The 144179-nt window shown below is 36.1% G+C and overlaps 1 protein-coding gene and 2 pseudogenes across 1 annotated transcript; 2 read left to right on the top strand and 1 right to left on the bottom strand.

Moving 5' to 3' along the window:
* The first annotated feature begins 11608 nt into the window (after positions 1–11608).
* LOC116860023 lies at positions 11609–18106 on the top strand (annotated as a pseudogene).
* An 8240-nt stretch (positions 18107–26346) lies between these two features.
* On the bottom strand, positions 26347–121531 carry ST8SIA4 (ST8 alpha-N-acetyl-neuraminide alpha-2,8-sialyltransferase 4). Its single transcript, XM_032845796.1, is given in 7 exon segments — positions 26347–28235; positions 76667–76960; positions 103685–103942; positions 114328–114459; positions 120921–121111; positions 121113–121199; positions 121201–121531. Coding segments are annotated over 7 exon segments (1365 nt in total). The 5' UTR covers positions 121321–121531; the 3' UTR covers positions 26347–27952.
* LOC116863997 lies at positions 95825–95900 on the top strand (annotated as a pseudogene).
* Positions 121532–144179: the final 22648 nt, after the last annotated feature.

The following is a 144179-nucleotide window of genomic DNA, read 5'->3' as shown; positions in this document are numbered from 1 at the left end:
ATCTGTAAACTCCACATATGCATCCTATGTAATATTTCTGGCATCCAGACCTTTCTGATCATGCAGGGCTTGTGGACTATCCCTTCCTTAGTGCCTTTGCTTCTATATTCTCCTCCTGAATACCAGTCGCCTCTCTAAAACCTTTAGCTCCAGAACAATACATTCAATATACTCAACGGATTCCTTAATAGCTCCACGTTAATGTCAAAAAGCTATAGCAATTCAACTTGTCATGCACAGAACTCTTGATTTAGCACTCTCCTAATTTGATCCTTTTCTCATTTTCTTTGCTTCAATGAATTGGATTACTCTCCATCTTGATTCACAAACTAGAAACAGGGCACTTATCCTTGACTCACCCTCATATGCAACACAGTCAAATCCTCACTATTGATTTATTCAAAGTTGCAATTGTCTTACCCCACACTACACAGAGCACCTACTTCCTCCACGTAAGCACTTTTCTTATCTACTGATTTCTTCACTACAACTAGAATCAAGAGTCATTTCCTTTTTCTACATTTGTCTGAAATGTACCTGTTCTTAAAATCTCGCCTTACAGCCCAGTTTTTCTTCAGACTCTTTCATGACTCCCTCTAGCCCTCAAATCTTATTTTAGTTGTTACAGTAGCAATGTGAGGGCAAGCCAAGGGCTTTGATTACACCCATCTCCAGTGCGTGAAATCTAATGCTCAGAGAGAAAAATGCCCAAAGTCATCTAATAAGTTGGTAACAGAGCAGGGCTTTGAAATCAGGTTTTGTGACTTAAAATTCATTCTTATCTGCAATCATTCCTTTAGTGTTATCTTTTCTCTAACATATTAGTGTCACTATTATGGCACTTATCTTGTATTTCCATTCTTCATATTCTTACCTGATATAGAAACTCCTTGAGATTAGAACTGTTGCTTGATTCATTCACTTAACACATGTTTTTGTCTATTTTATACCTGACAAAATATGAAGACCTAGGCATAGAGCGCTGACATGCCAGATTTAACAAATAAATACCTGTTTCCAGCATAAAATATACTGTTTCAGAAAATCTTAGTAATTATTAACAAACTATGAATATATTCTATTTTAATCTTAACGTTATTAATAATCTTCACTAGGTATAAGACTTTATGAACCTGGTTATTGAAAACTTAATGTAGCTGCCCACGGTATTTGGGTTTTGGAAGATAAAAACATTTGCTTTCAGAGGAATGTCTTTGTAAAAGACTGGGAGATGCAGCCAATTTTTATACAACCTTTAAATATTAGATAAAGTCCAGAATAGATGATGTGTTTAACAGTATAGGAATTCACAGACTGATTTCAGAAGTGATTATGTAAATAAATGTTTATATTTGTGAGGTAATAAGCATAGCTTTCCTGAGATTAATAGAAGCTAGTGGAGTCAGTAGCTCAAATGTTCAATAAAAACCACAACTGTTTCACTTGGGGAAAATATGAAGGTATGCTATTGCCTCCTAGATATTCTAACTGACCTCAGCTCCTCCTTCTGAACTCATTGCCCATGGACAGCTGGGACAGAGCAGATGGTGTCAATCTAGGAACCAGGCTCAAGTGGGCAGTATGTATTAGTCCCAAGTAGTTGGTATATCTGGAATGGTGAATCTGTCTAGGAAGTTCAGCATATCCTTGATGACCAAACAGTCCATGCCTCAAGACCACATACTGTGAGGGGTGGGGTGGGGGAAGCCAGTATGCTCAAAGCATCTGGTATGCTTATGTTGTCAGTTTGTCATTAGTGGTCATTCTGTCTGGAGTGAACTACATGTCTGGGCCATATATATCCATCATCAATATATCTAAATTGGTCAGTTCATTTGGGAGATATGTTTGCCTAGAGTCATCAGTAATTTTGGCTTGGCCAGGTGTTATCAATGCCTTTATGTTTTTCATACTTTATTTTGTTTTGTGGAAGAGGTTGCTCAAGGAAGGCCATTTCCCAATTGAAAGTGAGTATCAAGATGGAGGTTAGAGTGAGTAGACTCACTGGTGTCTGTGGGGAATCTGGCTCTAGCCACATAAACAATGTCCTTCACACGTAAACAGTCCTGCTAAGAAATTGCTCAACTCCCATGACAAAAGGAATCTGTACCAGTAAAGCAATTTCAGTCCCAGGGCATCTAAAGGTTGGAATTGGAAGCCAGGGCTACCTCAGGGATCAGGACCCAGTCTGAGTTCCTGGTAACCTAGTTAGCAAGGTTCCCTCTTCATCATTATCTCTGATTTTTTGCTGACTCCCAACCTCCTACAATCCTTTGTCTCTCTGAGTGACATCTGGCTTTTGCAGCTCCAGCTACTGTCCTTTCCTTTGGGCTATTTTGTAATAAGGCCTGTCTGAGGAAGAAAAGCTAACTCAAGAGCTAGTGTAAGCTCAGAAGTCAGATTTCCCATCTTAGAGTTTCAGTTTCACTGTCAGTAGTGTAGCCTACGAGTCCTCATGAATAAAATGAGATGATATTAACGCTAAAGAAAACTAATGACTAAATAAAGTTGTTTTTGTGTAGCATTTGGCGGTATACATAGCACAGAGTAAGCTTTCCATAAATGGAAGAAATTATGTTTTCCCTATTTTCAAAAATAACTTAGGGATGATTTAAAAGTTTTATTTGGCCATAGTTTTCACAGAGAAAAAGAGGGAATTGTGCTAATTGCCTATCATTAGCTCAAAAACAAAACAAAACAAAAACCCTACAGGTTTATAATGTATTATAGAATATGGAAAGTGAGCAGTTCCTGGGTGGCTCAGTCAGTTAAGCATCTGACTTTGGCTCAGGTCATGATCCAGGGTTCTGGGATCAAGCCCCAAGTCTAGCTTCCTGTTCAGTGGGAAGTCTGCTTCTCTCTCTGCCTGTTGCTCCCCCTGCTTGTGCTTTCTCTCTCTCTCTGACAAATAAATAAAATCTTAAAAATAAAATAGATGGAATGTGAGAGTGATATTTAAACCGAGTTTTAAGTGATAAACAAGAGTATATCAAATTAAGGGGATGGAGGTTGATGTGTAGAAAGAGATTAAACTGTACAAGGAAATGAGAATCAATTTGGCTCTGTTTAGGAATAAATCTTAGAGATCGATGCATGGATTTCTGAGGGACATGGGAAAGTCAACTTGGGGTTAGATAACAGAGAGTTTGCAAAAGGAGGTTAAGGAGTCTTGAATTTGTCAGAAGGTTGATGGCATCACAAACGAGGGGTGGATATAACTGGCTCTGTCTTTGAATCATCTGTGTGCAAATGGAATAGTAACGACAGGGAGACCAGCACAAAGGACCTTTTAGTGGTATTGTAGTATCTCAGACTGTTACAGTGGCAAAGGAATTGGAGAGAAATCTCCATATTCAAGAGGTATTCAGCATTATAAGTAACGACATTTGATTATCTGTAGGGACCAAAGAAAATAGATGACAACATTTTGGCTTTAGTAGCTGGGTGGATGACGAGACCCATTTGTTCACATTGAAAACATCAGAAGAGGAAAATGGATAGAAATGAGGGGAAATGTTTAGCTTTAAGTACGTTAAACTCACCAATATGCAGCTGTCTATCTGAATCCAGAGGCAGGAGACAAGTCTGGGCTGAAAGCTCAGCTGAAAGATGCTAGTGTAAAGAGGCCCCTGCAGCAGTGTGGGTAGAGGAAGTGCCTGTGGAGGGGAGAGTAACGGAGAGAAGAGAGCCAAGGATTGTAGCTTGCCTGCATTTGGTGCCTCGTGCAGTGCATCCCGCATGTAGCTGATATTCAGCAAATCTAAAATTGATTAAGATTTGGATAAAAATGAATAACATCCTCTCATCTCAAGGGTCTTCTCCATGGAGAGGTAGATTTCTGCAAACTGATTTTTTTAAGTTTTTATTTCATTTCAGTTATTTAACATGCAGTATAATATTGGTTTCAGGTGTACAATATAATGATTCAACATTTCCCAAAAATACCTGGTGCTCATAACAACAAGTGCACTCCTTAATCCCATCACCTTTTTACTCCTCCTCCCATCCACCTCCCCTCTAGTAACCATCAGTTTGTTCCCCATAGTTAGGAGTCTGTTTCTTGTTTGTCTCCTCCTCTTTTTTTTTTCTTCCCTTTGCTTGTTTGTTTTGTTTCTGAAATTCTACTACTGAGTGAAATTATATATTATTTGTCTTTCTCTGACTGACTTACTTCAATTAGCATAATCCATCTTTGTTGTTACATCTACTTGGCTCCATCTATGTTGTTGCAAATGACAAGATTCCATTCTTTTAATGGCTAGTAATATTCATTCATATATCTATATATATGTGTGTGTGTGTGTATATATATTATATTATATTATATTGTATATCACAACTTCTGTATTCACTCATCAGTCAATGGACATTTGGGCTATTTCCATATTTTGGCTCTTGTATTATCATACCACTATGTCTATTGGGCTGCATGTATCCCTTTGAATTACTGTTTTTGTATTCTTTGGGTAGATACCTAGTGACACAATTGCTAGATCATAAGATAGTTCTATTTTTAACTTTTTGAGAAACCTCCATACTGTTATCCATAGTGGCTGCACCAATTTGCATTCCCACTCACAGTGTAAGAAGTTTCCCCTTTCTCCATAGCCTCATCAACACATGTTGTTCCTCACGTTGTTGGTTTAAGCCATTCTGAAAGGTGTGAAGTGATATCTCATTGTAGTTTTGATTTGTATTCCCCTCATGATGAGTGATATTGAGCCTCTTTTCATGTCTCTATTGGCCATCTGTATGTCTTTTTTGGAGAAATGTCTATTCATGTCTTCTGTTCAATTTTAATTGGATTATTCAGATTTTGGGTGTTGAGCTTTATAAGTTCTTTATATATGTTGGATGCTAACCCTTTATCCAATATGTCATTTGCACATATCCTCTCCTATTCTGTAGCTTGCCTTTTAGTTTTATTGATTGCTTCCTTCACTAAACAGAAGCTTTTTATTTTGGTGAAGTCCCAGTAGTTTATTTTTGCCTCAGGAGACCATATCTAGAAAGAAGTTGTATAGCAGATGTCAAAGAGGTTACTGCCTGTGTTCATGTCTAGGATTATTATGATTTCAGGTTTCACATTTATGTCTTTAATCATTTTGAATTATTTTTGTGTATGTTGTAAGAAAGTGGTCTAGTTTCATCTTTTCCATGTTGCTGTCCAGTTTTCCCAGCAGCATTTGCTGAAGAGACTGTCTTTTTCCTGCTGGATATTCTTCCCTGCTTTGTCAAAGATTAGTTGACCATATAATTGTGGGTCCATTTCTGGGTTTTGAAGTCTGTTCTATTGATTGATGCATCCATTTTTTTTGTGTCAGTACCATAGTGTTCTGATCATTACAATTTTGTAATATAACCTGAAGTCTGGAATTGTGATGCCTCCAGCTTTTCTTTTATTTTTCAAGGTTGCTTTGGCTATTCAAATTCTTTTGTGGTTTCCATACAAATTTTAGGAGAGTTTGTTCTGGCTCTGTGAAAAATGCTAGTGGTATTTTGATACAGATTGCATTAAATATATAGATAGCTTTGGGTAATATAGATATTTTTATGAATATTTGTTCTTCCAATCCATGAGCATAGAATATCTTTCCATTTCTTTGTCTCATCTTCAATTTCTTTTTTAGTGTTTTGTAGTTCAGAGTATAGCTGTTCCACCTCTTTGGTTAGGCTTATTGATAGGTATCTTATTATTTCTGGTGCAGTTATAAATGGAATTGATTCCTTAATTTCTCTTGCTGCTGCTTCCTTATTGGTGTATAGAAATGCAATAGATTTCTGTACATTGATTTAGTATACTGTGAATTCATTTATCTGTTATAGCAATTTTTGGTGTAATCTTACGGGTTTTCTATTTAGAGTATCATGTCTGCAAATAGTGAAAGTTTAACTTCTTCCTTGCTGATTTTGATGCTTTTTATTACTTTATCATCTGATTACTGTGGCTAGGACTTTCAATACTATGTTAAATAACAGTGGTGAGAGTGAATATCACTGTCTTCTTCCCAACCACAGAGGAAAAGTTCTCAGTTTTTCCCCATTCCCCAAGATGATATGAGCTATGGGCTTTCCATATATGGTGCTCATTATATTAAGGTATGTTCCCTCTAAATCCACTTTGCTGACGGTTTTTATCATAAGTGGATGTTATACTTTGTGAAATAATTTTTCTGCATCTATTGAAATGATCATATGGTTCTTTTCTTTTATTAACATGGTGTTTCACATTGATCGATTTGCAAATATTGAACAACCCTTGTAACCCAAGAACAAATCCCACTTGATTGTGGTGAATGATTCTTTTAATATATAGTTGGATTCAGTTTACTAGTATTTTATTGAGAATTTTGCATCCATGTTCATTGGGGATATTGGCCTATAGGTCTTTTTTTTTTGGTGGAGTCAACCGATTTTGGTATCAGGGTAATGCTGGCCTCTTAAGATGAATTTGATGTTTTCTCTCCTTTTCTATATTTTAGAATAATTTGAGAAGAATAAGTATTAGCTCTTCTTTAAATATTTGGTAGAATTCGCCTGTGAAGCCATTCAGTCCCAGACTTTGTTGGGAGATTTTTTATTACTGATTCAGTTTCTTTGTTGGTTATCAGTCTTTTCAAATTTTCTATTTTTTCCTGTTTCAGTTTTGCTAGTTCATATGTAAGAATATATCCACTTCTTCCAGATTGTCAATTTGTTGGCATATGGATTTTTATAATATTCTCTTATCCTTATGGCCCATTGATTATCCCATCAGAATCACACCCTGCTCATGTGATTATATCCCTTCTGACCTGACACAATACAGCTGAAAGACCTCCTTCAAGAACTCATCTATCCCTAGAGCATCACTGAACTGTGTGCTCAGAGACACTCCGCCTCAGGAAGGCAGGTTCTCCTTACTGAATCACCTACTCAGGATCTCTCAGCTTCTCAAGTACACTGAAATGTAGTTGTGAAATGATAGGTGACATTCTGCTGCTTAGTGTGTTTCCACACAAAGTTGCTCTTGATCATGTTGTCACTTCACATGAAAAGACTTAGATGGAGAATAAGTTGACTTTTGCTGTCCTCTCAGAAATGAACAAAGACACTCTCTGGGAGAGTAGGATCTTGAATTTTCAAACTTGACTGAGCAATATTTCACCTGGCTGCAAAGCTACCACATGCTACACACTCCCGATTGCCTTTAGACTTGCTAAATGCATATATAGGCTGAGAATGAGCAGTAGGAAAAATGTGGTAGATGAAATAAAGTCTTTTTCACACTGCCCCTTTTATTATTGTGTTATAAAAACCCAGGCTCAAAATAGATTGAGGTAGATTTATCTTTTAATGAAAATCACCAGGAGGTTGGAAGTCAAATATTCTTATCTTTTTCTCCTGTCTCCAGAGCAGGACTCATTCACGGGGCTGACCTTGCACTACAGTCCCAGAGGGAGCTACAATGACATTGTGGACTGACTTCCCTCAGAAGAGACTTTGAAAAGAGACAATGGAGCTAGCATGCCTCCTTTTAGGCTCCATGGTCCGGGGTTGCGCGGGTCAGCTTTTCCCGAGAGCAAAGGGTGGAAAAGTTCAGGAGCCATTGTGTCCAGCAGAAAGGAGCGAGTTCTCAGGACACTGTTAGGGAGATGCCCTCGGCCGCTCCAGAGGCCTTCTGCGGCAGTTAGAGGCTCCCAGGCGCACCTGAACTGCAGGTCGGAGGCTGGGCGGGTCCATCACAGCAGGTTCTTTTCACACATTCCCGCTGTGGGGGGGAACTGCCCAGTCTCTTTGCCGCCGCGCAGCAGTGCCGGGTCCCGCGGCTGGGTGGGTCTCCTGACTCCTTAACCGGGCAGCCTGAGAATGGTTTACCACTAGTCTTTTTTTTTTTTTTTTCTTCCCTTTATTTGTGGGGGGAGGGGGTCCTTAGTTTTTCATCTTCCATAAACCGTTGGGGAAATAATGTAGTGTTTGTTTTTGTTTTCACTTCCCTGGCATGAATTTCAAAGTTCATCACAGAGAAGAGGTTGCGTGTTGGTGTTGGGAGAAATGAAAGTAGAGGTAATAAGAAAAAGTAGGCAAAAGAATGGCATTTAGAGGAAGAGTGACATCAGTCAGCATTTCAACAAGTATCTGTTAAAAAAATCACTCCAGAGAAATACAGTAATGAGAATTTAATGTCAAAATGATTGTAATTTTATGCCTAAATACACTCAACATGACAAAGAATTCTCTTAATCTTAATTAGGGATAGGTGGGGGCATTTTAATTTTTTTTCCCATAAACTGCATAGCTCCTGGAACTAATTGCCTTCGCAGAGCAATAGATAATAGAAAAACACGATTGTATCATATGTTCTGGAGAACATAAATAACATCCCACTGATTTCTTAACTCCCTGAACTGGAGCAGCATTTCAATCTAGCTGGTAGTAATTAAAATTCCATCTATCTATCTATCTATCTATCTAGGAAGGTTTTATATTTTATGTAATTACTGTACAATCATCTTACTATGAATGAATTCCATGTGCAAATGGCAAAGCGAGCTTGAAGAACTGATTTGGTTAAGTAGCTTTAAATCTATTACTCCTGAATAAAAGTCTCAATGAAATTGTATGCTGCTTAACAGTTTAAGGAGTTTTGTAAATTGGTGAAACAAATTTATCTTCTATATAGATATGATTGTCTGAGACTTGTCTAGTGTAGTAAAATCTACTCCTACCCTGCTCCTACCTTCTTTTTTTAATGAGTCACAGAACTCCTTGGCATCCAGCCAGGGATGGCTAAACAAACTTGATTAAATTTACTTTTATTTTTCACTTTTTAAAAATATTTATTTATTTGAGAGAGAGGGGGAGAGAGATCACATACAGGGGGAGGGGCAGACAGAGAGGGACTCTCCAGCAGTCTCCCTGCTGAGGGCAGAGCTCCACATGGGGCTGGGTCACAGGACCCTGAGATCATGACCTGAGCTGAAACCAAGAGTCAAATGCTCAACTGACTGAGGCACTCAGGCACCCTGCTAAGTTTAAGAAATTTTTTTTTTAAGATTTTATTTATTTATTTGAGAGAGAATGAATGAGAGAGAGCATGAGAAAGGAGAAGGTCAGAGGGAGAAGCAGACTCCCCAGGGAACTGGGAGCCCAATTTGGGACTCCATCCTGGAAGTCTGGGATCATGACCTGAGCCCAAGGCAGTCACTCAACCAACTGAGCCACCCAGGCGCCCCTGCTTAAGTTTAAACTCTTCTCCACTCACCTGAAATTGGCAGAGCCTCCCTCAAACTCTGCTAGAACCTTCCTAAAACTAACCATTGTGTTAAGAAAGAGGTTTCTTGGGGGCTAGGGGGAGTGGAAAAAAAAAAAAAAAGATTTCATTTCATCCTCTTTAGTTTTCCCTAAGATACACTCCAACTTAAATTCAACTGGGCCATGAAAATTATGTTCATAACTGGATCTGATATTAGTTGAAAACATATGAAGGTCTTTTCCAGTGAAACTTAAAATCCAGGATAACAAATTAATAACAAAATTAAAATGAGAAAAGAAACGTAACCAAAACCATTAGTGTGGGCACAGGTTTTTATACTTCTATAAATTGGTGTGAGGTGCACACTGTTCCCCAATCTGAGAAGCATACCCATGTTCTTCCCTGTAGTAGAAGGCCTATTTATTTGTTTACTTATTTTTATTCTTTTTAAATTCTTTAAAGATTTTATTTATTTGAAAGACAGTGAGATAGAGAGTGGATGAGTGGGGGGACAGGCAGAGGGAGAAGGAGATTCCCTGCTGAGCAGAGAGCCTCATGTGGGGCTCTATCCCAGGATCTCAGGATCATGACCTGAGCCAAAGGCAGGTGCTTAACCAACTGAGCCACTCAGATGCCCCTAGAAAGCCTATTAAAAAAAAAAAAAAAAAAGTTAGAAGTCTCTTATGTCTTAGATACACTTAGAAGTGCACATCTGATATTAAGAATGAAGAAAAAAGTAAGTACTGCTAAGGTAAACAAACTTTAGTTTCTCTTATTTGCATAGCAAAGTTTTGTAACTGAGAAAGACTATCTACTGTTTCTTGTTGTTTTGTTTGATAAAGTGTCCTATGATAAGCCAAATTTAGTAGTGTACCACAGGTTGTTGGAAACATTTGACTGAGAGGAGACACTTTACAACTGTATATTAAAAGAGGGAACAAGTGAATGAATGGTAACTTGAATTAATTTATTATTATGGTATGAGAAATTTAGGAAAGTGTGAAGGGTGAGCTCAACAATTTAAAATTTGCAGCTTTAGATTTTTTTTTTAAGTTTCCGATGTTACACCGCATTCCTATAAGTAAAGTTATGAATTTTCATCACAGTAATGGGTTTGTTGAATCAGACATAAGATGTTTTCCCACTTCAGTCTCTTGTTCAGCAATCAAAATTATAGACCTGAATATCATGGTAACTCTAAATCTTCAAATATTTTAAAAATGTTGCTTCCCCTCAAAAACTATTTTTTTTTAGCATTTGTTAAGTGTCAGGCAGTTTTAAATGCTGAGAATAGAGAAGTGAATAATAGAAGCAAGACTTTCTGCCTTCCCAAAGCTAATATTCTACTAAAGGGAAGTAGACAGTACAAAGTAAGTAATATAATAGGTATCAGATAGTGATGAGTGTTGGGTGTAAAAAAATAAAGCAGGAAAGGGAGATAGGTATATATTTAATATAATGTAGTTAAGAAAAGGCCCACTAAGAATGTGACTTTTAGGAAGAGAACAGAAGATGAAGAGGAAGTGAGCCATGGAGGTATCCACGAGGGGACACTGGGGAGAGGGTTCAGCAGCACAAAGGGTCTGAGGCAGAAACATAAATGATATGGCAGAAAAATAGCAAGGAAGCCACTGTGGCTGGAGTGACATGAAGGATGGCAGTGGTAGTATGTGAGTGGTTCAGTGTTGCAGATCATGTAGGGGCCACTGTTAGGACCAGCTTTCTGTCTGAATGAACTAGGGAGGGGTGGGAATTTGCATGGCACGGATACATAAATTTTATTTTAGCATCAAAATTCATTTGAATGTTAATCCTTTGGAGCAAGAGTTCAAAACGAGGCTGATCCCCATGACTTCCACTTTCTCTCTGAGTCAGAAATGAGGACTTTATTTTGTTTGTTTTTTGTTTTGTTTTTTTGTCACATTATTGCCCCTATTGTCAAACCTCTAAGAGTATGAATATTTGGTATAGGGCACTGGAATTAAAACAGCATAGATCAGGTTAAACTGGACCAGAAGACCAAGATGTATTCCTCATACTAATGATCATCCTGAAAATCCCAAGACAGGCTCCTCAGTGAGGTGTCCTGATTGCAAGAGCAGAGGAAAGACAAGAGTGGGAGTCAATGCCCTTGAGTCCAGATTCTCCTCTCAGAGCTAGAGTTAAGGCTCAGCCCTTGGTGTCTGAGTGTTCAGGAAAGTCTGGAGACCAACAGAAGGGAGCCCATGGTTGGCCGCAACATCTCAGAACAGGAAGATCAGCACTTCCTGCCCACTGAGCCCTGGAGGTCTGGATATGAGAACAAGACATTGCCAAGGGTGCCTGTGTCCTGGGCCAGCTCCAAGGTTAATGTGGACACGTGGTTTTGTGCCTCAAAGGGAGTCCACAACACCTCCCCTTCAGATGAAAAGATAAGCATTCTGTGTCCTTGCAGGTGGCTTGTAAGTTTTTGTTTTGTTTTGTTTTGTTGTTGTTTTTTTTTAACTCATAATTGCAAATAAAGGGGTTTAGATTTAAATACATGGTGAAGCATCTTCTGTCCTTTCAGATGCAAAGGACAGGTGTTTGTGGCCTGAAGATTTTGGCCAATGTTAGATTACTCAATAGGAAGATAGCCAGCCTGATGGGGACACAGTTTTGTTTTGTTTTGTTTTAAGAATTTAAAGTATAAATCCATCTTAGTTGCTTATTTTACTTTCTTCCAAATATCTTACTACCTAGTAGTGTTTCAGTTTTTTATTATATATGGAAACACATTTTACATTTTTAGGGTTAAATTCTCTGCCTAGATAGAGCTAACTTATGTATCTTTCTCAAGCTGGAAAGATGTTCATTGTGGACAACCTGGTGATATTAATACATTATGCTATCACCAAGATATTTTGAGATCCTGCTGATGAAAATTTGGGGTTGTAGTAATTTGTGGAATAAGAACAAATTAATGCAGCATGAAGGAAATAGTTAAGCAACTTATCTTGAGAATACAAATGAGTCAGAAAGGATCTGGTCAATCCTAATTGATGGCTAATAATTAACTCATTTGCACACCACTAGTACACTTATTGTTTATTAAATGTCAACACTACATTGAGAAGATAATTTAAAACTCCAAGAATTTTTAATCATTCATTACCATCTTTTTGTAGAATCAAATGCCTCCTTAACTGTAAGACTCTCTATTATTTTAGCTGAAATTAAAACAAAACAAAGCAAATCTTCCTAATAATCTATAAATAAGAAGGACATTAAGCAGCACTCTGCCTTTAGACTTGTTAGAATATTAAAATATGTTTGCCTTGGAATCAACTAAATATAGTAGTTAAATAATTCATCTAACTAAAGGAATCACCGACCTACTAGGTGTCAGCTACTATGAGAGACACTCTAGTTCTAACAAAACTGATACAATATAATCTCTGTCCCCCAGCTGTGAACAGTTTTACAAAATAGAAAGAAAATTAAATAAGTAATAATAATAGAGTTTGGACAGTACTTTGATATGGGAAATACAAACTGATGTTTGAGCTGAGACCCAAATGATCAACAGATGCTAGCCAGCTAATATGTAGTGGGTGTCTGGAAAGGTGTTCTAGCTAAAAGGATTGGCCAGAGGAAATGGAGAAATGATGGTGCTAAAAAAAAAAAAAAAAAAAAAAAAAAAATTAGTATGGCTAGAACATATGGTTTGGTTCATAAAATTTAAGTGGCAACAAATGCGATTCAAGAAACAAAAGGATTCAAGTTCCTGAAGGGTTGATAAGCCAAGAGTAATAGAAAACTTCACTGAGATCTATAATAGCTATCATTTAATACAGTCAGGGTCCTAGTCACCCTGAGTGCATCTTCTTTTTGAAATACCCTGTTTCCTCTGAAGTGAAATGGAATTAAATGTTTGTTGTAAGGAAAATGTTTACCTGGAGGAGCAACCTGTAATTAACAGAACATTTTGAGTTAAGACAGACAGGTATGCACATAGAGTTAAGACAGACAGGTATGCACATAGAGTACATCTTGACACATGCAGAGAAGCTTCAGCTTTGCATCTGGAAAGCTGGAGGAAGGATGCTGTCTGAAAATCATTCTTTCATCTGAATATTCCAACAGTCAGAATTTTAAAATTTACATTCATGCAACAGAATACTAAATAGTAGTGAAAATGAATCAGAGTGCTATATGCATCAAGATCAGTACCAGCTCTACATATACTAAGAGAAAAATCCAGTGGTAAGGTGATACATAAAGTATGAGTCTACTTTTATTAAGTTTAAGCCATGTATAATAAATTATATATTATTTAATGACATAAACACGTGTTAAAACTATCATGGAAAATCAAGGGTTCTAGATTCTGTTTTGTCATAAACACACATTAATATATATGTGAAAGTTTGTATAATTTGTTATAAGAAAATAGGGTGTTTTTTTTTTACTATATTTCCAATATCAAGTACCTTCAGCATATAGTGTATTACAAACCCTCACCATTTAAATTATTTCCACCAATTATCACATCTTAGCATATCTAAGTGTCAAACTCCACGAGGGTATTATTACTTTCTCCAGTTAACAGATAATTTAAAAATTAGAGATTTCAGAGCAAATAAGTGAGAGAGTCAGGGTTAAATCAGGCCTTTTTGTCTGTAGCCCTGAGGTCCTTTCTCCGTAGACATAACCTGATCGACTGTGAAAATTCCCCCACAACCTATTGAAGTAGGATGGTCTTGAACCGTGCTGTCCACGTCAATAGTCATTATGTAGCCTTATGTTGCTATTGAACACTTTAAAAGCTACAAATTCGATATTTGGGGAGGTGGCAATCTATGTGTCCCTGATTTTTTTTTTTTTTTTTCCAAACATGGCCCTGATTTTGATAAAACAAGCTTCCTTGGATGAGCATTTTACCTTCTTTGGAGCTGGGCTATTTAGATGATTAAGTTTTGGACCTAGTCTTCAGCTTTTTCTTTTTTCCCCTCCTCAGAGGAAGAATATGTCTGTGTGAACTCCCAGAGTCCCTTTCTCTATCTTTTCAATCGCCTGTTAGTTAGTAGTAGCTATTTATTATTTTCTAGAGCATCAGTTACGGTGTTTAACAATAGTCATTCGATCCTGTTGTCCTTAAAATTGCTATTTCCCCTCTATTTCCAGTGTATTATCTAATGCCCTGAATGATCCAGGATAGAGCCTAAGTCAATACCCTAGCGTGTACTAGGGTACACACGTAAGTTATACAAATAGGTGATGCGCTATTCCGTATCAATTACTTCTGCTGAACCATTGTTTATCCCTAGCTCACATCTATGGCCTCTAAGGAGGTTCCCTAGGACTAAGTGCCAGAGGGAAAATTCATGTCTAAGTCTCAGATAATTCAGCTTTAGTTAATTCTGAAAATCTGTATCTGACTGTACTTCAGCACAATCCAAGTGTGGTCCTACAGGACAGTGATAAGAGGAAGCCCTCCCAGTGAGTAGAGTTGGGAGTAGTATGCTTGGTCATTTATTCTGAATCAAAGTGACACATGATTTGACTCATTGAATAGGGACCTAGACAGGCAAAGATTGGAACATAGGAAAAAAGAGGAAGTCTGGAGTCTTACGTTCAGATGGATTTGGGATAAAATTTGTAGATTATTGTTTGTCTTATATTAATAGTTGACAGAGACAAAAAGCCTGTGTCACTAGGTGGATAAGATGGGCCATCCTGCTGATGAGCATCAGTCCACTTCTCAGCCAGTGCGGTGTTTGCACAACAGGCCCATGAGCAAGTTATCCATGGTGGCTGAGATGGAACTACGCATGGGCCCGACAGTGTGGGTTCCTTCCCACTAAGATTGATAAGCTATTGCCATTGCTAATTGTATAACCTGTCAACGGCAACAACCAGTGTGGGCCCTAAATACAGTACTAACTCAAGCTGAACAATTTGGAAGCATGTTGAAATGATACAAGGTGGAATTTTTGGACCCTTTCGAATTAGACCCTTTCAATTCTAGAGCAGACAACAATTTAAACTTACCAGAATCAACATAATTCTCTATATGGATTTGCTTTCTTACATTCAGTACTTCGCCAACCTTATATTATCCAGGGTCTTAAAAAATCCCTAATTCATTAGAATGGGATCATCAAGGTTTCCTTAGACTAACAAGACAATCTTATGGCAAACAACGTGAGGCAGTGCGTAAATTACCGTTACCGTGGAATCGACTTGTTTCACTCTACACCCTATCACCACAAAGTGTTAACCTAATGTGATAGTAGGATAACCTCTTAACTGCTCAATAAAATGACAACTCAGAGCCAGGACACCAAGCAGTTCTGGTATACTGTCTTTTAAGATGTGTGATCTCCTTTAAACTAATGGCCAGTATATGGTGCTGTGTCCCAAATATCTAGAACGCCAGTGCTGTAATCAAGTGATAAAAGTACCATTGGCTCTTTTTCTCATACTTCTGTCAATTCATTTTAGAAACTTTTGTTTCTGGTATTCACAATTCAAATTCCATTAGATAGTAAGTCTTGATTTCTAATGGGGGAATGTTTTTTTTCCAGTGGACTCAATAAAGATCCCAGTAATCTTGAAGGTAGCAATGAGCTAATAGACAAAGAAAGGAGTTATCATACTGGCAGGAGTAACTGACACAGATCATGACAGAGTTGGTGCTATATGATGAGGAAAAAGGAAACTGTTTCTGGGACCCAGCAGATATCTCTTGTTGCTTCAGTGCCCAGACATAAATCTGAATGGAAAATTGCAGCAATCCAGGAGAAGTCAACTATGTGCCCAGATTCAGGTCACCTCTCATACAAGAAACCCACACTAGCATAAGTAAGGGAACTCTGAGAAAGGAGATGATGAATATCTATTATGACTTGGAATAATTTATAGATGCTTGGACTATAGTGGCCAAACTAATCACTTACAGGCGTCTGACAATTTAGAGAGTTGGTTATGGACTGGAATTAATGGAAGGTACCAGCCTATGCAAGTGGTATGCTAGGAGGACTATATTAAATACCTTGTGCACTACCTAATTTCTTCTCTACTTCATGACTCATTCTAGTCATTGACTTAGCAAACAATATTGTGTAGACTGTGCCTGGTATCAAGCATGCATTGCTTTCACATACTACTTGAGTGTTTTTCTGGCACATGCTTTAGGTCATCTCTGGGAGCTAGCTAAGAATTCACATGTACAACCCACAAGTTGAAGAAGTTTATCACTCATGGAGAAACTCTCAATGGAGGGTTGGGTCTGATGGGTAATTGCTTCTTCTATAGTCCTTGAATCTGGAGATCCTTATGATAAATTTCTTCAGATAGTCCAGGTGGGACTGAGCACTCAGTCTCCACAGAAACCGTCAATTTGAAAACATATCTTTTATATAGGTTTTCTCTTCTTTCCTGTTACACTCCTCCTATGTGTTAGTCCCTTCAATCTGCAGTAACAAAATATAATTGACAAGGGGGCTAATGAACAACAAACTGTCATTTCTCACAGTTCTGGAAGGTGAGATGTCCAAGAATCAAGCTCCAGCAGATTTGGTGTCTGCTGAGGACCTGGTTCCTGGTTCAAAGACAGCCATCTTCTTGCCATGTCTTCACATGGTATAGAAGATCAGGGAGCATTTTTGGGTTCTTCTTCTGTGAGGACATTCATCCCATTCATGATGGCTCCACCCTCATGACCTAATCACCTCCCAAAGTCCCCACTTCCAAATACCATCATTTGAGGATTAGGTTTCAACATATGAATTTTGGAGGGACACAGACATTCAGTTTATGGCACCTGGTTCCTCACTTCTACTACCTGGGAGCATTTGCCCAATACACTATCTGCATTAAAACCCCCTTGAGCTGTTTATTAGAGGGAACCTATACTATGAATATGACATGAATATGCATATTTTGTCTCTGAATAGATTCCTTAAATTTATTATTCCCATATACCTGTACATCTGCCAAGTTTACAAACATCAGAGTGGGTACGATCTCTAGAGGTGTAGAGAGAGAAGAAAACTGAAGAGAGCTCTGCCACCACCACCTCCAATGCCAAGGCTGGAAGCGCTGCAACCATGGTGCCTTACAGCATTGTCTCCTCACCTGTTGGAGAGCGACGTAAGGCCATAAGCATGCTGCTGGCTGACCAGGGCCAGAACTGGAAGAAGAGGTGGTGACCAACAAGACCTGCCTGCAGGGCTCACTCAAGCCCTCCTGTCTACCAGGGAAGTTTTCTGAGTTCCAGGACGGAGACCTTAACCCTGTACCAGTCCAATGCCATCCTGCAATACCTGGGCTACTCTCTTGGGCTTGGTGGGAAGGACCAAAGGGAGGCCGCCTTGGTGGACGTGGTGAATGGCTCTGTGGAGGATCTCTGTTGCAAATACCTTGTCTTTATCTATGCCAACCCCACGGCAGGCAAGGAGGGGTTCATGAAGGCACGACTGGGGTACCTGAAGTCTTTTGAGCTCCTGCTGTCCTAGGACCAGGGAGGGGCAGGTCTTCATCGTAGGCAACTGGATCTCCTTCTTGGACTACACATTGCTGAACTTGCTGCTGATTCACCAGGTCCTAGAACCCTACTGCCTCGACTCCTTCCCCCCTGCTCTCTGCCTATGTGGCGTGCCTCAGCCCTGTGCAGGAGCTCAAGTCCCTCCTGGCCTCCCCCTAGCATGTGAAGATCCCTATCAACCACACCAGGAAGCAGTGAGAGCATTGTCATTCTCTGCAGGAGGTGGGGCCCCACACATCTTCCTTTCTCCAGGGCCAATAAAGTTCCCAAGCACGGAAATAAAGAAGAAGGAGAAGACTGAAGAAAAATCCTCAGAAATACATTTTAAATAAGGACACGAAAGCACAAGCCCACAGAGGAAAGTGAGGGTATGGTCACTGAATGAGAATCTTAGAAGGCTCACATTCTATATTTTGGAAAGTTTGGGCAGGTGGATTTTCAAATTCTGGAACCATCCCAAAATCAAACTTTAAGGTCATGATAATTTGGAAGCATTTGTCAAAGTGAAAGAAATAAGTCATTGTTCAAAGTCATTACTTGGAGGCAAGTAAAGGACTTTTTTTTTTTTTTTATGGTAGATTCCATCAAGCTGGAAACAAAGTAAATATTAACACAGAGATATTTGGAAGTGGACGGTCTTATACAATGGATAATTTCAGTAAGTCTGCACTTACCTGGCCTTGGTAGGTGTTTGGTTTAGGGTAGACTTCAGTTTTGTTTAAACTTGTAATTCAACAATGATACTATACTGGTCAGGAGTGGGAGTGGAAATTACCTAATTTCCATAAGCAGTTTTTTAGGGTAATGGTTACTAATACACACACACTCACACTGAGAAGGGCAGCTGGTTTCTGTTCTTTAGTCCTTTGTTAGTGGACTATTGCTTGTCTTGATTTTACTGCCTGACTATAAACCATGCTCAAAGTAGCCTGTGTCCTTTGCCTTGCCCCTTTGTGCTCTCTGAACTCTCTGGGCACTCCAGAGATAGAATACTTGTTACCAAAGGATATGATTTCTTATTCTCTTGTATGTCTCTTCCAGGTAAACCTCACGTTTAGTAGAATGACTTGTAAGTAGTAGTACTTTATAAAAGTAGTTTATAAAGTATTTCTGATTTTACAACCATTAGGATTTGCAAATGCATATATATGAAATGAGTTTATAAACTCACATAAGAAAAACATACCATCAACGTCTACAAAATTAAATAAAATTACCCTATAAGTGAATGTCTAGTATATTGTTAAAAAGCAGGACTAAGAACTATGAGTAGAGACAATTATTACAACAACCCACAAGATTACAATGACCACAGAAAAACTGAAAATACTTATTTTTCTTTCACTAAGTCTATGCTTTACCTTTGAAGAGCTGAGTAAATAAAGACATAAAGTAAAATAAAGACCTGAAATAAAGACTAAATAAAGTCTAAATAAATAATAAAGACTAAAATAAAGACAAATAAAGACATAAAGTAAAATAAAGGCAAATAAAAATTTGGCTTATTAACAGAGCCTTCAGAAACATTTCTCCATATATGTACATGTTAAATACCAAACAGCTGGGCTTGGATCTACCTGTTATTGTTCTAGATCTGAAAAACAAATGATGTATTTGAACACAATGACCTTACGCCCAATCATGGAGATCAACTCACATGGAATCCATAGCAGAACAACTCCAGTGTAGTGATCTTTCTTGGAAAACATCTGCTACCAGCTGAGTGTGTTTACATTTTGACAGCCCTGGCAGATGTGCTCATATACGGCCCATCTGTGTGGTGTTAGGAGGCTAGAGGTGAGGAAGCTGGTCTGGACAGACAGTTGGGAGAGAGCTTATTATAGTACACGGAGTTGTTCTAGAAAATGCAAATTAGCACCTCATAGCATTTTTTTTTCTTCCTGTGCTATTAATGCCTTATAGCGAACTGATTTGTTTGCATTGCCCAGAATGAGCAATAAAGTTATGTTTGGGACTGCTTTTTAACATGTAGCCATGGTCTGATTAATATTTTAGAAAAAAGAATAATTGTTATTATAAAAATTAATACAGAAAGTTTAGAGAATAAATAAATATATCAGTTTAAAATATTTTTCATATTTGAAAATATTATTAAGATAATATTTTGGTCTATGGGGAAAAAAAACACTGAATAAATGAAGTATTTATTTCTGCCTGAATCTTTTACATGTTCTATTCTCTGCATTGTTTGTTACATTCTGAAGTATTATTCAAAGTGTATTGTGAGGAACATAATTTCACACTTCATAGTAGTTACATACAAAATTACCTATGTCTTTTTAAAAATTATTTTTATTAACATATAATGTATTATTTGACCCAGGGGTACAGGTCTGTGAATCCCCAGGTTTACACACTTCACAGCACTCACCATATCACATACCCTCCCCAGTGTCCATCACCCAACCACCCTCTTCCTCCCCCTACCCCCCAGCATCCCTCAGTTTGTTTTGTGAGATTAAGAGTCTTATGGTTTGTCTCCCTCCCGATCCCATCTTGTTTCATTTTTCCCTTCCCTACCCCCTCAAGCCTGCCTCTAAAAGAAATTTCTTTATTGTAAGATTTCTCAGATGTTTTAATATGTTGGTGTATTTTCAGAATATCCAAGGAAGAGATATACAGAATTCTCATTCAATGAGCATATTTTTGTGGAACATATCCTGGACTAATATTCTCTTGTGTTTACTTGAGAAATTTTACTTTGGTGATTGAGTCAGAAATCAGCAATCTGGAAGGAAAAAAGTTAAAAAAAAAAAGAAAAAATAGATTCATATTAGCATTTACTTATTTCACATAATTCATTTATAGAGATTCCAGGAATTAAGCAACTAAGTGACTAAGATATATCTTAGTTTGATATATTATCAAACAATAATTTTATTCTTATATCCAAGATTTTTTTTTCTTTCATGGGCTCATGCATGATGAAACTAGTTTATACGAGAGATCATTAAGATGCTCTGTTAATTTGGATATTAGGTTATTCCCATTCTCATAAAGAGAAAGAAACTAGTGAAAAATGTTCTAAAAACATGTAAAACGCATGAACTTCCACCTTAAGATAATTAAGTAGTTGCTAAAAGAGATGAATGAAACACCCAAATTCAATCATGTTTGTTTAGGAATCTCACAATTAAGAGTTTTAAATAACTATAATGTAATAGATTTTGTGGTACATAGAGTCTAACATAAGAGTAATGAAAACGTGCATGAGAAAAATGAGGAAAGAAGTTGGAGTGAGAATTGGTAGGGTTTATGCAGCAGAACTGAGAGAGAGCCACTGACCCAGAAGGCACAGATCTTCTTGCCATTAGAGATGTTTGCTCTATTTGAAGACAGGGATAGCTTGTTAGACGGTCCCAAAGTCCAAGTTATATACCCCTCCTAAATACCTGCCTATACTTTTGAGCTTTGCTCATTAAATATTTTTTTTTCAATTTTTTTAATCTATTATCACATTTATCCATTTTTTTTTAAATTTTTTTATTTTTCAGCGTAACAGTATTCATTATTTTTGCACCACACCCAGTGCTCCATGCAATCCATGCCCTCTCCAATACCCACCACCTGGATCCCCTAACCTCCCAACACCCCCCTTCAAAGCCCTCAGATTGTTTTTCAGAGTCCATAGTCTCTCATGGTTCACCTCCCCTTCCAATTTCCCTCAACTCCCTTCTCCTCTCCATCTCCCCTTGTCCTCCATGCTATTTGTTATGCTCCACAAATAAGTGAAACCATATGATAATTGACTTTCTCTGCTTGACATATTTCACTCAGCGTAATCTCTTCCAGTCCTGTCCATGTTGCTACAAAAGTTGTGTATTCATCCTTTCTGATGGAGGCATAATACTCCATAGTGTATATGGACCACATCTTCCTTATCTGTTCTTTAATAAATGGTGCTGGGAAAACTGGACAGCTATATGCAGAAGAATGAAACTCGACCATTCTCTTACACCGTACACAAGGATAAACTCAAAATGGATAAAAGATCTCAACGTGAGACAGGAATCCATCAGAATCCTAGAGGAGAACATAGGCAGTAACCTCTTCGATATCAGCCACAGCAACTTCTTTCAAGATATGTCTCCAAAGGCAAAGGAAACAAAAGCGAAGATGAACTTTTGGGACTTCATCAAGATCAAAAGCTTCTGCACAGCAAAGGAAACAGTCAAAAAAACAAAGAGACAACCCATGGAATGGGAGAAGATATTTGCAAATGACAGTACAGACAAAAGGTTGATATCCAGGATCTATAAAGAACTCCTCAAACTCAACACACACAAAACAGATAATCATATCAAAAAATGGGCAGAAGATATGAACAAACACTTCTCCAATGAAGACATACAAATGGCTATCAGACACATGAAAAACTGTTCATCATCACTAGCCATCAGGGAGATTCAAATTAAAACCACATTGAGATACCACCTCACACCACTTAGAATGGCCAAAATTAGCAAGACAGGAAACAACATGTGTTGGAGGGGATGTGGAGAAAGGGGAACCCTCTTACACTGTTGGTGGGAATGCAAGTTGGTGCAGCCACTTTGGAGAACAGTGTGGAGATTCCTCAAGAAATTAAAAATAGAGCTTCCCTATGTGCAATTGCACTACTGGGTATTTACCCCAAAGATACAGATGTAGTGAAAAGAAGGGCCATCTGTACCCCAATGTTTATAGCAGCAATGGCCATGGTCACCAAACTGTGGAAAGAACCAAGATGCCCTTCAATGGGCGAATGGATAAGGAAGATGTGGTCCGTATTTTTTCAAGTTTTTAATTGAATTCTAGTTAGTTAACATATAGTGTAATATTGGTTTTAGGACTAGAATTCAGTGATTCATCAGTAAGATACAATACCCAGTGCTCCACACAAGTGCCCTCCTGAATACCCCCCACCCATCTAGCCCATCCCCCACCTACTCCCCTGGGGTAATCCTCAGTTTGTTCTCTATCATTTAGTTTCTTAAGGTTTGTTTCCCTCTCTCCTTTATTCCACTTCTCATATGTTCATCTGTTTTGCTTCTTAAATTCTACGTATGTGTGAAATCATATGGTATTTGTCTTTCTCTGACTTGTTTCACTTAGCATCGTGCTCATTAAATAATACTGTTTGCAAACTTAGTTTTGCAGGGAACCTCTTGTCAGTTAAAAAGACGCGGCATCAAAATGTGACGAGAAGGTGGGCACTGAAGTCACACTGGCTGGATTCAATAATGGTTCTTTTACTTCTGAACTGTGTTACCCTTAGCAAGTCACATAACCTCTCAGTCTCATCTGAAAAACTGAGGTAGTGCCATACCCATTGCACAGGTTCATGCTGAGTTCTGATTTTATCCCAAGAATCAACAGGGATTACCCATTGTATATGGATCCTTGAAAGTAAAAGGTAATTATGTAAATACAACTAAGATCTATTGTCATTAAACATTGTTAATGGTTCACTCTTGATCTCTAGCAAATACTCAAAAATTTCAGAACACTAAAAGTGACCTCATGAAAACATATTGGTTTCTGGAGAAAACAGCACAGAGTCTGAAAATGTAGATTTGGCAGTTAGATAAAGTCGTGGAAGAAGACTGAAATATGCAGGTTTTCGGAATCACCTCCTGGAATGTGAACTGCAAACAGTAGTAAGTGGACGTGACAGCAGCTGAAATCACAAGTCAAGGGCTACCACAAGAATGTGTGGTGTGTGAGGAGCCATGGACCTCTCCAACCATGAAACCAGATTGACCCACTGACAGCAGGATAAATTGGATGTAAATGTAACTGGTGTAACACTCCATTCCCTGAACCAGAAACAGAATGTACCGAATTTAACAAAAATTGTTAAAGATTTCCTGATGTTTTTGGGGCTTTCGATATTGTTCGTGTTTCTGTGCATATGCTGTAAAAATAAATGGTTTGCCAGATTGTCACTGGCTAGCAGAGGGGCAGGGAAGACAAAAGCACTAGCTACATTTTGTTTAAAACTCTCCTCTTATCTTATTGTACAAAGTGGAACCGGGGGGCTTGGATATAAGAGATGAGAGAAAATTAGGAAAAAAAAAAGGGAGATTTAATTTATTTTACAATTTTACAAATGATAAAACAATAACACCCAATTGCTATACATAAACAATAGGAAACAGTGTTGAACAGAATGAACTTGACAGAATAAATCTCACCTTTCAATTCCACAAATGATATAAGAAATACTCAGTAGCAATTATCCTGTGCAGCAGTGCTATCTCTGTAAACTCTTTTTTTTTTTCCTGCTATATACATTTGAAACACTTGTGCTTTTGCCTACACAAAGAAACATTTATTAAAAGGTGCTACTTAAATGGGAGACACAGGGCCTGGGAGCCACGGAAAACTGCAATTTAAATACATTGCCAGCTTGAAAACTTTTTTAAATTTTTCTTTTTTTTTTTTTTTTTTTTTTTTTAAGACTTGGCCATATTAGACCCTTATTGAAACTCTAAGTATGAACAATAGAATTCAGTTATAAAGTAGATCCCTCTTAAAGCAGGTTAATAACTGAAGTCTCAAAAGAACTTCTTTATTCTAAAGTAGTCTTATCTCCAGACTGCTTAACAGTACAGCCTCTGAAGATGTTAGCATGACACGAATCTAGTGTGTGTATATTACAGACTCTGTGTGGATAACACAGACACACATATATAACATTGTATATATGCATCACACATGTCTATTTGTACTATATAGATATATCTATAGCACATATATAATAAAATATCTATGTCTAGGTGGGCATTATTTGGATTTTCTGTCATCAAATAAGAATAATAACCCCTCTTTCACTCAATTTTTTAAAACATTGGTATACTGATAAGGTCTAATGGGAAAACTTCCAAACTCGTAGAGGTAACAACTAACTATACATAACTTTTCCTATACCTCTTCCACAATTATAGATACTCCCAACAATAAGCACATGAAAACAACTCTTATGAACCAAATACCACATTGTGTGCAGTAATGACTAACTGGTTCAATTAGAAATAAATTACTTTGTTCACCCTTTTCCTGTGTAGAAGCTTAGTAACTAGTTGGTATGTACACTACCCCCAGCATCACTTAAATAAATTGCTTATGTAAGCATGTATGTAGAAATTTCCATTAGCAGTTGATATACATTTCATATGATATACAATACATAAAGACATTTGAATGCCCAGCACCTTCCTTCAGACAGAAAAACTTCCACAGTAATTTCATCAGTCCTGTGGGCTGAATCACTATATTTGCCCCCAAAATCTGTTACTGATTCTTTTTTTTTTTTTTTTTTTTTTTTTTAATTCCAGCAACTTAATATTGAATATAGAACAGGCTGGGTAATAATGATGAAAATATTTCCATGGCCTATTCATGTCAACAGCACAGTAACAACCACGTTCTCTAAAGGACACGAATATTTCACAATCAGCTGCCTGAGCATTGCCAGGTACAGGGGAAAATTGTAAAAAAGAAACAAAAAATTAAAGCTGTGAACATATGATAGTCTCAAAAGAAAAAAATTCAGATGTTTCAAGTATGTATTTATGATTTGATATTATCATGATCCCTTTTGGCCCCATATTGGTTAAATGGAATTCTTCTTCTTCTTGCTTTTAGCCTTCAGCGATCTCCTTGCCTCATCCCTGTAAGAAGGCCACAGTAGCTTGTGAAGGTGGTGGGGCAGATGGAAAGCTATACAATAGGGAATGGAATGGTCTTGTACAGTTTGTTTTCTTTGAGCACTAAATGCCTTTAATTGAATTCATTCTTGAGTATTGAAAGTTCCCTGAGATGAACAAAAGTAGTCTCAGTCGATACTGAAGCCCTTTTTATATGCTGAACATTTTTAGAACTGGGCAATTTATTTAGAGAACACAAAGTATAGGGCAACAAAGCAATGCGAAGCTAAAAAGGCACTACTCAATGCATCTATGAGATAAACATTAATGCACTAAACAGTGAGTGGCTGGGATGCTTTTGCTGTGGCCTTAAAATTGTTTAAACACATTTGTTGATAATGCAATAAAAATGGCAAGGTTCCTTGCTGCTGCTTTTGAAGACATACTTTGAATGAGTTCTGAGGTGGATTTGACTATCAGAATTTACTTGTAACTTCAAATCTTTTATTGAATTCAAATTAAAGCCTACTCAAAAAGCTTACCCACAAGTAGTAAAAATTAAGGTTCTATAAATCATCTACTTTGGATTTGTTACATGGATCAGACTTTTCATCTTTACATTCAGAATTTGTGCCTAATTCTTTTAAGATTTCCAATAGATAAGAGGTTAATGACAAAAGTGCATCATGTTCTGTCCATTTTTAGCTCTGCATCTCCTCTGTGCATTCTATTTTGTTTTCTTAGAGACACATGAATTCTAAAAAATAGTATTCTGAAACCCAAGATTCTCATATTTTTAAAAATTATACCACATATTATTAATATATTAAGAACTGTCCTACTGTGAACATCCTTTTCTATGAGAACATGTATGTGTGTGTGTGTATATATATCTATATATTTATATATATATAAATATATAGATATATATAAAATCTCCATGCTATTTCTTTTTTTTTTTTCAGACTGTCTTTCCTAAGAAACAAAACATACATATTCCCCATGCTATTTCTTCTTTCCTCAGACTGCTTTCCGTAAGAAACAGTAAGTCACGTAAGTGTTTCAGGCTAACAGTAGAAGTGGGACCGTAGTACTCCTGCTTTCTAAACAATTTGCCATTAGGATTACCTACCAGTATAGTATAAGTTAACCGAAAACTGGCCTATTGGTCAATTCTATCACATGTTAAAACTTTTTGAATCACTTTCTTAATAATCTCATGTGCTTCTTTGAAAACACATTAACGTGATAATGTGAATAAATTTAACCACAGGAAAATATTGGCCAATTTAATTCACTTGAAGTGCAAATACTGACACACAGATTCATTATTAAACCTCTGAAAATTAATCATCTGTTATGAAGACAACATTCTACTAATCATGTTGTTTCTGCACTAAGAAAATTTAACAGTGATGTAAAGAGAATGCCAATCTTTCCATTTGAAGAATAAGGGGAATATCAAAGAACTGGAAGTCTCATTTCAGCCCTATCAGTCTATTACTTATTCTAAAGGGCAAAATGCTTCCACAAAATTATTACAAAATGTAAAAGCTATGGAAATCTTCCTTCAAATAAAGATAAAGTTTGAGTTTGAAAGCTTTAATATCTCTAAAGACAACTTCCATATTAGTAGCATAATAATATATTAATACATTATTTTCATGAAAGGAGAATGGTTTGTTGTGTAGAAACATCAGCACAATCTTTGGTACCAAAAGTGCTTGTTTTCTTTCTGCTAATTTTACCATCTCAGGTAACATAGAACATCTTTCCTTTAGAATGGCTCAAGATGACTGAGTGGTACAGTTTAGCTGGTACCTTCTACACCCCTGGAAAAAAATCTGGAGGTCTAGAGTTGTGCAAAATAAAACTCTTTTACAAAGTCGTCATGTGATTGCTCTTTAAAAATAGAAGAACTTTAAAAATGATTCCTTGAAGGTTATTTATCTCATTCATATTTATCTCAGAAAAGATTTCTAAACACCCTATACCCAAACCAAAAGAGACTCCAGAAGACAAAAACAAAAAACAAAAACAAAAACATAAAGTTCATGATCAGACTCAGAGTCCTGACTGAAGGCATTTACTTGAGTTGTTTCATCTTACGGATTTCACTGCTCAAACTATTTCCATCTCGATTTCTGCTGACAAGGATGGTTTAATCCCCAGGGCTGAGTTGTGTTCCTGGGCGACTCTTTTAATGTGCTTGGCGTTGCCATGGCAGCCCAACAGTGATGAACACATTTGCCTCATTAACTAATGACAAGTGCATTGTTGGATCTTGTAAACACTACTGATTATACATTCAAACTGTGTTCTTAGTGGAAGTGGCACTTACTAGGACCCTTGAAGTCAACGTATGTGTTTTTTTAGAGCACTTTGCAGGTATTTCATCAGCTGGTAGCAGATTTCTCATAAATGTCCTCTATCACCTTGCATCTAGATACTTGGTGGATGCTGACACTCAGTCTTGTTTTGGATCCCATTTTCAAATCTTAGGAAGCATCTTCGGAAAAGAAGTGCGTATTCAGTTTGTATGTTTTCAAATGTGCTTTATTGCTTTATACACTTTCCTGTTGTTAGTTTCAGAGCTCCTCTATTATGCAGCACATTCAATGTTTTGAATTCTAATGGCATTCTGTGAGGACTGGCGTTGGAAAAGTACCTATATTTTAAGTCATCGTAGTAATGATATTTGACGGCTTTTCCATTCAAATCCTTAGGGAATGGCCAGAATCCATACAGGTGAATTTCATCACAGAATCTTGTGGCAAGTGTATACATGAGGAGACCTGTGCTGGGTCTTTTGATGGGAACTTTGTTTGTCAGCCAGTAACTGGAAAAGAAAAAACACACACAGAAAAGAATTTAGAGAAACATACAACATACCCTACGGCAAAGTATATACTATGTGGTATGGAAGTAAAATTAAATTCAAAAAGTATCATTATGAGTAACATTTGAAAGACTGCTACAGAAATAACATATTTCTCAAGCACTTAGAAAATTTAATATATGTATTTTATTTTTCCTTATTCTTTATTTCCTTGCTTATTTCTGAGGTCATATAAAGTGTGTCTAGAAAGTGTATAAATATTACTGTGGAATATCATATTCAAAATGAATTCAGAGCAAACATTTGTAATAATACACAGAACAGAATCTTCTCAGTGTTAAATATCACTGTGAAGGACACAGTAATTGGGAAGAGATTAGGTAATTCTCCTAGAAAAAGAGAATTTGAAACTTTGCCCATAAGTTTTTCAAAATCTCTGATATTTCAATTAAAAATCCAAACAAATACTTCACTTGCTTTATACTGACTTATTTAATTTCAATTGTCCAAATCCCATTTTACAAAATTAAAAATACTGCCTTAACCCACAGAAAAACAGCATAAAACAAATAACATATAAACAAACAATTCACCACTTAGTTTAACATTTTGTTACATAGGTAAAAGAAATTTAATAAGTATTTTATACTATTCATTTTCAAAGGCAATAAAATACTCCAAAATGTTCAAATCCATCACTGTTGCCAAACTTTGTTCACCTGAAAAGCATGCAAATTCACAAGTTAATCATCACCCCAGGCGAGGAAGGGGGTTTCCAATACTTCATGGCATACTCATTACCTTATGTGGAAAAAGCTAAAAGAGGAAGGGTGTAGATTTTCTTTAACTTTCAAAGTTGCCCAATTACAAATAGAATAAAGCTAATATGTATTTTTTAAAAATTTTTGTTTGAACTCTTGTCTCTTACCTGGGGATATATATATACCCTGCCTGCCATTCAAACGTAAGGTGGAAGATTCTACTAGATTCTAGTCATTGCTGTATTTACATATTTGCCTTAGATTTTATATAATATTCTTTGTCTTTTTTTAAAAATAATTTATGAAGCTTTACGGGGACACCAAATACACCTGGTCTACTGAAAGCTGACTAACAAATTCTGGACTTTGAAACATTCCTACATCCAAATAGGGAAAATACACTTATGAACTATCACTCCTCTCCCCCGCCCCCACCTCTTTTGAACCGGGATTGAGCTTTCACATTTTTTTTTAAAGATTTTCTTTATTTATTTGACAGAGAGAGAGATCACAAGTAGGCAGAGGCAGGCAGAGAGCGGGGCGGGGGGGGGGGAGCAGGCTCCCCGCTGAGCAGAGAGCCCAATGTGGGGCTCAATCCCAGAACCCTGAGATCATGACCTGAGCTGAAGGCAGAGGCTTAACCCACTGAGCCAACCAGGTGCCCCGACCTTTCACATTTTTTAATTTTCTAGCTGGGTGAAGGCCACGTGCTGAATGTTTTGAGCAATATGAAAGGCACGGTAGATCTTTTGTTACCAAAAGTGTTTTAAGGAAGCCTATTTTCAGGAGAGGAGATTTATAAGGAGTTTTCATAGATTATTATTTAAGAATTTTTCCACAGCTAATGAACAAAAACCATCACACTTACATTGTTAGCATCATGAAGAAACCACAGATACTGGTTCTGTGCAAGGAGCTTACACTACAGTTTGAAGGTTTTGAAGAGACTGTGATATAGCCGAGAGCCCTCTCAGCTTTGAGAAAGCAGATGTTCTAACACAAAATGATGATCATTGGAAAATTTTGTGAATGTGATCTGAATGTGATTACAAATGTCAGTTGATAAAGTTGGTTAGTGTTTAAAAAAAATGCACATATTTATAAATTTCTAAAGAGGCTGAAGCAAATTCAAACTCAAAAAATGATTATTTCTATTGGGGAATGTCAATGATTGGGAATAGTCCAGCAATACAAAGGTCATGCTAAATTATCTTATTTCTAAAGTGAGGGGAAAGAAAAAATCATCAGGCAATAATATACTGCATATTATTTGTAAGGGACTCCAAGGTCACATTACATGTGACTTCAAGAACACATTATAAATACACGCTTTCCATTTTCTGGAGAAATTTTCTGGATAGCCACTCAAATATGAATAATCATAGACAAAATACCGAAGGAACTTTTATATGTAATACAAAAAGCAGCAGTTACAATATTAGAAAAAAATGCCAAAGGCATTTTGTTTTAAATGTTTTAAAATAGTGTCAGAGATATACAGTCACTCAACATTTTTTGATCTGGGACACCACCTGTGACACCACAAGCAGAAAATCTTCTTACCCTCAAGTACCTGACATCTAAAAGCAGAGCAGGCCATGAGCTGAATGGAGACGTCAGCACATCCAGAAGAAAGCAAGAGAAAAATGTGATTCTTGGGACAATTCTCAAGTATGTGATGCGATTTCAGAGAAGATTTTATAGAGGAAATAAATTTGTGGCTTTGGGAATAGGGAAGATATACCCACGATATTAATTAATTGATTTTAATAAATACAGTGTTTTGAAAACTAAACTCAAATCGCAAAGCCTCCTATTTGAAAATAATGGGTACAGAGGCTTTAGAGACGTGTTATTTTAATCTATGCAGTTCAGAGACTGGTGCGAAAAAACGTTGCTTTAGAACTCCTAACAACTCTCTGATGTTTGACTTGTAACAATTTGAATAATCTCAAAGAAATAATAAACTACCCATTTTCAGGACATTTTCGGAGAAAAAGCACACAATAAATGCCATTTATCAAATAGCTCTTAATAAATGGTATCAACATGTAACAGATAAATTGAAACAAAACTTGAAAGCAGGTTGAGAACTAAGGTCACAGCTAATGACATTCTGTGAAGTTAAAAAGAAACAAGAACTGATCCGAATATAGTCAGTAAGAATTTCTTATGTGCTCATTATAAATCTAATGTTGGGCTTGAAATTGTATAGGCTAACATAAATTACTGATATTCAGTAGTTGCCCGGGAACACGTTCCATATGTGAAAAGGACAAAAATGGATATTCTTTTTAAATTCTATTAGCACAATCAGTTAGAGAATATCTGCCAACTTGACAAGCCAAAATCCAGAGAACAATTTTAAAATCCGTATCTGGAAGTATCTAGTTATGTACAAGCTGACATTTAAAAACCACAAATTTCTTGTGAAGAGTTAATCAAAAATAGAATGCTAACTTAAGTTTTTAACCTTAATTAGGAAAAAAAAAAAGAACTGAAAATAATGCATATATAAAATAATGAACTATTTATATTCTAATTCAGTATAAGCTCTTCTAAATTTTATCTCAAATTCATTTCCGTTGTAGCTTAAAATTGGCAATGTTTTCAATTCAGCAAATAATCTAGTTTCCATGTATGTATTTCTTTTTATAGATTTATTTTTTTTTTTCATAAAAAAATCAATGTGGGCTCCCTGTAGAAAATTTGAAGAAAAAAGAAATGAACGAGGAAGAAAAATATTCCTTATAATCCAACTACACAGTGATAATTACTGTTATAATGTGCTGCATCCCCTTGTTTCCCTGGCTGTTTTGGATCTTAATATATATTATGATCATTCATACACAGAATGTTTTTCACCAGTGAGGCTAAGTTTTATTTCAGATACTATTAATTCTCTCCCTCCCCTTCTTTCTGCTACAGTGTTGGAATACTCTTGTTTTGTAGGGCGAAACAAACTCACCCTGGATTTTAAGTGTAAATTGAACATTTCTAACTTTTTTTTTTTTTTTTAAAGATGTTATTCATTTATTTGGCAGACGGAGACCATAAGTAGGCAGAGAAGCAGGCAGAGAGAGGAAGGGAAGCAGGCTCCCCGCTGAGCAGAGAGCCCGATGTGGGGCTCAATCCCAGGCCTCTGGGATCATGACCTGAGCCTAAGGCAGAGGCTTTAACCCACTGAGCCACCCAGGCGCCCCGACTTTTCTAACTTTTTATAGATGCAATAGCCTCCATTGGCCTCACTACTTCCCAGCGCGGAAACTCTGTTCTTGCCAAGCAAGGCGTCTTACCTCCCTTTCCCTCGACATATCCATCCCATTTCTTATTTCAAACTAACTCAATATTTGCCATGTTTGCCTACCAAATCCGTGTCACAAGATGTGAGTGTGACTCTATGATATAATACTTGAGTCTTTGGGAAAACTACTTCACTTCCTTGGACCTCAGTTACTAATATTTAACCTCTAAGGTTGTTATGATAATGCAAAAGAGACAGTAAGTGTGAAGGTCATTGCACACGCTAGACACACAGTAAGTAATATTAACTGAATTTTAGCATATCCCATAACCCATTTCTCAGTCCCACTCACACATCCCACTTCTCTCGGGGTGCTTTGTATAACTACATATTGCCTGGAGAATTGTGGTCATGTCATTTAACCTCAATGGGCATGTTTCCTTAGTTGAGAAACAAAAACACCTGATTGTATGGCCTTGGGGTTTCCTCTATCTGTAAGATTCTGTGGCTGTTTCAAATCATCCTTTCTCCATGAAACTGCACACTGCCAGAAACTGGGTGAAACGCTCTTGATTCTTCTCTGCTACCTTCTCCTCATTCTGTTCTCTTCAACTTTTTTCAGGTTTTAATATACTGAAAGCAAAGAAAGTACTTAATATAGTAGTTTTGATATTAAACACCACACTAGATTAGATTTTATCTCATAATAAAATTAGGTAATGGGGGCATCTGGGTGGCTCAGTGGGTTAAAGCCTCTGCCTTCCGCTCAGGTCATGATCCCAGGGTCCTGGGATGGAGCCTCTGCTTGATAGGGAGGCTGCTTCCCTCTCTCTCTCTGCCTACTTGTGATCTCTGTCTGTCAAATAAATAAGTAAAATCTTTAAAAAATATATAAAATTAGGTAATAATCACCCAAGAAGCCAAAACATATTATTTCAAGCAACCAACATTTTCAAAATAAAAGAAAAAAAACTTACTTTCAACAGCATTCAGCATTTGATATACTTATGACAGTTCACACTCAACATTTTGGCAAACAAGGAACATTAATTTGCATTTATATTTAAACAAAGGAGTCTACAAATTTAGAAGTAGTATTTTTTTCCTCTAAAAATCAAACATGAAAACTTTTAGAAGAATATAAAATATAATATAAAATATTCTAGAACATGGAATCCCTCTGTGCCAGTTTTAGTATTATATTATATGCAAAGTTTCTATTTATGAACCCAGCAATTCCTTTCTCTGGAATGTGATATGAAGTACAGAGCATGGGGTGCCTGTGCATACTGTTTCTTCTCTCCTATTTACCTTCCCACAACTGAGCTTTGTGCTTGTCCTGCAGGAAGATTTTGTTAAGGATAAATAATATGGTTTCTGGGTCTGAAATATATATAGTAGTTTGAGATCTATAGAAGTTTGAGTTACTATAAAAGAATTAGCTTTCTATAATTCATCTTTGCTGAATATGGGTTCATCTCCCCAATTCTATACTCCATGCTGCAAAACAAATTTTTAAATAATACCTGAATATTATACACAAGTTTTCATATTTGTTAATATGTTGGCTCATTCTTAGAAAAAGGACATGGCATAGGCTGTATAATACAAAACTTAAGGCAGTCATCTCTGGGCATATTGAAATGGAGTATCTCTGCTGTTTCATTTTCAACTGTTCACACAGTCCTTCCCTTGTATCCCCAGTCTGAGGTATGCTCCATCTCATGAATTTACTTTTTAAAGTGGAGAAAACTTAATTTTGTTTTAAAACTCTTTTAGTAATTAATGATGTACTATGTATGTTGGCTAACTGAATTTAAATAAAAAAATATAGATGAATGAAAATCTCTAAAGACAACAATTAAATGTGCTTATATGGGAAAAAAATTAAAAATAAATAGAACTGTTTTATTACCTCTTACTAAGATTATGATACCTCTTACTAAGATTATGAAATAGATTTGTCTTTCTGTAACAGTAGGGCTGGTGATGATTTAAAAACAAACAAACAAAAACTTCCAGCACTGTACTCACAGAGAATAACAGTCCACCATGAATTAACTCTTATAGTATCCCATTAAAGGAAAAAAGTGATGGATCTTAGATCTCCCTTTCATATGAGGAAACAAGGGGATGAGAAAGGCAGATTTCACGCTTTTTGGCAAGCTAGGAGTGAATCCAGGAAGAAACACTTATACAAGGTATAAAAACTCATAATAAACTCATACAAGGTAGCAACGGTAATACTAATTTATTGAGTGTTTATAAAGGACTAGAGAGCGTGTCAAGAGCTCTAACTATGCTGTTTATTTCATTTAACCCTCATCACAAACCTGTGAATGGATGGATGCTAGTTCTCAGATGAGGACACTGAGTCTTGGCAGGTTAAACAGCCAGTTTAAGGTCATGGAGATTGCCGGCGACAGGACCAGATTTTAAGCCCACACCTAGCTGGCTATGATGACTTCAATTTTAACTAAAAAGGAACAGGATTGTTTAGCTTCTCAAGAGAATTCAGCTTGGAATAGTAATTCCCTTGGTACATTTTCAACATAGGGTTCATATGGGGAAAAAAAAAGTTCTGTATGGTGTTTTGATGATTGACAGTCTGTGTGTTTTACACATGGAACTTTTCTGGCTTTTTTTTTGTTTCTTTCAAAGGTAAATAAGAGCTGACCCACTTTCCCCATGAACACTCTCAAAAGTACTCCAAGTCAGATGATTTTGTAGTTTCAATATATAACTTACTTAACCACATTGCAAATGTCAAAGGCAGTGACACTGTATCAAAGGGTGGGGATTTCCATGCAGATATGACTAAGTTTCTTAAAGTATTTGGAAGTGTTATTAAAATGAAAGCAGGAATTTGTGACCTCGAGGGGTCAATTTGTCAGTATTTTTCCTAGGTATCCTTTGCATGTAGAGCTCTATATGGTTATACTGACCTTCAAAACCTGATTCATCAGAGTCGTAGAGTTCTCATGGCATGGAGAAGGGAACAGGAATACTAAGTTAGGCCCCTAAATCTCTATACTACAGGAGTCAGACTCTGACCTTAACTCTGAATTTCAGCCTTCTTTTTGTCTAGCCAGATACATAGCTTGGTGGAGCATTGACAGCATTATAAAACTCAAGATCTATCTACACTATGTTGGTTTTGCCAAGTGTCTTGCATTTTATTAGTGAAAATATAACTCTGGTTATTCATATTCACAGTTTTAAAGTATTTTTATATGCTCCTCATAAAATCCCACATAGAGGCTGTAGTATATATCATAATTTCTGCTTTACAGTAGATCTAGTCAAAAGTTCAAGAGGTAAATGCTTTGTCTGAGTTGGCTCAGCCAATGTGCTGTCCACTGGTGTGCTGGTAACTGTTTAACAACAGACATTAACTAGTAGGACAGAAGGAATTGCTGATTTGTAGCCTTTGCAAACTTCTGTAATGTAAATACTCCCATCAGGCCCGAGTTCAAGCTATGGACCGGACATAGGTGAACAGTGAAGAGGGACGAGATGGTACCATCCACTCTTGGCAGCCAGCACCAGCTCTCTCCAGTAAATCACCAGCTGTAGAACACACAGAAAATATTCTTCCTGACCTGTAGCCCCATAAGGTTTGCACAAGAAAATTCAACATTAAAGAAACTTGCCTTAGAAAAATTTCCAGGTAATTATTTATATACACCTCATTTGTAAAAAGAGAAGATGGGGTATAATTTGCTTCTTATAATAGAGAAGTTTAACATTATCATACAATGAAAACAGAAAGAGATGAATGAGTCTTTTATTTTTATCTCTCAAATAAGATATTTAAGCACAGTGTTGGATACACAGCAGATAGTTAATGAGTGCATATTTAATTTATTCCTGCTACAGTTTTAGAGATTTTTAGTGTTAATAAAAGGGAATATACTCATGGGTTGGCATTCTCTGAGTGGCAGTATTTAATAGGATAAGCACTGGAAAAGCTGGAGTTTTGACTTTGCTTTGCCTTAAACTAAATATATGATCTTGGGCAAACCACTTAAACTTATTCAGCTTTAGTTTACTCAATGATAAAATGAGATTTTTAGTAAGGCTCCTACTACATCTAAAACTCTCATTTTTAAAAGGTCACAAGTAATCTGAATTCAGATTGAGAGACATGAGAGTTCCTCCATTTGCAGCTGGAGTCTTATGTTTTGCTTGTAGTAATTAACTACCCCCACTTTTATAATGTATGATCTGACATCACATGCAGCATATCCCTTCAGTAATGTTATAGAGCTGTTGGATAAAATCATCCCTGCCAAAATTTTAACATCATATCCAATTTCCTATAATACTTGTATCTAGAGGTCAGAAAATTTTCTCTACTTACAAATTCATAATAAATTGAATTTATTTATTTGACTATTTAAAAATTATAAAATTATCCATCATAATTTCAAAGATAAAACTAGTGGAAGAGAATAAAGTAAAAGAAAATGGGATCTTGCTCAGATGAGAGAAAAATTAAAACAGAGGGGATTCTTTAAAGGACTTTATTTGCCATGAAATAAATCCAAATGGAATTTAAATGGATCATTCCAAAAATGTATTACATGTTGGTTAGATTTTGGTGAAAGGAAATTGAAAAAATTATTATAGATGAATTCTATATTGTATCTATTGAAGATGGGGTGCCTGGCTGGCTCAGTTGGCAAAGCATGCAACTTTTTTTTTTTTAAGATTTTATTTATTTATTTGACAGACAGAGATCACAAGTAGGCAGAGAGGCAGGCAGAGAGAGAGGAGGAAGCAGGCTCCCTGCTGAGCAGAGAGCCCATGCAGGGCTCAATCCCAGGACCCTGGGATCATGACCTGAGCCAAAGGCAGAGGCTTTAACCCATTGAGCCACCCAGGTGCCCCAAGCATGCAACTCAATCTCAGGTCTGTGAGTTTGAGCCCTACATTGGGTGTAGAGATCACTTAAAAATAAAATCTTAAAAAAAAAAGATATTAAAGACTATATCTTTGGGGACTGCTCAAAGATTATACTTAAAAACTTGAACTGGAGCATGGGGGCTGTGGGAAAAAAAAAAAAAAAAAAAGTAAGTAGATGTAAGGCCACAGGTTTTAATGACCTTCTTTTTTAACCCAATTGAACTCTGAAAGACAACCGAAATTTATGACCTGAACTGCCAGAATGAGGAAGTGATGATGTCTGAAAGGTGAAATACTGGAAACAGAAGGGGGATGGTCTTTTGAAACACGATGATAGAATTAAATAAGGTTCATGCTAACATGCCTTGTGTATGATTCCCACTATGAGATCAGATTGCTTTCTGAAGGTCAAAAATTATGGAAACCTTGCATTTTTCCTACTAAGATTAAAAGGAAACAAACCATTTATCAGAAGATGTGGAGTCCTACAAGAAAAGAAATAAATAATTGAAAGCAAGTGGGGGAAGATAATCCTAAAGCTTACCAAAATGGGTTAGATATTGAAAGATGAAAATGATAGCAGTATTTTATCCATGCAAATTTTTTCTTTTCATAAACATTATTCCAAGAAGGTACTTAGAGATTATATTTCCACATTCCCAGATAACATAAAGACAACTTCCTGATAAAAGTCCCTTTTACTATGATAAAATGTAAACAACTCTTCTAATGGTCTGATGACCTTATTTTAGCTTGATGTGGACAATTTACAAATGAGTATGCCCAGTTTCCATCAATAAGTCAGGTTACATTAACCTTCCAAATAGGAATTGTGCTAAAATCTATTTCAAGAGGAGTAAGGACCAACAGATGTGATCTATAATCCATTCAATAATGTAAAATGCTTGCTAGCAAAGTATACAAACTAAACATAGGCCAAAGATCAGACTTCTCAGAGTCCAGTGAAGGAACAGAATCAAGATAGCTAAATGCAAGTTCAAAGTAGTTCTTTATAGTCTTCCCAGCAAGTATCAGAAGAATAGCATTTGGGGAAGTTAGTCAAATTTAGATCATTATTTTTTATATTCATTCCTGCCATAAAGTGTGCAATACTGAAGGGAATGCCCATTTAGACAATTTCCTTGTCCTTGTCATAAATTTATCACTCAATAAATGGTTTTCTGTGAGCATATAAGTTGATAAAGGGGCTTCCAGCCAAGGGAAAAGCCTTCCTGAAGGAATATTGCCAAAGCAATGCCACTGATGTAGGTTTTGGGATTTGAATTTTATTCCAAAGCAACTTGTCACTAGAAATACTACTGCTATAATTCTGCCCTCAAGATTAATTATGGGAAATTTTATATTTTTATCCCTGAAACTTTGAAGGACTATGAGGTAGTACATAATATTTTCATTATGTCAAATATCAATGAACACTTGGGTCTTTTCCCTCCAGATATCAATCTATATTTGATTAAACCCCAATTTGATGCAACCAATGGTAATTTTCCTTCTTTTCCTCTCTTTCAGTCTCACTTAATACCAATCCCTTCAATGTATTTTTAGGTAGACTGATTTAATTTTAAATCACATTTATAAAATAGTTGCCAAATGGAAGCCCATTAGCAGAATTAAGAAACAAAAACCAAAAAACCAAAAAACAATGTTCTTATTCTTCTGAGGAAATAAAACAGTGAAATTCATCTGTAAAGGCAGCTACACTAGGTAATATGCTATTCTTTGTGATAGAGAAGTATAAAAGTGAAAACAGTACTACAAAATCAGACCATCATGTAACAAACTGTACCTTGACTGAGATGTATGTGCCCCTATTATGATGTTTGTCACAATATTCAATTAAAATGCAGTAGTGAAAGGAATGAAGTTGCACCCTTGCATCATACCATATGGAAACAAGAACTCAAAATGGATTATAGACCTTAACTCAAGAGTTAAAACTCTAAATCTCTTAGAAGGAAATACAGGAGTAAAGTACCATGACTTTAGAGAAGATTTTACTAGATAGCAACAAAAGAAAAATAAAAAGGACTTAATCAAAATTAAAAATTTTTGCGTTTCAAAAGATGCCACTGAAGAGTGAAAAAACAGAATGGAAGTGAGTATATGTAAATTGTATGTATATCTGGTAAGCAACTTGCATCAAAATACATAAAAAACTACAACTCAATGATAAAAATATAAAAAATCAATTTTAAAAATGAGCAAAGGCATAGATATTTTTCCAAAGAAGACAAATGAATTACCAATATACATATGAAAAGATGTCAATATAATTGGCTATCAAGGAAAAGTGAGTCAAAAACCACAATGAGATACTTTTTCACACCACCTGGAATGTTTATAATAAAAAAGACAAGTAATAAGTGTTATTGAGGATATTATGGAATTGGACACTCATACATTGCTGGTACCTGTGCACGAGAGTAAAGTGGTATAGACCTTTTGGAAAACAAGTTCCTCGAAAGGTTAAACATGAAGTTACTAAACATGTAGCAATCATACTCCCAGGTAGAAGATTCTCTCCTCAACTAAATTTAGTTAGATTCCTCTGAGCTCTTTTCTCAACTAGGCGTCTACTTTGGCCTTCTGCATCCATGCTTGTTGAGTCTAGTTCTTAGCAAGAATTCTGCCAAGTTTCAGTTTAGTGAGAATTCCCCCACCCCTGATATCTGTTTATCTGTGTTTCAGTTTCCTGATCTAAATTTGAGGCAAAACATCTTACCTTCTGGAATACTGGAGGAATTGAATGATCTGATAAAAATAACAGTTCATACAAATAATACAATAAGATTATAAATTTTACATACAAGATCAGTTTAATATATATCATGCTGATGGAATCATATTAGGAAGGTCAGTCACATTATCTATGTACACACCTATAGATCATTCACTCAATTTGCAATGACCTTAATGGAACTAGAGGGTACTATGCTAAGCCAAATAAGCCAATCAGAGAAAGACAAATATCATGATCTCACTGATATGTGGAATTTAAGAAACAAGGCAGAGGATGATAGAGGGAAAAAGGTAAAAATGAAACAAGATGAAACCAGAGAAGATGATAAACCGTAAGAGACTCCTGATCTTAGGAAACAAACTGAGGGCTGCTGGAGGGGAGGGGAGTGGGGGATGGGGTAACTGTGTGATGGATGTTCGGGAGGGTATGTGTTGTAACGAGCACTGGGTATTATATTATATAAGACTGATGAATCACTGACCTCGACCTCTGAAACCAGTAATACATTATATGTTAATTAATAGAATTTAAATTTTAAAAAAAAGAACATTCACTTAACCAGTGAATTTGAATTTAGCTTAGCTCTTGTTTTTGTTTAAAGAACTTGATGGATTATTGCCTGCATTCGCAAGTAGGGCCAAGTCATCTAGCAAAACACAACAAAGCAAACAAACAAACAAACAAAAAAACCACAATAGTTACTTTTTAACTTGATAAATTTTAAAAAGCAGGGAGAAATGATCATAAGGTTTCCACTTAGAATGTGAACTATGCAGTTCAACTGAATATAGCAATCATGAAATTCACATACGTTTAGAGGCATTGCCTAAGACAACCATTTATTTTACATGATTTGTTTTCTTTTAGTTATACCAATATAATAGAAATTCAGGAATGAGAGTCACAAAACTTTTTTCCTGACTCTTTGAATGAGAATGTAAGTTGATAGAGATAATTAGCTCAGACTTCATAACAATAAACTTATCAAGAGGGTGAACCATAACTTTCTTTAAAATGGAAATGTAATTGAAATGGCTTTTTGTTTTTGTTGTTGTTCAAGAGGAATATTTCCATAATAAAGAATCCAAAATCACTTATCTGATGATTGATTCTACTGGGGGAAAAAATATTGAAGACAGGCAATCTGCGGGAGTTGGTTTACAAAGTGTGTGTACAGTATTCTTGACCATCTGTTTCTTGTTGTGTTAGTACATTCACGTAATATTGTTTTGGATGCTGACTCAAATTTCATTTATAAGCTTCCTTGATGCACAAAACATGATAGAATATAGAAAGCAAGGGATGAAATCTGTAGAACGTACAGGTTCAGAAAAGGAGTGCACACTACTGGAAAGTAAATTACATTTAAATTTTGGAATAAAAGTGATTAAGTTTAAAATATTACGGGAGTTCACACTGGATCTCTAATGGTCTTGCTTAGCTAATAAAACATCTCTCAAATATCTCAGCTGCTATCTTAATGTTCATACTTTCAAATAAAGCGGCTAAATGAAATGCAACACCAAAAAGCTGCAAATCATTAAAATTCATGGGTATTCTCTAAGAGCTGTCTAGAGGGTCCTTCATTTTGTACTGGCATGAAAATAAGCCTTTTCGTCTTTGGCTTATCAATTGTGTATAAAAGCAAACTCAGGAATTTAGGGACTGAGCTATAAATCCAAAGTACATTAAATTATAGAATCTAAGAGAAAAAAAGGAGCCAATGTAGGCCATCCTGTAGAGTTCCTTAATTAAGAAAATACACCTAAAGAGTTCCTTGTAATGGCTGCCTACATGAGAGACCAGAGAAGATCCTTAACCAGCTTATTAAAACCAGAGATTATTCACTAAAGAAGGGGAAACAGGTGGACTTCTAGAGTGGTGTGGAAGCAGAAGCAGCATAATAAATATTATAATTGTTTTGATTGGGTTTAAGTCATACTATTGATTTTGAAATTCCAAATATAATTAAAGGGTGTAAGATTTCCGGTTTTCAAAAGGGGGAAAGTCTGAAAAAGCTTTGAGAATGGTCTATGAATTCTACCTAAAAATACTCTATATTAACATTAAACTTTCCAAGTCAATGATGTTGAAATGCAGTAATAAGCACAGAAATAGGTAGTATACTGATGGCTGTCTTTAATAGTTCACATTTTGGTTATCATATTCTGTCTGAAGCATATAGAGTTTCCAAAATATTTTTTTTTGAGTGTCCAAATTCTTAAGCATTTAAGAATTCAGAGTTAGCTCATCCAAACCAATTGCCAATTAGTTTGGTCTCATAGACTTTAATTTAAAGAAAACCAAAAGTACTATGTTTTTTCCACAGCAAGAATTATCGGGTCAGAGACAGGCTCTGAATGTGCAGGATAGTGATTGAACACTAGAGGTTAGGTGGTCTTTTAGGTCTGGCAGCTGGTTAGGGTGAGGAAAATCATATTGTTTACAAATGGAATATCCATATATAAACAGAGGTGCATCCTATAGCTCTAAATGTGGACCTATCTCAGGTAGATATATTGTCATCTTTTTTATTTAAACAAAAAGGGTTATTTAATTTATATCTTGTAGAGTGTTTTCCTTAAAACTGAATTGCCAGTAAGTTTCATTTTAAGAAGACTATACAGAAGTCAAAATATAATTGTAATCTGTATAATTTATGTAAAATATAATTTGGCAGAGTAAACAAATCCTTGCCAGAAGAGTACTTTATTTCCTCTCTCTCAACATTTAATCAGCACTTCTACATTTCTCAAACTAGTTCTCAGAAGAGTTTTCTGACCAGAGAGAATCACAGGCAACCTGATACTTTTGCTGTCTTTTCAAAAGTTGGTGGAAAGTGGGTTGATCTGGAATGACCTGAATCTATTTTCTGTATGTGGTTCACTAGATGAAAGAAATGGGAAGTGCACTGCAAGGCTACGTGATGATCTTCCAGTTTTTATCGTCACAGATTTTGGCCAGTTTCCCTGTTCCCTGTCTCTTGTCCATACTTAAGAACTAACTGCATATTCCACTGTGGGAAAACATAGCTCCTTTTCAAACAGAAGTTCTACATAAGTTTCAATTTCCAGTTGATTCATCAAAACAAAGCTGGTTCAGAAAGGGGAAAAATCACAAATTGCTTACATCTGTTCAACCTAAAACATTATTCATAATCTGCCAGGGATGATGTCTAAGCCATCTGGGGAATATGATAGGTGTTTGGGGAAAAAAATATCTGTCACAGTGCAATGGAGAAATGACATGTGGGAAAGTCTCAAGGTTACCACATGGTTCAGTGATGACTTTCAGGTACTCTGCAGCAGACAAGTTCTGAATTTCTATACATACAAACTAGAAACATTAATCTACTCAACAATTTTACATAGTAAGCATGAACATACTTATTAAATAAACTGATGAATTACTGGAATCAAGAGTTTCTGAAATAAACACGTGAAATGAATTATTATAGGTTATGATTAGGAAATAGGATATTTCATTCCAATTAAAAAAATGAATCTTTGGATACCTGATTGGCTCAGTTGGAAAACCATGTGACCTTTGATCTTGGGATAATGAGTTTGAGTCCCACACTGGGTGTAGAGATTACTTAAAATAAATATACTTTGAAAAAGTGAATCTCTATACATTATATACTAAGTATGGCCATATAATACATACGGTTATATGTTACATATTATATATACATGTATAGTTATATATGATACACTAATATGTAGAAATACACATGTAAATAATGATATATGATATGTATATATAGTTTAAGTATACATACATTTGCATAGCAAATTAGAGATATATTTACATAAACATCCCATAAGTATGTTATAATTACCTAAATATCAGAATACGGAGTTGACAATATTGCCTTAAAACAAAAAATAGTTTGAGATAGCAAGACTTTTATGACTGTATTTTTAGTTGAATCAAATATTTCTCACATTTTCATTTGCTTTTAGAAGTCTGTTGGTTGAAAATGCAGATCTGTACAATTCCTAATAAAACTTGGCCTAAGATGAGGCAATTTTACATTTATTTCAGCCAGTTTTATCAAGAATATACCAAATTCAATCAATCATTAATTTGTTACTTGACCCTGTCCTACTTTTCAGAGACTTTTAATACAAAATTACAAGAAAAGAAATCTGCTTTGAAACTGATTTACTTCCATCTATTTGGACACACCTGGGGAACCATGTATATTAATCCCTTATTAGGGAAATGCTTATATAATCACTAATCTCACTCACTGAGCTTCTCTTGACATTAATGGAACAAGCTGGAAGTTTTTAAATTTTAGTATAAATTTTGGTGTTAATGGTATAAATTTATAAAAATGTTGAATAGGATAAGTTCAGTATCAAGGAATAAATACAAAATAATTCTTTAAAGTCTGGGTTATGGAACTGTGTCTTTTGCAAACATTTCATTGAAATATCTTGGGGGATCTATAACAATTTTTATCCTCAGTGACGAAAAAGGAGGACAACAGTGCATAATTCAAATGTGTATGACTTGCAAATACTCCCTGCCCCTCTCAAACACAGACCAAGAGAAACACTGAACCAGTCTGCCTCCAGAAAATGCTTAGCAATCAAAGAGAAGAAGAGGTACTGGGGTCATTTCCACTCATCTGCTTATTAAGCAGCGATGATCCTGTTGAAAAAGTCACATTCAATGTGACTGGAGCTGTGCATTTGTATGCGTTCCCCCTTGGAACCAGTTTGAATGTTTTTCTCTGGAGATTTATGTATTTCAGTGACAGCTGCATTGCCACAATGTGCTGCAGTGGCTCCTCTTGACAGGTCATATTCTGGATTTCACATTCTGAATGGCAGCTGGGATGCCAGAGAGTTTCCTCACAGCAGGTGGGCCCTGTATTTAATCAGGCCCTCCTGGCTTCAAAGACAAGCTGCACACGTGTGGCTACAAGCCACTGTAACAAGTCCAGGATGTAACTTTGTCACTCTGGTTGCTCTCTAAATAGCACTGACATTCGCGGTGACAATCTCCGTGACTCTAGGAGAACAGTGTGAAGCACCTTTTAAGATCCCAGATTTCCTGTGTCCTGTCGTAGCACTTTCCCCTGATGCCACGGGCAGGATCACCGCCATGCATCACGGTTATAAACACCAGGTAAGTGGTTCAAGTCTCAAACTAAATCTCTATTTACACCCATTTATCTATGGATTTACAGATCTAGAAACTGACATTAAAATCAAACACCTTAACTTACAGTTCTGGGACATCTCACCAATCAGAGCAAAGCTGTGACTCAAACAACGGAACATGAGCCCACTCCCATTCCTGGGAATGTGAATTACCTGTCTGGCGTGAGCCCTCGCTTCCTTCCGGTAGTGAGTTTATACTTTGTGAGTTCACTACCGACTGGGGCCTGCATAAACCGACCACTGCACAACCCTAATGAACTGATGGGTGATAAATTAATACGTCCTGACTTGAGGACTAGTCCCCTCAGCTTTTCAGAGTCTCTTTTTTTTTTTTTTAAAGAATTTATTTATTTTTTTGACAGAGAGAGATCACAAGTAGGCAGAGAGGCAGGCTGGAGGAGAGAGGAGGAAGCAGGACTCGAATCCAGGGCCCTGGGATCATGATCTGAGCCGAGGGCAGAGGCTTAACCCACTGAGCCACCCAAGCGCCCTCAGAGTCTCTTGTCTAGACAAGCAGAGTTTGGGGCATTCACCCAGCGCTCCCAAGAAAGCAACCCTCTGTTACTCCTTCTGTAAACTTGAGGCTCTACTTTTCACTCCCTGAGATCTCAAAAAGTAGGACCTCTTTGAAAACCTCTCTGAAAGCTGCTTGTAACAGAATTAAAAAAAAAAAAAAAGTGTTAGATGGGAATATAGGTTGAGCTTAAGATGTCTAAGCACATCTTTGCAAATAGATTCCTCTCAAGTCAAAAGCCTAGACTGTGCTGTAGATTTTCTGACTTGCAAGACTCTGGAGACATCTAAGGCCATGTTTCAGTATTAAATCTGCAGTGCGCTCATCAAAAACCTAGACAGAAAGCTCTCAACTTCTAATACAGGAGATCAGCAGTTTGCATGGGGTGTGGGAGGGTCCTTAGTCCACAGGTGCTGATCCAAGTCAAAAAAGGGAAAGGCCTTTCAGTTAACAATCCTCCCTAATTGAACAAAGGAGGAGTTCAGCTTTTTCAAAGACCCAGATTCCTGTGAAATGTCTTAGCAAGTCTGAGACTGAGAAGAATTTTCATTTGCTTAATTACTACATTCAGAAAAAGGACAAAGCCCTGTCAAGCCGCCTACCATGAAACGCCAATGAATTCCGATGCAGACACTATTTGAGCCCAGACAGTGATCCTCCAATGGCTGATGTGGGAATAGGGATTTGTAGGTGCAGGACTATTCCCATGTCACAGAGTTTCTTCATGAACTATGACTATCCTGTACATAGAAATATCAGCGGATGTGTGCCACAGCCCTGCCGTGCTCCATCTTTGTGGGATAATTACCAACAGTGAGCAGAAAACCGGGGGAGGCCCTCAGAGCTTTGTGACCAAGAACTCTTTCGCAGCACTGTCTTTCTCTCTTCAAAGCAATTATGCCTTCTCCTTTTTGTTCTATTTTCCTCTCATGGATTAGAAATTTAGCCTTAATCCTTTTTCAAACATGTATGTCTCTTATATCCATTTTCCCTGACTCCTTCCAACTATTACCCAAAATGTTTTACTCTTTTCATTTACTCGCAGTTTTTTTCTTTGCCTTAATTCTACTTTAGAGTAATAAAGGAAAGGCTGAAAAACAAAGGATGCTGACAGTGATAGATCTAGAACAGGGAAAGGAAAGTCAAAAGTAAAACAAAAAGTGGACATAATAAATTACTTATGTCCTTCACCTTTAAAAGGCTTGAACTATCCTTCAGAGGTACCACAGTCTTTCTATCTGGCAACATGTTCTCCTCCAAGTAAAACTGATTTTTCTCAAATACAAATTAAACAAAATAAAGAGATAAAAGTCATCTATTTATTATGTATGCTGTATTATTAAAAGTTCAGTAGTGACATTTTTGGAATCTTTGACCACGGAATGTGGAGCAATAAAGATAAGGCTTTATCTTTATTTTTGTTAAAGATAAAGCCCGTTATCTTATGCAGCTTAGTCAGGATTTTAGCTCTTTAAAAGAAATTATTAAAATGTTGTATAAGAAGACCTTTCCAAGGGACAAGCAAGTGAAAGGCATTAGAGCTTAACAAGATGCATCACGATGCAGTAGTTATGGGCACACTGGAGTCAGGTGGGGGTCAAGCCCAGGGCTACCACTTCCTGGGTGAGCTCATACAAAGTATTTAAATGTGTTGTGTGTCACTTCATCATCAGTTAAATGGGATAATATTTACCTTATAGGACTGTTATGGAGATTACGTGAGTTAACATTTACAGAGTGCTGCAAATAGTGCCTGGCATATATCACTGCCCTATTTATTATTGAATAAAAACAGTCAATAAGAGAGAATTAGCTTATTATCATTTGCTCAGGGAGCTCGTCCCTATTCTTTACCCGTTCTTCCTCTGTACTAATTACGCAATTCTAATACAAATAATTTGTCCAATTATTTAGTGTTTCTCCTGCTACCCTGCAAACTGTCCGTTAGGTTGGTATTCACCAATGTATCTCTACCAACTAACACTCAATCTGACACAGAGGAATGGATCAACATGTATTTATTGCAAAAATCCTCAAATAACTGATAAAATCTACAAAAACAAGAGCCAGTAAGGACCTAAAGTTTTATAGTTCAATCCATTTCTAGGTTGAAAACTGTGCATATGCAGCAAAGATCTATGTAAAACAAAGGTTTTATTTTTCTGAATTCAGGTTACCTTTTCAAACTCAGGAAACCTATTTTATGTCTTGTAATATCTCTGGATGATAAAATATTGCAACACTGCTCATGAGTTTAGGCAAAGAGTTAAAGATATTTTGTCCAGAATAACACGGCATATCATTATTGTGTTACTTAAACAAAAATATCCTTTTTGATGGCTGCATTATATCTGTCTGTGTATGTGTGTGTGTTTTTGTACAGACATGCAAAACGTGTATGTATGCAAATGCAAGCAAAATTAATTTCAAAAAAGGTAGATTTTTTTTTAGACAAATGAGTTCTACAGAGGATTAAGAGATAGTCACACCTATTTATATAGCCATACTTGAATATGACTTCAAATCTAAGTATTTTTTATTATGTTTCCTTAAGTTGTTACTTTATTATGTTACTTAGGTTAACTTGAAGTACAGTGTTTTAATAACAAATTGCTAACATGTTAGTCCTTAAAATTTAGATCCATAGTTTCTCAAAATAAATCCTGCAGTGAATAATATATAGGGCTTGCTTTAAGTGTCCATTGACCATAACATGAGTTGAAACTGAAGTTCGGAGGCACCTGGGTAGCTCAATCGGTTAAGCATCTGCCTTCGGCTCAGGTCATGATCCCAGGGTCCAGGGATCGAGTCCCTCATCATCTGGCTTGCTCATCCTTGCTCAGCAGGGAGCCTGCTTCTCCCTCTGCCTGCCGCTATTCCTGCTTGTTCTCGCTCTCCCTCTCCCTTTTTCTCTCTGACAAATAAATAAAATCTTAGAAAAAAAAAAAGAAAAGAAAAGAAAAAGAAACTGAAGTTGCTGGGTTTTACCACTGGATCATTATTTATGTTATGAAATTTTATTTGTCTATATAAATTAATTTTGGGAAGATTTCTCTCTTTTGTTCACTTAATGGTCCAGTCCTCCAGCAACCACTGGGTTTTGAGGTCTACTATTCACTAGGTAGACTGCTGAGGAACAAGTACAGAACAGGACAGACACCGTTCACCATCCTGGAGAAGGTGACAATCTCCACCCTACAACTGAACACTTAGTGAGCTGTTCATAAGCCAAGTAAGGGGGTGTGGATTATGCCCTGACAGGGCCAGATGTAGAGAAGTTTCAAAATGGGGCTATAAAGATATGAGGGTTGTATCTTAGGAGATGAAGTACTTCACAATTCTACAACTTCCTACCTGGATTTCGAATCAAGTTCCTGAGACTCAACCATTCTTATCTCTAAAGAGATTTATCAAATGGACTCTTTCTGAGGATTAAATGAGAAGATAAATGTTCGGTCAGTGGAGTTATCAGTATGGTTATTTTACTTCCCCCATGCAGACACACACAGATCTCCAGCCTATCTGCTCATCGCTATCCTGCTGCATCACATTTACGTGTCCTCCATCCTCCAGGATTTCTGCTTTAACACTTAAGCTTCCACTGGAGTGGAGATCCAGTTCTTAACTAGATCAAGCGCTCCACGATGACTGAGTTCTGGTCATCTCTGAGGGTGCCCCAAACAAATCATTTTACTTTTTAAAATTCTTCTCCTCTGACTCTTGATTTAACTTTTCTACAATTTTTTCTTCCCTTGCAGTGGGGGATGCATGAGTAACAAAGAACCTGAGACATGACAGGAATCTATACGTGCAAGGGAAAAATATTTGTGTCTCTCAGAATCTGGAACCATAACTTTGTTTAAAATATTGATTCTGGCAAAGACTTAGAATTTATCTATGAGTTCTAAACAGAATCTGTTTTCATTTAAACACTATCTTTTTCTAAGCAGATACTGAATATCAGTAGCAAAGATTTCATATTGGGTAAATTAAATGTGTTGTGTTCATTTATACTTAAAGAGAGCTTTGATATGAATCAGTCCATGCTGCAGATTTTATCTTTTTTTTCTTTCCCCCTTAACTCTAGGGCGACTAGTTTTTACTTTTGGGGCTCTGTTGGGGACCAGAGGTTTTGCAGTTACGCCTAAAGTGTGGTACTGTATATCTGGGACATATGCCTGAGGGAAGCCTTCCCAATTCTTAAAAAATATCGAGGATATTTCAGTGCCACAGATGTTTCCTTATTGAAGATATTTCAGTACCACAGATGTCTCATTTTCAAACATGCTTTGGACCACAGCAACTGTTATAATAAGAAGAAAGATTTGCTATTCTCATCAATGAAGTGAAAGAAATTGTTCTTATTTTCAAAGTGTGACTCTCAGTTAATATAGGTTAGTGCGCTAACATGCACTGTGGCACCCTAAAAATTCAATATACCCCTGGCTGACTCCCACATCTTTGTTTCCTTCTCTTCTTGATTTTCTCAGCTTGCTTTACATCATCATTAATTTGTACACAGTTGAACTAATTAGTGTCTAAAATATTCTTACAGTTTCCAATTACCCAATACAACACTAATTTTTAAGTAAGTACAGCTCTGATCTTGTCATTTCTTGCTCACAAGCCTCTGATTATCCACTTTCAAAAGAATAAAGCTCCTTTCTATGTCATTCAAGACTTTCTAGAATCTTACACAGTCAGCTCTTCAGGTAATCCTCTCACCGTATTTACTTAGTTCTCTATTTTTCTACTCTAATGATTTTGTTCATCCTCTCTTCCATGGGTCAAACAAGTTTCACTTACCCTACTACTCTACCACCTTCCATTAGGGAAATCTAAACCATGAATCTAAAGGTGAATAAGGTAAATTCTGTGCTCTCATATCATTCAGATATCTGCTTGGTTGTATTTGTCTTAGGTTTTATATACTCTTTATTGGTTAACATATCATCTTGTAGGCAAAATTGAGAGCCCATGGAGGGCAGAGATTAAACTAATTGATCTTTATGTCCCTGGGTCCTAGCAGATTTGCACGTAGAGGAAGACAATAAATCTCTGTCAGAGTGAAGTGAATTCCTAATCTGTCATGGAATTCTGATTCATGATAAATGACACCGGCTTTATGGTGATTTATACTATTTCAACTACTGTAAGTCTGGTTTTATTGGGCTCCAAAAAGAATGCCTAGTATAATAAATTAAATTTTTACTTTAACATATGTCCATTGTCAAGTGCAATATGGAACTGAGAGGGCGAGTACACATTATGGAATCAAGTTCCTTGGCTTTGAGTCTGGCTTTTTACCAGTTGTGTAGACTTGAGCACAATACTTAACTCATTATTTCCTTGGTTTCTTCATATGGAAAATGGAAGTAATAATGGAACTAACCCATAGCGCTGTTTACGTAGTGAAAATCACTTATAACAATGATTGGCACAGAGTGAGTGTTACGTGTCACCCAATATTATACAATGAAAAGACTGCAAAAAGGCATATGCCCTTTTCTCTACCTGAGACACTTCCTCCCTATTCCTGGAATGAACTAAAACATCCGTTTCTCCAACAGGTCTTTTTCTTTTAATCAATTTCCATTGTCACTTCTAGAAGTTACCTTCCCCCACCCCCCCAACACAACGTTGCTTTCCCCCATCAGTGCAATTGTTACATCATACTGCAATTTTCTGGTACCGACATAAACATCAAGTGAAGGTGAGAATTGCATCTATTTAATCCACATTTGCACCCCGGACCTAGCAAAGCACTTGGCATATAGCATATGTTCAATTCAATTCATATGTTCATTCAATTCATATGTTCAATTCAATTCATTCAGTGAATGAATGAATTCAATTCATTCATTAAATTGAATGAATAAATGAAAGAATTAGAGAAAACCGGAGTTTAGGAAATCATATTAACCATGTGAGCACTAATAATAATAAAGGAGATGCCTATAAAACACAAGCTAAATATATATATACATATATAATGTATCTGAGTATAGACTACTGAGGTCTATTTTTAATAGAATTAGAAAAATAAAGAATGAAAGAATAATAAAGGGAAATAAAATATGAAATCCTGGAATGCCTGGGTGGCTCAGTTGTTAAGCGTCTGCCTTCAGCTCAGGTCATGACCCTAGGGTCCTGGGATCGAGCCTCTTCCCCACATCGGGCTTCCTGTTCCACGGGGAGCCTGCTTCTCCCTCTCCCACTCCCTCTGCTGTGTTCTCTCTCTTGCTGTGTCTCTCTCTGTCAAGTAAATAAATAAAATCTTAGAACAAAACAAAACGAAGCATGAAATCCTATAGTGACAAAGAAGCAATTGTTAGTTTGTGCAGAATGGAAACAGAGTCGAGCAGCTTAGGACTTAGCGCTTCTTAAAACTTTACTTGTATATTAAATATAGTAACTTCATGGTTCTCTGTCTCACATTTAAAAAAAGCCCTTATTTGTGACAATGCCTTAATGGTATCTAATGGGGACACAGTCGCTGCATGTCACTTATTTTAATTTGATGGTTTTGAATTTCTGAATGCTTAAAAAATATTTTTGTGTCTTTTTTATTTTGTTCTCATCTCCAGTTGTCACTCTTAATGAAACTGACTCATCCTCTTTGGATCAATTTTTTTTTTCAAAGCCATAAAACAGAGAAATAGGAAGAAGTCTTCCAATTTATATTCTTGCATTTATAGCTGTAGCACTTTTACATACCAGACATGACACTAATTTGGTCTTTTCAATTTGTACACAATGTTCTCAATCCAAATTCTAAAAGGATCCGAAGGTTCAGCTTTTTTTGCAACCGGTCATTTCGTTAACTCAACAAAGTGACATTCCTCTCTTAGTTATGTGGTATAATAAGAAACATATTTAGTCTTTATCTCTAGTCCCTGGCACAGAGCTCCTAAAACCCTTGGAGTCTCCTGAGTGATGGGAGTGTCTTTCATAAAGGATTCCTTTCCCTTACACCTGAGTTCATACTCATGTGGTGACTTTCTGTGGGGCCACTGAGGCTGGTGGATAAAAAACCAATTATTACAGGGTGGGCACCTTTGAAAGGTGGGGAGGACTGAAGATTGGGTTATAGAAACTCTTGAACAAGGAAAGTCAGAGAGCTTTCCACCATGAAGCTGGAAACCCCTAGCCATGTCCTTTTCCCCTCTCTCCTACCTCCATCATATCTTGCCATACGTATCCCTTTATTTATTTGGCATATCCTCAGTTATATCCCTTAGGATAAACCAGTGATAGTAAGTAAAGCACCTTCCTGAGTCGTGTGAGTTCTAGTATATTATCAAACCTGAGGAAGAGGTGGTGGGAACCCTCAATTAATAGCCAGTGGTGAAAACTGGAGATGGCTGGGGACCTGGAATTGTGTCTGAAGTGGGGGCAGGCATATGGGCCTGAGCCCTTAACTTGTGGGATCCAAAGCTAACTCCAGGCAGACTGAGTCAAAATGGAACTTAGCTGTTGAACAACCAGTTGATGTCCAGGGAATTGGAGAACTGGTTGTTGGTATCAGAAAACAACAGATGACCATGTGGGGAGTTAGTCAGTTGTTCCTGGAACTGTTAAATACCCTGATAGCCAAGCATGGTGTGCTATGTTGAAAGATAATTACTATTTTTTTTTCAAACATAACCAAATTATGTGGGAAAATGCATAGGAAAATACATGGGGAAAAGCATTAATTTTCTTAACCCCCCTTTTTTTTCCAGCCCAACAAATGTAGCCACTTGAAATTGGAACAGATATGGAGTTATAGAAAGGAAACACTGGATAATTTGCTTTCTGTAGTATTGACATTACTGGTAGTTGAAATAAGTTTCATATTCATTCATACGAAATTTGTCATCAGAATTATACTTGCCACTTGTGAAAAGTTTAAAATGAGGTTTAAGATGGAAAAAGTTGTTATGGATACTATGTCTGCCAATTAGTCTTTAAGAAATAACATAGTAAAAGACAACAGAGATTTACCAACAGCTGATGGAGAGCTGATAAATCTGCCAGGTTTGGAATGGAGGTATTTCCTCTTTTGGGGATTCATTAGACATATTCATCCATTATTAATATTCACCAGAATGGAAAGATAAACATCAGTTGACTCCAAACCGAACTGCGAGAAAGCAGTAAGGAGGAAGATAAACCCGAACATCTCAGGTAGAGTAATTTCTGATACTGGGGTAAGGCAGAAGATGTAATTACTGGGTCTGCTATTGGTTTTTCTGGCCAAAGTTTTAATTTATTTCAATATATTTTATTAGGCACAATTACTATTAATTTAAATAAACCAGGTGGAGATGAGGGAATCCCTACAGAGGGGAATACCTGGAGAAAGAAATGAGCTTTTCGTAATTACCCAAAGGGCAATTTATTGAACCTATTTTTCAGTGACGATTAATTAGTTATTAAGTGCTAAGCCTTGTTTAGCATTTGCAAATGTGCCAGGCACTGTTCTCTATGCTTTACTCTTCATAGCCCCATTTTACAGGTTAGAAACCTAAAGCACTATGAAAACAAAGAATTGGCCCAAAGTCACAGTGTACCTGGTAAGCTGTGGAGCTGGGAAATGATCTCCCACTAGAGAATGTGCCCTAAAAATTATGTTGCAGTGAATCTCAGTACTGCTACTAATTTTGTCATGCTGTTTTAAGTTGGCATTACATTAATTTTAAATCTTAAAATTAAATTAATAAAAGGAAAAATGTCACTGAAGGTCCAGTACTCCTTTTTATAACTTCATTGAGTATTATTCTGAGGTTAGTTATTACTTATGTTACATTAACTAATTAAAAAAAAAACACTGAGAAGTAGAAACGTTCTAAAATGTAATAAAGAAGGTTAACATGCTTTTCTCAGTTAAATATATGGTACTCCTTATTGAATGTCACCTGGGATTAAACAACTTCTAGTTTTCTATGGCAAATGTTATACCCCATGTTGGCTTCCACTTGTCAGATCAAAGTTATCATTCCATATATTTGAAGGGGACGGATAATGTTTAGAAATAAAAACTAATGTAGTTGATCAATTTGAACTACTCATAATTAGAAGGAAAAAACTCTAGAAAAGTGTTTTATCATCTCCAGATTCTATTTTTACCTGGATTGGGCAGAAATAATGCTGATTCTTAGAAAGGGAAAAAAAAAAAAAAACCATCAGAGAAAACCACTCTGTGCTAACATTTAAATGAAATACTTTGGAGACTTACTCTCCAATTCCAGGTAAAAATACTCCCATGCCAGTTATTATCACTATTGACTTTACTCACAGGTGCTCTAAAGAAGTCTAGGGAATTTTCTCATTAGTGCCAAAACACACACACACACACACACACACACACACACACACACATCATATAGCTGAGGGAAATATGAAACTATTCTGATTATTAGCTCTACTTTCCACTTGTAAAATCTTAGTCATCTTAAGAGGTGCCTTGGAGAGTCAGTTTTGAATTGGTTTACAAAGAAAGAAAGAAAAAGACAAATGACAAATGATAGATAGTTAGGTAGATAGTCCCTAGCAAGCTGGCTAGCCAGATTCCTGCAGCTTTATTTTCCCTACCACGCTTTCTCTTTAAATTAGGGGAAAACACATGAAATAATTAGCCAATATATCTATCTCAGTCTTACGCATCCGTTTCTAATCCTGTATTCTGATTTGAGGATAGTTTTAGAGTACTAGGACACAGGCTATTTTATTTTTCTCTTATGTTATTTTTCATACACTCAACCCAAAGTCAAAGTCCTAAACTTCTCCAAACCATTGAGTAAAACAGATTAATTTACTGTATGTTACGGGTGAAAAACTGTAAATAACAGAGGACAGAATTCAACAACTGTTCCAAGTGATTCTCCCAGTGCAACACACACACACACACACACAAGTTCTTCCATTTTGCAAGTCTTTTCTCAGTCAATAGATAAAGTAGGGGTCCCAGGTCCTGTGAGTAACAGCAATCTCTCACAAGTATTTGAATGTTTATTCCCAAATCTTATCTTTCCTCACTTCCCCCAAATTAAACGTTACATTTGCCTGTTTCCTTATTGTTTCTTTCAACTGCAGAAGAAAATTAATGGAAACAAATGGCACAGATTCACCATCTGTAACATTTAATAATTCTGTGGCTCTGGGCAAATCATCTTCTTGCAAGAGGGGTGAAATATTTCAGATGTCACGGTTGCAGCAGAACCATATTCAACTATGGGAAAGAATTTAAGAGATTTAAGAAGAAACATCTACTATTTTATTTTGTTTGCCAAAACAGCTCTATAAAATCTGTTTTTTTGACAAAATCATTCTCTTCAATTATAAGATTTAAACAGATAGAAAATGGAGTAATATAAACAATATATGATCTCAAGCATTGTAAAGGTTCTAATTCTCTGTGGTGCTGAGATACTTTTTTTAATGGAATGAGGAAGAAATAATAATATTTCCTTTTTTTTGACTTAAAAACATGTTTGAAATAGATCCCTGAGAGTTACAGGAACATATGACAAGTGAGATGAATATTTTTTCTAAAAATCTGAACTGCTACTTTGCACACATATATCTTTTTTTTCTATTTAGAAATGAATCTTACTCTGTAATGGTAATTCCCTTAAATCCTGCATTAGAATACTGGCATTATATACAGAATTGGATGTGCATTAATGGAACAGACACATACATATGCATATATATACAAACATGTCTATATATAATATTTTAATCATGCATTATCAAGTATTGAAATTTGTTTTCTTTATAAAACTTTTACCAAAAATTATTTTTCTTCCTATATATTTAGTTATTACTAAAGGAAACTTAATATAATTTTATTTTCTCAGATAAGTTACTATCATTTTTCCTAACATCATTTGATTTTTTTGTTAGTTAGGAAATCATAATTTTCCAATTATGTAAATAAGCACATTTCTTACCTATTAAGAATCAATAGCAAACTACCAACTTTCTGGAATAAAATGGAAAAATTTATTTCTCTTGAAGAAAAAAGGTTTTAAACATTTAGAATAGAGAAATCAGAATATAAGAATTTTGCCATATCATAACTATTATTAATGAGATTAGGAGCTCTTATATTTTAGAAAAAATGATGAATGTGTAGGTCAATAATAATAGATTTAAAGTAAATACTCATTTCTGACAGACATCATAAAATCCAAAAGCTATTCAAAAGCATTTAGCCAGGCCAAACTCAATAACAGAGCAAAGAATTTGAGTAATTTTTCTGTAGTCAATAACATTCAGAGATTCCACTTTAGGGATTATGATATAAAATATCCATAATGTATGCTTATCTTGATTAGTATAGTGAATGAAAAATATGAAAGTTATTGAATTTGCTTTTATATGTCACTGATGTCAGTGCATTTTCATTAGCCAATCTAAACTGTGATAACAGATACAATCAAAAGAAAACATTCTAACAAATGAAATATTTCTGATAGAGTTGCCAGGGTGATAGAAAAGATCTTAATGGTATGGCTTGAATTTCTCTGTAAGATACATAAGAATTCCTGAGTCACACATTTAGTCTGATGGGCTGGAACTGGCTTTTACTGATTCACAAAGGCCAGTGTTAAACCTTGAATTTTATAAGGTGACTGACATCTCATCATAGCTTGAAAGTGGACCTGGTGGCAGTATTTAGATTATGGAAATCAGCAAATGGTATCATCCAGGTTTGTTTGTTTTCCCAGAGAGCTGATTCTTAAACAGTTACTAGCCACACAGCTTGAAAAGAATCTCTATTGGCAGAACACTGTGTAATTTTCTACAACTATTCCACAATCAATTTCTTAAACTAGTGAAAAGCGCAGACCATTTGGTGTTGAAGGATGTATGCTTGAGGCGAAACTGCTTAGAGTCTTAGGAGGTCACTTAACCTGCCCAAATATGCTTTAATGTCATTATTTTTAATGAGATTTTTGATTAGAAGACATGCAAAGTCTTCTCCACTTATAAGACGGTCTGAATCAATTACCATATATGTTTCTATCTTATTCTCCCCCCAAAAGGTAGAATAATGAAACTAATGGTTAAGAGCTGGAAAAAGCAGAATGAGGATGAGTGAATCAGGCTGACTGTTAGAACGGATGGGACCCCGGGTTATGTTGTTTCTGAAGAACTGGATAACATACATGCCTAGACTACCGAATACAGAACAACTGAGCTGTGGCTCGGAGTTACCACGAATAAAGGCTGTCAGATCTTCCTATTTTTTAAAGAATCAACAAAAAAAAAAATGAAATTTTTATTTGAAAGCTGATGGCTATTAAATGTTGGCAACAAATTTTATTTTTAAACATGTGTTGTTAAACACAGGTCAGTAGGCTGGAAATCAGAATTTATTTTGTTAGTCATCAAATTGTTAGTCATCCGTTTGCTACCCCTATTCTACAATCAGGAAGAGGAACAGAAATAGCAATAGGGTGTTTCTACAAGAGAAGTGAAAGAAATTAGGGATTTTAAAAGACCAACGTTATATTACACATACTGCCAACAAATAAATAAGGGCCAAATAAATACAATAAACAACACATTTTACAAAAGTCTGTTTTGGCCATAAGTATATCTAAGTTATACTTTACTCATTCCAGTCCAAACGTAAGTAACTGAGGGAGTTAGTAACAGAGAGCACCAGAGAAAAAGAATGGTAAATTAAACACTGAATTAAAAGTCAAAGTACTACAAGTCACTGGTTATGTATTTAGAAGAAGGAAGTTTGTTTAATCCAAATTAAAAATAAAGACTTATCATGAAGATTTGAGTCCAGAGACTCAAGTATAAATCATCAGCATTGTAGTTACTTAGAAAATATTTTCTGGGGCGCCTGGTGGCTCAGTGGGTTAAGCCTTTGCCTTTGGCTCAGGTCATGATCTCAGGGTCCTGGGACTGAGCCCCACATCAGGCTCTCTGCTCAGCGGGGAGCCTGCTTCCCCACTCTGTCTGCCTGCCTCTCTGCCTACTTGTGATCTCTGTCAAATAAATAAATAAAGTCTTTAAAAAAAAAGAAAAAGAAAAAGAAAAAGATTATCACTAGGTAATTTCAGCAAATTGTGAAACAGCAACATTTGGATCCTAACACTGCTGTCCACACTAAACTTCCCAGAAAATGTATTTAAACCATTTTGACAAAGCTTTCTCTAAAAACAGATGGCTATTTATTCCTCTAAACTTTCAACTACTTAAAATGTGCAAGAATTGATACTTAGTTTTGGTACAAATTTTACTTGTTCTCTAGCCAAATACATATTTTAAAGTTCTTTAATGTGTTTCAAATTTTATTTAAATTAAAATAATTCAAATTTAGATGGCATGAGCTTCACAAATAATATGGCACACCATCAATCAATTTTCTAGAAGAGCTCTTAATTTTGCTCTGCAGATGTCAGCTGAAAGCCTGAGTAGATAAGTGAACTTAAATATAATGAAACACTCGGAGTTCAGCTATAGAATTCATGTTATCTCTTTCTAAGTTGGAAAAAAAATGGAGTTCTATTTTAGAATTACTTAAAAACTTGTGTCTGAAGTTGGGATATAAATCCTTAGCTAGATAGGTAGTTTATTTAGGTGTTTCCTCTTCTTGTTTGTGAAAAATAATCTTTTTTATCTCTGGTCAGGAAGCACAAGCCAGAAACAACTCAAGATCTTTGATAAGTTATATAAATAGGAATGCATTCACTTTCTGAATGTAACTTTGGCAAAGCGTACAAGGCTATATAAATTAATATGTATTATTAAATTGAAAATAATATATCAAAAAGGAATTATAAAATGACAAAATCTGTCATAATAATATAAAGTGATACCCTTCTATGGAGATATTGGTGGAAAGTGAGCTGTTCTAGATTCAGTGATTTTGACTCTGCCACTGAGTATCTCCTTAGATGGGACTCGGGGCCTTAATACCTGTTCTGTGAAAGAAGTTTAATGAGCTTATATCAAAGGATCACTGCAATCAATACATATTAATTAGCTATGGATAATATATTTATATACTTTTTTCCCTCCAAGCTTTTATTTAAATTCCAGCTAGTTAACATGCAGTGTTATATTAGTTTCAGGCATACAATTCAGTGATTCCACACTTCCACGCAATACCTGGTGCTTGTCACAAGCACTTTCCCTTAATCTCCATTGCCTATTTAGCCCATCCCCCACCTGCCTCCCTGTGCATGGACTAAGAATGGGTGTATACACCACACACACACACACACACACACACACACACACACAATGGAATACATTTACACATTTTTATGATAACATCATTTACATATTTTATGTATACCTAAAATCTGCCTTTAAATATTCCTGATCCTTTACTTTTATGTTATTATGGTTTTATTAGTGAGACACAGAAAAATTGTCTGACGCACGAAATGAGAATTTTCAATGATTTTCAAATGGGTTTCAGTTTTTCTAAGCAGTTATGAATGTCCTCACATCTTTTTGCAACGTTTTCAAGTATTTTCTACTTACTTTAGGGAGGATTGTAGTGCTATTTATAAAGAAATTCAAAGCAGAAGCTATAACTGATGAACACATATAAATACATGGCCAATATAGAGTTTCCTCTTGGGTAAAAGGCAGGGGATTTTCAAAGAAACTATAAACCATGTTTCAATGTGTTACCGTAATAGAATAAAGCACAAGTTATGAAAATGTTCTGTAGTATCATCATCAAATCAGCTTGGTTAGAAAGTCCCCAATCAAACCTAGGTGTTAAAAGGTCCAGAACATTGAGGAGAGACGTCAAATTCCCCAAGCAGTTCATTTCATCATGAGTCATAATGCTTGGGCAATGCAAAGTTATTTCCTAACACTCTGACTGCTACAGAGGAAACCTTAAGCTTCCATCAGCCCCTGACCAGTCAGAGCACTTATCCTACTAAACAGTCTTATCTGTCTTTGGGTCTCTTTGCGATGAATCAGCCTCATTTGCTCCTGTAACATTCTTGTGCTTGGTTACCTAAGGACAGAAGAAAACCAACCTCCAAAGTTTTTCTATTACCCAGATCCAAAAAATAAAACAAAATGAAGATAGATTTTCCGGCCTGTCACCTTTTTCTTTCCTAATTGCTTCTTCTTGTTCTGTTCTTCAGTAAGTCTCTGTCCTCTACCTAATCTAGTTGCTGTCACAGTGTGCCTCCTCATTGTCATATTCAGTGTCTCACACTCAGTGAGAAATTCAAGGACTTCATTCCTGTGAACACCAAGTTAAATGAGAAAAATGGAATAAGGGAAACGTCAAATCCGCCATATATCATGGTGGAGAAAGAAGAGGGATTTATACATCTATTCGAATGTAATTTTGTTCTGTCACTTTGAATTATTTCTAAACAGGTTACTCATTTCAGTAGCTGTATAACTGTTTCCTTTTATCACCTTCCATCCTTTTCTAGAATAAATTTTAGCATGTAGGAACACTGGTTGGATCCTGAAGCTTTTTGTAAACTGGGACTCCAATTAACTTTTTCTTTTTCTTTTTTTTTTTTAGATCAAGCCACAGGTATTGGAGTCATTATAATTAGGTCTTTCAAAAAAGGACTATTTAGCGCTGGGTAACTCTGAGAAAACTTATAAATAGGCAGTACTGTGAATTCTTGGTTTATACTCTCAGCTGACTTTTAATTCTGCTTGGAAACTCTTTTGTGTATCTCTACACATGAGATACACATGTGTAGACTGACCTCACTCACATATCCCACCACATGTATTCTAAGCATTTGCCAATTCCTTGGGCTATCATTCCCCAATCACTTTGTCCTTCCATACACAAACCTCTGGATTTTATAAGCCCATCATTTAGGGAAGCCTCTGTTGTAGACTTCTTTGCAACCCCAGACCTAGCCCAGTCTCTGAAACAGGATGCACTCTGTCAATGTTGCTGAAGGAGTGGATGTGCAGAAACACATTAATTCATTTTTGCCAAATGTGGAATTATGTGATTTAAAGTACTTGGCTGCTTCAATAAAAACTTTTTTAATGAAAAATTCGTATTTCATTTTTTATTCTAATAGGAGCGCAATGTGTATTACTATAATATTTGTAGGAAACATATTCTGTGTTAATTATTTTCTGTAAAATAATCAGCTTACTAGTTTTGAAACTGACAGCAATTTTGTTGTAGGCATCTGGTCTAGAGAAAGAAACAGAAAATATTTGCCGGCTGAAGAATCTACAAAATGTATTTAGCACACTGATTCTTCCTAGTAGTGACTTATATTAGTGGGAACCTGACTACAACACATACGATTCTACAAAGTATCTAGTCCTTTTAGATTTTTTTTTTTTAAATGATGACTATTAAGAAGCACAAGAATTTTAGGAAGATGCCCACAACCTACCACAACATTGTTTCTTTAGCTTTTGTTGTTTTAAAATGATACTGTCTAACATTTATACGACTGTACAGTTTTCTCAAGCACTGCTGAAAAAATATATATTTTAACGTAAGATCAGCTTGTCACATTGTGAAAATTTTATATGTGGCTATAAAATAATTTCTGCAGAAAGTTCACAGATCTATTGAGAGGAAAAGATCAATGGAATAAAATGCAAAATCATAACTTCGGCTACAGGTAATAATTTTACTTTAAGTCAGATCCACTAGAGGAAATGAAAAGATATAAAGGAGTTGTTATTAAACCAAAATATCAAAATACTAACAGTGTAATATAGAATCCCTTGCATTTTAGATTATGTGAAGAATATGTACATGTCACATAATTGTTTTAGCTATTTAATTTTGTCCAAGTTTTTAACTTGCACAAATATTACTGGATATCTGAAACAAGGAAGCTCTAAATCTGAACTCAGTTATTTGGTACTACAGCTTAATTAATTTTGGCAAATTTCTCTGAAATGTAATAAAGGCCAAGGAAATGCAATCTATGTAATTTATTTAATGGGTTTTATATACTCCAAGTACCAAAGAATTCCTAATTCCTTTATCATACAATCACTTTATGACTTTATTTTTTGCAGAAGGACAAATGGATTCTCTACTATCCCTAGGGTGCCATCAAAGGGCAATATTCCCTTCAAGAGTGTGCTTCAAAGGAGGGATGACAGAATGGGACAAACAACATGAATTATACTTTTATTATGACAATTTGGTGTTGACAATGAAAATGTATACTGCCTGAAACAAAACCAATTTATTCTTTGGTAAGAAACTAATGATAAAATAGCAACTGCCAGTCCATTCTCTCTCTGCAACACCTTCCGTTTGACAACCAACGTGCTCACAGTGGACGATGGTCTGGAGGACAAAAGGGGAGGCAGGATAGAATCAGGTGACTGTAACTGAGTTCTTCATACAAAGCATGTGACTGATATTCTGCCCAGAAAAACTTAATCAGGAAATACAACTAAGTAATCTGACTGCTGAGGTAATGAGGTTTGGTAGAAACTCACGTGAAAATGAGAAGGCAGCAGGCATTCACCCTCTAACAGAGCAGTGACTGTGCAGTTTTTTGGTGCTGACCTTAACTTCAACGCCTAACTTCGTGATGCAGCAGGATAAAGATGCAGAGCAAGGAGCAACAGGAGGACAGAAATCAGCAGTACTTACTTCTGCACCCAGACTGTTTCCACTCCGTACTCCCCAGATTTCCCAGGTTGGTTCATTGGGCCTTTATGATGACTCCCTTGATTCCCATGGACATTCCCATTGACATATGTGGGAAATATGGCATTAGGTAAGATTTGGCATTAGGTATTTGGCATTAGGTAAGAATTATTTGGCATTAGGTAAGAATTAGCTTCAGTTATATATACCTTATTGTTTGTCTAAGTTACTTTATCCTCTCTGTCCCGAGTATTTGACGTTTAGGCGGATATTTCTTTTTTTTTTTAATTTTATTTTTTATAAACATATATTTTTTTTTCCCCAGGGGTACAGGTCTGTGAATCTCCAGGTTTACACACTTCACAGCACTCACCATAGCACATACCCTACCCAATGTCCATATAGGCGAATATTTCTTATTGAAACTAAAGTCTGTTCTAACGATATAGAAGTGAGGTCATTTAAGGAATGAGAAAGCCCCAGTATTTTGAGTATGTTTACTCACTCACCCAAATTTTTAAATCATTTGGTGGTAAGAGTGTTGAGAAGAAAAAAAAAGGAGAGATGACCCTTTCCTTGATCTCCTGCCAAAAGGGATCATGGTATGCTGTCACACGGGCCTTTGAAATATGTGTTAAACTCTGTCAATAACTTGTTCCTACATGAAAATTCTAGTACCCAAGTCCCAAGTCTTTTGACTTATTCTCTTCTCATATGTTACTAGTATCTTGGCATTTCAAATATCTAAGCCATAATTTGAAAATTATAGCCTGAGACTGTGATCATCTAATCAACCATATTAGGAATTAGTTTTAGTTGACTGACTGTGATCAATTATATAGATTCAAGCTAAACCACATCTAAGTTATTCTATGGAAATAAGAAACTACAATTTTTTTTAAAAAGCTTTATGGAGTAGTTGATTCAATAACCTTCCTTGGAGAACTCAGTATCTAGTCATGCTTACTGTTTAAAATTTTATTACAATGTACTTGCTTTTTATTTTAAATTCACAATTGTTTTAGTGTATATAAAAATCCCTGAATGTAATAAATTCCCAGTCACCTGAACTTAAATTAGAATATCTTTATGCAAATTAATTCAATACATAGTTTGCATATTGATCAGTGTTCCTCTTTTTTTTTTTTTTTTTTTCCTGAAAGGTCAGAGAAACAAGGGAATTTCTAAGGTTATTTATATACTTTCTAACACTCATTACAGGATTGGGTCTTGAAAGTAGAAAGGCAATAAACCTATGAAATAAATTTATGAATTTTTACCGTAGCTCTTAAATATAGCAGTATAAACATGTGTTCCAAATACTAAATTTCAGTCTTGAAATTTAAAAAATGATGACAATCAATTTATTTCCCTTGCTAAAGTATTTAAAATGGACATTCTTCTTCTAGGAAACAGTATAATAAATTAATATTTTAAGAAATCATATACATATACAGTTTAGGAAGATAATGCTCAAGATAATAATCAAGAAATAACTCTAAATTACCAAGTTACTAAATTATGGAACTAAGGCACTTTCTCAGGTGGCCAGGATGAATTTATAGATGTTCATTCTGGATGTTCCCAAGTGTCTCACTCCATTGTTATGGTTCATTTACTTTTTAATCAGAATTTAGTCTTACATTTTCATTCTAACAATACCTTAGGCAGGTATTAATTCAGTAAAAGCACTGATTTACAATTATGGGGGTACGAGGCACAAGTTGGTTCTTGATATATACCAGCTGATTAATTAATAAAATGCTGGGAAGATAAGGTATCTATTGAGATTCAAGCCTTCCTTATTGGTATGGTTCTCCTCTGTTCCCACATAAGCTAAATGGTAAATATGAATTCCAATGGTACCAGACTGATTTAAAAAAAAAAAAAAAGGTTCCTCCATCAAGCTTGCTGACCTGCTGATTGCTCTAAAGAACAAACATGAATCAGACTTCAAAGTCTTTCTTCAGTACAACTTTGCCCTTTTTCATGACTCCATTCTCTCCATCTCTGCACCTGTGTCCCAACCCTCACCATTAGGAATACAGGTCTTTCACCTTTCTTCCTAGTTACATGAAGACATAGATAAATCAGCGTTTGCACCTACAAGATTTACAACATAGAGAACAAAATGAACAGTAATAATATGTTCTGATTACTGTTCTATTGGAGACATAAGATCTTTTATAAAGAGAATAGAGAAAAGACACCCATGTCAATCTCTGAGAAAGGGACAAGAGTGAGGAATTGTGCCTACTGGAACTTACCTTTAACTGAGACTTGAAGAAAGAATAGAAATGATCCAGAAGAAGAAAAGAACAAAATGCATACCAAGGGAAAAAAATTAGAATATGTCACTGTCACTGATTGCCATGAAGGCTTCTCCACTGTTCAAATGCCATTTTAGATACTTTGCAGAACTTTTTAGTCTCAATGAGAAAGAACCAAGTATTGGGAAGTATGTTGGCTAAGGGCAGCCTATCAGCTGTTTTTCCAATAGCTTCCTTTTTCAGCCATATACCTGTGAATGAGTTCTCAGATATAAGCCATTTATATGTTCACATCCACAATGAAATATAAATGATAGGAGCTGCTAGGAAATAATACTGTGACACAAGAGGAACTGGATTATGATTTCAGGAAACACTGCAGCGCCAGAAGGGTAAATATCACCATCCCCAGCAAGGAAAGAAATACTACATCATGAAGCTATCATGAGGTTTAAAATACCTATTATGCAGTAGTCTAGCTACCCAAAAACATTAAAGAAAGATGCATGTTTTTTAAAAGGAGTATTACAGCTGTGTTTCTCATTGGTCAAAATAGAAACAATTTGGAAATGTTTTTGGCATAAGACTAAATTTAAAACAAGTAAGCCATTTTCAGAAAGCATTTGGAGTGAATGTCATGATATTCAAAGTTTTTTTTTTTAATTACTTCTCCTTGTGTGACTTTGACTTGGTCCAATATTCCAAAACAATCCGTTTGAATAATAGTGATGAAGTATTTCCTACCAAAGGTCTATTTCAATCTCTACTTTTACTGGAGACTCTTTTGGGAGCCTGGTCTGATTCAAATTCTGCAAGCTCAAGCCATTCACATGAATTTAGCCTGCAGAGGATTACCCTAATTTTATATAGCTTTTTATCTTTACACTTACTTAAAATTGAAAGCTTTTCACATCTGAAAGATGAGTGCAGTAACTAATATCCGAAAAATTGTATTTTTGTGTTAGTCGTAACAGTGCAGAAAAAAAGTTAATGCTGAAAGATGGATGAAGATAGAACAGTCTATTTATTTGTTAAGAACCATATTAAAAATCATACATTGTTATATATACAATGGAATATTATGCAGAGATGAAAAGGATGAGATTGTGCCATTTCCAACAACATGGATGGACCTAGAGTGTATTATGCTGTGAAGTAAGTCGGACTAGGAAAGACAAATATCATATGATTTCACTCATATGCAACATCTAAGAAAAACAAATGAACAAACAAACAAAAAGTAGAATCAGATCTATAAATAGAAGAACAAATTAATAGCTTCCAGAGAGAAAGGGAGTGGGTAGATGGACAAAATAGGTGGAGGGAAGTGGAAAATACAGGCATCCCATTACGGAAAGAGTAAGTCATGGGAACAAAAGGCACAGCATAGGGAATATAATCAATAATACTGTAACAGTGTCGTACCGTGAAAGGTGGGAACTACACTTGTGGTGAGCATCACATAAGGTACAGAGAAGTAGGATCACAATGTTGTACATGGAAACTAATGTAACTGAATTATCAACTATATTCGAATAAGAATTAAGGCAAACAAATCATACATTTAACAAAGCAACTAATGTGTGCTTCTTTAAATAGATACATATACTTTGGGGTGCATGGCCTCCTTTGTTGGTTAGCATCTGACTCTTGATTGCAGCTCAGGTCAAGATCCCAGGGTCCTGAGATTGAGCCCCCAAGTTCGGATCCACACTGTGAGCACAGAGTCTGCCGGTCCCCCTCGGTCCCCTTCTGCCCCTCCCCTCTAGCCCTTCCTACACTAGCACTCTCTCATCTCTCTAAAATAAAAATTTAAATAAATAAATAAATAAATAAATAAAAGGAAAGCTATAGTTGCCTAATGAAAAATTTAGAACAGAATGACAACCAGACCGATAAGAGGTGAATTAGAAATGTCACTTGATTTGATTTCTGCAAGGCTTATTATTCCTTCCAACATTTAAATCCACAAGCTTTAAATCATGACCTTGATCATTAAATTGTGAATGCAGTACTCACAGCCTGCTAGTTTAGGGACTGCATGCCAAAAGAAAACCTCATTGATCCAGCAAAATCCTGGGAGACTTAAGGGGTATATTAAGAGATATTCCATTGTTTTTTTTTCTTTTTTTTTCATTGTTTTTTATTTATGACAAAATGAAGATGTATACTGTTCATGAAAAATGCAAATTAATTAGAATATCACCTTACATTCTGAGTAAGAGGAAATAATTCAAAAATGTTTTAGTCACAGAAATAGTGGAAAAGAATACCTATCCTCCCAACACAAGATAAAATTACTAAGAATAAATTCAAGCTAGCACAACAAGTACCAACAAATAAATATAAAGTGGGAAACTCCTGCTGTATATTAAGCATGGCAAAACCAAATCAATTTTTGAAAATCCCAAGTGACAAGTAGAACATGAATAAACATGAATTGTCATTATTAGCAAAGCCAGTGTATTACTGGTACTGTGCTTAACAGGCAAAATGTCTAGCAAAGCAACTTGCATGGAATACTATTAGTAATCATAGGTTATATTTTTATTTAAAATAGTGTATTATATTGTGTATTGCATACTTTGTAAGTATATATAAAATATTGATACAATATTTAATGTTGTTATATGTTGTGTGTATATATAGCATATACGTATTACTTTCATTTTTTCTGTATACAACATATAAATACCACTCCAGAAATGATTTTAAATAATTTGCATTTACAGAAAGAGCTATGCTTTTTTAAAAGTTTAATAATTTTAGAAATTTAAAGAAAGAATAAACTCAATGGGCTAAATGGCTCCCTAACATACATATATATATATATGTATATATATATTTTTTTTTAAAATATATATCTTTATCTTATCTATCTATCTATCTATGTGGGTGTACATATTTGTGTCTGCATATGTGAGTGCGTGTGTGTGTGTGTGTGTGTGTCTTTTACCAGCAAAAGGAAATTTTTAGATGAGGGTGTAATAGCTTACATATGGTTTTAAAAAATATAAAGAATATTTAAATTCCAAGAGAAATGACTTTGAAGCAGGAATATTTTCATAAACTACCTCAATTATCATAATGACCAAAAGTTAAATGAAGCTTTTTACTTAGGTTAAGAGAAGACATTTCTGAGAATGTCTGTAAAAATCAAGTACAAATGTGTATCATGTTGCTTTGAATATTCACTTGAGTAAGAACAATTAAAGTATAAAACCAGTGAAACTCAGCACTGAAAAGAATCTAAATGATTCAACACCCACTTTTTAAAGGATATTGATTTGAGCCTGAAGGATGTAAATAGTCTATCCCTGGACAGAGCTGAAGTTTTATTTGAACTTCCTTTTATATCAAAGTCCAAATAATTCTTAAAAATTCTTGAAGCCAGTTTTCTGAGTTTGGATCAATGTAGACACAAGTTTTAAAGAGATTAAGAGCATTTTTTCAGAACTTGCAAAATACTCCAATCTGACAAACACTGCTATAGGTCATTGGGTATACCAACCATTTAAAATGAAAATTCTTAATTCCAAGCAAATTTAAGGCAGTCGTGTAGTCATTTTATCTCACACTTGTACATTTCTTTTATAGTTGTTAAATTATCCTTTAAATAAGAAACATTTGGGAGATTTGTCAAATATAAGGGTAGCACATGTATTCCTCACTAAAAGATAAAGAACAAAACTCCTAAGTAGAAGTCATAAAAAATTTTAAAAATCTACATGAACTGAATGTATCTTTCTCTTGAAAATCATTCTGGTGAAGACGTTGTTTACGGAATTGTTGGATAACTTTAGAATTACCCACATATAGAACATTTATGTACTCTTGTTAATCTTAATAATGAAAAGCAAGCCCTTAATCTGTTTATCTTAATTAATACAAAATGTTTATCAACTTAATGAGAGTATAGTTCCTATTGTATGAATATTGATATTAAAACAAATAACTACAGTGTGATGAAAAAATAGGATAGATAAATAATCTTTATTACAATCAAATTAAAAATAATAAAACTAATGGATGGTATAAATTTATAAAATAATTAAGACTTGAATATTTAATTTTTGGCTTGAATATTTTTTTAAGATTTTATTTATTTATTTGACAGAGAGAGACACAGCAAGAGAAAGAACATAAGCATGGGGAGTGGGAGAGGATGAAGCAGGCTTCCCACTGATCTGGGAGCCTGATGCAGGGCTCGATCCCAGGACACCATGACCAGAGCCGAAGGCACACACTTAACCATCTGAGCCACCCAGGTGTCCCTTGGCTTAAATATTTAATGCTTCATAATCATCATCAGGGGGTAAAGGATTCAACTCTAAATGTTTGAATATATTTTCCAGAATGACTGCAAACAAATCCAAAGTTTAAATTAATTATGCTCTTAAATAAGTATCTGAATAAAGGTAGAAGAATTACAATTAAGATATAAGATAATAGAGACAAGAACTAAAAGAGCAAACTTCCTGAAGTACCAACATCAAAAAAAAAAAAAAAAAGAGGCAGAACACTACATATAATTCCAATGAAGAATTGGCAATTTATATATAATATGTTTATGCATATAATGCATATAGCATATTTATGCATATAAGACATCATTTTAAAATATATTTATTTATCTCTCTAATCTCTTTCCTTGGATAATTCTTAAGAAATTATCTAACAGGGGCGCCTGGGTGGCTCAGTGGGTTAAAGCCTCTGCCTTTGGCTCAGGTCATGATCTCAGAGTCCTGGGATGGAGCCCCACATCGGGCTCTCTGCTCAGCAGGGAGCCTGCTTCCTCCTCTCTCTCTGCCTGCCTCTCTGCCTTCTTGTGATCTCTGTCTGTCAAATAAATAAATAAAATCTTAAAAAAAAAAAAAGAAATTATCTATCACACTTGGTACTGGAACTAAGGACCTACTTTTTGCAGGATGATTTTTTTTTTCACCATGTTAAAAAATAAGAAACTGAAGTATAACCATCCCAGTCAATAAAACAACACTTGGCTATTATGAATCAAATTATAGTACTTATAAAAATAGGATTTTTTTTTTGCTGAGACTAAATATTTTATCAGATATATATTTTGAGAGGTGTCTGGGTGGCTCAGTGGACAGCCTGCTTCTCCCTATCCCTCTGTGGGCCGCTCTGCCTACTAGTGCTATCTCTCTATCAAATAAATAAATAAAATCTTAAAAAAACTCTCTCTCTCTCTATCTATATATCTATCTATCTATTTTCACGGCCTGGATGGCTCAGTTGGTTAAGCATCAAACTCTTGTTTTGGCTCAGGTCATGACCTCAGGGTTGTGAGACTAAGCACCAGATCCAGCTCTGTGCTCACAGGGAGTCTGCCTGAGATTCTCTCTCTCCTTCTGCTTCTGCTCCCTTCCCCCACCCACATGCATTCACCTTCTCTCTCTCTAAAGTAAGTAAATAAATAAAATCTTAAAAATCATTTGTTGATCGGTCTTATCATTTAAAATTTTATCTTAAACGATGCCATTGGGCAAAATGTTTGTTTCAGGATATTTAGGCTGTCCGTTGATAATTTTATTATAAATGTAAAAGAACTTCGATTTTTTTATATCTTGTAGTCACATTTTTAAAGTTTCAACAAGTCACTTTAAAGTTTCAAACTCCTGTCTTCATTCTTAAAGTCTTATGGAAATTGCTCCATTTTTCACAAGGAAAATTACAGAATGATAATTAAAATATGTAATCATGTGTAGCTTTTGAAGAAATACCATTGAAAAGTTTGCAATCCCAACCACTTTAATACATTCATGTAGTCCCTTAAAATTGTAAATATTTTTTGTCTGTCCCCATTAGATTACCCTTTCATTATTTTGTAAGATTGTTTTAAAATTAGAATCTAGCTATAGTTTTTCCTTTTATTTTATTTAATATGGCTTGGGAAGAATGATCATTCATTAAAACATAATCTAAGAATCTCTTAATTTTTCAACTGATGGTTGTATTTTTAGGGCATTAAAAAAAACCACAATTAAATAGATCTTTAAAGTTAGTTAAGCTATCAGAATTTTCAGAGAGGAAAACTATTTAAATAATGAAGCTTGGCCATATGAAAACTGTCATTATGTTAACCTTGCAAATCACTTAAACTTTCTACCTGTAACTGCAGTACTTGGAGGGCCCTTCATGTTTTAACACAGTGATTATATGCATACTATACTGCATGCACTAGGTGTTCAAACCTTCTATTAGAGACAACAAACTCCAATAATCAACAGAGGCTATGAAATTCTCTAAATTATTTTCCTGAATTTTATTAACCACAGTGTTTCAGAGAGATGTAAAACAGATACTTAAAGAACAGCTCTTTGGGGGAGTTTGCTCTTGCTTTCATATCATGTGGATCTTTGTCTCATCAGCATTCATACTTCCTTATTTCAGTAGTTTCAGTAGCCTTGTAGAGCACAAACATTATGTTGAAATGCTACATTGCATGCATTATTAATTCCATAAATGAAATGACTTTCCACATATACCACATGTACAAATTTCCAACGTATTTGTAAGGTGAAAGGCAACTCTAGAGCTACTTTGTATATCCTTTGTATATCCTGGTTTTTAGAATTTAATCGCTTGTCACTTGAGGGGGAGAATGTAGATATATAACCATTAGAGTAGCAAGGTTAAGTTCCTCCTGGAGATCCAAAATAGGTCTTGTTAAAAACACCTAAGGCACAGTAATCAAATGAATGTATACCATTAACTTCATCGGCGCTCAGAAGTTTGTTTGGCCTTGTTACTCTGGGATGAAATGCTTAGGAATTAGTGAAGTAGTTTATAATGGGTATGGAAGGAAAGTGGATAAAGCAAAACAAAAGAAGAGTATTGATGAACTAGTTATTAAAAGGCTCTGCACTTTCTATATTTAGAAAAGTCTATAAAAAGCGTATATGAATTCACAGTTCTTTATCATGTAAAACTCTGTCTGGATTCTAATTTATTGAACGTCCTCCATTTCAGCCATGCCTCTTATTTTGTGTTTGGACATTGATAGTCAATGAAAATACAATTTAGGGCACAAAAGTACTAATGCCAACACTTACGTGGAGAGGCAAAAGACCAGAGTAGTCAACAAAATATTGATGGAGAAAAAGAAAGGCAGAGTATTGATACTACCTGACTTTAAGACTTACTCTAAATTAGCATAATCAAGGCAGCATGATGTTGGTGGAGAAAGGCAAACAGATCAACAGAACAGCTAAAGAACCCAGAAATAGATAAACAGATACACACATATGGTCAACCAATGTTTGAGAAAGGAGCAAATGGAATACAATGGAGAAAAGTTTTTTTTTTTTTTTTTTAAGATTCTCCTGGTGCCGTCTTGTGCTGGAGGTTGCTAGGAGAACCCAGCCTGCACATGTGCCGAAACCTTGCTCCTGTCCTCTGATGTGCGCCTCACAGGTGCCTCAAAGATAATCTTTTCAACAGATGGTGCTAGAACAACTAGACAACCACATATAAAGAAAAGAAACTAGACAGAGATCTTGTATCTGTCATAGAGATTAACTCAAAATAGATGATAGATCTAAATGTGAAATGCAAATCTATTCAACTCTTAGTAGATAGGGTGCCTGGGTGGCCCAGTCCGTTAAATGTCTGCCTTCAGCTTAGGTCATGATCCCAAGGTTCTAGGACTGAGCCCACATTGGGCTCCTTGCTCTGTGGGGAGCCTGCTTCTCTTTCTTCCCACTGCTCATGCTCTCTGCCACTATCTCTATCTCTTTCAAATAAATAAATTCTTAAAAAAAAAAAAAGAAAGAAAGAAAAGAAAAGAACATAGAAGATCATCTAGATAACTTTGGGTTTGGCGATGGCTTTTAGATATATCAACAAAGGCACAATCCATGAAAGAAATACCTGATAAGCTGGACTTGATTAAAAATAAAATCTTACACTCTGTTGAAGACACTGCGAAGAGAATGAGAAGACAAGCCACAGACTGGGAGAAAATATTTGCAAAAAACATATCTAATAAAGGAGTGTTATCCAAAATATATATATTAAAAAAACCCTCTTAAAGCTCAGCAGCAAGAAAACCAACAACTTGATTAAAAAATGGGTTGAACACCTGAACACACATCTCACTGAAGAAGAGATAAAGATGGCAAATACACATACTAAAAGATACTCTGCATCATATGTCATCAGAGAAGTACAAACTAAAACATCAATGAAATGGCACGACATAAGTATTAGAAGGCCAAAATCCAGAACACTAAAAGCACCAACTGGGGAGGGTGTGGAGGAACGGGAATTCTCATTCCTTACTTCCGAGAATATAAAATGGCATAACCACTCTGGAAATCAGTTTGGCAATTTCTTACAAAATTGAACATACTCCTATCATGAATCCAGAAATCATACTCTTTGGTATTTACCCAGATGAGTTAAAAACCATGTCCACCCCAAAAGCTGCACACAGATGTGTATAACAGCTTTGCCAAAATTCGGAAGCAACAAGTGAATGAGTAAACAGACTGGTACATCCGGACAATGGAGTATTACTCAGTACAAAAAAGAATGAGTATCAGGCCATGGGAAGACATGGAGGAACTTTAAGTGCTTACTGCTAAGTGCAAGAAGCCAATATGAAAAGGCTACACACTGTATGTATGATTCCTACTACACGACAGTTGAGAAAAGGCAAAAACAATAGAGACCATAAAAAAACAAATTGAACATAATTTTTTTAAAAAAAGAACACAGTCAGTGGACATTATAACAGAAAACTACATGAAATCTAAATATATGAGATGAGTAAACATATCAATTATTATGATATATCAGCTCAATGTAAAACTGCTCAACAATAAATGTGTACTTTGAAGGCAAAAACAAAGGCACCGTTCCTGCCCTGAGCTAGGGGGGAGGGATGGATGATTAGGCTGAGCACAGAGGACTTTCAGGAAAGCAAAACGACTCTGTCCGATGCTATAACGGTGGATACGTGTTGTTACACATCTGTCAAAACCCACAGAATGTACAAACTAAGAGCGAACTGTAGTATAAACTATGGACTTTGGATGATAATGTTGTGTCAGCGTAGGCTCATCAGCTGTAACCAGTGTACAGCTCTGGCGCAAGATGTTGATGATAGGGCCCTGCATGTGTGGGGGCAGGGATATGGGAAGTCTCCCTCCCTCCCTTCCTCCCTTTCAATTTTGCTGTGAACCTAAAACTGCTTTAAAAAATACTTTATTAAAAATCGTACTAAATCAGAGTAATCTTAAATTTTATTAGTTTCCAATAATCAAGGGGTACTTACTTCAAAATATTTGTTTTTAAATCTTACTAACCCATCACTGGAGTGTGCAGGTATATGTGTATGTGTGTGTCAGAATGTGTCTGTGTATAAGATAAGACAATAAGAGCGCTATCTTTAAAATTTTCTCACACTCAAATGATACTCAACATTAACATGTCAAAAAATAAGACGTGTTCCTAGCACGATGCTTTTATAAAGTTACCCTATTAAAAACACATTTTTTTTTCTTCAGAGTCAGATTACCAGGAAACTTTGTAATTAAAAAAAAAATTACTTATCCTCCAAATGAATGTATTTTATCTTACTTTGTTGAAGCTTCATGTCAAACATCAAAAGAAGGCATGTTGAATAACCAAGATCTAATTATAAGAATGCAATTTAATTGTGTGCAGAATAACACGATCCAAAAAACTGTCTTGACTCTTAACCAAGGAAATGGTAAATTCTGGAAGGAAAGTATCATAATAACAAAACAAACTGAAAACACCTTAGCCCAGCCCCAGTTACAGCATAGGAAGCAGACTATTTTTAACTCTCTGTTTGGAAACCTTTTTTCTTTTAGAATTTCCAGCCATTCTACTTAATTGGTCCCTTGAACTTGCCCTTCTTTTGCATGGCCACTGATTCTGTCCTACATCTTTATCACCTTATGAGCAAATTAATAAAAAAAAGTCTAATTGGTCTTCATATATCTAGCACCTCTTCTTGCTAATGCAGAGTTGGCTGTTACAAGATTTAGACTCCTAAATTCACCATATAACTGTGCCTTATGCAAAATAAAACTGATTCTTTTCCTAACCAGATCACAAGTTATTTTTCCAACTTTATATTCCAATGCTTCACAACAGACTCCATTATTTCACAAGTTTATTGGGTACTTAATTATTTCCTTGACTCTGTTCACTCTAATAATGCAATAATATTTCCTTCTGTTTGGTTTTCTCTGTCGCCATCTCCACCTCTCTGTTCCGGTCTCTGTCTCCTTCTCTTTTTATTCCTGAAGAATAGCTATTCTGTTCTTCAAGTCTAGTTCAAATGTTAGACTTTTAACTCTTCTTTGCTAACATGAAAACAAATTCTACACTCCTGACAATATACCCCCTTACCATGTGTCTATGTCCTAGCTAGTTGTATATGGGTCTGTTTCTACTGTAGAACCTATGCATTCCTTTAATAAAGCAGTGATTGGCCTTCTTCATTTTTCTTTCTCCAATATCTAACAGTAGATATTCAGTAAGACAGGTTATTGCTTATTTTTGTATTATATATTCTTATACATTTATACATATGCATGCCTGAATTTGGCCTTTTGATCACTTGTACTTTCAAATAAATTCTATTTTTTAGGTTTTACATCTGAGATTGTATTAATAAAAAGGAAACGTTGACTGAATTCATAAAAATGGCATCTGTGATTTGTGGTGGGAGGAGCATTAAGGCATGTCATCTCAGCCAGCCTTCTCTTTCTCTGGTAGGCCTTTTAACTACAGATGGGACTTAATGGCTCCTTAAATACATCCAACATTTATTCTTCCACAGTACTGCCCAGAAGCCATTTAGCACTTCTGTTGGTAGCTTTCTTACCTGAAATTCATCAACGGTACTATGAATCCTTACTGGTCTCTTCAGCTCAGCAGAACATAAAAACCGGTAGTTTGTTCATGACCACACATAAGTAAGTGCCAAGTTCAAATATTTGCTTTTTCAAGAAAGAGAGTGAGCTAAAATAATATGGTATATAAACAAAATTCAAGTTGGTGAATCGAGTAGCCATTATTAAAAAAGTGGAAGCATATATCCATCGGGAAGATTTTACCGAGGCTCTCTCCTGTCTAGGGAAAATGTTTAGTTATGTGTTCCATTGTGCCAAGGACAGACTGGTCCTTTCCAGACACTTACCCTCTGACAGCATGAATAAGTCTCAATGATGGATAGGCAGTTCGCACTTTCAGTTTATTCTTAAGGATTAATGCATTAACCCACTCCACGTGCTTCTCTCCTCCTTTGACCATGAAAGCAGGGATCCAAAGGACACTGTCATTCAGCATGGAAAGTCTATGCACAAATTTTTCTCTGTCACTCTCATTCCGAAAGCCTCCAAATGCTCTTTGTACAACTGATGGGTTCATGGTAATAAAATCTGATTTAGTTCCCACATCTGCAGCAAACTCCACCACAGGGGCTAGATTACACCTGAAGAGGAAAAAATTAACGGACAAATGAAAAATAAATACAAAACAGTCACTCCTAAAATGGTGCGCATCAAAAGAAGAATGGAGAACAAGCATTTTCTTTTCACCAGGTTGGGGAAAAAAAAAAAAAAGATAATCTGCCTGGTAAAATTATATTTCAGAAAGTTACCACACATTCAGGAATACTGTCTTCAATAATGATGTGCTTTCCCTAGTATAGGGCTCAAATTGTCAGATTAATTCAACCTATTGTCTGAGAATATTCTTTGCTGTTTGTTATCTTCATAAAACCACATGATATGAATTCCATTCCTAAGAATTGGAACTTGATGTTCCAATCTGCACAACTTGTCAAGCTTAAGTAGTCTTAACAACTTTATAAACAAATCAAGTGAAGGTGGCTTTTCTGTACCCTGAGGTCAACTGAAAGTATAATTCCTTACAATATTTTCCACAAACATATTTGCAATTGCCCTCTACTGCCCTAAATGGGAAAGGAAAGTTAGAAAAGTGGAATTACCACATTTATTATGGCTTTTTGAGATGTTAAATAATTCAGAAAAGCCTTTACGACCAAGTATCTTTCTGTTCTTTTTGAGTACATCCTTACGATGCCTATTTTCCTTTGCTAACATGCCACATATGCCTTGTGCTTTGTGGAGGAGGGACAGAATCTGATGTCCTGTTCTTTCCACTGAAGCTCCAGGGCCTTATAAAGTGCTTGCATCTGATTTTATTCTTGTGACCTGATTTCATTCTTATACTGAAAGGGAGCTCTGACAAGCACCTTGAATTTTGTCTTCAACCAATTTGTGATGCTTCTTTGATTCTACCACACAGATCTTTGGATTCTCAACATAAAAGATAGCTTAAAATATTTTTAATTTGCTAAAAACAACGCAAGTTTTAGTTAGTTAATAAGTGAAAAGTCAGATTTGTAACAAACAAGAGTTTGCTAATTTGGAATAAAATCATTTACATCTGTTCAGTCTACGCCTTCAAGAAAACACACACGCATACATGCACACGATTTCTTTTTCTTTCCTTGTATCAGCCTTTAATGAAAAAGAGAAATAAACTGATTTATCTTTCCTGTATTTTTGCAGGTCTGACTGCATTATGAAAGTTTCTCACAATATTCTTCCTTGTGCTCTTTGCCACTTTAATTAAGCTCTCAAACAAGTTAGATTTAATTAAAGAGTAAAGTGTATGCTCTGCTATTAAAAATACTGGCTTGTATATCTTTCTTATTTCTTTTAATTAATATATCTTATTACTTTCTAGATCTCTGATAGCATTTAGCCACCACAACAAACACCTCATGCAATTAAGCAAAGTCTACATTATTTAGGACGAGGTCCTCAGAGAAAAAAAACAACAACAAAAAATAGCATATTATTTAGAAACAATTTTTTAAGTTATATATATTTAATTATACCCCCTATATCATATGATACAGTTTTTGTTCTAGCCATGATCTGTACATTATATGAGACTAGGTATTATTCATTCCCATCAGAGTAAGAATATTATGAATGGGACTGCCTTGGAAAATAGCTACATGTGAACAGAAGCCAAAATGAACATCTTACTGTGGAATTCACGGAAGATCGAGGACATGCTAATTTTTCAAGTCCAGAACTGTATTCCATACCAACTTTAAAAATAATCTAAAATTCTAACCAAGTTAAATATGAGATGAATTTGGATACCGTGGGGAAAATGCATTTTGAACATCACTATTACAGACACTTCTCCTTCCTCAGGTAAAAATAGACAACACTTGTTAATGTTAGAGTTAACGTGATGTAATCTTTCCACTAAAACAATTCCTCAGCAATTCTTTTCAGAGGATTTCTATGATAGAAAAATACATCTATATTTCATTTTCTCTAGAACTATAAGAATAATCAGAGCCAACCTAGTTAAGCAGAACAAAAATAACATTCTGCTGCATTATCTTTTCAGGGGGAAAAAAAGTCACTTGATTACATTTTTCATTACTTTTTCTTATCATTTATTGAAAAACGCCTTTACTCCCATGTTGGTTAACACTTCAGGATTTTAGGATTGACTTTTAGGATGGACTCAGCATGCTCCTAAAACATAACTGTCTGGCCACGTGTCTTTTAAGAACAAACAAGAGATTCATCAGTGAAACTGGATATTGAAAGACAGGTACTTTCCACTAGGAAGCAAAAGTAAACTAGAAGAATAAGAATATTTCTGGAGAACAATATTGATCTGAGAGACAAACCAATGTATATGATGCAAAGAATGCTAAATGATTGTATTGATAACTAAAAGAGCACCAGGAGATCAGAGTAATTGATTCACATGAACTTGACTGAAGAATTTTTATGACCTAAGCATAGCCCAATCAAGCTTTGTGAGGGATGGAAACAGAGGTACTGAAAATAGCATGACAGAGGGACACATCCTAAAATATAATGTATGCTAGCTCTAGGAGTCGAGTATATTCACTTTCCTTGGGATTATTATGTCTAATTTTTCACTGGAAGGAAAGATTAACATTGTGTCCACATGTGGCCAGTGAATTAACTACTCTGTAGTTGAGTCAGATATTTAGTCATATAATTAGCTGAATGCCACATAATCAGGGCAAGCATTAAGAAACCCAAAATAACCAACCAGCTGTGTCACACTCCAGCAATTCAGTAGACTTATTGTGAACTTCATAGCGTTACTAGTAGTAAACTGCTGATTGAGCAAGATTATGAATAGATGTGCAATCAAACATTCTTCCTCTTTCTCTTTAAAAATCTTCTTAGGGATTATAATACTCAAAAGTATCCAGGATGTGTAGTAAGCATTTATGAATTAATATATTATTTCACATGTTATTCTTAATCCCATAAAACCGATGAGTGGCAAATTTTTAAAGGATGGATTTTTGTAAGTCAAAACTACGGAGTACATAAGAGTATTTAAGACATTCAATCTCTATTTCTTTGGCCACATTAAATTTTCGTACTGTCCAACTATTTTTGACATATCAAAAACATGAAAACATATATTCAGATTTAGGAATGTAGGCCAAACCCCTGTTTACTCTAAGCTGTCCAATTTTAAATTTATTTGTGTTTATTTTCCATCATTAAAAACCTACAGGAATGTACTCTAGACCTCTGAAATTTCTTCTGTGATCACACACCAGATGGGATCACCTCTCAACATTTCTTTTATGCAGAACTGAAGATAGAAACGTTCATTTCTTTCAAGGCTATATAAAATGTTTTAAAGTAATTTTCATTTTAATTCATTTAAGTTTTTTAAGAAAAGAACTGCTTATTTCGTGTATAACACCTAAGGAATTCCCTAGGAAGATGTGTCTCTTAGGTGTGTCAACATTCTCTGCATTTCCCTTAAGTATCAGCTCAACAGTCAAGCAACTAGGAGGTCCCTCTTCCAATAGCTCAGCAGATAGGTCTTGAGAGTTCATTGTGCAAATACTATATACTAAATGCTCAGAACTCTTTTTCCAACTATTTTACTACTTGTGCTATTTTACAATGATATAATCTGGCCAAAAAATAATCTTGACCATTATTTAGTCATATCAGTAAGATAATGTTCATTCATTTAGCCATGCGTTTATTCATCCCATGATGTGTGTTATACACTAATGCTAGCTATAGCATACTAAGTCAACTGAGATACTAAGGTAAGACCTTAGTATATAACAGTGTGAACTGTAATACAGGAGGTTGTTAATTACTTCTTTACACATATAACACAGATTAAATGAGAAGAAAACAATAATGAGTAAGTTACAGACCATACTCTATTGTTTTTCACCACTTAATGTTTAAACAAGTTCCAAACACCTCATTAACACCCTTTTACTCTTTTGTCCAGTCTCACTGTATGTGTATTTCTCTGTATTAACACTGAAATCTTTCAGCCTTAGCCATCATTACCAAGAGAACCACATTTAACAACAGAACATGAAATGGGAGATAGCCTCTTCTCTTTTCTCCCTCCTGGAGAAGCTTATGGTTTCTAACTGCTCTCTTCCTGCTTTTGAGCTTGAAGAGCCAAGAGAACAAAGACTCTGATACCTGCCCTGTGCCCACACCCCCCAGGTTTTGTGGTTAACCTCTCCCAGTGGCTAGGGGAAGCTAAAATACGCAGCCTATTAGTTTTTCTGACTTTCTCAAGTGAGCGTAGTAGGCCCTAAATAGACCTGAAACCAATAATTTTTGCAATGCTTTGAGGTAAGGAGTTGTATTATCTCCACTTTGGAGATGAGAAACCAAGGTCAGAGTGGTTAAGAAACATGTCCAAGGACACAGTGCATATAAAAGAAAAGCACAACTCTTTAAGAATGACTTTAGGACAGGAGTTTTCGTTGACACTGCTTACACGTGTGATTTGGTTCAGAACCAGAGGAAATGTCATTATGTTCATGCTTCACCCCAACCTTCCCGTAGGAGAAAGAGTGCAGATTCCTAGGATTTAAGCATATTACACAAGTCCACTTGGCCATGATGTTCCCCAAATCCTCTGAGCAGTTATTAAGCAAAGGGTTTTAAGTATCTAAACCATAAAAATAATACTTACACCTCAGATATCTTGTAGGAGAGGATTTTTAAAATGCTGACAAAAGGATTCAATACCAAATTGATGTGATGTTTTGAAATACGAAGCATAGGATTATTAGTTAATGTATACATGGCATACCATTATGTAGTAAACAAAGTACAAGAAATAAGAGATAAAATATGTTGAAGATCTGCACTGCAGTGTGGTGAATGGCTACAGAAATACAGAAACACATACACATATCACATTTTATGCTTGCTGATCAGTAACAATTAATGAAATGCTCAACTTGACAGAAATAAATACATATGACACGTATGTCATGAAAATAACTAAGTGACAAAACAGAAGAGGAAATATTTTCACAAACCCAGATTTGTTTACATTACTGGCAAAGGTGGGAAGAACAGTGCCCTATTATTTCTAGGGAAATCACAGAATAAAAAAACATTTTCAAACTCATTCTAAAAGACAAAGATGAATACTGAGAATTGTGTTAGGCTATGTCATTCCCACATTTCTGCCAAAACCAAAGTGGAGTTATCGAGCAAAGTTGCTAAAACTACACAGATTTTATTTAATGACTTAGTTTTTTGGGGTGAGGGATGGGGAAGCTATGCTAATGAATGGATACGTTGTGCTGAAATCAAATAAAATATTACAAATGTACCTACTATGTATTCAATTATAGCTTAAACTTTAAGAATATAAGGTATTTAGTTTAGTTTCTGCCCTCAGCCACCATTTAAATGGTAGCTATGTGGGCACTGCTGTTCACATCCCAATCAGTGTGACCTCAGACAAGTTAAACTCTCTGAGACCCAACTTTTTCTGTAAATCAGGCTATTAACACTGACTGAAATGCAACTCAGAAAATTAAATAAACACAATAACTGAATTTACTCTCAGCATTGCTTGGTTAGAGTTGGTAATAATTATTAGCTAATGGTAATCATTTTTTTTAAATGCCCTTTGCTTTTGCAACCTACTGTGAGAGACAAAAAGAATGGATACAGAGAAATTAAAGAGTGTGTCAGAAAGAAAAAACTTAGCAAGAGTGCGGGGCGGGGGGGGTAAAAAAAAGGTTTATTTATAGCACACTTAACAAACCATTTTGTCTGGAATTCAGCTGTCACCCCCAGCACCCCCAAAAACTAATTGGGATTTGAATGGTTGATTTAATGACTGATGAAGAACCTCTTGAACATTAGACAAAACAAGTCTATCTTCATAGGCAATATGAAAAATAGAGAAACTCATAGACATGGCCAAGTGTACTTAAGAAAGAGAATATGACACATATATTCAGGAAAAACTAGAATAAAGTTCTGCAATTAGGACTTTGACACAATTCTTATATAAGGTAGTGAAGATCTTTCATTATGACAGTAAGAAGAATAATAGCTAAGTTTTACTGAGTACTCATTATGTGCCAGAAATTGTTCCATTTGCTTGGCATGTAATATCATATGCAGGTCTCAAACTAATCCCATGAGAGAGGCACTATCATTATGCTTCTCCATTGATGAATAAACTGAGTTGTGGTAAGCTGTATGCATTTAAAAAGCTTGTAAGGAGTAAAGCAAGGTTTTAAGCTCTTCATATTGTGCATCTATTAATTCATGTGAATGTAAAGGAAGAACTAGACAAACAAATTCAGCCAGTTGCATTTAAATGTGATACAGCCGTGTCTATCATCTCAGTGAGTTCACTGACTGGCGTGTCCGGTCTGAAGGTCTGGCTGGCTAAGGGAAGTGCGGAAGTCACATCCCTCCTCACTCTCCCGTAAACACTCTTCACCAAAGGTGGGGGTTGGATGGGAGAACATGATAGACCCAGCATTCTGAGGTTACTCCTTGGCAGCAAGGATATATAAATAGCTGTGCTCCTCTGAAAAACCACCTAAGCAAGTAAACATGAAAAGGAATGAGAAGGGGGGGAGGTTAGTTCTGAGATTTCCTACCAGAAGATTATTGAAGGAAGGTGAGGTAATTCAAATGTGATGTACATAAACTAAGGAAGGAAAGGGAGGGAGGGAGGAAGAAGTGAAGGAAGGAGGGGAAAATGGAAGGAAAGAAGACAGCAGAGAGATGGTATCATTTAAAAGCACAGGACAAAAATTCAAAATGAGACCCTATGGTAAAATTCTTGGACTACATTTTATTTCTTTAAAATAGGGAAATTGTCCTAGGTGAGAATGAGAAGTAAAGTTTAATTTTGAGTTTAATTTTGAAATAAATACACCGAACTATTCAGGTGTTCATTTTCTTTTTCTACTGAAGCTTTATTTCATAAAAAGTGTTCTCATTATGAAAAACTACATACGAACAAGTGTTATGGCTGAAAGGACAAATATCCTCAATGTTCCTTAAAATAATGAGAGGATACTAAAATGATCTCAAAGTAATATAGAGAGTACTAGAAGGCTACCAGTAATTTTAACAAATTTAAATGTAATATAAAATACAAATATCTCGAGACACCTGGGTGGCTCCTTGGTTAAGCATCTGCCCAAGGAGCCACCCAGCATCTGCCTTCACCTCAGGTCATGATTTCAGGGTCCTGGGATAAGCCTCTCCTTTGGTTCCCTGTTCAGTGGGGAGTCTGCTTCTCCTTCTCCCACTGCTCCCCTTACTCATGCTCTCTCTGTCTCAAATAAGCAAAAAATAAATAAATAAATAAATCTAAAAAAAAAAAAACCCCAACAAACAAATATCTCCTCTTATATAAAGCAGTTTAAAAAAGGCCTAAATATGCAAACTTATTCCAAGACTTTAGTTCTGGACAATATCTTGACTCAACACGCCTCTGCCTAGACTCCCATAGTTGACTCTAGCTTATGAAGAGACAAGAGTCTGGGAGATCAGGAAGGGTGGAGAGTCAGCTTTTCACTCTGCCATTTTTAATCAATTCTCAAACTTGACGTTTGTCATGCTTCCTCCTGGAGCCTACCTCATTTTGAGTAGTACAAATACTTATAAGTCATTACCTATTTTTCAAGAAAGAATAAAAAAATAAAAGGAATAAAGGGAACAACAGGAGAAGTAAAGAGAAAAGAAAGACATTGGAAGGACAATGACTTAAAAATATATTTTTCTCAAGTAAGAAAAACTCTCCCAGCCTCTCGTTGTCAATGCATGGTTGGCTGTACTAAACAATACATTGGAAGGAGTTTTGACTGCTGTTCTCCATCTGGGGCTTGATAATATACTTATAAAAGTTTATAAACTTACTGAGCATTGTTAAAAAAACTTGTCATTATACTACACAGATTTTAAAGGAATTAAAAATATAATTTACTAATGTCAGCCTTTATCATAATTAAGAATTTGCATATGATTGCTTTCTTTTTCATAAAAATAAATATGGAATATAGATAGGGTAGTGAGACTAATATTTACTTCAATTATTGTAAATGTTGTTTCTTGAAATTGCATATAGAATGAATACTAAGCAACCCATCTAAAAGTTTCCTTTGCAATTAAAAAAATAATCATTTTTATTTCTCTGAAGAGGGTGTACAGAGAAAATTATGGCAGTTGTTGAGAAATTCCCTATTCATTGTCTTGAATAAAAAACAAAACAACAAAAAACAAACAAAACATAACAAAACACACCATGACTGGTATATCTAAGACTAGGGGGGTTGCAAAGCAAGTAAGAATTCTTAAGAATATATGCTCATGGAGCGCCTGGGTGGCTCAGTGGGTTAGAGCCTCTGCCTTTGGCTCAGGTCATGATCCCAGAGTCCTGCATCAGGCTTTCTGCTCAGCAGGGAGCCTGCTTCCCTTCCTCTCTCTGCCTGCCTCTCTGCCTACTTGTGATCTCTGTCAAATAAATAAATAAAATATTTAAAAAGAAAAAAAAAAGAGTACTCTTTTCATAATCAGGGGAACTGGGCCACTCCACTGATGAGTGGTTGCTGAACACTCACTATTGTTTTACGGAGGGAAGAACTGATTCAGCATGAAATTATGTCCTTAAAAATCATGTTGTGCATTAAAAAGAAACAAACAGGATTCATGAAATATTATGGCTGAGATTTTCACCATTCATGCCAGAAAACCATGGCAGAAAAACCGTAACTTTTTCTCTTTGCACTTCATGGTGTTAATAAACAATATACATTGTGGTCATTTCAGAGGCTTGGGAAACACATCTGAGTTTTTGAACCTTTAGTGATTACACTATCAAACTTGTCACAGCAACAGAGCTTTGACATTTAATTTTCTCATTTAAGGAAATAAAAATAAAAATATTTTGATTTGTTGTTATAAATTATGAATATATTTTTTTCTTTCATTTTTTGGAAGTATAACCAAAGGTTGAAAAATGATTTCTAATTAGTATGTATGATTTATTCAACACTTGGTCCTGGAAAGACAGTTGGTATAATGCTCAGAGGATTTAGGCATTCTGGTACCAATCAAGTATACAGAAATATTGTCAAATTATGAGTGAATAAAAATGAATGTTTTATTTCCTGATATAACAGAATAGGACAAGTCACCTTCACATTCATTAAATCCTATTTATTCTAAGTAGAACTTTCTCATACTCTATTTTATTTATTTTAATTTTATTTTTATTATTTTTTAAAAGATTCTATTTATTTATTTGACAGAGAGAGATCCAGAGAGAGAGGGAACACAGGCAGGGGAATGTGAGAAGCAGCAGGCTTCCCTCGGAGTAGGGAGACTGATCCGGGGCTCCATCCCAAAACCCTAGGATCATGACCTGAGCCAAAGGCAGACAATGACTGAGCCACCCAGGTGCCCCTCATACTCTATTTTAGTAGAAAGTCACATTCTGACTTGGCTGAAAGGCCTTCATCTCCATAATTTTTTTATCCTCCGTATCTGATTCAAAAAGTTCCTTTCAGAAGATCTCTCCTGAATATATTTTTTTCTATTCCTACTGATATTTTCTCAACTTAGCTTATGTACGACTATGTCTTTTTCAACTATTGTTGCAACAATTTGTTAATTATTTTCAAACTATTAGATAAACCCACAGGTGGATCATGAATTGTATTTAGGGTCACTGATCAGCAATTTTTAAAGAATATGAAAGAACAGAATGGATTATAATTGAAAACAACAGTGTTTCTGACACATAATTTTATGAAAATTTGTTGGTGTGTGTGTGTGTGTGTGTGTGTGTGTGGTGTAATAGTAATAGCAATGGAAGCAGTAGTAGGAGTGTAACATGATGTAAGTTCTATTTCTTACTATCCATCTTTATTAAATAGAATTGAAAAACACTGCTCTAACCAGTTCTTTAACACAGACTCCATATTATTCTGCTTCAAAGATGTTATCATCTTGTTAAAATGCACATTTTTAAAATTTTTAAAATTTTTAAAAAATTGTTTAATGTAAATTCAATTAGCTATTGAATGATGACGTAGTACATCATTAGTTTTTTTTATTTCTTTTCAGTGTAACAGAATTCATTGTTATGCACCACACCCAGTGTTCCATGCAATATAAAATGCACATTTGATCACACTGCCATCCTAATCAAAAAATCTTTAGTGATATCAGTTCACGGTTTTCATAACTTGTCCCTACCCTTACTTTTCATAATTTTCTTTCCACAAGCCCACTGCCTATCTTAGATCTGAGTGGCTTCAGACCACTCCATGTAGTCTATGTCTTTTCTATGTCCCTTTATTTATGATGATGTCTCTGCCTGAAATGACCTCCCTCTCCAAGACCACTGCATTGTTCTAAAATATTTACTCATATCTTTTTTCTACCAGACATGAAAAGCTATCATCATATTTAGTTGCTTGCATTGGGTTCACATCTTTAATAAAATTAGTAGAGCCACCATAATAATAATGAGATTATTATTATTACTATTATACTCTTTGTATTCTGTGTATGTGAACTGGTTACCTGTGTACGGGTATTTGATATCTCAGTCTTTTAAGAACACTGCTGATGCTCTAAACTAGAACCTGAACACACACAGTACTGAGTCAGAGGTTAACCCAACTCTGGAAAATGGGCAATTTTGCTTGACTATTTCACCATTTAATGGGGACAGGCTCTTCTGGGCTTGTGATGATACACACCAAAGAATCTAGACTGGGCCCTCAGGCTGTCAGTTTGTGAACTCTGAACCAAATCTCCTGATACCTGTACAATCACTTCAATTTTTATTTTTAACATGTTAGTTGTGTTACACATGTTAAAGATGTCTCAATAGAAATATGATATAGTGTATGTTTTAGAGTTGAGCTAAGGAAAACAAAAGGTGCAGTACTAATAAGTATGTGTTAAGCTGAAAACCGGGTTTCAACTGTAACTGTTAAAATATTAACTGTTAGAAATCTTGCTAGTTAAAACAGACCAATATTGAAATAAAAATCATCATTTTAAGTTGGAATTATTTAACCTGAAACAAGAAAGGTGATCTGTTCCACTGATGCACCTATTTTAGGTAACTGATGTTTCCTGTAAGCAAAACCATTGTCATTCAAAACAAGTTAGGAAGACTGGAGAAGTTCTAAAGTCATAGTGTTTTTTTCATTCTGATTTTTTAAAACAACTCTAAGTCAGAATTTACTCAGAAGAGTTAGCACATGGGGATTAGTGGAAACAAGAAACTACAGTGTTTATTGTTCTTCCAATTGTTAGGATTCCTCCTCCTTTATTAATATATAACAACTTTCAGTTTGTGGTTTGTAAAAATGAAACTCCCAGTTCTCCCTTAACCAAATAGTGTTCTGCTTTTTAACGTAAAATACTGAGACAAGCTTAAAAGTCTATTATGCATTAAAATTGCCCAAGACTTAGAAATATCTTCATCAGGTAACTAAAGAGTAGATCAGAAATATCATAAACAGAAAAGGTTCCAAATTAAGCATTCCAATATTAATAGTTCTCTTCCAAGTTACATATAGAAGGTCACACCTGGGGAACTTGAAAAATTGAAGTGAAGGCCAAGTTATGCATATATACATGTTAAAAAACTAAGGATTATTATTAATGATCCTGATCATTGAAACTAAAAGGCACCAAAAGCACATCGACACAATACTTTGATAAGACGATGTGCAAAAAGAATAATGACAAGAATATCCATAAATATACAACATTCTTAGAAAGGGAATTATTGTTCTTGTTCCACAGAGAACTGTCTTAAAACTTAGTTCCATTCATTTTTATAATTAATTCCTTCTGTCTCACTGGCAGCAACACTTTGTTCTTAGCTCTATGGTTACAGTACCTGTACTACTTTCTTACCCCTCTATCTCCTCCACCAGACTGCAAACTCCAAACAGACCGGACCATGTAATGTATCTTTATTTCCCCTAATATCTATGGCAGTCCCTCAGGATTTGGCGTCTACTGGCTGCTTGATAACTGTTTGTTGAATGAAATAGTATTTGTTGAAATAATGTGACAAATTAATGGAACTACTGTTTATATTTTTAAACTTCAAATAACTGTTTTTATTTTTTTAAATCATCATATTTAAGAGCCATCCATTTATGCCAAAGATGATATCAGAACTCAAAAAATAATTACGGGACTCTAAGTTTGAACTTTGATCCTGAACAAGTGATGAGTCACATTAAAAAAAAAATCATTCTCAGGTTTTTATTAGATCACCGTGCTTTTGACATGTTGTTCAATCTGATAATCTATTTAATTCATTAAATATAAGAGCTATCAGTTATTGCCTTTTGTCATATATCATTTATATCTAAGTTATTCAAATTTTACAGAACATTCATATAATAATGCTATCTGTAATCATGTTTTACAAATGAGGAGGTAAAACCTTCAGTTTACACATCTTCAAGCTGGGATTTAAACTCAGCCTTGAATCTAACATACCGCAAATTCAAGACAGTCACACTTGTGGTGAGCATAGCATAATGTATAAACTTGTTGAATCATTATGCTGAACACTTGAAATTAATGTAATGTTATGTGTCAACTGTACTTAAATAAATAAATAAATAAACAAACAGGAAGGTACAAAATAAAACTGAGGTAAATGAAACAAAACAACATGAATCCAAAATTTATAGCACAAGACCAAAGTTTCAAATGATTCTGATTATCCAAAACACATATTCTCTCTCTTACACACACACGTACACGCACACACTATGCTTGTCATTAATGAGAAAACACTCAAAACTACAGACTACAAAACTCTGTAAGTTGAGGTTTTATGTATTGTTTAAAAAAAAATACACACACACACACATATATATTTGATGCTCAAAATCACTCAGGTAGTCTTAAAGCTAGAACATGAGTTCAACTCTTCAAATTCCCAGTATATTACCTTTCCCAGTATATTACCTTTCCCATCTATACTCCAGATTTTTAACATTTTTTTTAATTTTAAAAATTTTTTTGGAAGTAAAATTGGTTTTGTTCCCAATTTAAAAACAGTACTTGTGTCCATTGCATGGGGAAATGGATACACACACACACACACACACACACACAATCACTACCAAAAACAGAAATTAAGCTAATACAAACATAAAACACTTTTAAGTCTCCCTCTAAAAGATAATCACTGTTAACATTTAGTACTATACTGACTGCTAATATTCTAAAAAAATATATTTCCAGTAATGGCATAAGTCAATACACCAAAAAGATTTTGTGGTTCCAAGAATTCTGGTGGATGCCAGTAAAGTAGATATGGGAAGTGGAAGGTCTTATCTCTTAGAAAAATGTCAGGGTTCTTTCCCCAAAACTACACTAAATGATGTCGATGTAAAACAGCTTCTCTTCCTTTTGATAATACTCATATTTACTGGTTCTTCTTTATTTATTCTCTATGTACTATGACTTCCCAAGGCCCTGATGTCATCACATTTACAAAAATCCATATGAATCATTAAAACTTGGTTTTGTTTTTCTTTTGCTAAGAAGTGATACTCTTCTCCTGATTTTGAGGCTTAACATTTGCTTGCATTCATCAGGAGGAAAGGCAACACTCCTGGACCAAAGGAAACAAAAGCCAGACTACAGGATGCAGTATTAAGTAGAAAATGTTATTTCTACAAAATGACTGATGAGAAGGAAATTTATTCACAAAATATGGCAACAGAAGGAAAAAAATTGAAAGAACTCTGCAAGTTGACAGGGCCTATTCCAAAGGTGTATACTGAATCATAAGAAAATAGAGTCATAGAGTTTCAGAGCCAGAAAGAAATTTATGAGACCATATAGTTCAACTGCCTCATTTGGCATATTGGGAACCTGAAACCCAAAGTGATTTATATTACTTGTTCAAAGTTACACAGCTATATTTAGAGCCAATGTCCGCAGGAGGATCCAGGTTTCTGAACTCTCAAAGGAGTATTATTTTAATTATACTTCATGGGAGAAAATGTAACTGCTTAGCAACAATGATCATTCAACTGCAAATATTTACATCTTCTGTGACCTAGGTCACAGATATAATTTCATACCATGAATGTACTACAAATACATTAATCTTAAACCATCAGAAGGAAGAAAAATTTACATTTATTGAATAAATAATTTGTACTTGGGTTTATATTAGTCAGTTTCACACATCTCATTTTATTTCTATACCCACAAAAAATAGAAGGTGAGGACTATTTTCTTCATATTAAATGTGAAGAAACCATGGCTTGGAGAAGTAAATAAATCAGTTAAGGTTGAATATATATATTAAATGGAAAAGCTGGAACTTGAAATCAGATCCACCTGATTTAAAGATTTATCTCACTTGATTAAAGTGTTAATTTCCTTGAAACAAAAGGTCTCAGTCTCCCCCTCACTTATCTGGACTTAGAATATTCTGGCATACTTTTGGCACACAGTGAATAGACATTTTTTTAAATATTTATTTATTTGAGAGAGAGGGAGAGAGTTGGGGGAGGGGCAGCAGGAGAGGGAGAGAGAACTCAAGCAGACTGTGTGCTGAGCAACACAGGGCTCAATTCCAGGAACCAAGGTCATGACTTGAGCCAAAGTGAAGAGTTGAACGCTTAGGGGAGCCTGGGTGGCTCAGTGGGTTAAAGGCTCCGCCTTCGGCTCAGGTCATGATCTCAGGGTCCTGGGATAGAGCCCCACATCCGGTTCTCTGCTCAGTGGGGAACCTGCTTCCTCCTCTGTCTCTGCCTGCCTCTCTGCCTATTTGTGATCCCTCTGTCAAATAAATAAATAAAATCTTTAAAAAAAAAAAAAGAGTTGAATGCTTAACTGACTGAGCCACTTGGGTCCCCCAACAAGTAAATATTAAAAGAAAAGAATTTTCCACAAGATGGTCCATAGGTCACAACTGGAAAAACTGTTCAACACTATAAAGCCAGTGTTTATTTTTTATTTCTTGTTTTTTTTGTCCACTTTTATTAAGATATAGTTGACACATAATATTGTGTAGGTTGAATGTATACAACATGATGATTTGGTATATGTATATATTGGGAAATACCTGCCAGAACAAGGATTATTAACATATGCATCACCTCATAGAGTTACTATTGTGTGTGTGTGTGGTTTTATATGCTGTTTGATCTGTTTTTTAACCTACTTTGAAGAATGGCTAATGCCATTGTGGAATATCAGACATTATAGTGGCATTCCTATTCTTTTCTTTTTTCAAGATTATTTATTTATTTATTTGTTTGACAGAGAGATAGAGAGAGAGCACAAATAGGCAGAGAGGCAGGTAGAGGGAGAGGGAGAGGCAGCTCTCCGCCCAGCAGGGAGCCCGTTGCGGGGTTCGATTCCAGGACCCTGGGATCATGACCTGAGCTGAAGGCAGCTGCTTTATCAACTGAGCCACCCCAGTACCCCTATAATGGCATTCCTATTCTGTTTTACATGCTAAGTCATCAAAATTTGAAATGTACCCTAATAAAGACAATCTCTCCCTGGTCTTTTTATTTCAGAGTAAATATACAACTAAAAACCTCTTGATCTAATACAGCACAAACTATTATTTCTAATTGAAAAATATGTGTTTCCAATCTTTATTTAAAAATAAAATATTAAACTTTGAGAAGGAGAGGAAAAAGCTCTACTGTTGCTTCCTTTCCTATATACTCCTATATACCTTTCCTGTATACTCAGGAAAGTCATTCAAGCTCTCTGTTCTTTGAAAAAATAGAGTTTGTTAACTAAGCTTAACTAATTCAAAGGAACAATGAGAACCAGTTAGGTTTCTTTAAGATTCATTTTCTGGTATCCAAAAAATGTCACATTTTAAAATGGAGCACATTCGTGTTTACTACCATTTGCCTTTTCCATCTATTATTCAATTCATATTATTCTTTATTTTCTCAATTTGCCTTCTACTCTATCCCTATACTGTCTCTATTTTACTTTGCCCCCTCATTATCTCCACCTTTCAAGAGTGCTTCCAGTAGTACCATTTTTATTCCCTTCTTAATTTATCTATCACCTAGAAATCTCCCTGAAATTTAAGTTTGGTCATGTCATTCCTCTACAGAGTGGCTTTACAGACTGTGGGCAAAATGAGCCCAATTTCCTTAGCGAGGCACCATGCACCCTGTGTTACCTGTTTCCCAGCCTCATACTCCAGCCTCACCTGGTTCCATTGGCCTACACAACCTTCTATTCCAGAATGCTGAAACCACCTGCAGACTGGAAAAGCCACTTTCTTCCATGCTCTGGCCCCTTTGTGTGTAATGGATACAGTTTGGACTTGGTCTCACTACCTTTTCTCTCCATTCTATATTTACTTTCTCAGTCAACTCAAGTGCTGCTTCTCTCAGGAAATCATCTTGAATTCAGCTTATGTCTCCTCTCCACCTCATTAGTAGTGCTTACGTCTCTGTATAACTCTAACAAAGCAATTTGCAATGTTATTAGTCATTACTTTATCTCCTTCACTAGACCATGATCATTTCAAACTTAGAGACTTCTTTTCCATTTTTGCAGCTCCAATTCCTCATAAGTAGATGGATAAGACTGAAGGAGTTAGTGAATAAATTATAAGAAAGATCAAAGTCATGCTATTTATCACTGAAATAATAGGTACTGAAAACCATTTAATTTTGGGGTAGATACTTTGGCCTTTTATCTATTTACAGATGACTTTGTTGAAAAATAGCAAATACTTTAAACCCAAAACTGAATTCTTATTTAGAAAAAAATCTGTGGGAGGACTGATCAACTGACCATTTGGTAATGCTCAACCAATGTCAGGAAATGATAATTTCCACAACATTATACATTAATATGAGTTATAGCATCTAAGCTTAGTTTATCATCTTACTCTGTCCTATGAGATGGATTTCATCACATTTTGCCTTCTCTAGTATCTTCCTTATAAAGTGCTCTTCCTGTTATTTTCTTTCCTTTTATTTATATATTATCATAGTCCTTTAATCTGTTAATGTGCTTATGCTTCTATGCCTCTAAGTATATTCCCCTTCTGTTTATAAGAACAATAAAACCCCAACAAGAATAAATAAGCCAACAAACTCAAAGGGCCTTTCTTGGACTATAGGATACATTGTAAATCCTTAACAGGGTGTAATGATTCTTTGTCATGTAATTCCAACATACCTCGACATTTCCCCTTCCATACTGTTTCTCATTATGAACCTAACAGTAGACTGATCCCAAACTCTATCTATCCCAAGACCATGGAAATTATTTGCCTTTATGCTTACTGGTCTCTGCCTTAGAGCCCTCTTTGCCACTTGTTGAATGATAAATCATCCATATGTACAATTATTTACTTATTTTTATTTGCCATGCTTATAAAATGCCTTGAAACATAAGCAACTGTTCATGTTTGGATAGATTCCTAGAACTAGAGTTAGTGAATAAAGAAATACACTACTTGTAAGGTTGGTAGACATTATCAGCCTATTTTTTGAATAGTTACATCAATTTACATAACAGCATTTCACAGGAGTGCCAATATCAACACAAGTTTGCACTTAATATTAAGAGTTTTAAAAATCCTTGCTAGATTTGCTAGATGAGAAATTGTAATTGTTTAAAATAATGAATTTTTAGAGAATGAGATAAGCATTTTAAGATAATGTTCTAAAACTTAAAATAGTTAACACTTATTTCCATTAAAAAAAAAAATCTCTTCTAGATAAAAATCTTCTCATCTGGTGGCGCCTGGGTGGCTCAGTGGGTTAAGCCTCTGTCTTCGGCTCAGGTCAGGATCTCAGGGTCCTGGGATTGAGCCCTCATCAGGCTCTCTGCTCAGAGGGGAGCCTGCTTCCCCCTCCCCCTTTGCCTGCCTCTCTGCCTACTTGTGATCTCTCTCTCTGTCAAATAAATAAATAAAATCTTTAAAAAAAATCTTCTCATCCAAGGAATTATATGGTTGGGGGAAAAAAGTTAGAGCTTTACTTCAGATCACAATCCATAATGAAGTCCATATTTGGCTTTAGGTTAAATTTTAAAAATCATAAGAAATTATAAATAATTATAATAAAATGGGAATTCTGATTCTTCCTTAGAAAATAAATTTTATGATTAATATCAATGGAAATCACAAAGGTAATTAGTTTTATATAAGCTATAAAATTTCATGAGTTCAAAATATGAATAAATATTAAGTAAAAACATGGAAGAAATTAAATGGAGTGAATATCGAATATGCAATGGAACTATCCCTAAAATAGTAAGTGGGTATTTTAATCAAAACAAACTTTTAAAAATCTTTCTAATGCTTTGGATCTGGCTCACTACTAGAAACTTCACTGTTTATAAGTTAACATTTGAGTTAAGGACAAACATATTCTCTGGGATAGTGAAGAGGAAACAATCAAGGTCATTTTTATGAACACACTGAAAAGCAGAAATATTTTTTTCTTTCCCAGAAAGAGTCTACTTTGCTATACGAATTAGCATTCATAGGTCAAGAGGATGATTTAAAGTTTGCCCTAAAATACCCACTGGTGGAGAATCAAGAATTGATTGAGTCATAAAATGCATTGTATCAGTCAAGGGAAGTCAATTCCTCCATTTTTTCTTTTTTGAAACATATTATCCCTTCTTTTAGGAAGCTAGATAATCATAAAATAATAAACATTTTTATCTTATTGCTTTAGTTTCCTGAAGAAATGTATGTCTTTACTATAGTTGTTCTTAATAATACATACTCAGATTTTACAGACACTCCTGAGAAGAGTTCCTGTCTCTTTGCATTCCATATTTTCTTTATGTTATTCAGTGTCAACTCTATACATATTTGATAAATTTGGAGAAAGTATACTTCTTGTTCATAACAGACAGTGAGAATTTACTTTTCTAGTCAATGGCCATGGCTATTAGGAAATGTAGTGACAATCGCTTCTTGGCCTTTTGGCTAAGATCAAGTGTAGTAAATGTAGTGACAAATTTAATTTTCAACTACGACACTTAAACAAGATGTGCATTAGTAGCATATGAAGCTTTATAGTTTATGCATTTCTTTATTATATTTTCCAAATAATACTTAGAAAAACATTTTGAAGTAATAGGCCTATATTATCATCATCACTGGACAGTGGAAAAATGATGTTTAGGTATTTATCCAATATTATGCTTCTATTAACTATCAGGAACCCAGCTCTTTGACACCCAGTATCTAGGGCATTTCACCATACTGCTCTTCATATTTCTGTATTTTCTTTTTAGTTGTAAGGGTTTAAAGACCTTTACTTATATATGACTCCTCTTACATATTACTTTTGCAATTCAGTGTATAATAATACATGCACACAAACCGCATTTTTCTTAAGTCCTACATTAATTTGTTCACTCTGTAAATAGCATAGACCTCAACATATCAATTTTGGTGCTAGATCCTGAAGACACAGGTTAAATAAACATACTGGGACTTCCAGCTTGCCTAGAGCTTAGCGTCCACATATACAGAGATGTCCAATACATCTCCAAACTTAATACATGTAAAAATCACCTGAGCACTGTGATCATTCCAATTTTAGTATATGTGCTGCCGAAGCGAGCACCTGAGCACTGTGATCAAATGCACATTCTGACTCAGCAGGTCTGGTACAAGTTCTAAGATTCTGTATTTTTTTTTTAAGATTTTATTTATTTATTTGACAGACAGAGATCACAAGTAGGCAGAGAAGCAGGAAGAGAGAGAGGTGGAGGCAGGCTCCCTGCGGAGCAGAGAGCCCGATGCAGGGCTCGATCCCAGGACCCTGGGATCATGACCTGAGCTGAAGGCAGAGGCTTAACCCACTGAGCCACCCAGGTGCCCCAAGATTCTGTATTTTTAACAAGCTTCCAACACTGGCAGTTCAGAACTACAATTTGAGTAGCCAGATTTACTTATATAAACATATACACAAACATAGGTAGGTAGATAATTTTAATTGATCTCTCCTTGCTAGTTTTGTATTTTTAGAAAAATATATGAACCAAAAAGGAAATTAGGAGGGAGCTGGTCAACCATGGCAGAAACTAAGGATGATGACCAAGAAAGGAGAAACCAAGCAAACAGAAGATGGTGATGTAGGCTGGAGGGAAGATGGGGACAGGATAGCACAGAGAAAAAGGAGGTACAAAGAAAAGTATAAATGAACAAAATTAAATTTGGAATTCCAACTAGCCCAAACAGAAAATGTGTTTTATAGTTCTTAGTTAACCATTTCTTTATCTCTTAAGTCATACTTGTGATTCCTAGTACCTCTGTTTAAGCACAGCAAGGAGCCCCAGATGATGGTTAAAAAATAACAGTTACCAGTTGCAACTGTTAATGAATTCCTTCCTCAGAGGATTCCACATAATGTCAAAGGTAGTACAGAGGCGGACCAAGTTTACTTTTATCAGAGTGGACATAGCCTCTCTTCTATGAAAAACAAGTAAAGATGGGTTGCCTGACATTTCCTATAATCACCAGATAACCCAGAAAAAGGAAAGAACACACTATCATTTTCCCACACCAAAGCGGGGTTGAGAAGATTACAGAAGATAGAATGAGGGTTTGTTCTCCATCATCTCTCATTATCAATATTAAGAAATACCTGAATATTTTTGTCATTAGAAAAATCACTATTGCTAAACTTATAAAATTCTTGAGCATAGACAGCACAAATATTAGAATGTACTATAACATAAATTCACATGGGAGTAAATTATCTGAAAAAATTGAAAAATAACTTCAGGAGAATTTAAAAGCACTTTAAATATTGTTTTCCAAAGTCCAAAACAATTTTCACTGCTTAGTGTTAAGATATACACTGTTATAATAATTTTACAACTACACAAAGTTTAAAAAAAGATTTAAAGGATACTTTTAAACAAATTGTTTTTGCTTAAAAGTAGCTTTCTAAACCTATTTTCCTTTGTCTATGATGATATGGAAATGATATATATTGTCTTCTAAACTCTAAATTCTTGAAATTCTACAGCATACTTTTAGGTATGTCCATGTGGAATAAACAGGACAGATATTTTGTAGAGCAATTCTATCACTTGTGGGCTCTGTGAGTAGGGGAATTGTAACAGTTTAGATGAAGAGATGTAGTTTATACAATAATCTCAGTTTCTAAATTAGTAAAGTAAAGCACAGAAAGAAGTCCAACTTCAATGAATATCATTACTGTGAACTCTGCTTGGACTTGAACTCTATACTGGGTAAGGCTTTTCCTATGCAGCACTGATTCTCTCTCTCCAACAGTTAGCAGATGTCAAGCCTCCCAAATACAAAATATAGACATTCATTTCAATAGGATAATTTCTCTAATGCTTACCAATTTTTAATATAGTGATGAAGAGTCTAGTGATATCCTTCTTCTTCATGGGATATTAAAAAGAGCTACTGGAATGAAATCTGGCTCAGAGAAAGTGCTATTCAGACTATCCCACAGATTGTGTGTAAAGTGTAAAAGTGGGCCAGGATACCCTACGATGCAACTATAGAAGAAGTCACAGGCTGTTTAGAGTGACTGGAATATTGTTCTGTATCTCGTAATGTGACTGAGTCTACTGATGGCTTAGCTGATTCTGTAAGGTATGTAATGCAGCTGTTTGGTATGTTCTGGTTAGTGTATGTCAGGCTGTCAGACAGTTCATGGCACTACACTAATGTCTTGTAATGCCCTATGGTATCTTCTTAGAATGTGTTGTGTGTGACATCCAAAGATTTGCTACCTATCTAGAGTTCTTCTGGAATATTTTAAAGACTTCATGTAAAGTTCTTAGTTTGAACAGTCTCATTCAGTACAGGAAGCATACCTCATATTTTCTTTCAAATATTTTCTATCATTCTGCATAATTTGAAGTACCAGTGCTGGCCAAAGACAAATATTTTAGATTTTATCATGTGTCTTTAAAAACTTCTCATTTCAGTGATTATTCCCGACCCCACAGAGACAGGCCTCCTGCAAGAAGGAATGTAATGTGAAGATAATCATTCTGTAATTGTACTCCACTCATGACTGGCCCATGGTTGGCACTCATAAAGTTGTGGGTTTTTTTCTTTTAAGATTTTATTTATTTATCTGACAGAGGGAGACACAGCAAGAGAGGGAACACAAGCAGGTGGAGTGGGAGAGGGAGAAGCAGGCTTCCCGCCGAGCAGGGAGCCCGATGGCAGGGCTCGATCACAGCACTCCGTGATCAGTACCTGAGCCAAAGACAGATGCCTAATGACTGAGCTACCCAGGCGCCCCTGGCATTCATAAAGTTTTGTTGCATGAATAAACTAACGTAGTAAATTACTAGTACTTTTGAGAAAATAATTTAATGTAATGACAATAAGAATAATACCAAACAAATGTATTTCAATGGGTAGAATTGTAGTTAATGTGGCACTTGAATGGGAGTAGAATTTGAGAGACTCATTTGTGAAGGCCTCTAAATTTCCTGGTTCTATAAATACTGGTATAAAGGAATGTTTCATAATTTTAAAATTACATATATTTTTCCTTCTTTGGTCTATACACAACATTAAAATAATGTTAGAAGTGTAACAGTAGCCAACTGAGTATTTGGAATGTCTTCTTTTTACTAATTAATAAAATAAAGCTATCATTAGGCCTAAAATTGTACTTCTCTTTTCTTAAAAATGCCCTAGATACAGATTTTATTTGAAAAGAAGAAGAGCTTATCCCAGACAGGAAAAGAGAATATTGGAGATAAAATTATACATCCCACAGAACATTCTTTCTGTATAGATCCCGGCCTGTGCCAACTCCATGGATGCAGAGGCACATAAAAGAAAGTCATAGTCTCCTCTGGTTTCAAGTGGCAGATTCAGAGAATTCAAAATGCCTATATCCAGAGAAGTAGGTCTAATGAATAATATTAAAATAATATTTCCCTTCCTGCCATTTGTGACAACATGGATTGAGCTTGAGGACACTCTGCTGAGTGAAGTCAGAGAAACACAAACACTGTATATTGCTTAATGTAGACTCTGTTACTTAAGAACATTTCCCTGTTATTTAAAAAAAATATATATATATAATGCATACACACACACATATATATAATGCATACACACATGTATATGCATATACACACATAGATTTTACAAATAAATTCAGCATTTAGTCAGTTATTAGAGAATCTAAACTAGGCTTTAACTTATTTTTCTATCTTTCTCTTACTTAAAATATCATATTGACCAGAGCTTTTATTTTGTGTAATGTCCACTGAAGCCAACATTTAATTTAATTGATTAATTCATGATACAAACTGCCACTAAAGGAGTCTATTTTTTAGGAGAGAAAAATGCTTGATATGTGTGTGTGTTTGTATTTATGAAAAGCTACCATTATATGTGCAAACACAAAAATAGGCACTTTTCACAGAATAATTTAAAAATACTTATGTGGGGGACTAAAAACAGCATTCTCCAAAATCATAGTCACAGGACAATATGCCACGTATATATGCCATGCCCTCTTTCCCCAATACTACAACTGCTTAGAAGAATAGATAATTGTTGAGATATAATAATGCATAGTACCTCATTATACAAAAAAGACAGCATTTTATTTCTATAAAGTCCTTTTGAAAAAACTAAAAATGAGGCTTAAAGTTTAATTAATGTGAAATGAAGATTTTCTCTACAAGTAATGCTTTGGTTTATTAAGTTAGAGGTCAGGTTGAATGTAATACCCGGATGAACCTGATCCTTGAGGGATCGCTAGACTAATTAGTGCCTTCTGCAAGCAGTTGCAGGCATGATGTACCTCTCTTAACAAACTTACTAACAGGAGAAGTGGAAAACAAATAAGCAACCTGGGAACACAAGCTATACACGCAATCAAATAACCAAAAGTATCTATAGATATGCAGATACAGACACAGTACATTTCTAAGCAGGTGAGAAACTTGAAAGGTTCTAAAGATTGTTACTAAAATTTGTAACAACTTCAACCAGGTTGATATGGATGGGAGACTATTGCAAGGACTGAGGCTCTGATGGAGTTTTACAGGAAAAATCCTTCACAGTGTTCTAGGGTAAAAGAGATGTATATAATAATGAATGGCCAAACATACGTGGGGAAGGAAAAGGTATTTAGCACATAGATGATGAGACAAAACTCCATGAGAAAGACAAGAGCTTTAGAAAGGACTGAAGTTTGGTATAATGATATGTCATTGAGGACTATTGGGTCTATGAGACTCAAATGAATGAACTCCCTAAATAGCTATGATACAACCAAGATTGTTTTCCTGCAGAGATTTTGTTTCTAATCATGAGTGGACTCTTGCTAAAGTTTTCCTTGTAAAATCAGAAGCCTAATCCTGGACTCTTGCTAAGTTTTCCTCATAAAATCAGAAACCTTATCCTAACCTAAAATCAGAAACATTTCCCAAATACATACTTTAATCTAAAATATTCCAGCTTCTATTTTTGGAAGCTAGTAAAACCCAGGAGGAAAGGAAAATAAAAATAATTATGGTGATAATTTTCATGTTTTCATTAAGATGATTTTCCTCATTTTTGAAGGGATTGGTCATTATTTCGTTCTTGTTAAATAAGTTTTAAAAATAATTATAGCTTAGAAAAGTATAAATAACTTCCTGAAGTTCTATTCCTAAAAACGCTCCACCATTTGCTCAATACCAATTTGTTCAAATACCCTTTGCTCAAATACCAGTAAGTGACTTGTAACAGATAGATAACAAAGTTCTGGAGATACAATGCATACCATAGTGATTATAGTGAATAATACTGTAATACATATTTCAAAGTTGCTAAAATACTAGGTCTTAATTTTTCTTATTATAAGAAAGAAGTGGTAATTATGTGAACTGACAGAAGTATTAAGACTACAGTCTTAATTTCAGAATCAGAAATGGGGCTGAACCTAGTAAGTTATATATAGATACCAAGGTTTAAGCTATATAGAGCCCAGGGTTAAAGCTTAGAGGGATATAAGAACAAGGAGTCAGTCACATGCAGATCCAGTATTAAACTTGAAAATTCTTTTCTTTACATTGGAATTAATTTCCGTTTCTGTAAAATCTTTACTTCATTTTTCCTGACCTCTGATTTTTAGTCTCTTCAGAAATTCTAGAAGCCTTGGTTTTTCTTTTTTTAAAAATATATATATATATTTTTAATTTGTCAGAGAGAGAGAGAGCACAAGCAGGGCAAATAGCAGGCAGAGGGAGAAGCAGACTCCCCACTGAGCAGAGAGCCTGTGGGACTCGATCCCAGGAGCCTGGGATCATGACCTGAGTTGAAAGCTGCCACTTAACCCACTGAGCCACCCAAGCATCCTAGCCTTCCTTAGTTTTTCTTCACAACTATCTTCACACAGACTTCAATGTTTGGAACTCATTACCTCCATTTCCAGTGTCATTCCCTAATTAAATATTTCCCTCCTTTTTGGAGACAATTTTGTTTGTACATCTACATGTTGACAGAGCCCCTCTCCCCCAACCACAACTCAGTCCAATCAATTTAAGAGTTCAGGTTTTTAAAGGCTCAGCTGGATCTACAATCAATCTTTGATCCTGCTTCCAACTGAGAAAAGGTAAAACAATAAAGTAAAATGTTCATAGTTACATTCATTGTTATTCACCTGGTAGTGTTCTATTATAATAATTTTTCATGGCTATTATTGTTTTATGGAAAAAAAATTGCCTATTTATGATTAAAACTTATATAATTAATTATATTTATTTTAAACACTATATTTCAAAATAGTTCATTCAAGATCTATACTTTCACAGGCTGACTGCCAACATAACCTCAAGACTCCAGACCATCAACAGAGGAAATCGGTATATCTTCCTGTGTATCTTCACATTGAACCATTTCATATTTCAACATACATACTTCATTCAGCAAATTTTCCTGAAGAACTAAAACAAGCCAAAACATATGTCTCGATGCATGAACTGGAAATGGAAAGCTAATATCTATGTTGTCATCACAATCCCATTTCTATTGCTGTGTTTCTTTCAGTTCATCTAAAGTTAACCAAACACATGACTCATCAAACATCTGCTGACCATCAATGAAAAACAGGTATGTTTAGTTATGTGAGAAAACTCAAAAACCAAAATATACAAATACCACATATAAAGAATAATGCAGGTAATCTGGTGCAAGATATCAAATGTAAACTTGTTTATATACTTTTTAAAAATTTTATAAACTTGTCATATTCTTAGAATCCGATAAATAATTGTCATTTAAAGGGTAAAATTACTTATATCTATTACATCATTACACAGAAATGTTCAAATATAATTTATTGTATGTAAAAAGGATTACAAATATAATCAATTAAGTGGATTAAATGAATTAATCCATTCACCAATATAAAAATTAACTATTAATCAACTAATAAATAACCATTAACTATATTAGTGAATGAATTAACATTAAATTAATGGACATAAGGAAAAACTATTAATAAAAGTCATTTTCCTGTGTATTAAATCTAATATAATTATCATTTGGCAAAAAAAAGCTATTGTGAATCTTACTGCTATAATAAAATACAATAATTTCCTTTCTTTTCGGTGATACAATAATTTTAATTTTATATCCCAGGGTAAATGTAAATTTGGATACTACACAGAAAAACTTATCATAAATAAGTATTTGAACTTTCAATAATCCTTAACATTAATATTAGAATTATACTTTTCTGTCAGTTTTCTACACCTCAGTAAAACATCTTTGAAGAAACTATAATCTTTAAGAACAGAAGAATGCTCACCTTATTACAAAGTTGTGACTGTCAATCTCCTTTCCACATTCACTATCTAGCAGAATGCCAGAATTTCCAACAACTGCACAGGTCTTAAACCTGCGATTTTTCATTGGTGAGACTTCAGGTAGGAGGCTGTGAAGATCCTGAGAAATATTTAATGTCCTGCGCCTGTCTAGCACATAGTGTATGACATCACCAGGCTTAAAACTGCTCTTGACCACTGAGACATCTCTTTCCGCATCTAGGAAACGAAGAATATTCTTCCTATATTGAAATACAAGCGAAGTTTTCCATTAATGACAACATATCCAAGAGATGGTACTATCATATACAAAATAAGATATGAGAAAACGTAAACTGAACACTACTAATCTTAAATTGTTAGGTGGTACTTAAACCAACCAATTAAATAGATTCTACTGATACTGAATTTGTTTTTAAAAAATCACTTGCATAGAGTTTCTCAACGATTGGTAAATAAATATAGTATATAGTATATACATCTATTTATAGAGAAAAAAAGATACAGAAAATATATTTGGGTATAGCCACTGTGGAAAACAGTATGGAAGTTCCTCAAAAAATTAAAAACAGAACTATCTTACAACCCAACAATCACATGACCAAGTATTTACCCAAAGGATACAAAAATACTGATTCATAGGGGTGCATACACCCCAAAGGTTATAGCAGCACTGTTAGAAATAGTGAAATTATGGAAAGAGCCCAAATGTCCATCAGCTGATGAATGGATAAAGAATGGATAACGAGATGTGATATATACACTCAGCCATCAAAAAGAATGAAATCTTGCCATTTGCAGCAATGTGGATGGAGCTGGAGTATGTTATGCTAAGCAAAATCCGTCAGATTCTATTTTAAACACTATATTTCAAAATAGTTCATTCAAGATCTATATTTTCACAGGCTGACTGCCAACATAACCTCAAGACTCCAGACCATCAACAGAGGAAATCGGTATATCTTCCTGTGTATCTTCACATTGAACCATTTCATATTTCAACATACATACTTCATTCAGCAAATTTTCCTGAAGAACTAAAACAAATAGCATACGATTTCACTTCTATGTGGAATTTAAGAAACAAAACAGATGAACATAGGGGAAGAGAAAAAAAGAAAAAAAGAGAGACTCTTAACTATAGAACAAACTGAGGGTTGCTGGAAGGAAGGTGGACAGGAGATGGGCTAAATGCGTGATGGGTATTAAGGAGGGCACTGATTGTGATGAGCACTGGGTATTACATCTAAGTGATGAATCACTAAATTCTACTCCTGAAACCAGGATTATACTATATGTTAACTAACAAGAATTAAAATAAAAACCTGAAGAAAAAAAACAAGAAAAATTAGTTTATTAAATAAAATGAAAACACCATGATTTGGCTTTGTATAACTAGATATTCTGCTAGCTTTAATTAATTCTCTATAATAATTTTGTTTTGTTTAATATTGTCTAGTTAAGGTAAATAGAAATAATTCAAAGTGGTTTGGAATCATATCTTACTTAATTCTATTAAAAGGATTAAATTTCCTAATAAATTTATATACATTAATCCAAATCATGTGTATATTATAATTATATTATAATTATTTGAAGAAGAGTTAAAACTATGCTATCTGAAAGTTTCCTTTGAAGCTCAAGAATCCAGGAAGAAAAATGGGTATGTTAGAGGAAAAAAAATGGATAGACAGAACACCACACTATGGCTGGCAGAGACAGCTAATATTTCCTTAGTGTGTTCTTCCTTCCAGTCTTCCTTTTAGTATTTGTATCTTCTAAGTTCTACTGAGGCACATGAATCTTCAACCAGAAAATTTCCAAGTTTACAAACCCAAGTGCATGTGGGTTTGGTCATGTGAGTTTTCTTACATGGGATATGAGTAGATCATGTGCATGGCTATACAAGAGAGAAATAAAGCTCCAACTTGTTTGAACCATAGTATTTTAAAATATCACTCTCTTTTGCTATGGAAGCTTAGCCTATCCCACACATAATAAAAAGAAACCAATAACAGATGTGAGATGTTGTATAAACAAGTAGGTAAATGCTAAGTTAGATGGTGAAAAATGAAAATAAAGATATAGCTAGTTAGAAAGCTAGTGACCTTGGCATTATATAGCAAAGCACTTGATAAAATGATTGTCTGAAGTAATTTGGCAGTCAAATCCTATATCTAATAAGCCTGTTGTTCTTGGAGACATGGTTAAAAAGTGTTTGTATGCTGTTTCATGTTAGTTGCCCCTTCTAGCAAGGCACTAAAAAAAGCGAAGTCAGGAATGAAACAGCCAAGTTGTGGGCTCAGAAGGATAGGAATGTCTCTGGCAATAAATGGCGTGTATGTAAACTGTGTGAAAGTGTGGAAACTAAGGCCTCCAAAGTGTTTTTAATACCCCAGTTAGCAAGAGATAAAACTATAGTTCAGAGCCGTTGCAGGAGCAAGAGTCATTGCCTTCCCACCGAAGTTTATAGATTCAAATAAGTTAGGAGGAAAATGAAGGGAGAAAAGGGTTAGGCTAGAACAGGGAGAGTCAGAGACTGAAGAACTATTCAGGTGAAATTTTTGGGTGCAGTTATTTATACCAGTAATTAAGTACAAGGAAATGGCCCAGGAGCCTACTAAGTTTTCGAGGGAATTATATAGCCAAAGAAACTATGAGCCTGCCCACAGAAGTCTGAGACCACCTCATTCTCCAGCTACCAAACACACACCAGCTAGAAGCAATCTGGGAAAACCCTCTCCAGACTGGAGATTGGATATTATTTACTGAAGTGCTCTTATTGCAAGCTTGTATTTCCAGAGTGCTAAAAACAATACCATTATTACAACGTTTAAGATATGACAGACATCGTTTCCTTTAGTGCTGTTACTGTTTAAGCTCTATCACATTCATAAATTTTAGTACTGAGCACAATATGACCTACTCTCATTATTCCACCAAAAGGGCAATTCTCCCAGTCCCAGGTACAAGCCAGAAACATGGCTAGCAAGAAGAGATGGAAAATAACTCAAATATTTCTTTTTTGTTTATTTTGGTTTGCTTTAAATAGGTCCCAGTTTAATTTGTAGTCTTATTAGAAAACCAGTTGGCTGAAAACTTTGGCCAGGTTTGATACATAAGGGATACATCCATTAACTCTCATAAGGGATACATAAGGGATACATCCATTAACTCTCTGGAAAAGAAAATATTTTTTTGAATTTTTTTCTTCAATCAGAATATCAGGTTCGTTAAGTAGAATTTATATAGGAAAGCTTGTGTAAGTGCCTACAAATGAAATTTAAAAATTAATAGTAATGCGGGGCGCCTGGGTGGCTCGGTGGGTTAAAGCCTCTGCCTTCGGCTCAGGTCATGGTCCCAGGGTCCTGGGATCGATCCCCTCGTCGGGCTCTCTGCTCCGCAGGGAGCCTGCTTCCTCCCCTCTCTCTCTGCCTGCCTCTCTGCCTACTTGTGATCTCTCTGTCAAATAAATAAATAAAATCTTTAAAAAAAATAATAGTAATGCTATCAGGTACCATAACAGTTCATCTTAACAAAGTACAGATTACATATGAAGACAATTGCCAGGGAAATCAACAACTTTCAGGTGTATGAATAGCAGAAAACTGACAAGTCTTGCCTTATGGTAAGCACATTTAGTTCTTCACAAAAGTTAAGCAGCACCAGGAACAGCAATCCATAGAAACTTCTGTATCTACTTAATAACTACCATTTGTTTGGAGGAAAAAATTTAGTAATGCCTGACACCTGTATTTCACAAAATAATCTCATTTCCTGTGGAAATGACAAGGCTGGCTCTAAAATAAAAATTGCACGGATGTGGTCAAATCACCAAACTAGCTGGTATTATCATTTTCCTTTGAACATGGTTTAAAGGGTGGGTTGTAGATATTTGAAGATGTAACTTGCAAGTAGTGAAATGTTTACAAGTATGAAGAGAATAGAGCAGAGATTCAGATTTGAAAGAAGACTCTTTAACCTGGAAATCCAAAAGGGAAAATCCCTTTATTCACAAAACAAGTTAACACTTCTATGCTTGTCAACTGATGGTACAAGGGACTTTCCAATAATAGCATCTTTGCTGTCTTACAAAAATTTAGCAGCAAAATATTTTAAACACAGGTCTTCTACATTCCTAAGTATAACAGAACATCTTTAATGTGTTCACTCTTAGTGAAAACTGATACTAAAAAAAAAAGTGGACAGTAAGAGTTCAGCGAAATTTCAGGGACACGTGGGGGGGCTCAGTTCACTAAGTGTCTGCCTTAGGCTCAGGTCAAGATACCAGGGTCCAGGGATTGAGCCCTGTATAGGGCTCCCTACTCAGTGGGGAGCCTGCTTCTCCCTCTCCCTGTGCTCCTCCCTGGGCTCATGCTCTCTCTTTCTCTCTCTCAAATAAATAAATAAAATCCTTAAAAAGAAAAAAAGAAGTTCAGCAAAATTTCTAAAGATACCACATTGCCTAACTCTTGAGATAAATGACATAATTATTAAATGCAGATAATACTATGTGTTCTTCCAATATTGTTTTTATAGGCTCAATGATTGTTTATTCTGTCAGAGCAGTATCTGCATTTTTAAACTGAAGGAAGGGTGAAAGGAAACCTTGAATGTCTCCAGTATGTTCTTTTTCTTATACTGAACTAAACTTTTAGTTTCCATGTTAGGGCTTACATCTATGCATGGAATATTATTTGAGCTAAGATTCCTGGTGTAAGATTCAAGGAAAACTGAAAATAATTACAATGAGTGAGCAATATTGTGGCTTCAATGCTTAACATTTTTTTTTGGAAACAGTAAGGAAAGGTTAGGGTCTTTTTTTTTTTCATCCCTAACAAGCTGTAGTAATTTTTTTATTTTATTTTTTAAAGAATTTTAGTTATTGGGGCGCCTGGGTGGCTCAGTGGGTTAAAGTCTCTGCCTTCGGCTCTGGTCATGATCCCAGGGTCCTGGGATCGAGCCCCGCATTGGGCTCCCTGCTAATAAGCAGTGAGCCCGCTTCCCGCCCCCGCCCTCTGCCTACTTGTGATCTCTGTCAAATAAATAAATAAATAATCTTAAAAAAAAAAAAGAATTTAGTTATTAAATTGAGAGATAGATAGAAAACATGCACAGCATGGGAAAGGGGAAAGGAAGAGGAAGAGGGACAAGCAGACTTCTTGCTGAGCCCAGAGCCCAACTCAGACTAGATCTTAGGAACCCTGGGATCATGACCTGAGACCAAGGCAGACACCTAACGAACTGAGCCACTGAGGGACCGCTAGGCATTTTTTAGATTATACATGTAATGGACTATAAAAAGTTCTGTAGATTTGTTTAGTTGTTATTCACACTGTAGGCATATGAAAAAAAGAAAACTAGTGCTTAAATATAATTAACTAAATGTCATTGGAAGCATGAAAAACTTTCAGTGAACTGAATAATATTTTCAGTATCACCAAGAAGAACATATATGCTTTTGCTCAGATAACTGACATAAGTGAAGAGAGTAAACAAAATTATTTCAAAATGAGAGATAGGAAATTCAATTTAATTTCTGGGTTCTAAAGAAACATGAATCAACCAAAGCTAAAGTTTAATATTCAGGCTGTCTCAGTACTAGTTTTCCTGATAAGGGATCAAGTCATTTCCAGATATTTAAAGCAAGGGGTTGTGTTTTCTGTGTGTGACTGAAAAGAGCAACAACAAAAAGAAGGATCCGTTATCGGTCTTTAACTGTCATTCTGTGGGCATAAAGTAACTTTTGAAACCCTATTAATAAGCAAAAATCTAAATTCAGCAAATGTTTTAAGGTTAAAGATAACTGAAAGAATCTGAAAATATGTTTCACTTTCAGTGAGACTAAAAATCTTAGTCATAAAGATTATTTTTTGTTAGGCAATGCTGGTTTAAACTGAAAGGCTGGTTGAGACTGTTCAACTGACAGGAACAGATTCTATACAGAAACTTTTCAACTGAATTTTCAACTAGAACTTCCCTTTCAACATCACACATCACTTGAAATAGCAGCTGCAGAGTTCCAGAGAATTAATTTACTAAACATTGTTTTCACTTGTGAAATGTTAAATATAGCTAACCTATCACCAGGTGCCACTCTTTCTTCTCTGTAGGTTTCTTGTCAACAACAAGCATACGTGCTGCGGCAACTAAAATTTAATCTAAATGACACTGTTGACTCCATCAGCGAGCATTGTTAAGACAAATCTTACAGCTGGAATGCATCACAAGTTGAGAAGCAAACTGGGTTCTGATACGTATATGAGGAATCAGGTTTTGCAAACTTTGGACTTTAGACAAAAATGGCCGAATCAATTCAATTGTTACTAACGTGGTTTACTAAAAAGAAATTTAAAAAGGTTTAAGAAGTGCCGAGCGTTTCATTACGCCTACAAAAAAGCAGAGAGAACACACAATTTTTTTGTCTCAAAGATTATTTTCGCAAGGCAACATTCTTCAAAGCACTGGAAGAACATAACCTGTAGCTTGTTAGGGCTTCTGAGCTTAGGGTCCCAGCTGTTACAGAAAGATATTCTAGTATCAAAGAAAAATCCTACGCAGCCCAATGAAAAGGCAAAATGGTCTCAAAATGCTTGAAGAAAAGCATTTCTTTTAGTTTAATTTACTCCGCAGAAGGCCATTTGATTATTTGACCCAGAATTCAGTAGTACTGAATGAATAATATATTTTATTATTTTGGAGCAGAAAAACTCTCCACTCTGTGTACTTCATAAGGCTACTTTTTTAGGATTAACATAGAGTCCTCCAAGAAATTTGTTTCCTGGTAAGAGCTTTGGTTCTAGTTAGGCCTAGCTCTGAAGCTTGACTCTGCCACTAACAAGTTATGTGACCCAAGATGGTTCTCCTCTGGCTACTTACTGAACAAAGTAAGTAGAGGAATTGCATGTGGACCTTTCTTCAAAGTAAATCCATGCCTGCAACAGCAAGTTCTTTTTGGTAGGTACGCATATATAAATTCGCGATTATGTTTAATTAACCTGCAAGTTTGATCTGTTTAAAAACCTTGACAGGTGATGACACTGACTCGAAAATACTCTAATTATGATGTGTACTGATGAGTAGCTGAGCTCATACAACTCTATGCGTCCACATTTGGTATTTTTTTTTATTTTTTAAATTTAACTTTTTTCAGTGTTCCAAATAAACAATGAATTTTGGAACATATTTGGTATTTTAATTCCTTAGGTTTCTATTCAATATATGAAGAATGAGGGGGAAAAAAGATAAATAACCTAAAGATGGGGAAGAAAGGGTGAAGTCACAAGTGTTGGACAAGACCAAATACTCTCTTTGTACAATGTTTATAGATTTAGTCACAAACATCTGATGCATCTTAAATATATTATTTCTTTTTTTTTTTAATTTTATTTATTTAGCTGACAGAGAGAAAAAGAGAGAGAGCACAAGCAGGAGCAGCAGAAGAGGGAGAAGAAGGCTTCCCGCTGAGCAGGGAGCCCGATCTGGGGGCTAGATCTCAGGACCCTGGGATCATGACCTGAATCAAAGGCAAATATTCAACTGGACTGAGCCACCCAGAAGCCACAGGTATGTCATTTCTTAGCTTACAGTAACAAAGAACAAACTACTAGCAGTAAAATCAAGTCCTTAACCAAGGTAATTATTTTAATTGTGAAGTTGGTTGTGGAATGAATAAACTCTTCTAAATCGTTGATGAATTTCCAAAGCACAATGAAGGTGGAACCACCTCTCTCAAAAAACTCCCCAGAGGCACGGATGCTTGATAAACATACATGAATTAATTCTTGATGTGTTTACGAAAGTACCAGAGTATATATAGGACTGAAAAAATTAGTAATAAGAAAAAAATTATTTCTACAAATGTAGGGAAAAACAACTTATCATCAGTGACTGTTTCACATGTTAATGCAAATAGATAAATAATTTATTAAGAATGTCACAAGAGCATTATAAGTTTAATGAGATTTTTAAAATGAGCAAGATTTGTAAGCATGGTTTAATCATGTAAGATCAAAAATGATTAGTTGTAGTATCTTAATCAAAACTTCAAAGTAGAATTTTAAAAAAACTTGTAAAATATGCTGACATCCACTCACAGAGACCAAGTAATGTGGTTCTTCATAAATGTTATAGATGTGGGGAAGAAATAAAGAAAGATAATAATCCAAATTAGTTTATGGTAAGTTTCTGGCATGAAAAACAAGAGCTAAGCTAACAATCGGACATTTTCACATACTAAATTTTTTATAACAGATGTCAAGCTGATAAATACAAGTCACTAATGCTATAGGCAATTTTAATTTTTATGAACTGTTTTCATGTTGTACAATAAAAGTTTTGCAAATTTATTATTTCCTTGTAAGTAAGTGACAATTTTGTATGTGTTATTCAATGTTTGCTCAATGTTTTATTGTTTACTTCTTTCTCACTTAAGAAGAATCATGTGAAGAGAGTACTAACATTTCATACATATTATCATCTGTTATAATTGAAAACAGATCACCTTCACAGATATGAATGCAATCTTCATTAATTTGTAAAACTCCAAGAATGATTTGCTTGGCTCAATTTATGTTTAATACCCTTAGCTTGAATATATTAAAAATAGCAGAATGTACCTCTGTAGCCTCATTTTTGTATAGTTACTAGGAAGGCATGGCCATATATATTAATTAAATTATTGCTAATTACTTTTTGAGTTTACTTATTAGACTTTACCTTATCTAATATTTAGATATATTAATTAAACTATTAATATTTCTTAATTTACTTTACTTTCTTCCATTACGTTCCTTTACCTGATCTATACTGCCTTACCTAATTGGCTCACTTCTTGCCAAATCTTTCAGTTTGAAAGTTCCTTTTAAGACAGCCTTATAGATCAAAAATTTCCCTTTTAAATCACCCGTATTTCTCTCTTTCCAATATCTACCTCCAAGAAATGTGAATCCTTATTCTGTTCTAAACTAAACCAAGCTTGTATTTATGACCTCATGTACTCCCATATTCTGTAGCTTTTCTCTCATAATTATCTCTTTTAGGGTTTCTAAATTCAAATGTGTATTTAGGGAAGTGAGATAGTGAGGAAGATAATATGTGTCAAGAAAGAAGGGAACCCCAGGTGGAAAAATGTTAAGCTGCAGGGATCATGGGTAGAGCTGACCTCAGCCAACTAGTCCTCAGAAGGCATACAGGTCCAGAGTTGTCAAATTTTTCACTTTCTTAAGAGTATAGAGAAAGTTTTCTTTTATAAGGAATCTCCTAATTTTAACTTTAATCCTGGTTTTAAGGGTTTTTATTTATCCAGTTGAAATAAATCTTGTTTACTGACCATATTCTATCCAAAAGACACCAATTTATAAACTCCGTCTTTAGACCCTACTCATCTCCTCATTCTTGTACTCTGCCTACAAATACACAAAATTTCTCATAACTAAAAGCAACCAAGTACACACTATTTGATATTGCCACAGTCTGATTCCTGTTTCCCATTCCAGCCACTTCCAAAGCTTCAAAACAAACGAATTTCTGCATTTCCCTGGCACCCATCTTTTTAAAAAATTTCCAGTCTTTCAAGTGTATTTCCACATGGAGTGAGTGTCTTTGCCACAAAGCATTTTAGGAACTGCAATGCATACTCTGAAGATGAGTATTAGCGGACTCTTCCTTCAAGTTGCTCATGATCTACATTACATGTAGGTATGATCCAAGAAATGAGTAGACAGAAACACAGACAAACAGATCAACGGCTTATCCTTGTAACCACTTACAAAATCTGGGCAGTAATGTTTGTTCATTGAATAAGTAGCCTTTTGCCAATATGAAATTGCAGTGATTTTTTATATAAAGGATAGTTCTTCGAGTTTAATTTACTGAAATGCTCTGATTTAAACATATCAACCAATATAGCAATATAGGTATAGGAAAACATGATGTGTTTGCATCCTCCATGCTCAGGAAGGTCTGACCCTAAACTTATTAGTTGTAGAATTGTACTAGAATTAAATAAGACATAATAGATACATGCAGGCATGGAGTTTGATTTCAAGAGCTTGTTTTAGGCAAAATGCCAAAATCTTACAAAGAATAAAGCAGTACTCAAGAAAATGTATTTTCTGACTTTTGCCAATTTAGGATATAATTATTGAGACTTTTATTACAGGAACTCACACGGAAATACACATTTATACAGTAAATAAAATTTATTTAGAATAGTCAGCAAAATAGGAGTTGAACTGGTTCTACTTTCACCCAGTGCGAAAAGACACAGATAGGTATGAAGACTTAATAAAGAAGTTAAAGATAATTCTCAGAATATATGTCCATCCGGAGGAATAGAATAAAAAAAGTCTATTAAATGTTAGTATTCTGTTGAATATTTTATTCTATTAGAATAAAGACAGTATATTCAAAACTCACATATTCTTCCTTAAATTTCTGACTGCATAATGATTTCAGTTTTATGGTTTCATATCCTTCATTGATCAACATTAAGTAGAGCTGGTTCACTCTTTTATTAAAGTATTCATACCTAAACTATAAATCAAGCATTCAATATAAGTTTGCCAAGCCCAGTGTATTTGAGAACATGATGTGAAATTTATTATGGCTTATTAAAGAAACTCACCTTATTTCCAGGACCAAAGAGGAATTGATTTTCCAACCTTCTACAGAGTGCTGGAAGATTGAAGAGCCAGCCTTTCGAATGATTTTATCAGAACTATTGACAAGGGATCGACTCAAACACAGTTCACCATCTCTGAAACAAAACAAAAATGCCAGCTCTGTGAAAGTAAGAATATTTTATCTAAGTAGCATAACACATAATTTGATTTGGATTATTGGTGACAACTTTTTCTACATGGTTAGAAGAGGTATGAGATTGAAGAAAGGTATTATGAGAATTAAGAGACTACGACTTTATCAGGACATCTTTACACTTATTCTCTTTGAAATAAAAACAATTTTCACATAAAGAAAAGCCTTTGTGGTGTTTAAAGAAAAAAAAAATTGTCTTCAAACTCTATCCTCCCTCCCTGTTGTGCTTAGACAATAGAGACAGGAAGTTTGGCCACTTCTCTTGCATCTGTATAATTGTGACTCCCAAGACTGCAATTTTATTTTTACAACTAAAAGAGATTTTGTTTATTTTGTTTTGGAGTAAGAAGACTTTGGAGTATCAGGTGATCTGGGCATGCTGGTGATTCCACCACTTGCTAACCTATATGTCCTTGGATAATATTCTCTTTCTAGGCCACAGTGGCCTTGCTTTATCTTGAAAATTGCAATAACATTATCTACCATGCAATGACTTTGTGAGAATTCAGCAGGAGTCTGTATGGGAAAGTAATTTATAAAGCACTATAGAAGTGCTAATTCCCACAATTACACTGAGTCTGAAATCATCTCAACAATGAAGACACTTTCCTGATAGTTGGTGGTGGGGAAACAGAGACTGTAATGAGGAGAAAGAAAACTCATTCAGTAGTCATTTTTAATGGTATTTTCTATTACATCAGATACACAAAATCAACTGTGCCATCCTTTTCAATCAATGTTGTCAGGCAAGCATATAGGTGGCATGGTGGTGCTGGTCATGTTGATGACAGTCACAGAAAACCTATATAGCATTTGTATCATCAGGACGGTTATAGCGAAACCAGTTTATTGTTCAATAGACTATTTTCTTAGTAATTATAGCCATAAACCCAGACTCACAGAAACAAAATGCTACCTGTTTATGGTACAGCCCTTCTAGTATCTGTATTTATTTCTTTACATGTTACCTCTTTTTTAAAATCTCAAAAATAGAGTTAAAAAGTAATATGACTATTTGCTCAGTCACAAAATCTAAAACTGTGTTTATTATGTAGGCAATCCTCTCCTACTATCAATGGAAACATTGCCTGTGTAACAGCTGTTAGATGAATTCTGTAATTAGAGGCTTATAGTTTGGTATTTTGGTTTGCATTCTTTTTTAAACATGTAGTTCCAATGTGAAGCACTCAAAGCATCACATGCAACTACTCCTTGTGAAATTTAGAACTCTATAAAAATCAGTATTTTAAACTATCCTACTGATGAAAAGGATACATTTGCATTCCTATGCATGGTCAATAATAATCATCTTATAGAGGTCATTTAAGATGCTAGGAAGCATAGGGTGCAATTTACTACTCAGTGGCCCAGAAGTCAATTTTTATATTATGTGTTTAATGATAATAACTAGATATGAATGAGAACATGAATATATACAGAAGCTAACCTTCACACTTTTGGAGATGCCTTCAAGAATATGGGTATGAACTCTCACCATTTCTAAGGGCAGAGATTTTTTTCCTATCTTTATCTTGTTGGCTGGATTGTTAATACCATCTTTTTCTAACCACAGAGTGTCATAATTATACCAATTATTTTTTACTCCAATAAACTTCTCATAGAAGTAAAAATATACATGGGCTGGCATTTTTAAATATAGACATAAATAGACATACAGCTAACAGTGCATTTTGCATGGTAAAATAATTGCTGCGATATACTCAGTTATATGGAGGCTTTTCAGAACCTCCAAGACTTAAAAAACAAAAAAGAGTGCTTTAAAAGTTTAAATCAGTTTTATATTAATGAAATACTACCATATTACTCTGCTCTTTGAACCATTTTCATTGAACTGATGACAAACCAAAATTCAGTTTCATTTCTGGAAAGAACTTTAAACAAAAATAGCTACCACTAATGCCACTTCTTGAAGTAGATGGAATTCCTATGTAAGAAGGCTAGGCTTAGTGCATTCGGAGTCTCTGGAGCAAATTTCTTTGTATAAAGTTAAGTGGGTCTCAAGGGATGTTTCCATTTGTGACCTTGGTAGTGCTCTGACTTAGAAAGGGTTTCCTTCAATGCAAGGCATGAAGGATGTTGCCACCCCCTACTAGTTTTTCATTCCAGATCAAACACAATTACTAAACAGCTGCACTGAAAACATTTCTTGCACAAGGCTATACACAGGAAGATCCAACATATACTTCTAAGCAGAAAATCACAAAACACATCAGGGAAATAAGGCAGCATAAAGCAATACATCTTATAAAGTATTCCTGCTTATGTTGAGCTAAGAAAACCTACTTACAATGATAGTAGTGACAGAAATTAATCATTAGTTATGTTACTAGTTTTTACAAATATTTTTCTCTTTGAAATATGAGTTGCCAGGCAATACTACAAATTATTCTATTAATTCTGGAGTACGTAACAAATATAATTATTTTTGTTTCTTGAGATTAGGTCCCAAAAGCCCTGCATTCAACTCCACTAAAAACTCTTCGTAACTTGGCTCTGGAATGAATGTGTTCCCCATGGACTAGGTTAAATTTCCTCCTTATTATAAAATTATGAAAGTCATTCAAAAGAAGACTAAGCCTGAGTACCAATGGCAGGCAATTTGGTGTTTTCATTCCCTAAGTGTCAAACAACTAAAAATAAAGATGAGATAACCTCCTGCCTACAGTTTTTAGTAGAATTCCAAATGAAGCATACAAAGTGAAGATCCTGGGTTTCCTGATTTGTAAGCGTGTGCTCTACTATAGCGTCAACTGGAACTAACTTTGCTGACAATGGCAGTATTCTAACTATGAATGCTTATATCTACTGTCAGTATTATAAGTTTCAGAATTAATATGGACAATTATTCAGTGAGAAAAAGAACAGTTAAATTAAAAAGGAAATTTCGAGATGATAAGAAAATTAGTCTCATTTGTGATCAAAGAGGAGCACAGTGTGTGTCAAGATTTAAAGACTTGCAATTAAAACAAATAGTTGTGTGATATTAAAGTTTATGCCACACTCTCAAATACATTATCTCATTAAATGAGTACACCCACATGTTTTTATTTGTAGGACCCTTAAGTTAACACCATTATACACAAAGAGTGCACAAAGTCAGTGAACTCATGGGCCAATGGTGAGGCAAGTGTCATTTTTCCCATTATGAAAAAAAAAAAAATATATATATATATATATGTCAAGAGTAAACTACTTTATAGCCCCATGCCTTTTGAGTTAAAACTTTATTAACTAGTAATCATACCAGGCAATAAATAGGGTTGCATGAAAGGATACATTTCCAATAATTACTTGACCCATTCTCAATTCCTTAGAAAAACCATGCTTTTAGGGCTCTTGGGTAGCTCAGTCACTTAAGTGTTTGCCTTTGGTTCAGGTCATGATCCCAGAATTTTGGGATCGAGTCCCACATCAGGCTCCACGCTCAGCGGGGAGTCTGCTTGTACCTCTGCCTCTGCTGCTCCCCCTGTTTGTTCTCTCTCTCTCTCTCTCTCTCTCTCTCGCTCTCTGTTAAATAAATAAATAAATAAAATCTCTTAAAAATGCTTTTTAGTATTTCTCTGCAGGTATGAGAATGTGGATGGTACGCAGGAAAGTTGTTCCTCTGCGTGGAATGACTGTTCAATATTGTATATAAGAACAACGCTGCACTGACTCTAGATGGGACCTCCAGTTAAGGTGGGGGGATGAGGAATAAAGAAACTGCCTATTGGAAATGGTAGCAGGACAACTAAATATGAGGGGTATTTTGTTTTGTTTGTTTGTTTGTTTGTTTTGGCGGAGTGGGGGGAGAGGGTTCTAAGGTATAGGGACTGAACCTACTGCCCACTCTCAAATCATGCAGTGCCTCCCAAAGGTCAGAGGCTGCCTGTTACCTGACTTCTGAATATTAGACCAGGGCTCTGGGGCCCAATCTGCACTTACTCATCTCAGAACGAGCCCCTCTAAACGGCCTGGGGGAGATAGACATAGAGTCAAAGAGATCACTGGGTCGTTGGATGAGTCAACTCCTCCACTGGAAGCACTATTTGGAAGTTGAAACGAAATCACGAAGCGAACGTTTCCTCTGGAGGGAAAACGGAAAGAGCGCTCAAGGGGACTAGCTGGGTCCGCAGTCTCCGAGCAGCGCCAAGTCCGCCGAGGGAGGGCAGAGGCGGGCGCGGGGCAGCCGCGGCCGGGGAGCTGCAGGGCGCCAGGAGCGCGGCGCCCGCGGGCGGCTTTCGGCCCTTTCCCCGCACCACCGTAATTGCGGGCTTTAATTAAGGAGGAGGAGCCCGGCTGCCGACTGAGACGTAGAAGTGATTTTTTTTTTTTTTTTTTTTTTTAAGCGCGAACCTGACTTCCGAAATAGACTCTAACCTGTCCCCGCACTCGATCTCCCACCCTAGCGGCCCGCTCTCGCGGAGGAGCGGAGATAGCGATGCGTTCGTACCTCGCTTCCTGTTTGATTAACTCACGCGCCCGCTTCCTTCTTTCTCTGAGGAGCAGGGGAGCAACCGCAGCGCAGCCCCGAGAGGGGGCGAGCGGAACCCAGCCGGGCTAGCCCGACCGCGGCGCGCGTGCCTGCGCCGCCGGCTTCCTCGTCGGCGCCCACCGGCCCGCGGCGTCCAGGGAAGGGCCGCAGGACGAATGTTGCCCTGGAAACGTGGAGCGTCCCAGGTCGGTTGTTCCCCTGGGAGGGACCCGGGGTGCGCGCCCCCTTCCTGGCGGCGGTTTAGGGAGGCCCGGAGAGGGCTCCTGGACTGCATGGGGCGCCTCCTGTCGTTCACTGATCCGCCCACTCCTGCTCCTCAGCTAGCAGAGGGCCCGAACCCTCGGAGTTCTGGCGAGGCTTGGCGGCTTTGTCTGCGCTCACGCTCGCGTTGCGTTCGGAGCCCACCAGCCCGGAAGGGAACAAAGAGCCGCGACCCCCCACGCCCAACCTCCGCCTCTCCCCCACGTGCCGCTTTATCACCTTCCCCGAGACCCCTTTTGTCTGCCTGGGAAGCACAGGTCTGCCGTGGATGCCCACGCCCCCGCCCAAAGTCCTGCTTTGCTGACAATTGAGCTCGGCTGCGTTTTCAAGCCACCCACTCCATGTGTAAACGACCTCATACAGTTAGGCTTTTTTTTTTTTTTTCCTTTTCCAGAATAGACCATTTGTAGATTTGTCAATGCATAACGACCATCCAGCTCATTCTTTATTAGCGTTTTCATCCCCTTCCAGTCCCTTTCGACTGTACTTCTGCTATCTTAGTTTTCTATAAAACAGCAAATCCTTTAAGTATAAGCCTCCGTCTTGCTCACTTAAATACTCATTACTTAGGGAGCAGCAGGAATATTAAATAGAGTGCATGAAGTTTGTGTGTGTGTGCACGCGTGTACGTTTTAGCAGTCCTTACATGCACATGCACACGCGCGCACACACACACACTGGCAAGGGCTCTATCTTCGTTTTGATAAATGTCAGGGAACATAAAAACCAGGCTGGCATCTGCCGGCGTGGAGTTTCCGATAGCGGACGCCTCCGGATAAGGGAGGATTTCCGAAACAGGACTTTGAACAGAGTTGACAACCAGGTTCACATCCTCAGAGAAACGCTTCCAAGCTATGTAAGCAACACAAAGTTGCAGCCACCTCCTGGGTAAACTTCAAAGCAACAGAGGCCAGGGGAAGGGAGGAAGGAAGTGCGATTATTTAGAGAACTTACTGGGTGGGGGAAGCTTCTGAACTCATTTAGACAAACTGTAGAAATAGCAGAAATGTAGTCTGTGTGAAGCTACAGTACCCGGTTTCTAAAACTGTAACCATGACGCCCATGCGTTTTACCCACAGAAGAGCAAATAGGGAAGAATCCTTGCTTGTATTGGAGTTTCTAATTCAAATGATACACAGATCTACCCAACGCCAAAGAAGAGGAAAGAAACAGAGGAGACACATTTCTGCTTTCTGGGCTTTAACTTCAGCCTTTCAGGAAGCTGGCTCTCTCTACTCTCTCCTTAGAGTGATAGGGCAGAGAAAGAAGGAAGGGCAACCACATGGGCAATGAAGACATCTCTCCTGAGTTCTGCCCAGGGCTTAAAAGGACAAGGGCACACGTTCTTTGTTGACACTTCTGCAGTGACTTCTCCTTGGGCGTGCGAACCCCAGCGCCAGCACAACTGTCACTACCACCACACAGGGCAAGTTGAACTCACACTGGGAACGTGCCCTGGAGAAGCCCACACACCTCGACCAACAGCCTTTGTTATTTAATTCATGAGACTAAACACACAAAAGCTCATCCCAACACACAGACTATCCCAACCCTCACTCTACCGACTATATTCCCATTTCATTTATGGCTTGACTTTTTTGTTTTGTTTTGTTTTGTTATATCCTGAAATGAAGCTTTGCATTTACCCGATGAGTTGCGTCTCCTGGTGCTCCTCAGTTCTTGCTATTTCTTTTGTCTTATAAAAGATCAGGAGCAGACTTATCGTGCAGATCGTCCACCTCTTCCTAATGGAGCGCATCTTGGGTGCCCGGGAAAGTCCTGGTTGCCCCAGCTCCCTCACCTTCTCTTCATAGAAAGGCTCCGTTTTGGGGAGATACAGTCGCGGGGGGAAATCTGTAAAATTCGAGGAGAACGTGGAACCGGGATCTCAGGAACAGGTCGCAAGGGTCCTCTGCGTCCGAGCTCCCGCTGGTCCTTGAGCGCTGCCCAGCGCTCTCCCTCCGGGTTCCCGCCAGCCCTGCCCCGGTCGCTCCGCGCCGCCTCCCTGGGGCTCAGGTTTCTTCTCAGATGAGACACCTTGTACATTGGAGGTGGCGGCCGCTTCTGCAGCTGGGTTCGGGGGCGTCACTGGCCCTTCCCTTTTCCTAGCAGGGAAATGATGAGCAAAACCAGCCAATCACCAGACTGAGGGGGCGGAGGCTGCGGTTGCCTCGCGTTGCTGTCGGCTGCTTGGAGAGTAACGACGCCGGCGCTGACTGCACAGTGCCGGGAGAGGAAGCTTACAAGCTCGCAGTCGTGTACACAGACACACACACACACACTCGCGCGCACGCACGCACCAGCACTCGCACACCCAGGGGAGAACGCAGCGCGCCAGAAGGAATTCAGGTCGCCTTCCGGGGAAACCAGAGCATCAGCTCTCCGGACGAGCGCGGAGATGGTCTGTCCTTAGCGTGGCGAGGACACCTCAGCTGGGGACAGATTAGAGACGCAGCTTGCTGGAGAGATGCTTCGTTTTCGTTTCCGTATACAGTGGAGGTGGGGGGTGTGTGCAGAAGGGGTAGCTTCTTCCTGGCGCCTTTGCTGAACGTACACACTCGGACTTACACACGTGAACGCGCATACACACGCCCTCCCAAGTAGACTGAATCCGGGTAGGGAGAGGGAAGGAGGAGGACGTTTTGTATTCAGTGCACAGCTCAATCTGGAAGGTACAAATGCACACATGAACCAATTAGCCGATCACCCACTCGGGGGTGGTGGATGACCACCCCGATTCAGGACCTAGTAGGAAACAAGTGATGACAGAGGTGTCAGGCGCTTTGTGGATATTTGTGTGACTCTTTTTCATTGCCATTTGGAAACTCCTCACGCAGGAGTCAAGGAAACTCCAATCCTCCTTAAACTTCACTGCGGAGAAACAGAATTCTGAGAAAAAGCAGCCACCAAGGACATCCTTTTTAAATACAAGTACATCCAGACGCGGGAGAAAGAAAGGGAGGGAAAAGAGGTAGGAAGATAAGAAAGGAAAGAAGGAAGGGCAAGTTCTTCCTCAAAAGTCTCAGTGATGTGCATTTAACTTCGGGTTTTCACCAGTCTCCTCACCTCCTGCTGTTTTTCTTACTCCTGTTGTATTGTGTGGCAGGAGTACTTTCAAGTCCTGGTTAACCCTCCGCTGAGTACTTCTTTACTGTTCTGTGGTCTTGCCCTCACTGAGAGAGAAGCTTGCTACTCTGGTTGCACCTATGCCTTGGTTTGGCTGGTGGTAATCAGTGGTGGGGAGGCACCCCTGGTGTGAAATCTTGTCTGGAAGCCAGGAATTTCCCCCATCTACCAAGTTCCCCCCCCCCCTTCTCCCCTCTCTACCCCTTTCCCATATTTCCAGCAGCTTCTCTCAATTGAATTACTTGTTCCTTCAGGTTGTGCAGAGGCTCCAGCTGCCATCTACTCTTGGGCCCTGGGGGTTTATGCTTCCCCAAGCTGGGAAATGATGAGGCCCACCACCACTCCTTAGGCAAGAAGGGGAGTTCTGATTTACTAGCCCCCTGAGGGCTTAAGATAACAACTAGAACAGCCAGCACCTTTGCTTAAAATCCTGAGGTCCCTGCTAATGTTTGCCTTTCCTTGTCTAGGGTTTAAGAAGTTAAGAACCTCTCAGTTCTCAAGCTATATCTTCGCAGCCCAGTGAATTGGGGGGTTGGTTCTAAAATGCTCAAAGGAGCAAGTAATTATGAGCCTTTATTGACACTACAAGTGGCCCGCCGGGAGCTTTTGGAGTTTATTGATGTCTGGGCAAATCCCGCTAGCATCTCTATCACACTGACTTCTCAACTAGCAGAAACTGCAAGAATAAAACAGCTTCTTATTTAAGTTAAAAGGGAATTGGGGCAGGGAGAGGGTGGGCAATGCATGGTTAGGATTCTTTAGGTTAATTAATTAAATTCTTTAGGTTAACATTTGATTTTTAAACAGTAAACAAGATACTTTGGATTCTAAATAAAATACTTGCTGGTAGGGATGGAGTAATAGGCATCACTTAATTAAATTCATACAACATATTTTGAGCAGATAATATGGTCCAGGCAATATGTGAGGGCTTAAGAACACAGAGATGAATAAAATACTGCATCTAACTAGGGATGGTGGTGGGGAAGACAGATTGTAAAAGAATTAATTTGCAATGTGGCACCATGAACTAACACCAGCATTTTAAGTATGTGTCTCCTGTCTGGGTACACTACAGGGTAGAAGCAGATGGAATGTTTAAGTTGTTGGGAGCAAGGAAAGTGATATTCCTGGGAGAAAGCACACATCAACTGGGGTATGCAAACCTAAGGAGTAAACCGGGCAAAGGAATCAGAGGAAAGATTATGTGCACTCTAGAGAGGAAGAGAATGTTGATGCTTTGGGAAACTTTGAAGTAGTTCAGTACTGTTAAAACACAAAGTGGGAAAAGAGAAGAGTAGGACATAAATTTTTAGTGGGATCATAATATTCTATAGCTTTGTAATGTCAAATTGTCTTCTCTAATGGGGAAGTTGCAACAAGAAAATCTTCAAGAGGAAAGTGGGTTTAATTCATGTGTTTAATTCATGTATTTACTTTAATTCATGTATTAACTTCAAGTTAAATTAGGGGGAACTCTTCCTCTGGACCAAGCAGACCAAAACAAACCCACCTATAGCAAAACCAAAGCACACCAATAACTAGTTACGTGTATACATAAGAAATTTAAACACTGATAAAAGAGAAGAAAAATGAACTCTCCAGCTGTAGAATGCTGCTATTTCTGTCTTCATTAAGCATAACACCTTGAACACTTCTGAATGACTGATAATGGTTTAGTGAGACTCAAGAGATTCCCCTTTCCCATAGTTGAGCAATTTTGAGTTTAGAGAGTAATATAGTGTCATTTGTTTAATATGATTAGATTCATGAAATATGCATCCATAACAATTTGCCAGGTTAAAAAAGAAAAAACAAAAACAAAAACGTATAGGCCAACACTTAGACCAAACAAAGGATAGTCTGATTCTTCTCAATATGCAACTAGGTTGAAGAACCATAAACCTAGGGACACCTGGGTGGCTCAGTTGTTAAGCCTCTGCCTTCAGCTCAGGTCATGATCCCAGGGTCCTGAGATCCAGCCCCACATAGAGCTCCCTGCTAGACGGAAAGTGTGCTTCTCCCTCTCCCACTCCCCCTGCTTGTGTTCCCTCTCCCTCTGTGTCTCTCTCTGTCAAATAAATAAATAAAAATCTTAAAAAAAAAAAGAACCATAAACCTAAATATTGAGTAAGAAGTTTATCAATGTAAGTGTCTTTTGGACTCAGCTCCTTCCATTAAAATGCCTCCTTTTGTTGATCCTAAGAAATTAAAGTTGTTTCTAAATTTCCATTCTGTCTTTGGGCTATAAGTTCTTCAATAAAGAGAACACATTTTTCTTTATTCAGCACAATTATGCAATTACACAACACCTGATGAATAAATAATGCAAGTAATGGCAGCTGGTTTTAAAATGTTACTGTATCCTTTAACTTCATGTAAATCATGTTTTGATTGCCGGCTGTGCCGTCTACTTTAGCTGGAAAGAAATGGGTGGACACTTGCAGTGTCATAGTTATAATGGCCCATGACATTTTTTTAATCAGTCATTTTTTAGAATAGTTTAGGTTTATAACAATATTGAGCAAGAAGTATAAAGACTTTCCTTATACCCTCTTTTCCAAACATGCACAGCCTCCCCCACTATCAACATTCCACGCTAGAGTTGTATATTTGTTAAAATCAATGAAACTACATTGACATATCATTGTCATTCACAGTTCGTAGTCTACATTAGGCTTCAAGCTTGGTACTATATATTCTATGAGCTTTGACAGATGTATAATGACCTATGTCCACCATTATGGTGTCATACGGTTTCCCTGCCCTAAAAATTCTCTGTGTCCTGGCTATTCATGACTGCCTCCCCTAATACCCCCAGCCCCAGCCAATCGCTGATCTTTATTGTCTCCATAGCTTTGCCTTTTCCAGAAGTCATATAGTTGGAATTACACAGGATGTAGCTCTTTCATATTGGCTTCTTTTACTTAGCAATATGCTTTAAAGTTTCCTCCATATTTTTTCACAGCTTAAAAGCTTTTTTTTTTTTTTTTTAACACCAAGTAAAATTCCATTGTCTGGATATATCACACTTTATTTGAGTACCTGCTGAAGGACATCTTGGTTGCTTCCAAGTTTGAGCAGTTATGAGTAGCTCTGCTATAAACATCCATGTGCGGTTTGGGTATATACCAAGGAGCATAGTTGCTGGTAAGCTAGATGGTAAGACAGTTGTTAGCTTTATAAGGAACTTGTTTTTACAGCTAAATTGTCTTCCAACTGGCTGTACTGTTTTCCAACCTACCAGCAATGAATGAGAATTTGTATTGCTCCACATCTTCATCAGCATTTGGTGTTTTAAGTGTTTTGGATTTGGAGCATTCTAATAGGTGTGTAGTGGTATCTCATTGTAGTTTTAATTTGTGTTTTCCTGATGACATGAGATGTGGAACATCTTTTCATATGCTTATTTGCCATCTGTATATCTTCTTTGGCGAGAGGTCTGTTCAGATCTTTTGTCCTTTTTAAAATTGGATTGTTGTTCTTACTGCTGAATTTAAGAGTTCTTTGTGTATTTTAGATAATTTATCACATATTTCTTTTTGCAAATATTTTCTTCTACTTCATGGCTTGTCTTCTCATTGACAGTGTCTTTCATAAAGCAGAAATTTTAAATTTTGATTAAGTTTATTTAAGTTTGATTGGTTTATCAATTAGTTCCTGCATTGATCATTCTTTTAATGTATCTATAAAGTCATTGTCAAATTCAAGGTCATCTAGATTTTTTTCATGTGTTATCTTCTGGGACTTTTATAGTTTCTCATTTTATAGTTATGTCTATTATTTTTTGAGTTAATTTTTGAGAGGAGTGTCGGGTATAGCTCCAATTTCTCTTCTTTCTTTCTTTCTTTCTTTTTTTTTGTATTTTTGGCATGTGAATGTCTATCTGTTTCAGCACGATTTGCTGAAAGACTATCTTTTCTGCATTGTTGTTTCCTTTGCTCCTTTGTCAAAGATCAGTTGAATATACTTGTGCCTATTTCTGAGCACTTATCTCTTCCGTTGATCTATTTGTCTGTTCTTTCACCAATATCACATGTTCTTGATTATTGTACCTTTATAGTAAGTCTTGAAGGCTCATAATGTCAGTCCTCTATTGGTGTCCTGCAATTGTGTTGACTCATGTGAGTCTTTTGTTTCACAATATAAATTTTAGAATTACTTTGGCAATATCCTCAAAATAACTTGCTCGGATTTTGATTGGAATTGCATTAAATCTAGAGAGCAAGTTAAAAAGAATTGGCATGTTGACAGTATTGAGTCTTCTATACGTGAACATGGATTAACTCTTATTTAGTTCTCCTTTGGTTCATTTCTTTTTTTCATTCTTTGATTCAGAATTTGGCATATTTCTGCACATATCTAGTTATATTTATACCTATTTCATTTTTTTTTTTTTTTATAATTTTATTTTTTATAAACATATATATATATATATATTTTTTTTTCCCCCAGGGGTACAGGTCTGTGAATCTCCACGTTTACAAACTTCACAGCACTCACCATAGCACATACCCTACCCAATGTCCATAACCCCCCCCAACCCCCCTCTGCCCAGCAACCCTCAGTTTGTTTTGTGAGATTAAGAGTCACTTATGGTTTGTCATATGATCTCCCTGATATGAGGGAGAGGAGATGCAACATGGGGGGTTAATGTGGTAGGAGAAGAGTAAATGAAACAAGTTGGGATTGGGAGGGAGACAAACCATACCTATTTCATTTTTCCGAATGCAAATATAAATGTGTTTTGTTTTGTTTTGTTTTTCATTTCAAATTCCAATTGTTCCTTGCTAGTAATGCTTATGACATTTTAATAATGGGAATGTTGGCTCCTTAGTCAATAATCTCCAGAGAAACAGAACCAAGTCTGTCTCCCCAGAAAGAAAGAGATTATTTTAAGGAATTGATCATGTGATTGTAGGCATTGATAATTCCCAGAACTGTGGAGGAGGCTGGTAGGCTTGAGACCTGAGAAGAAGGAAGAATTGATGCTGTAGCTTAAGTCTGAAAACATCTGGAGGCAGTCATCCCTCTTGCTTGGGGAAACTCAGTCTGTTTTTTTTCTTAAGGCCTTCAATTTATTGAATGGGGACCATCCATACTATGGAGGATAATCTGCTTTACTCACACTAATTTAAATATTGCTAAAACAACAACAACAAAAATACCTTCATGGTAACATCAAGTTCTAAAATGGTCTTTGACCAAATATGTGGGTACCATGGCCTAATAGAGTTGCTATATAAAATCATCACAGAGGGGCTAGGTGAAGTTCTTGTTAATGACTTTAAAATATAGCGAGAATTATCCATGCAAAGCCTTTTACTTGTGAATCAATGACCAAGAAAAGCAAGGAGCATATTAATGAGAAAATTCAGCTTTTCACCACTAGACAGCTCAATCTCTTTTATTTTTTTCTGGACAAAATATCTAGTTTAAAAAATTATTCTAAATTAATTTATTTTACCTAAGTAAATAGCCATAAAAGTTTCACAAATGTTTTTCTGTATATATATATATATGTATATATTCATTCTCTTTCTGTTACTTATGTTTTGTTTTCATCCTTAATAACCAAATATAATAAGTTTACAACAGAAGAATGACCTTGACTTTAAGTGCAAGATAAAATGATGAATCTAGTGTAATTTCTGGAACAGGATAAATCCCATCATTACTATTCTCAGTTCTTCCCCTTTATGTAACCCATGGTACTTATATTATCCTTTGCATTTAATACTTGATCTCTATTTAATCATGAATATCCATAGAAGAGACAATTCTTAACTACTGTTAATCAAATATTCTTTAATTTGTATCATTTGAAATGTTCTGTGAGACATCTTTTAACTATGGCTAGTCAAATATACCGCAATTGGGAATGGGTGCTTCATGTGCTCATAGTCCACATTTTAGTTGTTTATAGATTCTTAACTCTTTAGTTCTATAATCCTAGCTCTTGCTGTTTTATTTTGTATTGCACAGATCCCTGAAATGTTAAAATAAACAGGTACACTATCCTATACATGTTTTGGGAAATCTTCATTGATCTACATTATTATCTAGAAATACTTTTTCTGTGTTCTCTTCTTGCTGTGTTTACTGGGCTCATTGGTGATGGGAGGAACAGAATAGAAGGAAGAGAGTAACTTGGGCTAAAAACTACCCAAACAGCTTTCCTACTTAGTACTGATCACTTACTTGATAGTTTTCTATGTTGCTATCTAGAGAGTTTATTATTTGGTCTTGTAATTTCTTTAATCTTTGTGAACTTTCTAAATGTCTCCCTTATATCTGAATTAGATGCAATTTCTTTCTCCTCTCTTACTATCTTTCTTTTCTTCTCTTGCCCAGTGCAATCACCCACTTAATTTCCTCTTTAATGTAACCCACCTTCCTTTTATATTACTTTCAATTCATCATAATGAAAGAAAAAGAAAATGTTCAAACTGTTAAAAAATTTTTATAGGTCTATCTTTTTCTAGATATATAGATGTGTGTGTGAATACATGTATATATACATATACACATCTCTGTAATTGCTTTTATAGTTATAATAGTATACAAGGAGTATCTCTGGAAAATATCATTTCAATGTACATAATTATAATAAGGAACAGTCCTATGTAAATCAAATATTGTGATGCAGGCATTTTAAATGATTCATTAGTGTTTATTATTTCAAGATTCTAAAGAAAAATACTTTTGAACTCATTATTAACTTTAACAGGTAAACATTATTATCAGGTAAAGCCCATAGAAGACTTTTGTTTTCTCATAAAGCAAATTAAATACACACAAACACATACACACACAATGAATTGGCAATATTTTAAATTTGTTTTCAAAAATGTTTTAAGAGTTGTTAATGCCAGACTCACCTACTCTAGTGGTAACAATTCAGTGGGATTAAATAGCTGTTTCATCTCTCCCTCTAATTTTTGTTCATTCCAGAATTTATTAACTTATTTTATCTACTTGGTCTCCACATGTATTTGAGCTTGTAATACTTCAAGTAAATAATTCTATTAAAGGATATACATTTCATGATTTACTTGTTTAATGGACTGAAATTTTGATAACCTTAGCTTTTATAAAGTAAATAGTTGAGCAAATAACTAAATAAAGCCCTTATGAACTAAAATTTTGATTGCTGAGTCTAGCAATGCCTGCTGACTCTGCCAGCAGAAGAAAGTTGCTCTGGGAGAATGAATCAATAGATACTTATTGGAGGGAGCCTGTGGGAATAAAGGAATAATAATGAGTCTAGTTCACATCTGACCTGTACTTCATAATATAAATAATTAATCTGTCTTCTGCATTACCGCAATCCTACTTCCAACATTTCACTGGAAAACTTTATGTAAATACCTATGGATAACATAGGTATTACAGCTAAACACATTTTCTCAAATAATAGTTTATGAAAATTATGATAACTTATATTGGTTATGATTATGTTCCTATCGTTAGAAAAACCAAGAAATACATTTTAAAATTCTACTGGGAAGATCCAGATATCTGGGAATTTTACACCTCTTATATGACCTGAATGTAAAACTATTTACCTCTGACCACATGTGTTAGATGGAGATATGAAGAAGAAAGTAGATTGTATTTATTGGATTTATTCACCGATGATTTTTTTTTAAAGAGTTTATTTATTTATTTGACAGACAGAGATCAGAGAGGCAGGCAGAGAGAGAGGAAGGGAAACAGGCTCCCTGCTCAGCAGAGAGCCCGATGCGGGGCTTGATCCCAGAACCCTGGGATCATGACCTGAGCCGAAGGCAGAGGCTTAACCCACTGAGCCACCCAGGCGCCCCTCACCGATGATTTTTTTGACAGAGAAATGAACTTATAGGAACTCTCAGGGGTGAATGGATTATTATAACATTTTTCCCATTTATTTTTTTAATTTTTATTTATTTTTTAAATTTCTTGTCAGTGTTCCAGAATTCACTGTTTATGCACCACACCCAGTGCTCCATGCAATAAGTGCCCTCCATAATACCCACTACCAGGCCCACCAAACCTCCCACCCTGCTCCCCTCCAAAACCCTCAGATTGTTTCTCAGAGTCCACAGTCTCTCGTGGTTCGTCTCCTCCTCCAATTTCCCCAAACTCCCTTCTCTCCAAATCCCCATGTCTGCCGTGTTATTCTTTATGCTCCACAAATAAGCGAAATCATATGATAATTGACTCTCTCTGCTTGATTTATTTCACTCAGCATAATCTCCTCCAGTCCTGTCCATGTTGATACAAAAGTTGGGTATTCATCCTTTCTGATGGAGGCATAATACTCCATAGTATATATGGACCCCATCTTCCTTATCCATTCATCTGTTGAAGGGCATCTTGGTTCCTTCCACAGTTTGGTGACTGTGGCGTTGGGGTATAGATGGCCCTTCTTTTCACTACATCAATATCTTTGGGGTAAATACCCAGTGGTGCAATGGCAGGGTCATAGGGAAGCTCTATTTTTAATTTCTTAAGGAATCTCACACTGTTTTCCAAAGTGTCTGCACCAATTTGCATTCCCACCAACAGTGTAAAAGGGTTCCCCTTTCTCCACATCCTCTCCAACACAGGTTGTTTACTGTCTTGCTAATTTTGGTCATTCCAACTGGTGTAAGGTGGTATCTCAATGTGGTTTTGATTTGAATCTCCGTGATGGCTAGTGATGATGAACAGTTTTTCATGTGTCTGTTAGCCATTTGTATGTCTTCATTGGAGAAGTTTCTGTTCATGTCTTCTGCCCATTTTTTGACATGATTATCTGTTTTGTGTGTGTTGAGTTTGAGGAGTTCTTTATAGATCCTGGATATCAGCCCTTTGTCTGTATTGTCATTTGTGAATATCCTCTCCCATTCCATAGGTTGCCTCTTTGTTTTGTTGACTGTTTCCTTTGCTCTGCAGAAGCTTTTGATCTTGATGAAGTCCCTAAAATTCATTTTCGCTTTTGTTTCCTTTGCCTTTGGAGACATATCTTGAAAGAAGTTGCTGTGGCTGATGTCGAAGAGGTTACTGCCTATGTTCTCCTCTAGGATTCTGATGGATTCCTGCCTCACACTGAAGTCTTCTATCCATTTCGAGTTTATGTTTGTGTATGGTGTAAGAAAATGGTCGAATTTCATTCTTCTACAGACAGCTGTCCAATTTTCCCAGCACCATTTATTGAAGAGACTGTCTTTTTTCCACTGTATATTTTCCTGTTTCGTCGAAGTTTATTTGACCATAGAGTTGAGGGTCCATATCTGGGCTCTCTACTCTGTTCCACTGGTCTATTTGTCTGTTTCTGTGCCAGTACCATGCTGTCTTGGTGATCACAGCTTTGTAGTAAAGCTTGAAATCAGGCAACGTGATGCCCTCAGTTTTGTTTTTCTTTAGCATTTTGGGGTCTCATCATTTTCTTTAACATTTCCTTAGCAATTTGGGGTCTCTTCTGATTCCGTACAAACTTTAGGATTGTTTGCTCCAGCTCTTTGAAATATGCCAGTGGAATTTTGATTGGAATGGCATTGAAAGTATAGATTGCTCTAGGCAGTATAGACATTTTAACAATGTTTATTCTTCCAATCCATGAGCATGGAATGGTCTCCAACTTTTTATGTCTTCTTCAATTCCTTTCATGAGTGTTCTGTAGTTCCTTGAGTATAGATCCTTTACCTCTTTGGTTAGGTTTATTCCTAGGTATCTTATGGTTCTTGGTGCTATAGTAAATGGAATCAATTCTCTAATTTCCCTTTCTATATTTTCATTGTTAGTATATAAGAAAGCAACTGATTTCTGTGCATTGATTTTGTATTCTGCCACATTGATGAATTGCTGTATGAGTTCTAGTAGTTTGGGGTGGAGTCCTTTGGGTTTTCCATATAAAGTATCACGTCATCTGCAAAGAGAGAGTTTGAGTTCTTCGTTGTCAATTTGAATACATTTTATTTTCCTTTATTGTCTGATTGCTGTTGCTAGGACTTCTAATACTATGTTGAATAAGAGTGTTGAGAGTGGACATCCTTGTCGTGTTCCTGATCTCAAAGGGAATGCTGTCAGCTTTTTCCCATTGAGGATATTATTTGCTGTGGTTTTTCATAGATAAATCTTATGAAGTTGAGGAATGTTCCCTCTATCCCTATACTTTGAATCATTTTAATCAGGAATGGATGCTATATCTTGTCAAATGCTTTTTCTGCATCAATTGAGAGGACCATGTGGTTCTTCTCTCTTCTCTTATTGATTTGTTCTATCACATTGATTGATTTGCGAATGTTGAACCACCTTTGCATCCCATGGATAAATCCCACCTGGTCATGGTGGCTTTTTAATGTACTGTTGGATCCTATTAGCTAGGATCTAGTTGAGAATCTTGGTATCCATATTCATCAGGGATATTGGTCTGAAATTCTCCTTTCTGATGGGGTCTTTGCCTGGTTTGGTGATCAGGGTAATGCTGGCTTCATAAAAAGAGTCTGGAATTTTTCCTTCTGCTTCAAACAGCTTGAGAAGAATAGATATTATTTCTTCTTTGAAAGTTTGGTAGAATTCCCTAGGGAATCCATCAGGTCCTGAGCTCTTGTTTCTTGGGAGGTTTTTGGTCACTGCTTCAGTCTCATTACTAGATATTGGTCTATTCAGGTTGTTAGTTTCTTCCTGATTCAGTTTTGGAAGTTTATAGTTTTCCAGGAATGCATCCATTTCATCTAGGCTGCTTAACTTATTGGCATATAACTGTTGATAATAATTTCTGATGATTGTTTCTTTTCCTTGGTGTTAGTTGTGATCTCTCCCTTTTCATTCATAATTTTGTTAATTTGGGTCTTCTCTCTTTTCTTTTGGATTAGCTTGGCCATTTGATCTCTTCTGTAATCTTGATTATTTCCTTTCTTGTGTGTGGGGTTGGCTTAATTTGTTGTCGATTCTCCAGTTCTTTAAGATATAAAGAGAGCTGGTGTATTCTGGATTTTTCAATTTTTTTGAGGGAGGCATGGATGGCTATGTATTTTCCCCTTAGGACCACTTTTGCTGTATCCCATAGGTTTTGGACCGATAGTGTCTTCATTCTCATTCATTCTCATAACATTTCTTTTTTAAATAACATTTCTGATATATAGAATTCTTTCGGAGACTATCATAGAATGCATGAAGATTTTGAATGTGTGTCCTTGGTATGATAGATATCTTCCATATGTCTGTTGAGGTGAGCAGAGATATTTGGGCAGTTTTTTATAATTTATAATATAATATAATTTTTTATATAATTCTTATCCATGGATGTTGAGATACCTCTGAAGATGCAGTTACCCACAGGAAGCATCAAAACTATCCTTATATCATTGGTTCTCTGTTGACAAATGGTAGAACAAATGCAAAAACATACTTTAAACAATGAGTTGACTCAGCTACCCACTTCATATCATGGTACAGCTATTCACAACCTCTAGTCAAGGAGTTAAAGAGGGAGATTTTGGAAACCTTGTATTTTTATTATCTTCTTACTTTATAGATTAAAACAAAATAAGTTAATATGTTTTCAAGTCATTTGCATAAAGTATTGATTTGTAGAGGAGGAAAACTTTTCTTTCCTTCTAGATTCTTTGCTTGATCTAATAATTAAAGACATAAGACAGATTAACAGGAGAAAAACAAATTTAATTTTATACATAGAGGAGCTCATAAAAATATGAGACTCAAAGAAATGACCAAAGCAAATAGCTTTGCTATTATTTAAAGAAAAAATAAATTTGTGATAAATTGACAAGACAAAGAATTTCGAGCTTCGGATAGTAAATTAGTGAGGAAATAACAAGATTTTTTATATAGCCTGCTAGGCCTTGACATCACTAACTCTAATGGTAAGATTGCCTTCTAACTTCTAATATAGGCAGGGTACCTTTCACAGGGGAGATTCACTTCTTGCTTTCAGGGGAACAAAGAAGGTTAAAGTGTCCTTCTCCTCTTCCTCCACCACCTCCTCCTCCTCCTTTTTTAAAGATTTTATTTATTTATTTGAAAGAGATCACAAGTAGGCTGAGAGGCAGGTGGGCTGGGGGGCGGGGTGGTGGTGAAGCAGGCTCCCTGCTGAGCAGAGAGCCTGATGCAGGCTCCATCCCAGGACCCTGAGACCATGACCTGAGCTGAAGGCAGAGGCTTAAGGCACTGAGCGCCCCCAGGTGCTCCTAGAGTGTCCTTCTTGTACCTGATATTTCTTGAGTAACTGTAATTTAAAATAATCAATATGCCAAAATATGTTTTGGGGTGGCATATTTTGCTCCCTTTCATATTAATTTATCCATTAGTTAAAAAACATGCCGTGAGTACTTACTGTTTGCCAGATATTATACTTGGCACTGAAGATACAGCAGAATACAGAACAGACAAATGTCTTCTTGAGGGGTTTAATTTCTACATGTAGAAATATGATAAAAGGGAAGAAAAGGAAAAAATGGGGGTAATTACATATTGTGATTAGTGCTGTGAAGGAGTAACAAGGCAATGTAACAGGATAATAAAGGGTCTGTTCTTTGAATAAGATGGTCAGGGAAGGGCTCTCCGAGGAAGTGACATTTGCAGAGTAAGAGAGAGCTATGAACTGGATAAGAGCATTATAGGCTGAGAGAATAGCACATACAAAGGCCAAGAAGTAGAGAATGGCTAGGTAGAAATGTCAGAAAATAAAGAATACAATGGAAGCCATTATATTGTGGATAATAAATTAAACAAAATAGAAGATCTGTATAAGAAGATATTTGCTGAAAGCACATTTCTGAATTATTTATACCAAAGCCTGGAAAAGTGAAGTTATTTAGGACATGTAGCATTACTTTTAGGTAGTGCTACTTGTCTATTTAATGCTTGAGCTCATGAATTTAAACAGAGCCTTGTCAGTGTGGTTATATGACTGTTTCTCGCTGAGTTGAGTTATCCAGGCTTTAAACAACATAATCTATACATTTAAGTTCAATGAGGGTTGAAGTTTTGTCAGACAAGTGTGGCAGAGGGAGAGAAAAAAAGAGTTGTAAGTACTTAAAAATTAATGAAAATAGTGATGAACTAAGATGATACTCTAAGATGGAAGAAAGGAAAGTGAAAACATAAGGGGACAGATGCATTAAGATAAAGTCTACACGGGCGCCTGGGTGGCTCAGTGGGTTAAGCCTCTGCCTTCAGCTCAGGTCATGATCCCAGGGTCCTGGAATCGAGCCCGCATCAGGCTCTCTGCTCAGCAGAGAGCTTGCTTCCCCTTCTCTCTCTACCTGCCTCTCTGCCTACTTGTGATCTTTCTCTCTGTCAAATAAATAAATAAAATCTTTAAAAAAAAAAAAAAAAGAAAGATAAAGTCTACAACCCCATGGGATGAAATTTCAATGTAATGAAGTTAAATTTAACGGGCCACCAGAGAAAGTAAGCTAAAGAGGTGATAGACGGTACTCAGAGAGAGATACTTACAAACTGGATTTCAGGGGAAAATAAGTTAATGGTGGTGTAAGATACAAAATTTTTATGGGAATAGGAGACTAATGGGAGACTGAATTGAGGTGAAACCAAATTTTACTAGCGATGAGAAAAACAAGAAGAGGAAAAGAGCTAGGGTGTTGGATGAATTGCCATATGATTGTTTGAGGTCACTAAGAATGATGGAACTTAAGTGTGGATTATATGAGTTGATCAGTTGATCAGTTACATGATTCCATGAGTTGATTAGTTACTAGTGACTTCATCTTAAATTGTTATAACCAAAAGGCAAAGAAATAATTTTTCAGCAGCTCTGGATTGCAGATGGCTTCTTAGTCAAGATTTTTTTCTTATTTTGTATTAATGTGAATTCCAAATAACTTTAATCTTATTTTTATTTTTGTTAAACAGTATATTTTTAACTCTTGCTTGTTGCAACATCTGAAATGGATTCAAATTAGAAATTCAAGGTTGCTGTTTAAGTATTTAATTTTGGTTATTTCCTAATCAAGTATGCATTTTATTAGTTAGCTTTATTAAAAACAAATGACCCTCCCCAAATCACAGTAGTTTACAATAACACACATTTATTTCTTTTTCATGATAGGTGTCAGTGGCTTTCAGTCAACTTTTGTGGCTGGGCCACAGATCTTCTCAGGTTCCTCTTTTTTGGGACATCCAAAAAAGAGGAACTCCTGATGCCTTTCAAAGGTTTCTGTGTTATGTTCCCTCACATGACTTTGGCTAAAGCTTGTATTGCTGGCAAGTCCCAAATCAATAGGAAGTATGTTGGCTTTAATGTAGAGCATGAACTCAGCCGCATTACTGGGCTTGCTAAAATGTAACACAGAGGCCGCTGGGGGTGAGGAAAGTTTTCCAAGAAGGGTGTGGGCCTTTGGAATGCCACGGTCTGCTTGACCACTCTGATGTTGGAATGCCCTGGGGAGTTGCTTTCTTAGCACAAACAGCGGTCTAAGAGATGTATGCATTGTCCCTTAGGCTATGTTTAGCACAACTCCTGGAATACCAGATTAGCATATCCTGTCTTTCAGGTAAACAGATCCTCCCAGTTGAGTAAGACCCCCTGTCACACATCACCGTGTTTGAGAAACAGTGATAAGAATTTGTTATTATCCTGAAGGACCAATAAAAGCAGGAGTAAAGAAGAGCAAAGGTACTTGGTCTCTGTACAGTGACCCCTTTGGCTTCTCCACTCTTTCAGAGCAAAGTTTGGACTCCTCTTTCATCTGTGAGTACTGGCTTGCTGGCCATTCCCAGCAGCAGTACTGTACGCGTCCTTCAGGAGGTCTCTGCATGCCTCGTGTCCATGAGTTAGGCGGGATAAAGCCCTTACTAGGAAGAAAAGAGAGCAGAAATTTAGCAGCAAAAATAAGATATACTAGTGGAAGGTAGCACTGATACCTTACACGAGATAAAAAGTTAAAATAGATCCATGGCTCATTAGTGCTCAGGAGATAAATCCACTCTGGGCAAATAGACATGTATCTGCCAAGGGTAGAAATCCAAATGCTGACAGTCTGCAGGGTCCAAAGGGATAGGAGATTTAAAGACAGAATAAATGTCAAGAATTTTTCTGGAAAAATTATAGAAAATAAAAGCAGGTGAAGCAGTGGGCGTAGTAGCACTGTTAGAAAAGAAAGGTTAGCTAGTCCATATTCCTAAAACCCCCGCAAAGTAGCAATTCTATTGTAAAATTTTCCTGCTTCCATTGTCTGACCACCAAATTTACTGACTGAAATATATGATGTTGTTCCATGTGTCAGAGGGCAGGCTCACATTATTTATAGCTAATAGCTTGTTTGATTCATCTCAGCCTAGGGATGCTTTTGCTAGGGGACTAAATGTATTTGAAGGCTAATGGCCAAAGCTCTCGTTCCATAGGACCGTGGTTGGGTAGGAGCTTCCAAACTTGTTTCTCGGGTTTCTATTCTGTACTATTTCTGGATTGATTGTAACCCTTTCTGATTGGCATGTTTATTCCGTAGCATTCTTAATCCATAGTCAGGTTGCATTTAGGTAGTCACAGCTATGTATCTATCCCGTCTCCCTTGTATAACATTGTGTCTGCTCTTTAATTTTAAAATTTTGCTCTCAGGAAGCAACCGTTGCTACACTCCATTCTAAAATTTTAGAGGGTGTACCTTACTGTAATTCCAGAGAGCAGACATGACATACACATGAATCTGAGTCTTAGAGAAAGTTTCCCTTAATTATATCACCTCACAAAATTAATAATTTAACATTTGAAAGATGGACATCAAAACTCTGGAATATGAAGCCAACAACACAAGATACCCATTAAGGGGAGAAAGAACAAAGGAATGATTAGCTATGAGAATAGAGGTGTTCATAAACATGTAACAGTGAGTTTAGTTATGCTCTGTCATTGTCTGTCATGGACTTTATTTATTTATTTATTTATTTATTTTTATAAAGATTTTGTTTATTTACTTGACAGAGAGATCACAAGCAGGCAGAGAGGCAGGCAGAGAGAGGAGGAAGCAGGCTCCCCGCTGAGCAGAGAGCCTGATGCAGGACCGGATCCCAGGACCTGAGATCATGACCTGAGCCGAAGGTAGAGGCTTTAACCCACTGAGCCACACAGGTGGCCCTGTCATGGACTTTAGAGAGAGTCATTCTAATTTTGTGATATAACTTACATTCAGTGAGATGTATTCTTAAGGAGGCAATTTTTTTTAATTTATTTTTTTTGTATTTTTAATTTTTTTTGATTAACATATAATGTATTATTAGCCCCAGGGGTACAGGTCTGTGAATCGCCATGCCAGGTTTACACACTTCATAGCACTCACCATAGCACATACCTTCCCCAATGTCCATAAACCGCCCCCCCGCAACCCGCAACCCTCAGTTTGTTTGTGAGATTAACAGTCTCATGGTTTGTCTTTAAGGAAACAATTTGATGAGTTTGGTAAAATCCAAAAGCAGTAACTAGAACTCTGGTCAGAGCATAGAACATTCCATCAGTCCAGAAATGCCCTCTATACTTCTCTCCAATCTCCATTGACCATATGCAATGATTCTTTATCATGTATCTTACTGTAGATTAGTTTATTTTGTTCTTAAGTTCAGTAAGAATGGATTTATATAGTACCTACTCCTTTATGACTTGTTTTTGTTTGTTTGTTTTTGTTTTTTAAAGATTTTATTTATTTATTTGACAGGCAGAGATCACAAGTAAGCAGAGAGGCAGGCAGAGAGAGAGAGAGAGAGAGAGAAAGAGAGAGAAACAGTCTCCCTGCTGAGCAGAGAGCCCAATGTGGAGCTTGATCCCAGGACTCTGGGATCATGACCTGAGCAGAAGGCAGAGGCTTAAACCCACTGAGCCACCTAGGCGCCCCTATGACTTGGTTTTGAGAGTTTTTAATGTTTTGTTTATTGATAATTTGATTATCATATACCTTTTTCTTCTTTTACTTTTAACTCATCTTTGCCTTTGTACTTTTTAGGAGAATTTATTGGAAGCATATAACTAAGCCTTGATTTTTTTTTTTTAATCGAGTTTTACAATTTATTCATTTTCTTTGGGGTTTTTAGTCTATTTAGTGTTTTTGAAGTCTTTAATTTTAACCAATTTTTAGTACACTTTGATTTAGGTATACTAATTTAGTATTAGTTTTATACTTGATCCATATTTGTTCTTTTCTTTCTTTCCTGTCTTTCCCATCCTCTTTTGGATTATTCCAAATTTTTATCAATTTATTTTATTTTATTTATATGTTTAGGCACATTTCTATTATTATAGCATATGTTAGAACGTACAGTTTTTTGAAGGATAGTTGTCATACAATATTACACTAGTTTTAAGTATATGACATAGTAATTTGACAATTCTTATATTACTCAGTTTTTCCACTGAGCATGGGCACATTATACAATATGATTGAGTATATTCCCTATGCTGTACTTTTTATCTCCATGAATGGGATTAAAAGGATGTTCATTCTTAAAACACATAATTAATATTATAACATGTAAGGAAGATTTTTTAAAAAATATTTTATTTATTTATTTGACAGAGAGAGAGATCACAAGTAGGCAGAGAGGCAGGCAGAGAGAGGGAGGAAGCAGGCTCCCAGCTGAGCAGAGAGCCTGATGCAGGGCTTGATCCCAAGACCCTCAGATCATGACCTGAGTGGAAGGCAGAAGCTTTAACCCTGAGCCACCCAGGTGCCCCTAAATGTAAGAAAGTTTTAAGTATATACTTACTTCTGTTTATTACATCTGTGCTTTTGTCAGTTTCCCTTTGCATGTATCATAAAACTGCATAATACAATGTTACTGTTTTTGGTTCAATTCATAGACTTTTAAAAAATTTAAGGTAGTATAAACTAAAAATATCTGTTTATATTTATCCATATACTTACCATCTTCTTGGTTTTCTTTATTATTTTATGCAAATATGAATTTCCATGTGACATTTTTTTTCTTTTTCTAAAACATATACTTTAATATCCTTTGTAATTCAGGTCTGCTGGTAGCAAGTTCTTTTCATCCAACTTTTGGAAGGACGCTTTTGTTTGATATAAAGCACCTATGGGATAATATTTATCGTTCTTGTTCCAGCATTTTACAGATGTTGTTTCATTGTGTTTATTTCTCTCTTTCTCACCCTCCCTCTCTTCTTCCCTACTTTTTATGAGAAGGCATAAAGTATATAGTATGAGCCTTTTAATAAGTATGAGCCTTTTAATCTGGCTTTCTTCAGCATTCTGTGTCTTATCTCTAATTCCCAGCAGTCTATTATGTGTGTAGGAGTTGTTTCACAAACTTTCTGGATCACAGGTTGATGTTTTTCACAAAGTTTGGGAAAGTTTGGCCATCACTCTTGACCTCTTTTTCTGACCCATTTTCTTCTTTCCTCTTCTAAGAAACACCAGTGACAAGGACATGTATCATACACTTGCTATTTTAACACTGGCCACTGAGACTGTTTTTTTATTTTCCTCCCATCTTTTTTTTTTTTTTTTCCTCTTTATTCTTTAGGTTTGGTCATTACTACTGGACTGTATTCGAATTCACTAACATTTTCTCATGCAGTATCTAATCTCCCACTAAACTCGCTCATTAAGTTTTTCATTTCAGATGTTTGTATTTTTGTATTTCCATTTGTTTCACTTTCATAGATTTTTGTTTCAGTTCTGAGAGTCCCCATCTGAGTATTCATCATGTTTCGGTGTAACACCTTTGTCATATTTGTTATAGCTGTTTTAAAGTCTTGATAATTTCTGTATATGGCTTATATTGGGTTATGTTTCTGTGCACTCTTTTTGCTTGATTGTGGGTCATGTGTTTTGCATCTCTCTCTCTTATTATAGAAAGGCTATTGAGAATAGATAACACATTCTAGGAAGTCTTGAATGTGTTATAACTCCATAGGCTCCCCTCCTTACATGATTTCTGGTGTCTCTATTAGCTCTCATCCTGCAGCAGCTACTCTCTGTTAGGTCTTACTAAGGGTGGCTTCCTCTTTCTTCTTCCTCTACCCCTCCCCACTCCCATCTCTCTCTCTCTCTCTCTCTCTCTCTCTCTCTCTCGAAAACAAACAAACAAAAGACTCCCTGTGCACAAACGCAACCCTGCCCTCAAGCAGTAGTGTGCATTTCAAGTGAAATTCTGGGGCTCTGGCTCTGCATATTTCTACCTCTTTTGTTACTAACTGGAAAATTCCAGCCAATTTATGGGTCTAGAACACAAGTATCTTCTCTGCAGTTCAGCAAACTGTATTCTGTTTGGCTTTTAACTTCCTGCATTTCAGTCCAGAACATGGAATATATTCAGAAATTAATGTGAACATGAGACTCGGTTCAATCATTTCCCTTTTCTTAGAGATCACATATGTGCTAGTTCATTTCATGCAAGAAGCAGAAGCCAAGGCAGGATTATACATGCAAAAGATATATTGGAGGAGGGATTATGACCAATACCCTGGGGGCAGCCAGAGGAGGCAGGGAGAATCATCAAATTTATTTAAGTCTTAGCCCTTTGAAGGAAGAGGGAAGGGAGGAGGCTGTGTAGGAAGTGAAATCTCAGTCTTTAGTACAAATCTATGAGTGTTTTGGTCAAGCATATGGAGAATCCTTAAAGCAAAGTTGCCCATTAGAGGGCATGAGTATTTCTGCCCTAATTATTCATTAGTCAGAAGCAGCCCATAGGAAGTATGGCCTTGGCCAGAATGGGGTGGTAAGTTCATAGTGTAGCCTGGGGTCCTCTATCATTTATGCTTTCTGCAGCAGGGCATGTCAGCAGTCCATTCTCATGGCTACTTGCCACTACCTATCCCCACCTGCTCTCTGCCCCAGATTCACTTCTCTATCCTAGTTTAAGAAGCAGTTCTTGTATGATTCTCCTGGGTCTGTCTTTCTAAGAGGAATCTTAGAAGGCAGTAGTTAGTTAAACAAACACAGCCCTCACCACTGCAAATGTTCATAGGGCTATATCCATTATTCATTGTCTTTCTCCTCCTCTAACCCTCAGCTATCACCATTGAAGGTCTTGGTGGCTTACTTAGTGTTTTGACCCAAACCTTCATTCATGAGTGTTCTGACTCCTTGGTAGTCATCTTTCTAGGACAAGTTTGCTCCATGTGTGTCTTCACAATTACATCAGAGGAAGGGAGTAATGGGAAATAATAGGAAATGTCCAAGTAGGTCACATTGAATTCCATATTTATTCCTTCTGCCTCCAACATGTATATCATCATGCCTGAAAAGATGTTCTTGCCCACTGGGACATTTTTCCAGGTCACCACTGGTGAAATTATTAGGAATTGAGCTACACCTTGCACTAGTGTCCCACCTTCCTTTCAAGATTGCATCTTGATGGATAGCAAGTCAGCCAGTTCAAAATCTTGATTTTACCACCTATTTTTTGATTAATCCTGGTACCATTTGTATCATTTCACATATTATGAAAGGTGACCATTTCCATAACTCTCTGGGAGAACCCATAACAGCCATTCAATTTTTTTCCACTCATTATGGCAGCACACTTTGCTTCTGATAGTTAGATGCTGCCTTTGGCCCCTATATTTTCTAGATTCTATCATCCTCCTTACTTCTGAGAACACGGTTCTGTAACAGCATTTATTACCATGAGCCCTACCAACAGAAGACAGGTGCCTTTCAGTGTCTCAAAGATGATGGTGTTTCTCTTACTAGTGCATCACAACTGCTTTTATAATTGGGGTATATTTCAGGCTTGCCCTTAGAATGTAGTAAACTGGTAGGTTTTCTAGCCTTACATAGTATATCCAGTAGCTTGGCCATTTTTGTGAATTTTTTGAATTCCTCTTCTTCATGTCTGCCATGACAGTTTTGGCTTCTCTACTCTACTTATTACTGGCTATCATTTTCTCTAGGCTTTCAGGAATCGTCTTGATTTTCTGAGGTCTTTGTCAAGGTCTCAAAGGAATTATAATGGGATAATTCCTTCTTATCAATTAAACAAATCCTTTTACAATCTCCTGTTCTGCCTTTTTCCATATAGAACCGTCAGGATGTAGTCCCAAACATATTCTTCTAGCTCCTTCAAGTGTATATTGATTAGGTCTTACAGAACCCACTAGAAGTTTATTGGGAAGCGCCCTCAAGTTCTCTTGGGGATATAGTCCCTTATTTTCCTTAGCATGCCTCACACTTTCCCAGCCTAGAGGCTAAATGGGGAGCTACTCAGGTATTGAATGATGTTCATGATGTCCTATGTGGCAGTGGTCATTGCATCATTTTCAAGCAATGGAGGCATGCTAGCCTTTACTGAGAAGGAACGGGCCTCTCTTCAAGCCCAGAGGATTCAAGGGCTCTGGAGTTAATGTTTATGAGTTTATCAACCCAGATGTCCCCAAGTCAAGCCTCATGGTCTCACTCTTTTTGACCAAGCCTCTATCACTGATACATCCTTTGTTGGAAAGACTGACAATTCAACCTTCTCTAGAAGTCTCTCTGCTACTGTTAGAATTAATTTCTGGGCCAAATTCTCAGGGTTTTTTTTTTTTTTTCCTTGCCTCCAGCTACAGGAGATAAAATCCTCTTTATAAGCTGCCAAGGAGGCCCTCTGAATTTTATACTTCACCTTCAGTTGGTGATTAATCACCCACAGCCTTTTATTGGTCTTCTCTGATGCATCAAAGTCACTCAGTAAGAGACATCTGATGCAATATTCTTCTAATACTTCCCTGAGCTACTCAAAAGCCTGAGATACTGCACTTGTGAGTACATTCATTTGCACCAGCATACCAAACCAGTTCACCACAGAGTGGGTTTTAATAAATGTGCGGCTATAATTGA

This window comes from Lontra canadensis, unplaced genomic scaffold (assembly GCF_010015895.1).
Source record: "Lontra canadensis isolate GAN:19392208 unplaced genomic scaffold, GSC_riverotter_1.0 scaffold4, whole genome shotgun sequence".
NCBI lineage: Eukaryota > Metazoa > Chordata > Mammalia > Carnivora > Mustelidae > Lontra > Lontra canadensis.
Note: the sequence above shows the minus strand (reverse complement) of the source record. Positions and strands in the feature narration are given on the sequence as shown.